This window comes from Diabrotica virgifera, chromosome 8 (assembly GCF_917563875.1).
Source record: "Diabrotica virgifera virgifera chromosome 8, PGI_DIABVI_V3a".
NCBI classification, from domain to species: Eukaryota; Metazoa; Arthropoda; class Insecta; order Coleoptera; family Chrysomelidae; genus Diabrotica; species Diabrotica virgifera.
Genome location: NC_065450.1, coordinates 67,744,454 through 67,888,632, shown reverse-complemented (window position 1 = coordinate 67,888,632; position 144,179 = coordinate 67,744,454). Strand labels below are relative to the sequence as shown.

Below are 144,179 nucleotides of genomic sequence, written 5' to 3'. Positions count from 1 at the left end.
AGATGCAAATAGACAAGACGAAAACGGCGGGTTCTTTGGAGAAAATATTCCCATGAGATTTTTTTGCATAATCACATTCGTGAGACATTCCAGAATAAGATTCAAGAAGTTGCCCACGCGAAAAGTGGGCCAAATTTAAAAAAAAATTTTTTTTTTAGGTTTTTTGGACCATTCTGGATAAAAAAGATCTCATAATTTTTCTCTAAAGTTAATCGTTTTCGAGGTAAAATCATTTTAAAATTGAAAAAAACGAAAAATGGCGATTTTCAAGGCTTAATAACTGGGTTAAAAGTTATTACTATGAAAATAATCAGAAAGTAACTAAATCAAAGTTTAAAGCCTCCCCTACAAGATCCTGAAGACATTTTTGTCATTATTTGATTACTAAGCTGTTATTTTTAAGTAAAAATAATGAGCGCAATTCACGTATTAGGCGACCGTCCATGATGAGTGCGAAAGAGATGCCATTCAGGCAGTCCAATGGCGAATCTCACTAGCACTCCCATTTTTACAGCCGCGTCAATACGATCTTACCACTCATTATTAATAATTAAAAATAACAGCTTAGTAATAAATTAATGAAACAAATTTCTTCAGGATCATGAAGGGGGGCTTTAAATTTGATTTAGTCACTTTCTGACTTTCATAATAATCATTTTTAACCAAGTTATTATTAAGTCTTAAAAATGGCCATTTTCGCGTTTTTCAAATTTTAAATTGCTTATAACTCGAACACGATCAACTTTAGAGAAAAATTATAAGAGACCTTTTCTCTCCGGAATGGTACGAAAAATCTAAAAAAAATTCTCCTGGCCGAAAATATTGATTTTTGCAATTTGATTAAAAAAAATTGTTAAAAAAATTGAACTACTTTTCGCGTGGGCGACTTCTTGAACCTTATTCTGGGGTGTCTCACGAATGTGATTATACAAAAAAATCACATGGGAATATTTTTTCCAACGAACCCGCCGTTTTCGCCTTGTCTAAAAGGAAAATGCTCAGAGCTATATAAATATGGAGGCAAAAAAATGTGGAATTTTAGGTGCGACGATCAAACATGGAGGGAGCTATAGGAACTGTACAATGAACCAAGCATCAGTCGCTTCATAAAGGCACAGAGAGTGGATGGGGTCCATGATGAAAATGGAGAGGAAGAGAATGCCAAAGATGATCCTAAAACTGGGCCTAATCACGAAAAGAAGGACAGGACGACAAAGACGGTTTGAAGAAAGAGCAACAAACAGGGATGGATGGAGGAGAAAATAGTAAGACAATTAAGTACGCAAGGAGCATGATTGGACAAGTAGCCACCCCACTAGATACAAGTTTTGTAATACCTATCTATATAAGTACCTATTATATTGATTGTATTTTAGCTCTAGGCCTTTAAGGCCTGTTCAGCTATAATTATGTAGTTAAGTATATACTATATTTTATAATGAATTATATTTTTTTATACTAAAACATACGTTTTGGTTTTGGTGTTATTTGAAATCGCCAAAAGTAGGTGTAGTCCAGGGCGCATCTGTTTTGAGATGGACGTTGAGAGGTGACTCAAATTTTTTTACAGATATTGCTTGAAAATAACTCAAATAATAATATTTGAGTTATCCTCCCACCACGGGCGTAGCCAGGGGGGTTCAAACCCCCCCCCCCCGAAAAGTTGAAAATATTAACATCTTTCAAATTTTTGTTATGAATATAAAGGTTATTTTATGTAGTTTTAGTCGTTTTATTTTTTGAACCCCCTCCGAAACTAAAACCTGGCTACGCCTGTGCCTCCCACTCAAAATGGTCCGGAACATTGTTTAAATAATCAAAATGTCAATTCGATTTTCTTATTGGTTTTTTGATTATAACTTTAAAACTGAGAAATTTTTGAGAAAAGTTGTACTGACATAAAAGTTACTTAATTAAATTTCCTACAATACAGTATTGGTTAAAAATTTAAAAAATAGTCACCCTTGTTGCAAAATAGTAATAATTGCGAAAAAAAAAACATAAAAACAAGTATTTGCATTTTACATTTTTGAATCATTTACGCTACACTTAGGACCTTCATATTTTACCCCGAAAAACTGTATGATATAGTGAAACAAGACTGTAAATTTCATTAAGATCGGTTAAATAGATTTTGCAATCCAGCTTTCACAAAAAAAATTCATTTTTTTTTAATGTTGCAGGACTGAAAATAAAGCAGATAGCAAGTTGAATTTTTTTTTGCTTATAGAAGTGTACTGTACCTTTCATTTACAATTTGCAAAATTAAAATCGATTAAATACCACAGCGTCAGGAAATTTTTTAAATAAACATTAATTTTTGGTGCTACGCGCAGGACAGCGGTGTTCGATTCACACAGGTTGATTTCCACCAAAATTTCTTCCAATCTTTATCTAATATATTATTTTCTTACTCTATATTTTGTTGTATTTTAATATTTTAATTCCACAAAAATCAAACTAATTTTATTATTGTTTGTGAAATATTGTTTAAACAATTGCATATGTTTAAAAATAATAAACTTATATTCTCTAAGTTAAAATATATGCACAAAGAAAGTTTTTGCTAAAAAAAAGTGTTATTTCAAAAGATTATGTGTTTTTATTTTGCAATAAACAAATTTATTTATTTATATCGAAATGTAATAAAAATTAAAATGTATCAATCATTATCAAAGGTCACTTTAATGCCCAATCAGAGCAAACTATCCGCTGTCCTGCGCGTAGCACCAATAATTAATGTTTATTTAAAAAATTCCTGACGCCGTGGTAGTTAATCGATTTTAATTTTGCAAATTGGAAATGAAAGGTACAGTATTCTTCTATACGTAAAAAAATTTCAACTTGCTATCTGCTTTATTTTCACTCCTGTAACATTTTGAAAAAATAAATTTTTGTTGCAAAAGCTGGATTGCAAAATTTATTTTGCAAAATCTATAGAACTGATCTTAATGAAATTTACAGTATTGTTTTACTATATCATAAAGTTTTTCTGGGTGAAATATGAAGGGCCTAAGTGTAGCATAAATGGTTGAAAAACGTAAAATGCGAATACTTGTTTTTGTATGTTTTTTTTCGCAATTATTGCTATTTTGCAACAAGGGTGACTATTTTATAATTTTTTAATTAATTCTATATTGTAGAAAATTTAATTACGCAACTTTTATGTCAGTACAACTTTTCTCGGAAATGAATACTTTTAAAATTATAATCAAAAAACGAAGAAAAAAATCGAATTTTTCCTTCATTTTTTGATATTTTGATTATTTAAACAATGTTCCGGACCTTTTTGAGAGGGAGGATAATTCAAATATTATTATTTGAGTTATTTTCAAGCAATTTCTGCAAAAAAATTTGAGTCACCTCTCAACGTCCAAATGTACTAGGTAATATTTTTACAGATGCGCCCTGGTCTAGTACATATACAGTCGGAAAAATGAAAGAATACCCATGAACGAACATATAAAACACGCTGTATTTTCCTGTCACCGTGTCACAAAGAAAATTGTCCAGTGCAAGTACATGTAACAATAATTATTACATGTACTTGCGTTGGCCAATTTTTTGTGTGACACGGTGACAGGAAAATACAGCGTGTTTTATATGTTCGTCCATGGGTATTCTTTCATTTTTCCTACTGTAGACATAATTAAGATTTAAAAATAGTTAAAAATACACTGTAAACTAACCTGTTTTCTTTTGATGATGGGTTCAACAACCGGTGGAGGAAATCCGATACTGCCCTCGTATCTCTGCCACATCTCGTCCAGAATTTTCACAAACTGCTCATAATGTTCTTCTATATGTTCCTTGGGCACATGTAAATAACTCCTCCAATTACTCGAATCGAACCCCCAATGCACAGTCCTATTCTCTAAGTTTCTATGCACGTGACACACGAACTGTTGTGGAGAAAATCCCGCCTGGCAGTCCCCGCATTCGATGCACTTCGCATTTTTGTTTGTGTATAACTCAGGATAGCACAACCCACTAGCACGACCAAAACACTCGTGGTAGATAGGGATGGAAAGCGAGCCTTTGCGAGGCCTAAGTTCCGTGGTCACTTGTCCATACAACAAGGCACTACACAGTCGTTCCGCGTCCGTTTTGGTGATCAGCCCACAACTGGGGGCTCCACTCGGAAGGATACCTTGGTTCTTGAGCACGTTGAGCTGCTCTGGAGTGCACCTGGAGCAGTAAATCTGCAACTGGTCGCACTCTTGATTGATCTGTTGCAAGCTAAAATCGCGAAGAACCGAATTTAACACTTGGGGTAAACAAAGTCGTTTTTCACCTCCTACTACGAAACACGAGATAGATTCACCTTCAAGGATCGTTTCGGTGCGTTCACTACAAGAAGTATCAGGGATGGTGAGGATAGGGACCTGTTGAACTGGAAAAGGAGCTGGCACAAATTCTTCTTCACTGATTTCCGGGGAAGGAATCTCATGTTTAACAGTGACTAAAGAGAGTCCTGGACCTTGAAGGCTTTTAGTAGCGCTGTGCTGGTAGTTCTTCAAGACACTTTTGAGATGTGGGGTCACTTCCATTGTTAAACAACGATTCAATGCACTACAACCTCATACATCGTCATAAATTAGTAGGTTAATCATATCAAGCAACGGGGCCCGATTCGTCTGCTTCTGCACTGTTTTCATTAATTATAAAAAGTCGTTCTCGATTTATATCACTGTCACTCACGAAAGAGCAGTAAACTCAAGGCGGCAGGTAGCATTACGTAACCAAGGTGAATTTAGCACTGATTTAGTTTAGCACAAAGTCGCCCGTCCACAAAACTGTTTACCGTTCTCCTTCTCTTTCTCTCTCTCACTCAATTTCATAGCGCCGACTAACACTCTCCGACCAAGACTCATGTCTGACTGTGACCAGTGACCGGTAATAATCGTCTCCGACACTCTGTTTTGCAGACAGCGTTGCCAACCGGAGGAAAATTTCGCTTTATGCGGGAATTTTTAACAAAAGGAAAAAGGGAAAAAGTTTGCCGTCGCGTTTCTACTATAGCTTGCGGTCTACCGAGGGATGCGGTGTACAAGCTGTATTATATTACATTACCCATAAAAAAATCTTTACAAAGTGAATAAAACGCATAAATCATAATAATAATAATTATTTTATAATTATATAACGAACGACATTACCGCGGTATTTAGGAGGAAGAGGACTTATGGATATAGGTAAGCAGTTAGATAAACAAATTGCTAATTTAAGAGTTTATTTTCAGATGCAAGCTGAAACATCTACTCTACATCGCGCTATCTGCGCAGTAGATGACACAACACCGATCAAACTGAGGGAACCAGAAATGCGCATAAACCACCTCACTAAGGACGAAAAAATGAGCACCTGGATGGGTAAACCTCTGCACGGGCGACATCCCAATGAGGTCAGCCAAGACTATGTCGACAATGCAGCGTCGAACTATTGGTTGACAGCAGGAAAGATGTTCCCTGAAACGGAGGGTTTATTACTGGCCATTCAGGACCAGGTTATACCAACCAGAAATTACCTGAAATATATCGTCAAAGACCCTCAGGTTCAAAACGACAGATGCCGATATGGATGTCAAGTCCAAGAAACCATGCAACATCTTACAGGGGGCTGCCAGGCATTTGCTGCAACTGAATACAAGGAACGGCATGACGCAGTGGGAAAATCCTTCATCAAGAGATAGCGATCAAGCTGGGACTTCTCCAAGCGGATCATCTCCCATATTATCAATACGAAGTTTTCAATAAAATATTAGTTAAAACTATTTATAAATACACTTTTATTGATGACATGACATGAAATAATCTTACCGACGCACACTCGAGCGCTTAAAATAGGGCTTTTCATTCACAGTCATTTGTTTAGAGCTTCTGTCATATGTTGTATAATCCGTGTATATTAATATTATACACAGATTATACGCCTATGACAGAAGATCGAAACAAATGACAATCGATGAAACTATTGCCGGTTTTTATTGTCCTCGTGATAATTTGACATTATACGCAGAACTAATAGTTTATTATGGTTAATTTTCTTATATGTGACAGTTCTCAAAACTAGGAAACTCGTTGTAAATAAACAGAAATAATTTACCTAAAAATATTCCCAGTATAATATTCTAGGTAGAAAATTCCCGGTATTATAATAATCTGATTGGACAGAATTAAACACGGGATGAAAAATCTTACTACACAATTGGACATTAAAAATCATTAAAAAATAATCCACTAAAATAGTAAATTTATATTACAAAGTATAATTTGTAAATTTAAAATAATACTTCTTTTGACTTATGCGTTTTATTCACTTTGTAAAAATTGTTTTTGTCCGTACTTTGCAGCTAATCACCATAATCTTTTCCCAGAAGAGTTTGCACATAATAATGAAAGGCACCTTTGTAGACGAAATTTTTATTGCTAAGTACTAATAAACATTTTTATACTACTACTGTTTAGGAATATACAATAAACTTTGTGCAAATTTAGTTTCTTTACTATTATGCAAATAACACCGTCATTTTTCCCAGAGTATGCACAAATATCAACTCCTCTTTTCCCATAAAAACATAATACATAATCCAGGCACGGATCTAGAAATTCATAATAGGGGGGTCCAGACTTACTTACTGATCGTTTGAAAATAAGAGTTGACAGAAAAAAATAATAAATAATAAAAAAATGCTTATAGACTAAATACAATAGGGGGGTCCATGGACCCGTTGACCCCCCTCTGTATCCACGCCTGACATAATCCCATATAAACATAATACTTACAATATGTATCGTCTTATAAATAATTAGGTTCAATATAATTTTTTTTTGTAAATATTTGGGGTGCATTTATTTTGTTAATTATTAAAGTCCTCTTTCATTTAACATTTATTTTGCTCCAAATGTATTACTTGTGAATACGTATTTTTTTTTCTATAAGAATTTTCTTGCTTTTCATTATATTGTTCAAATTCTTCAGATAGATCGCACCATCAAGATGGATCACATACTATAGTAGCATCAGTATTAATTTGTAAAATTAAGATAATATTATTTCTTCTGATTTATGCTTTTAATTTATTTCGTAAAGATTTCTTTTGCGGGCTCTGTATGCCTGTGCTGCTAAACAACACGATAATATTTTCTCAGAAGGGGACACAATAATGAAAATTTTTACCAAGTGAATAAAAAGCATAAATCAGAAGAATTATCATTTTATTTTTACAAATTAATACTTTGTCATATCATTTCACTATTTTAGTTGAGAATGAGCCACAAAATTGGCTTATCCCCACCTAAAATAGTAAACTGATATAACAAAGTATTAATTTGTAACCATGATCATTTTTATGATTAATGCCTTTTATTTACCTTGAAAAGACTCTGTGAAGTCCGGCGCTCTTATAGGGCATAAGGACAACGAGAAGAAGAAGAAGAAAAGACTCTATCGGCACTCTATAACTGTATGTACTGCTAAACAACAAGCTAATCTTTGCTCAGAATGGTTTGCACACAATAATGAAAATCTGTACAAAATGAATAAAGCGCATAAATCAGAAGAATTATTATTTTAATTTTATAAATTAATACGTGGTCATATCAATTTACAATTTTAGTTTGGAATAAGCCACAAAATTGGCTTATTTCCACCTTAACCTTCGGATGACCAAGCGGGGGAAATTGTGACCCCAGCGTATGTTTTTCTTTATTAAATTCAAAAGTATTTTTAATTTTTAACTCATTATTTTTTTATTAGACTTTAATATCATTCTAGATATCCTCATATTATGAAATAAAAAAAATTCCCTATATTTTACGAATAAAAAATATATTCTGAAGTTGATGTTTAGTACAATAGCGTCTATTATGTGTAATTACAAGTAGTTTTACGCTAATGACGTCGACTTTGCAAAGTAACAAGACATTTACCCAACATACACACTACACATGACACTAATACTCATGTTGTGACTGGCTGAATGACAAAGTCATGCCAAAAAAGGATTAAAAATAAAAAAAAAAACTTTATTTTTTGTTGTCATTTTTGTCATTTTTGACCTGGGGTCATTTTTCCCCCCTTGGTCATCCGTGTAACAAAAAAAAAGAATATGTGTGTACTTTGTACGCACGTAAGAAGTTATACTTCTATTATATGATTATATGATTATAAACGAAATTAATATACTTTTTATTTATATTTTATTTAAATATTAAACTAATTTATACTTACTACTTCTCAAACATTTTTATTAAAACAGTGCCAAAAATTAAAATAATAAAAGAATAAAACACACACAAACACATTAAAAATGCCTCAAATGATTTCTGAACATTAATTGTCGGAAATTTTTTTAACTAAATACGTATTTTCTGAAAATAAAATTATATAATAAATATACTTACAATCATAAAATGTATAAAAAAAATAAAAAAAAATAAAAGTTTCTATTGGGATTCGGACCAACTTATCAGCGCGGTTGGTATTGGCGTTGTATTGGGGTTCATTCGCATTAAACGCTTCGCCACGGAGACAACGTGTCATGATGTGCGAAGACCGACTAACGAAACGGATTAAACTTTTGACATTTTTGAATTACATAAATCAAATTATTTTGATTTTGAATTGAAATGATTTAGAATTGAAAAAATACAACAAAACATAGAGTAAGAAAACAATATACTCTAACAAGAAGTAAAACCACTTCTATGTAAATTGGTATATTTATTAAAACTTAAAAATCCCAATGGATTGAATAAAAATGTCCAATTCAGAACGTTTTCAGACCTATCGGTCCATCATCAGTGAATCTACAATAAAATAAGTAATCCCACTATTAGAATTGAAAGATGGTTGAAATTTTTAAAAGCTAAAAATGTGGTTAGATTACTTACGTGCATACTTGCTAAATAGCCCCAGAACCAAACAATGGTTGAATTTAAAATTCAATTTACATTATTTAAAAATAATATTAAACAGGCTAAACGCCGATGTTACAGGATATTGCCTATGGGAACATGGTGAAACCCTACCAAAACCTCAATCAACCATCTTAGGCCAACTTTGACTATAAAGTGACACTAATGTCTAAGGAACTGTTTGAAGTGACATTGACAGTAGAGCAAAAGGTAGTCGATTTTCAATGTTAATTAACCAAAAGGTCATGACCCACAACAAATGATAAAGATTTTAATATCTGAAAAATGTCTAACATTTTAAATCTATTGGTTATTGAAAAGAAATTGTGATATACAAAATTAATTTAGAATATAAGATTATTTATATTGACTGTATACCATAACATTAGATTGATCAAATTGATAGAAAGAAAGTAAGCTGCTGTCAATAAAGATAAAAAGATAAAAATAGATGAAGGTGAGAAAAGAGAAAAATCAATATTAGTTGGATTTTTCTCTTTTCTCACCTTCATCTATTTTTATCTTTTTATCTTTATTGACAGCAGCTTACTTTCTTTCTATCAATTTGATCAATCTAATGTTATGGTATACAGTCAATATAAATAATCTTATATTCTAAATTAATTTTGTATATCACAATTTCTTTTCAATAACCAATAGATTTAAAATGTTAGACATTTTTCAGATATTAAAATCTTTATCATTTGTTGTGGGTCATGACCTTTTGGTTAATTAACATTGAAAATCGACTACCTTTTTCTCTACTGTCAATGTCACTTCAAACAGTTCCTTAGACATTAGTGTCACTTTATAGTCAAAGTTGGCCTAAGATGGTTGATTGAGGTTTTGGTAGGGTTTCACCATGTTCCCATAGGCAATATCCTGTAACATCGGCGTTTAGCCTGTTTAATATTATTTTTAAATAATGTAAATTGAATTTTAAATTCAACCATTGTTTGGTTCTGGGGCTATTTAGCAAGTATGCACGTAAGTAATCTAACCACATTTTTAGCTTTTAAAAATTTCAACCATCTTTCAATTCTAATAGTGGGATTACTTATTTTATTGTAGATTCACTGATGATGGACCGATAGGTCTGAAAACGTTCTGAATTGGACATTTTTATTCAATCCATTGGGATTTTTAAGTTTTAATAAATATACCAATTTACATAGAAGTGGTTTTACTTCTTGTTAGAGTTTTTTAACTATATGGTATACAGCCAACCTAGGGAACCTCCCTTTTAGTTTAAAACAATATACAGTAAAACCTCGATATAACGGACTAATTGGGGGGACGGGATGTCCGTTAAAGCCGAAAGTCCGTTATATAAAAATAGTACAGTGTACAAATCTGTAAGTTAAAAAGGAATAAAGTTTTGTTTGCTACCTTTTTACTTTTCTACTTCATCTAAAAACTTTCTGCAATATATTCGTTTGGTTGTCAAAATTATTCACTGATCCATGGGTTGAATAAGCTATGTATTTTTTGACAAAAACATACAATTATTAAAGTTGCCATCTTTGGAATGTCGAATATTTTCAGGGGAACAAGCAGAAGATCTGTCTAAAATCAATAAATTTCACCTCTTTCGCCGGTATTTCTAGGTTCTTCTCTTGAAATTTTCTTACTGCAGGTACAAATTCTTTGAAAAACCAATTTTTGAAAATATCAATATCTGTAATCAAGTATATTCAAATGGGAAATAAGCCACAATTTTACCTAAAAATGATTTTATTAACGTTTCGACGCCCAAGTCGGGTGTCGTTGTCAAAATACAAAATAATGTATTAAAAAATTATATCTCCAGGCGTCGAAACGTTAATAAAATCATTTTTAGGTAAAATTGTGGCTTATTTCCCATTTGAATATACTTGATTATAAAAATTCCACAAGAAAATAGCTTCAGAACAACATCAATATCTGTGGTGAACCATGATATATAATATGAAACGAGCAGATGATGCATTTTATATCTTTGACAACTCTAGGTTTACGAGATTTGCCAACAATATAGCAGTCAATCCATGTGATCCATCGGCATTAGCATAAAGCAGTGCCGAGATCCTGTTCTTGCTGATTTTTCTTCCAGAATTCGACTTTTCATATTTTTTGCATTGAATTTTTTTTTTACATTTGATCAGATTTTTTGTCCGTTATATCCGAAGTCCGTTAAATAGAGGTCCGTTCTATCGAGGTTTTACTGTATTAGGTGAATATTGATAGAAATTTTGATGGTAATCAAATTATGTAAATAAAAGTATTACATACTATGTATTTTGGTAGGTTCAAATAGGTAGGTACCTATGATACATTTACAATTATTACGTACCTGTTGCTTTAAAAACTATTTAAAAGTTACTACAATTATAAACTTTTTTGTTTCTGTCCTCACAACAATAAAACTAATATATTATACATTTGTTTACCTTCATATTGAACAATTATTTATTATTGACAGATCATTTCAACACCCAATCAGAGCCCGTATAACGACTAATACCATACTGTCGCTGTGCGCATGCAAGCAGATCAATATAAATTCACCCTCAATCTCAATCGCGCCTAAAGAAGTATAACTTCAAAAAGGTTCGTCATCGGAAGGTTAAAATAGTAAATTGATATGACAAAATATTAATTTATAAAATTAAAATAATAATTTAAAATCAATGGGAAATCCCAGTAGCTGGCTGTATATCATAGTTTAAAAACTCATACAGAAGTAAAAAAACTTCAAGTTGTATATTGGTATAAAATAGTTTATTAAAAAACTTCTTAAAATGTCATCCAAATGGATTGCAAAACGTTTTCGTTCTAAATTAGAACATCTTCTGATAATAATTAGAATTAGATATTAGAACAATAATTCTTCTGATTTATGCGTTTTATTCATTAGTAAAGATTTTTTACCGGGACTGTAATGTGTAATATAATACAGGTTATACAGCGCATCCCTCGGTAGACCGCAAACTATAGCAGAAACGCGACGGTAGACTGCATACTATAGTAGCACCCTTTCACGTATGTATTTTTAAAGTTTTGTTAAAAAAATTATGTTTTTCAGGTATACTCTTTATACGTTGTAATGTTCATTCATCTTTCTTTAATAAATATTATTTTGATCCTTATATTCCTATCCTTATTTCTTAATACCTATTTTGTAAACAGGAGAGAATATTTTCATAAAAGTGGGAATTTAAATCAAAAAGCTTGCTTAAAGATTGGCAACACTGGACACTCTGTTTTGCAGACTGTTGCAAAGCGCAAGCGCTTAGGCAGTCTAGGCACTCTCCTGATACTTTTTCACCATTTTATTAGAATTGAATCATTGTAACAACAAACAAACCAAAAACCAATACACGATTCTTTTAAATTGCACTACATATTTAAAATCCATGACATATAAGCAAGCTTTTCTTAAATTTACCTAAATCATAGCGATTTTCGGCAATCGAGAGACAGCCATAACGCAGACGAATCGCAATTAAAGGTGTATCGTTATTTTGGAGCCGCGAACCGCGTGTTCAAATGTTCAAAATAACATGAAAATTCTCCATTAGGTTAATTTGATAAAAATATAAGTATCAATATTCGGTCGTTAAAAACTAATAAACGAATTCGATAATAATATTTACCTTATTAGCAATTTATTTTTACAAATGAGTAAACTCATTAAAATTAACAGTATTCATCAAATAGCAATACAAAAAGAATGTGTGTGTACATTGTACGCACGTAAGAAGTTATACTATTATTATATAATTTCAACGAAATCAATATATGTACTTTAAACAGTTTATTTACCTATATTTTATTTAAATATGAAACTAATTTTAATACATACTTACTACTTTCCAAACATTTTTATTAAAAAAATACCAAAAATTAAAAAAAAAAAAATAAAAGAATAAAACACACAAACACATTGAAAAATGGCACAAAGAAATAATTATTTCTGAACAATTGTTGGCTAAAATTTTAACTAAATAAGTACGTATTTTCTGAAAAAAAAAAAAGAATGTGTGTGTACTTTGTACGCACGTAAGAAGTTATACTTCTATTTTATGATTTCAACGAAATCAATATACTTTAAACAGTTTCTCTACTACTTTCCAAAAATTCTTATTAAAACAGTACCAAAAATTAAAAAAATAAAAGAATAAAACACACACAAACACATTAAACAAGCCACAAATGATGTCTGAACATTAATTGTCGAATTTCTTTTTAACTAAATACGTATTTTCTGAAAATACAATTATATAATAAATATACTTACAATCATAAAATGTATTAAAAAAAACAAAAAAGAAAGTTTCTATTTGGACTCGAACCAGCGCTGATAAGAGCGGTTGGTATTGGAATTCATTCGCCTTCTCCGCTTAGCCACGGACACTATGTGTCATTATTTACGAAGATCGACTAACTAAACGGATTAAACTTGTGATATTTTGATATTTTGAAAATTGATCAAATTATTTTAATTTTGAATTGAAATGATTTAGAATTGAAAAATACAACAAAACAGAGTTAAAAAAAACAATATATTAGGTGAATATTGATAGAAATTTTGATGGTAATCAAATTATATAAATAAAAGTATTACGTACTATGTATTTTGGCAGATCAAATAGGTAGGTTTATACCCATGATACATTAACAATTATTACGTACCTGTTGCTTTTAAAAACTATTTAAGTTTCTGTCCTCACAACAATAAAACTAATATATTATACATTTGTTTACCTTTACCTTTACCTCCAAACCACAGCTGCCATATCGGATAATTCTTGACATGCCATTTGAACATCCAATCAGAACAAAGTTATAATGCGCATGCGCCGGGCTGATAGGTTTTAACATATAAAAAAATCACCCTCTATCGCCGGTAAAGAAGTATAACTTCAAAAATTGTATAATATTATATAATAAGGGACCGTTCAAGTCGTTCAAGTATTTTGTAACGCAGGTTGGGGGGGGGGGGGTCAAAAATCTTCAAAAATTGCGTTACGCAATAGTTAAACTCTCATAAGAGTGCGTTATGTAGGGGGGGCGGTTAAAAATGTTCAAAAATCGCGTTACTTAATACTTGAACGCTCCCAAATATACTTACAATCATAAAATGTATAAAAAAGAGAATGTAAGCACGTAAGGAGTTATACTTATATTATTATGATTTCAACGAAATTAATATACTTAACAGGTTATTTGTATTTTATTTAAATATTAAACTAACTTTCTTACCTACCACTTTTAAAAATTATTTATTAAAACGATACCAAAAATTAAAAAAAAAAGAATATGAATCGTCCGGGATTTGAACCCGGTACCTCTCGATCTCCGATCACACGCTCTACCACTGATCTATATTCTCTTTGCTTTGACAGGTTACAAGATTTCTCATACATACTGACAAATTTAATAGACCAAGTGAAGTATACAAAAATACTTTAAGTATATAGTCCGTCCGCTATAACTTTTCCCATGCGGTACGATTCATTTTCAATCAAATTAAGTCAAAAGAGAAAGTGAAACGTACGCCGATGTGTGTAGTATACAGGGTGAGGCAGATAAAAGTCCTATTAGAAATATCTCGAGAACTAAAGGAACCAGAATCATGAAAATTGGAATGAAGGGGTTTTGAAGAGTGATCTCTTTAATGAAAATATTTTCATCGATTTGCTACTTCCGGTTATACCGGAAGTGGCTTATAACTTCGTTTTTTTTAATGGAACATCCTGTATATTTTTACATTTTTGGATTCTCCGGGATGTCTTCTTTCTTAAAATATGAGGTTTTGTAATGTTATACAGGGTAGTTTAAAAGATAATTACGTTTTTTTTCTTAATTTCCTAGCAAAATTCACACCCTGTAGAATTGTAGTAGTTTGACATCAAAAACTCTATTTATGTACAAATGATTTTTAATATAGTCTACTATTGTTAAAAATTGTTAATATAGCTAAATGTTGAATTGTACTATACAGGGTTGGTCGAAACTCGGAAAGAGTATTTTCTGAGTTTTCTTAAATAGAACACCCTATATTTTATTATCGTAATTAAATGATATTTTATACCACCTTTTTATTTCTTAAGCATTCCCTATACCTAACTGCTTTAATTTGTGAGTTATTGGTGATTCAAGCCATTAATTTCAACAAAAAATACGTGAAATTTTATTAGGCTTGCCGTGAAAATATTCAATCACAAATAATTTTTCGGAAATAAATACATATTAATCTTGACTGATCTTTAAAATTGCCAATAATGGTTGAGCTATCAAAATACCTACGTAGTTAACATTCTTGGCGCGATTAACAATTAAGCACAAATTAAAGCATTTAGGTATAGGGAATGCTTAAGAAATAAAAAAGTACCATAAAATGTCTTTTCATTGCAATACTAAAATACAGGGTGTTCCATTTAAGAAAATTCAGAAAATCCTCATTCCGAGTTTCGACCAACCCTGTATACTAAAATTTAACATTTAGCTATACTAATAATTTTTAATAATAGTTGACTATATTAAAAATCATTTTAACATAAATAGAGTTTTTGATATCCAACTTCTACAATTCTACAGGGTGTGAAAGTTGCTACGAAATTAATAAAAAACCCTAATTAGCTTTTAAACTACCCTGTATAACATTACAAAACCGCATATTTTAAGAAAGAAGACATCGAGTAGAATCTAAAAATGTAAAAATATACAGGGTGTCCCATTAAAAAAAACGAAGTTATAAGCAACTTCCGGTATAACCGGAAGTGGCAAATTGATGAAAATATTTTCATTAAATAGAACACCCTTCAAAACCCTTTCATTCCAATTTTCATGATTCTGTTGCCTTTAGTTCTCTAAATATTTCTAATAGGCCAGTTATCTGCTTCACCCTATATTTCTAATAGGCCAGTTATCTGCCTCACCCTATATAGTATACAGTATACAAAATGTACATCGACGTTCGTTTCAATTTATGTTTTGACTTAATTTGATTGAAAATGAATCGTACCGCATGGGAAAAGTTATAGCGGACGGACTATACTTACTATTATTATAAAATATCTTATTCCCGAGGAAGACAAATCCAAAGACACAAATATTATAATAAATAATACATTTACTAAAAACACTAATATATCCTTTTAATGACTTATTTGCGCTGACAGCGCTGATACATAGATACATATCTTGAAAGATTAGCAACGAACTACATACTGTCTGTGTGCGCATGCGCCCGGCATTATAAAATTTCACTCTCGATCGTAAAGAAGTATAACTTCAAAAAAAAAAAATAAATAAAAATTTGCATTTGGGAATCGAACCCGTGTATATTAGGGTCATTATTATTTTGTAAATCAAGCGCGTTAAAATTCAACCATCAAGACACACCAACTGAACGTTTTAAAATTGTTGACAGTTGGTCATATTTGCTTATTGTCTGAATTTAATCAAATTAGTTTGATTTTGTGGAATTAAACTATTAAAATACAACAAAATATAGAGTAAGAAAACAATATATTAGATGAAGATTGTTAGAAATTTTGTTGAATATCAAATTGTTTAAATCGAAGCATTACCTACTACATTCTACATTTTCCAAATAGGTAGGTATGTAATTTTTTATTACAATACTAAAACATTTACAATTAAGTACCTGTTGCTTTTAAAAATTGATTAAAAGTCACTACAATTATAAAATTACTTTTGTCTCTCCTTACAACAATAAAAACTAAAACCCTACATTTGTTTACCCATAGCCGCCATATTGAATCATTTTTGACAGGTCATTGTAATACCCAATCAGAGCAAACGTATAACGTTTCATCTGCGCATGGCATCAAAAATTTGATGAATTCGCGCACATATACATTTACTCCCAAACGCGCCTAATGAAGTATAACTTCAAAAAGTTATTTTTTAAATAGAAAAGCTGTAACGTTGTAACGGGTACGAAAGTCATTAACGTTTTCAAATTCATAGTATTAATTTTGCTCCACCATGTATACTCAGTCCGTTAATCATGTGTTGTGTTTCGGAGTATTACGTAATTCGTTTTCTCACTATGTTGGATTGATTTTGCGTTCTAGGGATTTTAGCGTGAATATCATATCTGTTTTCGTCTGAGGGACCTTGTTAGGTTTATTCTATCTTATACCGAGAAAGAGTACGTGTGTGTTCGGCTAAGCATCAAACGGATTTAATGACCCTTTGAGACAAGAGTCTGGAAATTGTTTATGTTAGAGCTGGAATGTCGACATAAATAACGTCTATAGTATTGATAAAATTCTCAAGTGTCTGAATTCTCAAAATTAGCCGTTAGGATAGAGTCAGCAGTTTTGGTGAGAACCAGAAATCTGTTTACGGAAAATGAGCGTTTTTTCACTGGTTAGGAAGAAGATATATAGCTTCAGTAGGATGTTGTTATTATCATTCTCTCGCTATCTTATTAACAAAAGAACTGTTTGGTTTATTCTTATTCGATAAAGTATCTGATGGTTGCCGAAGTGGGAGGTGAATTCTTTTTTTTTTGAGAGAAGGAACCTGGGCTTGAAGGAGTTAAGTTTGGTCTGGCAGAGAGTTTTTATTTTCTGTCAATGTTTCACTGGCATTTGACGTGTTAATATTTCAACGTTATATGTTTGTTATATTTATTTAAATAATTATTTTATTCCAATTTCTTTTGAGATTATTAATTTGTTAAATTTCTGTTTTGTTTTCATATTTTTATTCTAAAAATAGTTGGCGCTCAACTCTTCTCATCATCATTTGCCGTTTTGATTACAGTGCTGAACATAGACCTCCCGTAAATAATTCTATTGCATCCGATCTTGGCCTAACTTTGAGAGACAGAATACGAAATGATGAGTTACGGCGAAGAACTGAAGTGGAAGACATCATAAAGCAGATTACGAAGTTGAAGTGGAAATGGTCAGGACACGTCGCAAGACAGAGAGACAACAGGTGAACAAGGAAGATCTTAAAGTGGCGGCCAAGGGCGGAAAAACGAAGTCGTGGAAGACCACCTACCAGATGGACCGACGATATTAAGAGAATAGCGACAAACTGGATTGCAGCTGCCCAGGACAGAGAAGGGTGGAGATATCATGAGGAGGCCTATGTCCGACAGTGGACAAATTTGGCTGTGTGATGATGATAATGATCCGATCTTGAGCATCCTGAACAGTTGTGCTGAATGCGTTTGATGTCGCCCGACCATCTTGTTGGAGGAAATCCTCGATTACGATAAGCGTCGTATCTAGGTCTCCATTCTAAAATTTTCATGGTCCATCTTCCATCTCTGACTCTGGAAACATCTCCCGCCCAGTTCCATTTCAGCGTTGTAATTCTTTTAACTGCATCCGTAAAATCAGCTTTTCTCCTATTTGATTTGAAGCTCTGTCTCTGAGGGATGTATTCAACATTGACCTCTCTTCTATTGCTATCTGTGCCACCTGTATCTTGATTGCTTTTCTGGTAAGGGTCAATGTTTCTGCTCCATTCGTTAGAACTGGGAGTGTAACAGTACCAAAGTTATTTGAAATTTCGATCCAGTTTACATTTGTAACACTTTCGCTACGCACTGTATGTTAGATTCGTTAAACTCATATTTGTTTATCGAAGAATCGTAAGTTCTCACAAATCTTTCGTATTACGTAATTCATTCTTGATTCTCACGAATAGTCGAATGTATAATCTGTTTCTACGCGCTGGTAAGTTTGTCGTCAAAGAAATTAGAGCTATAAATCTTTCAGTAAATTGTTTTTACCGACAGATAGTCCGAGTTTTATTTATTTTAGAGCCGAATGTTGATATAATAAATTCCAAAGTAGAGATAAAGTCTTCGAGTGCTTCTGAGTGTGTTTATATAATCCAACAAGTGTTCTTTTTGATGATGCATATGAGAACGGGCCTTAGCCGTGAATACGTCCAAGTCGGCGTTTTTGTTGTGAGAAGAGTAGGTGGAACGAAATGTTGAGATCTGCTTGTTTGTTTTTTTGGTGATTGGTCGTGCTGTTTTGGAATGCGTTAGAGGGCTCAACCCAGTGTGTAATTTGCAACTTCTTATTGGTTAGGATTTGATTAATTGAATGTTTTGAATCGGTAATTGGTCGTTGGATTGTCGATGGGAAAGATCGTGTGATGATTCTAGAGAGGGCGTTTTGGTTGAGGAATCTGGTAGTAGAGGTTAGAGTCGGAGTAGAGTAGAGTCAGTTCTGTTAGGACCGTCATGGGGCTAAGTTTTGTTTGGCAGATAGTTCTGTTATAGTTGTCATCAAGTGAAGTTTAGTTTGGAGTTGCAGTCAGTTCCAGCTTAGTGAAAGTGAAATGTAGTTACAAGTTCTTCGGCCGGCTGATAGAACTCAGTCCGGCGATGCATTGCGTGACAACGGAACTCTGGCAATTTTAGCTGCTATTAAGCGATTGTCGATATTGTTTACCACTTTTGGTATCATTTTGTTACATGCAGTCAGATCCAGGAATTATGCAGATGTTACTAGTTCAACACCCTAGTTAAACCCTAAAGTTTGCTAGTATTTTTTTGTTTCCGTTAATGAACTAGATAACAATTTCTTTTTTTAAATATTTTGTTCGAGTAAGTGCTAATTTATTTTGACAATGCTGAATTTTTCTATAAAAGTTTTTTAATGAACTATGGAGTTTTTTTTAATGAACTATGGATAACCTGATGTACTTTTGTTGTGTCAATTTAGTGACTTTAGTGAAGTGAAATCGCGCTTTGGACTTAACAACCACCAAGAAAAATCAGGACTGATAAACAAGGTATATTTTGTAAACTTTCTATTTTATTTTTTTTTTGGTAATCACGATCTCTATTTGTAGACCGTAAGAGATCACAAATTTAGATTCATTTTTTTTTGTTTTAATAAATAATGTTTAATTTGCTAAATACAATCTTATTATTTCTCTTTTCCTTCTCTCTTGAATCGTAAGAACAGTAAAGAATTGGCTGAGCATAGTATAGAGTAGAGAAGGTAAGTCACGCTATATTTGTTTTCACACCATATTTGTTTTCATATAAAAGTATTTTATATATTTTTTATTTGACTATGTTTTTGTTTCATTCTTTAGCTCTTAGCTATTGTTTGTATATTTTTGGTTCCCTTAAGGTAACCAGTGGCGCCTAATATTTTATTTTTTAATTTGACATCCTTATTTTGATTTTTCTATTTTTTTTTCATTTCTAGGCTAATAAGAGTATACTAACAACATCCCTTAAAAATCCAACCCCACATCTCTTCCGATTCTGAGGTACTAGGCCATGTCCTTCATTGTGTAAAGCAACATCTTGTCAAAATTCTATTCCCTTTTCATGTTATACAAAAATGTCACCCTCTTTTGGGGCATATTTCAGGAGTACATATTGATCAAAGACCTTCCTTTTCAAACACATGGGAATATCTGATCTAAAAACTTTCCTCGGTTTTCCGTAAGAAGGATTTTCGTCTCTTCCTAATTTTTAATCTCGTGACCCAGATCACCTTCTTAGGGTGCTTGTCCGTTCCGAACGTTGGCGATCATTATGGCTATGATAACTTTGTTGGTTGCTATACGAAATAGTTGTGTTGAGGTCTTTCTATACCATACTCTCAGATTAGCAAGCCAGGATATTCTTCTTCGTCCTAGGCCCCTTTTTCCTTCAATTTTGCCATGTAAAATGCATTGGATCAGCTCGCATCTGCCTTGATTTCTCATTATATGTCCCAAATACTGCAGCTTACGGCACTTCACAATGTTGACTAAATCTGCGGTCGTGTTCATCCTCGGTAGTATTTCTTAATTGCTGACTGTCTGTCCATGGTATCTTCAGGATCCTTATGTACAACCATAGCTGATAGTGACCCAGATACTTATAGGTATACACTTGTGCAATTTGGTTGTATATACACAGTACAAGGTTGGTCATGTATTGTACTTTAAAGCTAATTAGCAGGCATGATTTTCTCGGTCTGTATTAAGGACTGTCGTCTACAAACCTTAAGTTGTTTAGAAACACCCCATTTATGTTGACTCCAATATTTTCCCAATTATGATTTCTCACAGCAAGCGGTATTAAGCGGTGATTAGTTTAAGAGATAATGTGTCTCTTTGCCTAAAAACCTTTTCCAAGGAAAATGTGTTTATGTTGTCATTGTACATTCTCAATACAGTTGTTACGCTATTAAAAAATATTTCCAAGGAGAATTGTGTATCTATGGTCAACACTGCACTCTGTAAGAGCTCTTAACATGGAGCTGTGCTGGACTAAGTCAAATGCTTTCTCAAACTCTACAAATAGTAATATCAATGACTTGTTGTATTTTATTCGCTCATATTCTCTTCTACTCAGCTCTTCTATCAGCTAAATATTCTATTTAATCTTTTTTCTTCAATTTGTTTCAAATCTAGTCCATAGATGACATATAAAATGACTCTTATCTCCAAGTCGATATGAAATACTTGTCAGAGGCAACATATTTTGACCTAGAAATAAACCAGGAAAAGTCAAAGTACATGGTACTCGGAAATATAGAGCAAAAAGAGGAGTGACCGTTTACTTTCATATCTAATGCATCGAACAAGGAGTGGGATAGATGGGGCACTTGATGAGAATGGAAAGAAAGAGGATGCCAAAGATGATCCTAAAACGGGGCGCAATCACGAAAAAAAAAAGGAAAGGACGACCCTGACAAAAGAGTATGATTGAACAATAACCCGCCCCACTTGATAAAAGTTGTATAATATACAGAGTGAGTCTGTAATTTGGAATAAATTCAATAGTTCAAATACTAATTGTTTTTTGAAAAATGCTCAGACCTGTCGATTAGTATTTCAAATCTAAATTTTTTACATACAATAATAATGTATGCAGGGTGTCCCAATTTAGAAATAAATATGACGTCCTCGTTAATTTTCTTAAATGGCAACACTGTTGTTTTGATAGCTATTTAGATAGGGCGTGTAAAATTATACGTAACTGCAAAATATCAAATTTTTATTTACTACCATTTACAAGATAAAAAATAAAGTTATGTCTGTAATTTGGAATAAACTTAATAGTTCAAATAGGTACTAATTGGTTTTTTTTAAAAAAATGCTTAAATCTGTCGATTACTATGTCAAATCGAAATTTTTACATACAATAAAAATGTATACAGGCTGTCCCTATTTAGAGATTTAATGTTATTTTTTATTATCTTGTAAATGGTGGGGAAAAAAAATTTGGTATTTTGCAGTTACGTATAACTTTACACACCCTATCCAAATAGCTATCAAAATTACGGTGTTGTCATTTAAGAAAATCAACAATGACCTCATATCTCTAAATTGGGACACCCTGTATACAATATTATTGTATGAAAAAATTTAATTTGAAATACTAATCGACAGGTCTGAAGCATTTTTCAAAAAACCATTAATATTTGAACTATTGAATTTATTCCAAATTACAGAGTCACTCTGTATAATTATTATATTAATTGTATTTTAGCCCTAGGCCTCCAATACTGATGGGTTTTGTAAATAAATAAATTACACTTGGAAAGGTTTAATGCTTAGATAAAATATTATTCGCGGTGTGCAAGTACTTGGAGGGGATACGAGAAACGATCGTGCGAGAATAGCGGAGAAATATTGCAACTTTCTTAAATAATTCATATTGTCAATTGGAATTCATACCTACTGTTATTGAAGAAGAAAAATTTTATATTGCTCCACAATATGGATATGATATGCAATTATTATATAAAGGTAAATTAAATTAATTGTATTTTGCTTGCAGTACTGCATTTTAATAACTAATTTTATTTACTACATACAATTGTTTACGTTTTAATAACATAACCTGAATCTTATTTTTTCTTTTTATTATTTTTTTGGACTATGGCCTTGACAATCATCCAGTAACTAGGACTAATATAATTAGCCAATATAATTAAAAGTACGAATAATGTTGCTGAGCGTAGAAACCAGGTGTCGCTTTGCCGAACTTGCACGGTCCCAATATCATATTCTTGATTTATATCTTCTCTAATTAAGGATTAAAAAATATAATTAACGTTTACACAGCCAAAATAACTTGTGAATTTCATACCGCGAATTCAAAAATTAATAAATAGATCATAAATAATATCGTCACAGTTCCAACTTAGATATTAAGTTCCCATCTCTATTCGAACAGTGTGGTGGAAAGTCTAGCCGAAGCCCCGCACTTCCCCGCTCCTCGGCAGACACTGTAGCTGTCACGTGATCGACCTTCCCGTCAAAATAGGCGTCGTGCTCGGTTCGGGCATCGGTCCGCTGAAGAGTGGAGGGGAGGAGGTATTTTATCTTTGTGTAGCACGTGCAACCGAATGGATGGGTCACCACAATCCGATTCCTCTGTATATGATTTGGAACGGGGTGATTTTTTTGTATATCCACACATATCCGCGTCCGGGACTCCTTATAATTGGATGGAAATGAGGGGTATATGTATAATTATACATCCGTATATTATACGGATAGTCCCAATAAAAACGTGCCCAGTTTTAAATTGTGAATTGTCATAATGTAGGTATAGTACCAATCAAGATATTTTAGAAAACCGTATCTTAATCCTATTAAAAAGTTATTAATTTGTATTTGAGTAGTATCGTTAAATTTCGAGTGGTGAATATACTGAATAGCAGGTATAATAATTAAAAGTACAATAGTTAAAAATTTATTAATTTCTACCTGGGCCGAAAACTTAACCACATCATTCAGATACAAATGAATTTGTAACAAGCAAGGTTTTCTAAAATATCTTGACAGGTACTATACCTACACAATTTTTATTGCGAAAAACGCAATTTTATCTCTACCACATCCAGAGGCGGCTTTACCTATTGTGCAGGGTGTGCGGTGCACACGGGCGCCGGGATGTTGGGGACGCCGATCGCCAAAGAGCAGGTCCTTTAGTTTGTTTCAACATAAAATATGCTTTAAAACGATTAATGAAAAATTACATTGGCACTTAGGCGCGTTTTATAGAGTTTCCGCCCGCCCGGCTGTCCGTCCAACGAACGGACGGCGATATTTTGATTCGTTTGAAGACATACCGACAATTATTCCGAAATCTGTTGTGGAACCTATAAAGGTCAAATTGCTTGGGACTTGTCGGGTAGTTTCAAAGGCGTTTGTACAGGTGTCGCGGCATAATTTTGCGAAATAAGCATTGACGGAATGGATTAAGTATTATGTTTAAGTTAACATGTAAATATAAAGTAAAGCGGCTTTTATTTTGATTAAAATTATTTAAAAGGAAGATTTTCTTTTATTACTACAACAATTTACCGAAAATGCGAAGAACAAATTGCGACAAAATCAGTTTGGATTTGTGAACGCTGTTGGTACGAGGGAGGCTTTATTTAGCGTGCAGGTGTTATTTCAGAAATGTAGAGATGTCAGCTGTAATGTTTTTGCATGCCTGATTGACTACAAGAAGGCTTTCGATAGAGTCGGGCATGAACAAATGATGGAAGTGCTGAAGAGGAGATGGATTGACGGAAGAGACCTGAAAATAATAGCTAACCTAGTATTGGAATCAATCAGCGGTGCTCCGAATAGATGGAGAATATATTCTTTTTCTCATGATCATCTTTCAGTGCGTCACAGTTTTTCGATTTCTTTCTAACGCATTAAATTGTATGTGACAGAAAAAAAGGCACGTCCGTGATTACAGACATTTACAACATTTTTTCTAGTTATTCTAGTTGTCGATAGATGGCGCCATAATAAAAAAATATTTTTTTAAATTAGATAATAATATTACAAATATAATCTGTATAATTTATAAGACTACAAATCAAAGAAAATACCATTTTATAAATGCAAGAAACACATTTGATTTGTTTTTATTCCAAATTGAAAATAAAATGTAACAACTGTCAGATTTAACTAAAATGTCATGTTAGAATAAATGTCATAAATGTTTATTATCACGGACTTACCCTTTTTCCTATCATTTGTTACGCACTGAAAAATGCTCATGAAAAGGACAATACAGATCAGGTCAAAATCTTAAGGGGAGTGAGACAGGGATGCATAGATAATTTCACCTCTGATGTTCAATCTGTACTCAAAGCAAATTTTTGAAGAGGCTCTAAACTCTAAAAGATATTGATGAAGGCATCTCAATAAAAATGGAATCAAGCTAAGTAACCTGCGGAATGCAAATGATACAATAGTGTTTTCCAATATCATAGAAGGGCTGCAAAACTTAATGAACAAAATAACGGAAATAAGTTGAACATATGGACTAGATATAAACACCAGCAAATCCAAGACTAATGATCATCAGCAAGCAAAACATAACTAGAGCAAATCTGTATGTGAACCAAATGAGAACTGAACGTGTCTCACAATACAACTACATACTTGGAAACTATAATCAATGAGTCATGGGACAATACTCAAGATTAGATGTCGCATCGGAAAGACAAAAAGTGCATTCTTGACTATGAGCTCTGCGTTTAAGAGCTATGATCTCACCCTAAAAACAAAAATAAGGCTCCTTAAATGTTACGTGTACTCAGTGCTTCTATACGGAGCAGAAACGTGGACATTGAAGGTAGAAACTCTATCGAAATTTCAGGCTTGCGAGTTATGGTTGTAATGAAGGATCCTGAAGATACCATGGACAGACAAAGTCACCAATGAAGAAGTACTACGGAGGATGAACACAACCGCAGATTTAGTCAACATCGTGAAGGCCCGTAAGCTGCAGTACTTGGAACAGATAATAAGAAATCGAGGCAGATACGAGCTACTCCAATGCATTTTACAAGGTAAAATTGAAGGAAAAAGGGCCCCAGGACGAAGAAGAATATTCTGGCTTGCTAACCTGAGAGCATGGTATAGAAAGACCTCAACACAACTATTCCGTATAGCAGCCAACAAAGTCATCATAGCCAGAATGATCGCCAACGTTCGGAACGGACAGCCACCCTAAGAAGAAGACTACCACAATTATTAAGGCTTTCAGCGGAGTCAGAGCTCCTCAAAAATTATCCATATTAACAATTTGTTGTTGGTTTTTTAAGAAAGTAATACTGAAATTACGTATGTAGTATATAGTTCATCATTTTATCAACCTCAACCAATTTTCAACCTTACCTCATAGATAACAAGTTCATTTTTGAAGTTATACTTCTTTACCGGCGATATGAGGGTGAATTTTTATATGTTAAAACCTATTATCCCGGCGCATGCGCATTATAACTTTGTTCTGATTGGATGTTCAAATGACATGTCAAAAATTATTCAATATGGCGGCTGTGGCACAGCTGTACGTAGTTTGATTATTTATGGTTGTTGCGTTTTGAAATTTGTGGGAAAAGAAACAAAGTTAGTTAATAGTTATACTGCCTTTTTAAATAGTTTTCATATACCTATATTTTTGGACTTTTGGACTATTTTGGACAAGGAAAACTCATTCTAATTTGGTAAGTAGTTTTTATTATAATCATATTGTAATTATACATTTGGATTAGGTTGGAATACATACATTTATTTTCTCAAGAATGGGGATTTTAGAGAGAAATCCCAAATTAGGTCCGATTTTTATTTTTAAATTATGATTTTTTGGCGTAGATTTATTTATCTAGTAGGTATGTAATGCTTTGATTTACATACTTAATTTGATTACCAACAAAAGTTCTACCAATCTTCATCTAATATATTGTTTTCTTACTGTTTTGTTATATTTTAATATTTTCTTCCACAAAATTTAAACTACCTACATAATTTAATTATATTCAAAACAACTGTCAAACAGTAAAACGTTCAGTTACCCTATTTTTCCACATGACAAATAATGTGGAATTGGACGAGTGAGTCTAGGCTTCGATTACGAATCAAAGCGCCCCGAAATTCACGGGTTCGATTCCCGATGCAAGTTTTTATTTTTTTATGCATTTTATGATTGTAAGTATATTTGTTATATAATTTTTTTTTTTCAGAAAATGCGTATTTAAAATTTTTGCCAACAATTATTATCGTTCAGAAATAATTTTTTCTTTGTGGCATTTTTCAATGTGTTTGTGTGCGTTTTATTCTTTTATCTTTTTAAATTTTTGGTATTGTCTTAAAAATCACATAATATGTAGTAGAAGTATAACTTCTTACGTGCGTACAAAGTACACACACATTCTTTTTTTAATTAAATATTTTTAACAGATTTGGGTAGGTTGTTCTGACGCCGTGAATATCTATTGGCTCCTGACATCATTTAATATTGCACATCTGGATTTTTGTTTACATTATAAGAGTACCTAATACCCTATGTACAAATACTAAGTAGGTACAACTATTCAACTATTCCATTTTGACTTCGCGTCTATCAAAGGGCGCCAGGGCAACGACTGCACATGGGCGCAACATGGGCTAGAGCCGCCTCTGACCACACCATACTATCATTTGCTGCTACTATAGTATGCAGTATGCGGTCTACCCCGAGAATGCGGTCTACCCCGAGGATGCGGTCTACCTGTGCATATAGCTCTATTAAAGTGTGCGGTGTACCGATCGCAATCTGAAAATTCCTGAGATTTGCCAAAATAATGAAATGCAGGAAAATTCTTGTAGAAAAAAATATTTATTAACAAATAATAAACATTTGGAGGAAAATAAATGTAAAATGAAAGGAACTAAAACGAGGAAGACGAAAAGACCCAGATTTTACAAAGTTTACTGTAATAAAACAATTAAAAATCATCGAAATAGTAAAATAATAAACCAACGTGGAATGAAGTAAACACTTCTGTTGTATATAGGTATATGAATTTATTAAAATTCTTCAAATTTATCCACGAGGGAGTTGAATTGTAAATGTACAAAACGTTTTCGGTCAAACTGACCATCATCAGTGTAAACGTCCAGTGTACAAGTAATTGTAACTAGCCACTTCAGTTCATTCAGTTGTGTGACAAGACAGTGACCGTTTTAAATATTTGACATGGCATCGGGAATATTTTGAGTTGTTGATTAAATAATATTGATAGTGTATTTGATAAATAATTGATTTAAGACGGGAACTTAATAAAAAGTTATTTATTGTTTATTATTTATGGAAGATCCAAGCAGAGCATACACCAGGATATACCTCTGATGTTTGGGAAAAATGACATATTCTGTGATCCAAGTATTTTGTTGTTAAAGATGTTCAAAATTGTAAGCGTTCCATAGTAACAATATACTATTAAATAAATCACTTTATCACTTTTCCTCTTTTCTCGATTGAGTATTCGTTTTTGTTGTATAGTATATAAATTATTATAATCACTGAATACATAGTTAATGAAAAAATTATCTTATTAATTAACTGAATTAATAATTAAGCGATTATACAAGTAACAGTTATCCAAGAACATTCAAAAGCCACCTCTTTAAAGTTAATGATTACAATGTCATTGTCAAGTATTGTTTACATATCCAGACCAGTGTGAATTTTACTACAGGTAATTTGCCGTGTAAAGATAGAAAAAGTAGGGATAGCCGTAAAATATTTGCGCCTACACTCTTATTGATTGTCAGATTGAATTAAAGTAGATTGCTGACGAAAATCGTACCCAAAACTCACATAAAATTTACAATCATCTTCTATATACCGACATAACTTAATAAAGTTAATAAAATCTTGAATATTCAATTTGTTGACCTTTTACATGATTCATGGCCGATTCAGGGCCGCAGAACGAACACATTTATTCAAAAGTTGCAGCTAAAACAGAAAAAGAAAAAGATTAACTGATGTTTTTTTAAATGGAACACCCTATATTTTATTCTATATTCAAGATCCTGTTAACTTCTCCATCACAAAAATATAAAGGTTTGTAATGTTATACAGGGTATTTACAAAGTTATAACCAATTTTGTAAGAAAATCGTAACAAGTTCAACTCCCTGTATAAATAAAAATAAGCACAACAGCAATGGTTTATGAATGCCATATTTTTTTATTTATTGTCAAAATTTTTAAGAATTATCGATATTGCTAATTTTCTTTATATCAAACACAGGGTGAGTCAAAACGCAAGTACATTATTTTCTCAGTAATGTTAAATGGAACACCCTATATTTTATATCATTATTGAAAAGTAACATTAACGTACTTTAATTTTAACATTCCCTATGCCCAAATTCATTAGTTTTCGAGATATTTTCATTTTTCAGAGCAAATTATTTTAGGTGTTTAAATTTATCTAAATTTTAAGTAAGCCATGACTGAATTGACAATTGAAGATTACCGATTATCAATCCGGTAATCAATGTAACACTGTAGCAAATAAAGAAATAAAAATAATTTATTAATAATACATTTTACAAACAAAAACACAACCACTACATGAAACATTTTTGAAACAATTAAAAACTATCTTTTTATGTAAATGCAACAAATAAAGAAAATTAGTAATAAATTTTACAAAAAAACACACAAACACAAAATACAATATTTTGTGAAGACAATTAAACACTACTTTTGTATGTAAATGTAACAATGTAACAAATAAAGAACGAAACATAATTTATCAGTAATACATTTTGCGAAAAAACATGTTTGAAAAAATTAGAAGCTACTTTTAATAAAATATTTTTAATATTTAATTACATAAGGTGTTCAAAATTATCTCCACACATTTATGTACGCCTAAAAACGATCATTGAATGAGCTACTTACTCTACGGAGCATTTGTAAATTAACACATCGAAATACACTTTGTATTCTATTTTTCATCTCATCCCTTGTTGTTGGAGGTATTTTATAAACTTCATTATTAACGTAACCCCAAAAAAATCAGTCCAGTTTATTAAATTCTGGTGATTTGGGTGGCCACGCTACTGGTCCATTAAAAAAATGAAAATATCTCGAAAACTAATAAATTTAGACATAGGGAATGTTATCTAAAAATTAAAGTACGGTAATGGTACTTTTCAATAGTGATCTGATATAAAATACAGGGTGTTCCATTTAAAATTACTGAGAAAATAATGTACTTGCGTTTTGACTCACCCTGTATTTGATATAAAGAAAATTAGCAATATCGACCATTCTTGAAAATTTTGACGATACGTTAAAAAATATGGCATTAATAAACCATTGTTGTTTTGCTTATTTTTATTTATATAGGTAGTTGAACTTGTTACGATTTTCATATAAAATTGGTTATAACTTTGTAAATACCCTGTATAACATAACAAACCTTTATATTTTTGTGATGCAGAAGTTAACAGGATTTCGAATTTAAAATAAAATATAGGATGTTCTATTTAAAAAAACAAAAGTTTGGTCTGCCACTGTGTTATCGAACACCCTGTAACATTCTAACTAATTTTGTAATGTGAAGCTCAAAGGTGGCTAAAATTTTTGTTACTAAATTGTATTGCTATCTATTACTATAGCGGAGCTATTGAGCTTTATCCTACTAATCAATCACCCTGTCATTATTTTCATTCATGATTCATGACAAACGTTATGGTTGCACAACAGAGGCGGGATGTGAATAAAAAATTTGTGATAATATTTACCTTTGTGCAAAAGTACCTACTCCTTGTTGAAACAAATTGACTTTTTATCTTTAAAAAATCAGCATTTTGAAGCTTTTTCAATGTTCTGAAAAATCAAATTTTGTAATTTTATGCCAATTATTTAGTTTTTTAATGGAGTGCAAACAATTGAAAAAATCGTTTTTTGGCACTAAATTGTTAATTATAAAAGACTAAGCTTTCAATCTAATTGCATATAAAATAACAATGTTATTCTAGATCCCACCAGACTGAAAACAATGAGAACCTTCTCTGGTTACACCTCCGAGGCTTCTACAATTTGCAAGCCATAACGTGCTGAGACTAAGGAAGATGAGGGAATTTTACAATGTATAATTCACGTCCCATCTGCTCAGCGCGGTAAAGTTCCAACGAGAATGGTTCCCTTCGTACTCCAATCAGAGTAAACATGTGAATCAAAAACGAATAGCCATTTTCAATTTCGTTGCAAAACGAAAATACAGCTGCATCATATTCTAGTCCAATCAGAGAGTGCAGCAAGCACCTCTACCGGTTTCGAAACTTATTAGTCTCTCATCAGGAGGCACATATGCTGCTTTCTCTGATCCAACCAAGACAAACCCCGGCGTGCAGTCACGGATTGCAACGAAAGAAATGGCATAGATGCCCTAGCGGCAACTGCTAGCAAAAGACTAAATCAGAGAGAGAGAGAGAGAGAGAGAGAGAGAGAGAGAGAGAGAGAGAGAGAGAGAGAGAGAGAGAGAGAGAGAGAGAGAGCAGCATATGTGCCTCCTGATGAGAGACTAATAAGTTCCGAAACCGGTAGAGGTGCTTGCTGCACTCTCTGATTGGACTAGAATATGATGGGGCTGTATTTTCGTTTTGCAACGAAATTGAAAATGGTTATTCATTCTTGATGTTAATTATAATTAAAAAAACGTCTCGGAACTCTAGGCAGAAATCTGGTAGAGTTTCTTCCTACAGGTTTACAATAATTAAAACAGTTGTCAGATACCTAGATATTTCACATAAAGTAACGCATGTTCACATAAAGTAACGCACAGTGCGTCCATAAAGTAACGCATAAATTCGTTATTTCGTAAACCGGCGACTTTAAGGAAAAATCCCGAAACAGGTCGATTTTTATTTTTAAATTACGATTTTTTGGCATATATATTATCCTCGTGACGTCATCCATCTGGGCGTGATGACGTAATCGACGATTTTTTTAAATGGGAATAGGGATCATGTGATAGCTCATTTGAAAGGGTATTTAATTCTCTATCCAATAATATAAACATTAACATAATTATTTATACAGGGTGTTCAAAAAACATTTTTTTAATTAAAATAAGTGAGACAAAAAGAAGAATATATGTAATTTATTTTAAATCAAAATGCATTTTACTACTGTCAGTAAAGAGAAAAAAAAATTTATTTGACAAATAAACATTTGATTTTCGTTTAAACGAAATGTTCAAACTGCCAAGAGACAGGTGGGTGGCAGCTTTAACATTGAATTTAAGCGAAAAACAATATTTGTTTGTCAAATAAACATGTTTTTCCTGTTTTCTGACAACACTAAAACGTATTTTGAATTAAATAAATTACATGCATTCTTCTTTTTGTCTCAATTATTTTAATTAAAAAAATGTTTTTTTGAACACCCTGTATAAATAAATATGGTAATGTTTATATTAGTGAATAGAGAATTGAATACCCTTTCAAATGAGCTATCACATGACCCCTATTCTCATTTAAAAAAATCATCGATTACGTCATCATGCCCAGATGGATGACGTCACTAGTATGATATATATGCCAAAAAATCGGAATTTAAAAATAAAAATCGACCTGTTTCGGGATTTTTCCTTAATGACGCCGGTTTACGAAATAATGAATTTATGCGTTACTTTATGGACGCACTGTATATTTATTGCTTATTCCCCTGGACTAATATGTAATGTACCAACCTGCAAAACAATCCCAATTTTGAGTACCTACGTTATTTTTATAAAGCAAATGGATTACGTCCCTTCCCTTGGTGGAAAGTTTTTTTTTACCAATGATCGATAAGGTTTACATTCGTAATTAAAGTAATTCGTGTCTATCCAAACCTATCCCATAAAGTTCTGACATAAATAATCAACACTTAAGAAATAACTTAATGAAATTTATAATCTATTCAATTTGCTGACCTTTCGCATGATTTATGGTTTATTCAGAGCCCCAGAACGAATACAATTATTTACGATTTACACGTAATTTGTTGTTAAAGCGAGAAATATTGGCCAACGATATTTGCAATTAGGAATTATTAGGTATACCTATTATAATTATTAGGTATACGGTATACCTAGTGTGACCAACTTCAATTCAGTCGAGTCCGGGACAAGACTAAAAAAAATACCTGAAATCCGGGACTTTTCAATGAAAATCGGGCCATTTTTATCAGAAGACGATAACTACAATAAAGAAACGAAAAAAATCCACCGTTTTAGTTTTCGTAGAACTATAATACCACGATATAAAAGGCATGCATTTTGGATGTGGTATTAGTATTACACTCTATAAATTGTCGACTTTTTTCGTCCCACCAATTGAATTTGATGTGAATTCTTAAAAGAATAACGTATTCAAAATTTCAAAATAAAATTTTACCAAGACGTTGAAAATTCGGATGGCCCGGAAGCTTTGTCCGGGACGCCGGGACTCGACTTCGTGATTCGGGCCATGTCCCGGATTTTTCGGACTGGTTGGTCAGACTAGTATACCTATATAAACATAGTTTCAAAAGTTATGCATCACCTAAAATTATGCTCATTTTCATAGTTATGCTGCAGCTGTATGTGCAAGAAGCGATAAAGAAAAGGCTTCACTATTTGGAGAATACTTATCCGATTATTCACATCGACTATGATGTAGTAGCGAGACATCTCTCAAATATCCCAAACAACGTACCTGCAATTAAACAACTTTCTGTAAAGGAAATTTAAAAAGAACTAAACTTCCTAAATCCAAGAAAATCTCCAGGGATCGACAAAGTGACCTCCAAAATGTTAAATGAACTGCCAAGAAGAGGAGTCATACTCATAATGTACATTTTGAATGCATAGCTGAGACTCTTGGATGTTAGCCAAGCCTTTGACAAGGTTTGGATGAGACTATTATACAAAATATTAAAAATATTTCCCCTATCCTTCTATCGACTGCTCAAATCATATCTTCATGACAGACAGTTTATTGTAAAAGTGATTGATGAATATTCGCAAAAATTCCCAATCAAGGCCGGAGTCCCGCAAGGCAGTGTGCTGGGTCCCATTCTATATGTATTATTCACATAAGATATTCCTACTTCTCCACACACTATCATAGGAACCTTTGCGGACGACACCGTCATCTTAGCAATTCACCAAGATCCAGTAGAAGCTTTCAACATCCTACCAAATGACTTAGCAAAGCTAGAAAATTTGGTGAAAAAATGGAAAATTAAAATAAATGAAGCTAAATCCATCCACGTCAACTTTACTACAAGAAAATATCAGTGTCCATCACTATACATAAATAAACTATACATAAATAACAAAATTATTGCTAAAAACAACTCTTGCAAACTGCACATAACAAAGAAGAGAAATCAAATTGACATCAAAGTCAAAGAACTCTACTGGTTAATAGGTAGAAAATTAAAACTAAGCTTGGAAAATAAACTACTGATATACAACACCATAATCAAACCAATATGGATCTATGGTATCAAAGTCTGGGATGTGCAAGCAAATCTAATATTGCTATCATCCAAAGAAGCCAGTCAAAAATACTACGCATGATCACAAATGCACCTTGGTTCGTGTCGAATTTAACATTGCATGAAGATCTGAAGGTTCCATTCATCACATATGTCATTAAAGATAGGTACAACAAACACCACGAGAATATGGAAACACACCCCAACGCAGTTTTACAGCCGCTAGTACAACCACCAATTACCCGAAGGTTAAAGAGACTATAGCCAGCTGACATGAAGACAATCTAGGACTCCTTCACTGAAAGGAATCCCTTCACGCCAATGAGAAGCCCAGCTCCCAAGGCAACACTTTAATTTATAGAATGTTTAATATTCTGATTGTTATAAAGTATGAAAAAAATTTATAAAAAAAATTCAGTAGATTTTTTCATGAACAGATTAACGAATTCCGCTAATTTTTTTTATTATTTTAGACTTTTCTTTGGTATTTACACACTTGGGCACAGGTTTACTCAAACTTTTTTTACGTACTTATACCGGGTGGAAAAAAGAAATATTTTTCCTATGTTAAGTTTGAGACACCCTGTAGGGAGGACAAGTTACAAGTGTGAGTATACATTGAAATCGTATTGTAATCTTATGTTTTGTGAACATTTTGTTTTTTGTATGTCCCTTATATCTTGAGAAGAAAAGAAATTTGTCTATATCAGATAGTTTGTATCAATGCATTTAAAAAAGAAAAATAAATCACATTATTAAACTTTCAATAACAATATTCCTTAACTACAAAAACTGACCATCAATAAGTACATATATTATAATATTCACGACAGGCCTAATAATCCAGACCGATCAAAATAAATGATTCAGTACCTATGATTCAAGATATTAGTAAAATATTTGTATACCTATTTGTCACCTGTTATCATTTTTCAGTGTATATTTGACCATTGTCGGGTATGGTCATAACGGTAGTGTCGGCCATTTCTTGTAGTTTTTATATTTATATTATGAATTATATTTAGGAACTATGAATATATATATATATATATATATATATATATATATATATAGGAATCATATTAGAAAATATCTAACAGTGTAATGTGTTTTGTAGTCATTTAATACATTTTTTTTATTTTAAGATAATTACAAATTGTAACATATTATATTGCGTATACGTCGTATTTCTCGAAGATGAAGATAGTGAATTATCGTAAAGCTAAACATAGGTCTTCCCTTTGTCTTTGTATGAAGTTCCTTGGACTGTTACTTTGGACCTGTGTTCATTTTCGACAATAATAATTCTTCAGGCGCATTGGTAAGTAAACATTTAGTATTTAGCAATTAAGTTTTGTTACATTCATCTATATCTACATTTTTATACATTCTTCTTCTTCTTCCTTCTTGTACATAGGCTTTAAAACCTGTTTCTTCTTCAATATTAGCCTCCTAAATTGTTTAAATATCGCATCATCTTTTTTTTTGGACTGTCAATACTTCTTCGTCCATTTGATGACTCATCTCATGCTATTCGTACTATCATATCCTCTGCCCCATTCTCATTCTACTAATGTGTTCGTTCCAGTCCTGTGTCCGTTTTGTCACCCATCCATTTATGTCTTCTACATTGCATGTTCGTCTTAAGTTTTCGCTTCTCCCTATCCAACAGACTTTTCCCTGATATTCGTCATTCGTCGGAGTATTTTCATCTCTGTTGTTTCTAGTAGTCGTCTCTATTTAGATGTGTCAGGTCTTCTCTCCGCCGTGTATGTCAATATAGGTCTAATTGCTGCTTTATAGATTCTTGCTTTTGTGTCTTGTCTTAGGTTGTTTGTTCTTCCAGATTGTGCCATTAAGAGATCCCGCGGCTTTACTTGCTTTTAAGCTTTGTTGTCGTACTTCTTCTTCAACATCTCCGTAACTACAATAGTTATATCGTTGTAGTTATATCTATTCCCAGATATATAAACCTTACTTCTTGCCTTCCTGCTTTATTATTTTCCCATCAATTTCGATTTTACACCGTAGTGGGTATTTAGATGTTGTCATGTATTTGTTTTTTCTGCTGATATTATCATATTGTATTTCTTGGCTGTTGTATTGAAGATCTGTGTTAATCTTTGAAGATCGTCTTCTGTTTCAGCGATTAATGCGGCGTCGTCTGCATAACATAAGATTTGGATTTCTTTGTTCCTTATTCTGTAACCATGACCTTTACGTACATTTTTATACATTAAATTTACTTTTTTTATATTATTCATAGCTTGATCACAAATTAATTACAAATTAAATATCTCATCTCATAAACTACTGAATATTTTTCAACCAATTTTTTTTTTACTTTATACTGGTACCACAACGCAACTTTTTCTGCAAGAGAAAATGTTTTATCTTGCTTATTTATAATGCAACTAATATGCGAAGCAATATAGCACTTAAATCGGCCTTACCTCCGAAAATAAAAACGACAACACGGATCTAAATATTTCTTTTTGCATTCGATTCGTGAATGCGCCAGAAAACTTTGTGACCCCGAGCCATGATGTAATATTGAAAAACTGCATACAAAAAATGCATTCTTAAAGTGCATCTCAAACAGACAATAAAAAAATTCAGAACTCATTAATTATCGGCGGAAATGAGTTTAATTTTGTTACTCGGGATGTTTTGGGGTCGCTGAAAACGAATATGACGTCGAAATTGATCTCCGCAGTACTTAGTGCCCAGGGTACCTACTGTTTACCTCGTCTTGTGGAGTTTTCGGCAAAAAATTTATTAAAAAATTAGTCAAAAATAATTACTCGAGGGTTTTTGGGGTCGCTAACGACGAATATGATATCGGAAGTTATCAACGGAGTACCTCGTACCCAGGGTACCTACTGTTTACCTCGTTTTCCGGAGTTTTCGGCAAATTCATTAAAAAAATAGTAAAATTCATTACTCGGGCGTTTTTGGGGTCTCTGACGACGAATATGACATCGGAAATGATCTCCGGAGTACCTGGTGCCCAAGGTACCTACTGTTTACCTAGTCTTCTGGAGTTTTCGGCAAATTCATTAAAAATTAGTCAAAAATCCTTAGTCACTAGTAGATAAACACTAGGTACCCAGGGCACCAGGTACTCCGGAGATCACTTCTGATATCATATTCGTAGTCAGATACCCCAAGAACCCCCGAATAATGATTTTTGTCTAATTTTTTAATTAATTTGCCGAAAACTCCAGAAGTAGGTACTCCGGAATACCTGGGCACCAGGTATTCCGGAGATCACTTCCGATGTCATATTCATTGTTAGCGACCTAAAAAGCCCCCGAGTAATTTTTTTTTTACTAATTTTTTTGCCGAAAACTCCACATGACGAGGTAAAAATCGCAAAAGCCTTCATAAAAACATGAATAGACCAAGAGACAGCGCTGAAAAATCTATTTGAATTTACTAAAGCTAGATTTTTCACAGTTGATTACCGTGAGTGTGTAGAGAAACATACTGCGGTCGGTCAAGCGAAACGTAGAACAGGGGTTACTGAGGGGGTATCAAAGTTGCTTTTCTACAAAGGTAATTATTTCCATTTACTAAGGCTGAAAATCAGTACACACATTTTAAATTAAATATAAATAAAAGTTATTATAGTCGGTCAGCTGTATGACGGGACAGAGCCGGTCGGTCGGTCCCAATAGTCGATTGAGGAAATGAAGCATTTTGGCTCGCAATTTTTTCATCCAGCATGGATTTACTTGAAATTTTCACAGAAGTTAGGGAATAGTCCAAGGATCAGTTTATATATCATGCCACTATCATACGCCAAAACCTTGGGGGTGGTTGCCACCCCATCTCGGGGGTGGGAATTTTTATTACATTTTAACCATGCAATTCGATGGAAAAAGTGATTCTAAGAAAAAAATGTTTTTTACATTTTCTTCGTAAAACTAATAATTTTTAGAGGATTTTTTGAGAATACTTTGAAAAATATGCATTTAATCAAAAAAACTGTAGATATCAAAATTGTATCTTATAGTAAGACAAACCAAATTCTTTTCCTATAATATCTTTAATCCCAATACAAACCAAAAAAGTTTTTAGCATGAAAATTAAGCGACTTATAATCAAAAAAATGTCGGTACTTTCTTTTCTCTACGAAAAAATCAGTGAAAGCAACCCCCTAACTACCTTCCTAATTCAAAATTGGTCTTCACCTTTCTGCAGATCCTTTTATATTTATACTATCAATACACTTAAGGAGTTTGACACATTTAAAATGTCTAATTTTGGAAAAATTGGAGTTTATAAAAAATTTATTTTTTTCCAATTTGATATTTTTCACCTTTTACTTCAAAATATCTCCGAAAATACTGAAGATCAGAACAAAATTGTAAACGACTAAATTATAGCTTGTTTAATGACTAAAATTACCCTGTGCATAGATTTTCATCACAGTGAATAGTTAGCCAGATATAGCTGTTTAAAACCTCTATTTACCAGCAAACACCCCTTGTTCGAGCCCTTTAAACCCGCCCCAATTAAAAACTAAGGGATCTTACGGAATTTAATTTACACAGTCTTATAGCTCTTTATAAATCCTACAAAATCAGTTTTGAAGAAAATTTTTATCGCCAAAAATATATAGAATATTTTTCGAGGTATTCTCAAAAAACCCTCTAAAAAAGTCGATTTTTTCGTCGAAAAACTGTTATTTTCAAGCGCGAATAACTCGAAAAATATTAGTTTTACGAAGAAAATGTAAAAAACATTTTTTCCTTAGAATCACTTTTTCCATCGAATTACATGGTTAAAATGTAATAGAAAATTCCCACCCCCGAGATGGGGTGGCAACCACCCCAAGGTTTTAGCGTATGATAGCGACATGATATAGAAAATGATCCTTGGACTATTCCCTAACTTCTGTGAAAATCCATGCTGGATGAAAAAATTGCGAGCCAAAATGCTTCATTTCCTCAATCGACTATTGGGACCGACCGACCGGCTCTGTCCCGTCATACAGCTGACCGACTATATTAACTTTTATTTATATTTAATTTAGAATGTGTGTACTGATTTTCAGCCTTAGTAAATGGAAATAATTACCTTCGTACGAAAGCAACTTTGATACCCTCTCAGTAACCCCTGTTCTACGTTTCGCTTGACCGACCGCAGTATGTTTCTCTACACACTCACAGTAATCAACTGTGAAAAATCTAGCTTTAGTAAATTCAAATAGATTTTTCAGCTCTGCCTCTCCGTCTACTACAGCAGTTAAGAAAGTAAATTTTGTGCAAAAATTACCCATTTTTAATTATGTATTTAAACAATGATTCCCTCATAAATCATATACTTTCTAGAAAATATCTTTTGTTTTGACCTAAAGTTTGATAAAAAATTTATTCCAACCTGTACGGAATTATATTTTGATTTGATTTTATGTTACTTAGCTACTAGTTTTATGTTAAGCATCTATGTAACTTAACGTAAAAACGTAGGCAAAAGTTAATTATTGTCCTTTTCATGATCATTTTTCAGTGCGTAACAAATGATAGGAAAAAGGGTAAGTCCGTGATAATACACATTTATGACATTTATTCTAATATGACATTTTAGTTAAATCTGACAGTTGTCACACTTTATTTTCAATTTGGAATAAAAACAAATCAAATGTATTTCTTGCATTTATAAAATGGTATTTTCTTTGATTTGTATAGTTTTATAAATTATACAGATTATATTTGTAATATTATTATATAATTAAAAAAAAATTATTTTTTTATTATGGCGCCATCTATCGACCACTAGAATAACTAGAATAAATGTTATAAAAATGTCACCGACGAAATGTAATCACCGACGTGCCTTTTTTTCTGTCACATACAATTCAATGCGTTAGAAAGAAATCGAAAAACTGTGACGCACTGAAAGATGATCATGAGAAATACTGTAGTTAATATAATATTGGGACCGTGCAAGTTCGGCAAAGCGACCTCTATTTCTACGCTCTGTACTTTTATTCGTACTTTTAATTATATTGGCCAATTATATTAGTCCTGGTTGCTGGATAATTGTCAAGGCCATAGTCCAAAAAAATAATAAGAAGAAAAAATAAGATGCAGGTTATGCTATGCAAACGTAAACAATTGTATGTAGTAAATAAAATTAGTTATTAAAATGCAGTACTGCAAGCAAAATACAATTAATTAAGTTTACCTTTATATAATAATTGCATATCATATCAATATTGTGGAGCAATATATAATTTTTCTGCTTCAATGACAGAAGGTATGAACTATACGCCAATTTGACAATTTCAATTGACAATATGAATTATTTAAGATAGTTGCAATATTTCTCCGCGACTCGCGCACGGTCGTTTCTCGTATCCCTTCCAATTACTTGCACACCGCGAATACACACACCGGCAAAATTAGCCGAACACGTTAAAAATGGGACATGTTTGATGTCTCGTATTTCATAAACCAGTGGTCCGATTTGAGTGATTCTTCTGGTATGTTATAGCCTTATTATTTAAGAATATCGGTGTAATAATGTTGTTGCTAGACAGGTAAATGTCATTTTATACCGGGTGTAACAAGCATACTGTGTTTTTTTCTTAAAGTTCGGAACATTTTATTTACGCTAAATCTAGACGAACGATTAAGAGGTCATCGATATAAATTAAAGAGGGAACAGACGACAACAAGATCCAGAATGAACTTTTTACCAAACAGAATATTTAACATCTGGAATAACTTAGATGAAGACACCATATCGGCAACTAGTGTTAACATTTTTAAAAATAGACTTGATAATTCTTTATTTTCTTTGCAAGACTGAATAATTTTAGGACGGCATTATTTATTGTTTCAAAATTTTGTTTGAAATTGTAATCTTTAAAATTTTTATTAGTTTTATAACGATATTTTTCTTTGTTTTGAACATTATGGGAGCTTTACAGGATTGAATTGTTTTAGGGCGACATTGTTTTTATTGTTTCAATATTTTTATTTGATGTTTGTTAATTTTTAACTTTATTCCTTAATTTGTATTAGTTGTAAAATGATATTTCTCTTTGTTTTTGGGCATAATAGGAGCTCGCTCCTCTGCCCTTATTTGATTTATAATAATAATAATAATAATAATAATAACACCCTGTGGAATATTCCAGCATATATAAAATATTAAAATTAAAACTCGATTGTAGAATTATGCTTTCTTAAGATTTTCTTTTTTGATTCATTTGCTTATGTTGGAAAATAAAAAAGTTATGTGCTTTAACAACTAACCATGTTTTTTATCAATAAATCCCCTCATAGTAGGGGAGAAAAGTATGCTAAATTTGCAATTACTCGAGCGTTCTTGGGACCTTAAGTGGATTGTGAAGAGTGGGTGCTACAACCAAAAAAAGTTAAGTTAAGTTTACCATAAAGTGTGGGACTCTTCATTTTTCAATTTAATTTTCCATTTCCACCAATCGTTTTTTCCGATTATAGCGCCATTTATCCATAATAGGAAAAAATGTTGCGAATAAAAGTTGCTTATTTTTACGTCAAGGATCCAAATCTGCAATAAAAATTGGGGGCTCCTATTTAATATTTTAATGTAACCCCCACCCAACCTCCGTGGGGGGTCGTGTTTGGTGCCATTCGGTAGATTTTTGAGAAATATTGAATAGGTGTATTTTGCAGTTTTACGATCTGATGTTAATTTCGCAAAATATCGCAGGGTTCGTATTTATAATTTTTAATTTACCTCCCCACCCCTCTCCGTGGGGTGTAACGAGCCCCCACGGAGGTGGGGTGGGGGATTTAATTTAAAATCTTAAATAGGAGCCCCCAATTTTTATTGCAGATTTGGATTCTTTACGTAAAAATAAGCAACTTTTATTCGACATATTTTTTCGAATTATGGATAGATAACGTTATAATCGGAGAAAAAGGATTGTTTCAAATGGAAAATTAAATTAAAAAATGAAAATGATTTGGTACAGTATGTACAGTATGATTGGTACACCCGGTATAAAATGGTGTTTACCTGTCTAGCAACAATATTATTACAACGATATTCTTAAATAATAAGTCTATAACAGACTAAAAGAATCACTCCAATCGGACCACTGGTTTGTGAAGTACGAGACATCAAACATGTCCCATTTTTAACGTGTTCGGCTAATTTTGCCGGTGTGTGTATATGTATTTAGCTATTTTTTTTGTGGTTGTGGATTTCTAATAAAATAATAAAAACATATTAGCTTTTTTGCATTGGGTGTTTCTTCACGTTTGCGTTTCTTCGCTTTAATTTTTTGTATTAAAACATAATATATTAAATTCCCATAGAGTAAAATTATTAATGTTTTTTTTCTTTTGCAGTACAAATGGTACAATGTGGCTGGTGAGTAAGTGAATGAGTCAGGGGTTTTATATTACTAACATATTTTGTATGTACCGTTTAATTGAAAAATATTCTATTTAAACACTATAATATTACATTAAGGTATGCACCAACTGGTACTTACTGTTACACCCAATAGTAGCCGACAAAAAGGTATCTCAACTGTTTAATTACAGTATGCATCATTTGATGCTTACTCCCAAAAGATGTTGCTGTAGCCTTCGCGTTTTATTGGGTTTTTTGCTTTGAAATTTCGTTTTTACCGATAAAAATCGAACGGGGTGCGTGAACATGTAGAGCTCAGTTCATGACTGGCACCCTGTTTAAATCAAGCGCTCTACATACCTATTTATTCGGAAAAGCTTATTATATAAAGTCGTCTTATTATTATTATTTTTGGTTGTCACTACATCTTTTGCGCGGTCGATATTTCTACCGATTGACGATTTATCTCATGCTATCTTGACCACACGTGTCTCACCCATTGTGCTTATTCCATTCTTTTTTTCTATTTAGTGTCCATTTATTTACACACTGTACGTTACATTGTCTTCTAATGTCTTCACTCCGTTTTCGATCTCTCAGCATATTTCCTGTAATTTAGACTTTTTTGGACCAAAGGCATTTTTTATTTTTTTTCTAAGTCATGATTATTTTCTTGTAATTATAATCTATGCTACTGAAAGTAGACGCCTAAACCCATAACATATTTGCATATACAAAAATGTAGCAAAATTTAAAATATTGTAGCGGAAGAGAAATCTTGGCCGATCCCCGTATAACAGTAAACACCTCGAGAATGACGTAATCGGATGTGCTAGGCCTCGCCGGAGAATTCTGGAAGGTACGTCACGTAGGCGGAACAAGCCGATAGCTCGAGATGGGAGTCGATTGTTCCAGAATAACAACTGGGTATAAATACGGGCATATTTTGTGAATAAGTTTAGTGTATAAGATAAATTCGTCTGTAACTTATATAAATAAAGTCGTATATAAATTACGAACCGCTAGTTTTATTGTAATTAGAAGTAATTACACTAATCACGCTACAGTTGGTGTCGGTGTTCGGTTAACTTAGTGCGATATAAATAAGTGAATTACAGAGAGACTTTAAAAGACTTTTGAACTTTATTCGTCGGGAATAACCGGAGTGCGTTAATTGTTCGGTATTCGGAAAGACTTTAAAATACTTTTGGACTTTATTCGTCGGGAATAGTTAAAGTGCGTTGATTGTTCGGTATTCGGAAAGACTGTTAAAAGACATTTTGGAAAGTACGTGTGTGCCGACCAAAGATGTTGCTACAAGAACTTACAGTAAAACAGCTCCGTGAACAGCTCGAGGAACGGGATCTGGACAGCAGTGGGCTCAAGATAGTCCTACAAGCACGACTCGAGGATGTCCTCACGAAGAACGGAGAAGACCCAAAGACGTTCCACTTCCAGTCAGCAGAACAAGTAATCTTATCGAAATTAAAAACTGTTTCTGAAACGATCGATGAAACTTGTAGAAAAAGCGACGATAAATTCGAAAATGTTGCTAAAAGATTCGATGAGACTTCTCAAATAATTAAAGAGGTCTGTAGGCAAAACAACGAAAAACTAGAAGAAGTTTGTAAACAGAACAATGAGAAATTTGAAGAAGTTTCTAGAACATTCGATAAGATGCAGAAAAGTGTAGAGACCGTAGAAGAAAAGATCAAACAGCTAGAGAGCAGGATAACCGATACAAAAGTACAACCATCAGTTAATGCAGCAACGTTAGATCCTTTAGTGAAAGATGAACTACCGAGAGACGAAACGTCGCATAATATGAGATTCAAATTACCACCATTTGATGGAAAGTCCTCTTGGTCCATATATCTTAGACAGTTTGAAGCTATTGCGACCGCCAATCATTGGACCGAACAAGAAAAGGCTGTTTCCTTGACTGCTGCTTTACGAGGTGATGCTGCAGATATATTAAGGTCAATTCCCAAGGGTCAAGAAAATTGTTACCAGACCTTGTTCACTCGTCTAGAAAAACGCTATGGAGATGCCCATCTACAACAAGTATACAAAGCACAACTGCGAAGTAGAAGTCAACGAGCAAGTGAGAATCTGCAAGAATTTGAAGCAGATGTGGCTCGTGTGGTGCGGTTGGCTTATCCAGAGGTGCCAGACAGCGTTTTAGAAGAAATTGCAGTAGATACCTTCGTCAATGGGCTGAAAGATAATGAACTACAGAAAGCTTTACGACTAGCAAGACCGAAAGTTTTAGATGAAGCACTTGCTATTGCATTGGAACACGAAACGGCTAGTCAAACTTCACGAGGCCATAGAGTAAGAACCATTGAAGAAAGTGACGAACACAACGATGAACGTCTGGAGGAAATGATACGGAGAGTATTAAGTAATCAGATGCCAAAGAGACGCGAGCCTAGATGTTGGAATTGTGGAGACGTAGGCCACATTCGTCGTAATTGTAAGAAAATCGTACAGCCGTCGGAAAACTAGAGCGGGTCGACACCAAGGGGCAACTGCCGACCTCGAGAACTAGAGCCCCCATAGTAACTGTCAACCTTACGTCCTCCGGTGGAATCCACAACTTATACATCGAAGGTCGTATCAGTAATAGATGTAGATCATTTTTGGTGGATACAGGTGCAACGAGAACTATCGCACGTCCAGATGTAGTACGAGACCATAATAAATTATCACCTGCAACAGTAAAGCTTAGAACAGCGACTGGTGAGCTAATTAATACATATGGCGAGGCTAATATGTCAGTATCCATTGGCCAGACCACAGTTGAACATCAAGTATTAATTGCCGAGATCTCCGACGAGTTCATATTGGGGATGGACGTACTACGAAAAGTGGGGGCAATATTGGATGTTCAAAATGGAGTTCTCAGGATCAACGGTGAAGAGTTGCCCTTTCACGACGACAAAGAAGATGTCATCCGCTTACTAACTACATGCGACGTAACCATACCCGGTAATAGTGAGAAAATTCTGATGACCATGCTTGATGGACACTGCCGAGAGGGAAGTTTAAGGATGGTCGAAGATGTAGAAAATGTCGAGTTCCTAACGGCGAAAACTTTGGTAAAAGTTCGAGATGTCATCCCTGTAAGAGTTATGAATTTAAGGGAAACTGCTATTAAGTTAAGTAGAGGAGCTTTGATCGGACAGTGTGTTCCCGTGGCTTCAATTTGCTCTATGAATACCAATGAGAAATCATCAAAGTCAAAGTATCCAAAAGACCTTGTCGAGATGATCATTGAAAGATGCCAAGACCTTGACTATGAACGAACGGAAAAAGTAAGGTCTATGCTGATAGAGTATCAAGATGTTTTTGCTATTGATATGAAGGATAAGGGCAAAACAAGCATAGTAACGCATAAAATAAATACCGGAGACGCTCAGCCAATCAGACAACGGCCTAGACGACTTCCATTTGCGAAAAGAGATGAAGCCGAAGAGATTATCAAGGATATGGACAAACAAGGGGTAATTGAACCATCGAACAGTCCATGGACATCACCAGTAGTTCTGGTAAAGAAGAAAGATGGTTCAACGCGTTTTTGTATCGACTACCGCCAGCTCAATGCGGTAACAAAAAAAGATAGTTATCCTTTGCCCAGAATAGACGATACATTGGATACTCTCTCCGGTTCTCGTTGGTTTTCCACACTCGATTTAAAAAGTGGATATTGGCAAGTAGACATGGAGCCAGCCGATCGGGAGAAAACCGCATTTTCGATAGGATCAGGGCTTTGGCAGTTTACGGCTATGCCGTTTGGTTTATGTAATGCCCCTGCCACATTTGAAAGATTAATGGAGGCAGTTTTAAGAGGTCTAACATGGAAAACATGCCTGGTTTACTTGGATGATGTAATTGTGGTTGGAAGGTCCTTTGATGAACATGCCAAGAATCTAATAGAAGTCTTTCAACGATTGAGGGCAGCGAACTTGAAGTTAAGTCCGAAGAAATGTCACATGTTTCGACGAGAAGTTAAGTATTTGGGACATATTGTATCGAGTAATGGTGTAACAGCTGATCCTGAAAAGATTGAAGCAATTAAAGATTGGCCAGTACCAAAAGATAAACATGAAATTAGAAGTTTCCTTGGCCTATGTACATATTACCGACGATTTGTCAAAGGATTTGCCAATATCTCCAAGCCCCTAACAAAGTTGACGGAGGAGGGCAAAGAATATACATGGAGTGAAGAGTGCCAAAAAGCTTTCGAACAACTACAAATGGCTCTGATCAGTGCACCGATATTAAGCTACCCGGGACAGGCAGGAAAATTTGTTTTGGATACCGATGCTAGCAACAGTGCTATAGGAGCTGTTCTCTCCCAAATCCAGGACGGACAGGAAAAAGTCATCGCTTATTTCAGCAAAGTCCTGTCGAAACCGGAAAGAAACTATTGCGTTACCAGAAGAGAACTGCTGGGTGTAGTGAAGGCTTGCGAACATTTCCATAAATACTTGTATGGCAGAAAGTTCCTTCTTCGCACCGATCACGCTGCTCTAAAATGGCTCATACAATTCCGTAATCCAGAGGGCCAGATGGCAAGATGGTTAGAACGATTACAAGAATATGATTACGAGATAGAACACCGGGCCGGAAGAGTTCACTCAAATGCTGATGCCCTTTCGAGACGACCATGCAGTGCGAATTGTAATCACTGTGCCAAATTAGAGGAACGATTTTGCCCCGTGAGACGAACCACCGTCGTTAATGAGCAATGGCAGCCACAACAGTTACAAGAAGCCCAAGAAGACGATCCATGTATAAAAAGAGTATTGGATTGGATGCGTCGAGGTGAGAGACCTAGTTGGCAAAACATTAGTGCATGTAGTCCGGAAGTCAAGGCCTACTGGAGCCAATGGAATTGCCTGATACTAAAAGATGATCTTCTGTACAGAACCTTTGAGAACGATGATGGTACAGAATCTAAGCTTCAGTTGATTGTACCTAAAAGTAAAGTGTCAGAAGTATTGCGTCAGTTGCATGACGGTACATCAGGTGGACACTTTGGTATTACGAAGACTCTGCAAAAGGTTCGAGAACGGTTCTATTGGGTGAACTGTAAAGATGATGTAAGAAGATGGTGCCAGAAATGTGAACTGTGTGCATCCGGTAACGGTCCAGTTGATAAAAAGAGAGCACCCATGAGACAGTACAATGTTGGCAGTCCTATGGAAAGAGTAGCAATCGACATTGCAGGTCCATTTCCAGAAACTGATGCTGGAAATAAATACATGCTGGTAGCCATGGATTATTTTACGAAATGGACCGAGGCCTATGCATTACCAAATCAAGAAGCTGCTACCGTTGCAGAGGTACTTGTTAAAGAATTCTTCAGCCGATTTGGTGTTCCCTTGGAGATCCACTCCGACCAAGGGCGAAACTTTGAGTCAGCTCATTTCCAAAACGTTTGTAAATTGATTGGTGTCAATAAGACCAGAACAACACCCCTGCATCCTCAATCAGATGGGATGGTCGAGAGGATGAACCGAACGATGGGTAAACACTTGTCCAAAGTTGTATCTGAAAATCAGCAAGATTGGGACCAACACATTCATTTATTCCTGATGGCCTACCGCTCGGCCGTAAATGAAACTACAGGTCAAACACCAACCTGCCTGATGTTGGGTCGTGAAGTTCGTTTGCCCTGCGACCTAGAATTTGGTTGCGGACCTTCCGAGGAACATGTTGCAGGTGAAGAATACGTCGACCGCCTGAAGTTACGAATGAACAACATTCATGAACTTGCCCGACAACACATCCAGATAGCCAGTGACAGAATGAAAGATCAATATGATTCTCGATGCAAGATTGAAAGCTTCGAAATAGGTGATCTTGTCTGGCTTTATAATCCACAACGTCGTCGCGGCTTGTGTCCTAAACTACAAAGACAATGGGAAGGTCCGTATGAAGTTAAGAAGAAAATAAATGACGTAATATACAGAATTAAGAAGTTGCCAAACGGTAAACCAAAAGTTATTCACATAAATCGTCTCGCACCATATGCTGGCTCAAATGAAACAGAGGAAGCCCGAGTCCTCCAACAGGAGATGAAAGATGCACCACAGCCAAGTTTTAAGGAATTTATGTCAAATTACGCAGAAAGAAAGAGTGCTAGATTCGGCGTGACCACAGAAGTTCAGCAAGATCTGTTTGGTGTTCCAGAAAACGTCTCTCTAGCCCACTGTGTTGCCCAAGACCTCGAGATGACTAAAGGAATCTCGTCCGTATTCAATAGAAAGTTCGGCCGCCTGGACGAGTTAAGGAATCAACAACCTAAAATTGGAAGAGTATTGCGATTGGAAGATGGTCCTCGATCTTTGCTGTATATAGTGACCAGGAAGTCTTATACGGACACGCCAAGCTACGAGAACATATGGCGTGCTCTAACTAATTTGAAGAAAATCGTATGTAATTATGACATCAAAGATTTGGCTATACCAAAAATAGGCCATGCAGTAGAAAATCTGGATTGGAAGATTGTGAGAAGCATGCTTGAAGTGATCTTCAGAGAAACTGGCGTACGAATTACTGTGTGTTGCATGAACCCGAAGATGTCATACCCTTCAAAGACAGTAGACTGCTATTTCTTCTTGAAGGGTGTATGCAGAGCTGGAGAGTCGTGTAGATTCCGCCATCCTGGGCCTTCATCTAGAGTTGCTGATCGGGACGCTCAGATCTTAAGAGGGGAGCAGTGTAACAAAACAGAAAACTTGGCCGACCGCCGTATAACAGTAAACACCTCGAGAATGACGTCATCGAATGATCTAGGCCTCGGCGGAAAGGAGGAGGAACTTCTCGAACATACGACCCGTAGGCGGAACACGCTGATAGCTAGAGATGGGCGTCGATTGTTCCAGAATAACAACTGGGTATAAATACGGGCATATTTGTAAATACAGTTTAGTCTTAAGCTAAAGTGTGTAAAGTAAACTTGTATAAATAAATAATAAATTCGTATATAAATACGAACCGCTAGTTTTATTGTAATTATAAGTAATTACAATAGTCACGTTACAATATATTATATTCAGCTGACGCTTTTTCCTACAATCTAAAATTCATAAATTAATGATTTATACTTTTTAATCTTTGCCAAACTACATAGTTTAAGAATATTTTTTTATTATTAACTAGCTGACCCGGCAAACTTCGTACCGCCTTAGAACTAAAAAATAATGTTTAAAAGTTAAATACCTAAAAATTACCAGACAGCCAAAAAATACCCAAAAATATTGCGTATACATTTTTTCTAATAAACAATATTGTTTTTGTGGTGTCTTCGTAAATGATGATTACTTAGATTGGTCGTATTAACTCAGAAACCTTCCCGGCTTCATGCACAACAACTTTGTTTGAGGTCATCTTAATAAATATGATCAAATGCATAGTTTACGATTCGATAAGGGGCATACAGACAAACATTCATTTTTATATATTATACAGAACAAGGAATTATTTAGATTAATAAGGGGTTGGTGATAGAAAAGTGAAAAATTAGGGTCCGAAAAAATAAAAATGAACGTGTGGGGGGGGGGGCAATCCCCTTTTTCACTTAGATTGGTCGTACTAACTAAGGAAGCTTTAGGGGATTATGTAGGTACAACAACTTTGTTTATTAAGGAGGTCAATCATAATAATATTATGAGATTATCATATTATGATCAAATGCATAGTTTACGATTCTATCAAAGACATACAGACTTTATTATATTGTGTCGTATAAATAATAAAAACGTGGTATTATCAAAAAATAATTATTTTCCAAATCAAAATGTCAATTTTAAAAACAAAAAAGATTGTCAGGGCCAGGATTTGAACCCGAGTCGTCTGAGAGAAAGCCACTAGCTAGGTATTCTTGGCTATTATACACGTAAGTCACAGAGATAAATATTTGACATTATAAGTTGTAGCGTTTTTCCATCAAGTTTCACATTTTACCTTTTCTTGGCTAAAATCCCCGGTTTTGGACCAGCTGACACATCATTTGTTAATAAGCTTTGGAACACCTAACTAAATAAAAAGAAAACAGCCATGCTAAAATGCTCTGGTTAAATTTGACACTAGCTCCCGGGCTATTAGTTCTTGTAGAATTTTAGTTGTAAGTTTTAGGTGGTTTTAGGGTAGTATTTAACAAGTTGATAGCATTTATAGTTCGGGGATTCTGTCGTCTTCTTCTTATATTAGCCTCTTAACCTGTTCTTAACCAATTTTGAGCTTGTATTCGTAGCTGTGATGTTGACTGTCATCTTTCTCGCCACCTTTTAAAGTATTTAAAGGGCCTTCCTGGCCCTTTAAATACCCTGGCTAAAGAGCAGAGTGTTGGCAACTCACAGGAAAGGAAAAATATAGAAGTAGCGGAAATGGATTACTTACGTAGAGCATGCAGAGTATCTAGTTTAGAACATGTACCAAATGAGGAAATAAGACGACGGACAAATAGTTTATATTCCACGGTTGACCATATAGAAACAAAGAAATTGCTATGGTATGGCCATGTTATGAGGATGTCAGAGGAAAGATGGCCAAAAAGAGCATTAAATTACACACCCATAAATAGAAGAAGAAGAGGAAGGCCTACAGAAACATGGAAGAAAGGCATAGAACAGTCTATGGCAGATAGAGCTATTGATGAAAACGAATGGGTGGATAGAAAACGATGGCGGGCGAAATGTGGGATGCGGAGGAGACCGTAGGAACCCCACTACTTATATATATAAAGGGCCTTCCTATTGGTCTCTTGCCTGTTGGCTTTGAATCTCTGACTGTAAGGCTATTCTTTCGCGGTCCGTTCTCGTCACATGCTGATTCCACTCTCGTCTTCTCTGTCTTCCCTACCGTATGTTACAGATATCTCTTATTCTGTTGTTCGGTATTCTCTCTCTGTGTTTTCTCAGTTATTGACCTCAACGTTCTCATTTCTGATGTTCTCAGTATCCTACTTGTTTTCTGCTGTGTTACATCTTGTTTCTATCGCGTACGTCATGATCGGTCTTACACATGATTTGTATACAGCGTGTGTCAGCCAAATGGAATAAATTCAATAGTTCAAATACTAATTGTTTTTTTTGAAAAATGCTTAAGCCTGTCGATTAGTATTTTAAATCGAAAATTTTTTTCATACAATAATCATATAGGTATACAGGGTGTCCCAATTTAGAGATATGACGTCATCGTTGATTTTCTTAAATGGCAACATTATCATTTTGATAGCTATTTTGATAGGGTGTGTAAAGTTATACATAACTGAAAAATGTCAAATTTTTATTCCTTACCGTTTACAAGATAATAAAAAATAACAAAGTTATGTCTGTAATTTGGAATAAATTCAATAGTTCAAATAATAATTGTTTTTTTGAAAAATGATTAGACCTGTCGATTAGTATTTCAAATGGAAATTTTTTTCATACAATAATCATGTATACAGGGTGTTCCAATTTAGAGAAATAACGTCATCGTTGATTTTCTTAAATGGCAACACTGTCATTTTGATAGGGTGTGTAAAGTTATACATAACTACAAAATATTAAATTTTTATTCCTTAACATTTACAAGATAATAAAAATAACATTAAATATCCAAATTGGGACACCCTGTATACATTATTTTGTATGTAAAAAATTTCGATTTGAAATAGTAATCAACAGGACTGAACATTTTTCAAAAAAAATACAATTATTATTTGAACTATTAAGTTTATTCCACATTACAGACATAACTTTATTTTTTATTATCTTGTAAATGTTAGAAAATAAAAATTTGATATTTTGCAGTTATGTATAACTTTACACGCTCTATCTAAATAGCCATTAAAATAACAGTGTTGCCATTTAAGAAAATTAACGATGACGTCATATCTCTAAATAGGGACACCCTGTATACATTACTATTGTATGTAAAAAATTTAGATTTGAAATACTAATCGACAGGTCTCAGCATTTTTCAAAAAAAACAATTAGCATTTGAACTATTGAATTTATTCCATTTGGCTGATACACGCTGTATGCGTACTTTGCCTTTCAGCCGCATATCTTTATTTCTCCAGATAACACCCTCAGACATCCTGAAACGTAATTAGCTTTATTTGCTTGCTTTCAGACGCTCTCTTTAACATCTCCATAACTACGTATTTCGACTCCCAGATATTCGAATCTCGAGACTTGTTCAATTAGTTCCTTATTAATTACTACTTTGCATCTTATGGGTTCCCTTGACATTTGTGCCATTCGCTATAAGTTATCCTCGTTATCAGAGATGCGTCGTCAGCATAACAGAGGATTTTTATTTGTTTTTCTGTCATCTTATATACCTTTCCTGTACTTTTAATGTTTTCTATAATTTTTTCCATTACTAAATTTAAAAAAAGGGCTCAAGCTATTCCCTTGTCTGATTCCCGAGTTAATTTCTACTTTCGATGTTAGTTCATTCTCGACTTTTATTCTGGTTTTGTTCTTCGTATTAACGTCTTTAATTATCCTTTTATCATCTTGTTGGGCTGATTTTTCTCCTTTAGCAATCTTAGCATATCTTCTAATCTTACACAATGGAAGGCTTTAGTCAGGTCGATAAAGCACATAAATGCAGGTTTATTATATTCCAGTGCTTTCTCAGCAATTTGTCTGGCTATGAATATGGCGTCTATTGTGGACCTATTCTTCCGAAATCCTTGTTGTTCCTCACTAATTATTGTGTATTCTTCATTTATTTTATTGGTAAGTATTTTTGTTAAAAGTTTAAGAGTTGCAAGGTGATGGTACAGTAGTTAGTAGGGTCTTTGCTGTTTCCTCTCTTGTGTATTCCATTTCTTTGGTAAAGCGTGTCCAATATTCTCTTTTTATATTTCTTATCTTAGAATTGATGTAATTTCTTGTATATCTGTATTGTTGGTGTTTTGTTACTGCAGTATTGTAAGTATGCTTTCCTCTTCTCGTACGCTAGATCTCTTATTTCAGTATTGAACCATTTTTGTTGCATTCATGTTAATTTTTGTGACTCCCATGTTTTCTTTTGCGGCTTGTATATTATATTCTATTTTTGCCCACGTCTCATTTACTCCCTCACATGTTGTTACTAGTTCACGAAAGGGATGTCAAAAAGAGATGGAGAAAGTACTTTGACAGCTTATTAAATGAAGAATTTGACAGACAGCCTGTAGAGTCAACGGAGATAGTAGCAGCAATGGTCACCAAAATAACCAACGAGGAAGTGCTCAAGCGCTTCAAAAAATAAAGAAAGGAAAAGCGGTAGGACCAGATGATATTCCTGGGGAAGTATAGAGAGCATTGGGAGAGACAGGAACAAGGTGGCTAGCAGGTCTATTTAATAGAATTATGGAAGTCGGACAAATGCCAGACGAATGGAGAAGCAGTCTGGTACCTGTTTACAAAAACAAGGGAGATACACAACAATGTACAAACTACAGGGCTATAAAACTGCTTAGCCACACCATGAAAATATGGGAAAGAGTAATTGACAGACGGATACGTGAAGAGACCGAAATATCCGAGAATCAATTTGGCTTTATGCAGGGTAGATCAACAACAGATGCAATTTTCATTATAAGACAGTTGATGGAAAAATACAGGAGTAAAGAAACAAACGCTCATATGGTATTCATTGATCTTGAGAAAGCATATGATAGAGTTCCTCGAGAGATTCTGTGGTGGGCACTCAATAAGAAAGGAGTCCCTGGTGAATATGTAAAGATTGTGAGGGATATGTATGAGGGAGTAACGACTAGTGTTAGGACAGGTGTGGGAGAGACTGATAAATTTCATGTGAAAGTAGGATTGCACCAAGGCTCTGTGCTTAGTCCGTATTTATTCTCATTAGTTTTGGATCAGATAACAGCGAAACTACAGGGTAACATCCCATGGTGCTTAATGTATGGTGATGATGTCGTGTTAGTAGGAAATAGTGAAAGAGACTTAGAACAAAAACTGGAACAGTGGAGAAAAGCTCTGGAGGAAAAAAGTTTAAAACTTAGTAGGACAAAAACAGAGTGTTTGGAATGTTCATTTAAAGATGGAGCTACTACAAATAAAATGGTATCTTTGGATGGTGAAATGATTGTGAAAAGCAATAGTTTTAAGTACCTAGGATCGGTATTACAGAGTAATGGAGAAATAGATGGAGATGCTTGCAGTAGAATTAGGGCTGGATGGATGAAGTGGAAAGAAGCGAGTGGTGTGTTGTGTGACAGAAAAATTCCAATGAAGCTGAAGGGAAAATTCTATAAAACAGCCATAAGACCGGCTATGATGTACGGAACTGAATGTTGGGCAGTGAAAAAGAAAGAGGAACAACGAATGCATGTGGCGGAAATGAGAATGCTTAGATGGATGAGTGGAGTGACAAAGAAGGATAAAATTAGAAATGAGTATATTAGGGGAAGTCTAGGTGTGCCACCAATTGATGCCAAAATGAGGGAGCATAGGTTAAGATGGTTTGGTCATGTTCAACGTCGAGACGTTAATCACCCAATACGAAGAATAGCTGAAGTGCAGATTCCTGGAAGGAGTAGGAGAGGAAGACCAAAGAAGACCTGGGGGGAGACGATAAGGCAGGACATGTTGGTAAAGGGGATTAACATTGATATGGCCCAAGATAGAATTGTGTGGAGAAATGCAATTAGGGAAGCCGATCCCGCATAGGGATAAGGCAAAGAGAATGATGATGTTACTTGGTTTATCTCAAATCTTTGTTCTAAACGTCTTTTATAGAGCCACTTTGCGTTTTGGTCTTTTAGAGACTCTATGTTTAGTTTTTCGAAGTACTTGGTTTCGAAGTGTGGTTTTTTCTTGTTTTGTGGTATTTTGAGCAAACATTTTCCAAGCATTATTTTGTGGTCTGATCCGATATTGGGTGATAGCTCTTACGTCTAGTATTTGTTTAGACATTATTTCTCTATTTGTTATTATATAGCCTATTGTTGATTGTTGGCCTTGCGTTTTTTGCCACGTGTATATGTGTTTGTGTGGAAAAAACGTGTTGTTTATTCTCAAAAAATTTTGGGTACAGAATTCAACAAGGTATTTTCCATTTCGGTTCAATGTATCTTCGTTGAATCGTTGTTTGATATTATCTATGCTGTCGTTTCCTATTCTTGCGTTGAGGTCTCTAAGAATTATTTTTTCGTTCTTCTGTATCTTATCGATGACATCCTGTAGTTATTGTAGAAGTCTTCAGTCTCCCCATAGGGTTTACTTATATCTGGTGCGTAGACTGATATAATGTGAAGTTTAGTGTTTTCCACATTCAAAGTCGTCATCAGGATTCTATGGTTGATATATTCGATATTTGCTATGCTCTTTTTAAGTTTTATGACTATAAGGCCCACTCCTGAACTAGCATAGTCCCCCTTGTCTTTTCCGCTGTATATGAGTAGGAAATCTTGGTATTTTGAAGTTCCTTTTCCTTTCCTTCTGGTTTCGGATAGCGTGCATAAATCTATTTTGTGAGTGTTCATTGCTATTAGTATCTCTTGGTCTCTCTTTGTCCATGACTTAATGTTCCAGCATGCTATTCTTAATTCTTTAACCTTTTTCGTAGTCCTATTATTTGCTAGAGTCATCTTGAAATGTTTCTGCTGGGTATCCGAGACTTGGTGATCGTTTCTATGAGCATTTTCGTTTTTACCGGGGTAGGTCGCTAGCCTCACCCTCGTGAGGCAAGATTTAGTTCAAGGTCCAAATAAAAAACTCAAGAGATAGTTTCAAATATATTTATCCCTAAAAGTTTTATATAGAACAGCTTGTAGGTAATAGTACTTTTAGAGGCCTAATAAATTAATCATTGCAAATATAAAAAGGTAATAAATAACAAATTAAAAATAAAATTAGTATACAAAAACTTTCTAGAACGAACGCTTTGAAAATAAATCAAAGTTTCTGGTACAGTCTGGCAACAACGCACTACAATGTCGCAAATTACTTCTAGTCCATTCACTCACGGTAAAATATTGCAAAACCTGTAAATTTTAAAGAACCGCTTGGATTGACATGAAATTTGGCATAAGCATAGCAGCTAACATGTCAAAGAAAAAACGTGATATTGTGCAGATGTTTGCTTTTACCCTGTAGTGAAAAAAATAAACGTTCATAATAAGTCCGGAAGTGGATAAACTGACTAATTCTAAGCAATTATTTTTGTTCTATAGAGTTTTTTCACTAAGGCAATACTTGTTGAGTTATTTGCGAGTGAATAATATATTTATTTTTCAATAAAACAAAAACACGTTTTAGACGGTTTTTCGCAAATAACTCGAAAACTAAATATTTTATTGAGAAAAACATTCTTAACAAAAATATAGCTTATAAGAAGTGAAAAAAAAAATGGTGTATGTATGAAGTCTGTACACATCGTAGAAGTAGAGTTGTAGCTAATGAAAATTAGGTTTATACTTATCAAATTCCAAATCTAATATTTCAATCTGAAATAACCAAAAAATTAAGCACTTATTGGAGAAAACTCATTTCAACTTTTTTAAAGTGTTTAAAAAAAGCTTTAATTTTGTTTCATTTTAAGTTTCTAGCATCAAAAGTAAGCAAGTTACGCTCAAAATAAAGTTGGTCCCATTTTTATAAAAAAAAGATCGAGAAAGTCACCCCTTAATTAGCATCTCAAGTGAAATTAATCATTTTCGTCACAAGTTGCTTTACTTTGTATTATTTATGTGATTTGTAAGTTTCATCGGTTCAAACTGCGTATTAAAAAAAAAAAAAATTTGAAAAAATTTGGTTTTTTTATTTTTAATTTTGAAACAAATGATTTTTTTTCCAAATAACTTAAAAATTATTAGTGATACCAAAAATTTCAGAGGAAAAAATGTGAGTTTAGCTTTCTGAATTATTTGGATTTTTTGTTTTTCTGTAGACAAAAATTGGTCAAGATATGGATGTTCAAAATTTCCATACACTCGTGATTAGTGACTCGTTCAAGCCTTTTCAACTACAGCCCTTATATTAGCAACTTTGAACCAATGAAACTTACATATCATATAAACAATACATACAAGAGTAAAGCAACTTGTGAAGCGGTAACGATTTGGGATGCTAAATTAGGGGGTGATTTTCACGATTTTTTACCAAAAAACAGGGACCAGGTTTATTTTGCGCGTAACTTGCTTACTTTTGATGGTAGAAACTTTTGTAGAAAACAAAAATGAAGCTTTTTTCAACATTTTAAACAAGTTGTCATGAGTTTTTCAAAGTGATTCATTTTTTGGTTGTTTCACGTTGAAATATTCGATTTGGAATTTGACGAATATGAACCTATTTTTCATTAGCTACAATTCTGCTTCTACTGAGTCTAGAGACCTCATGCGTACAGCATATTTTTTTCACTTTTTATAGTCTATATTTTTGCTAAGTGTTTTTTCAACAAAATACTTACTTTTTGAGTTATTTGCGAAAAACCGTCTAAAAACTTTTTTTTTGTTGAAAAATGAACATATTGACTCGCAAATAACTCAAAAACTTTTAAATTAGTGAAAAAAACGCTATTGAACAAAAATTGCTTACAAGTAGTCAGTTTATGCACTTCCAGACTCATTTTAAACGTATATTTTTTCACCCCCGAAGAGGGGCGAGAGTCACTCCCAGGACCAAAGCACACATCGGCACAATATCCCTTTTTTCTTTGACGTGTTAGCTATGCGTATGCCAAATTATATGTCAAGCCAAGAGGTTCTTTAAAATTTGGAGCAAAAACCGTGAGTAAATGGACTATTTTACTTTTTAAAAAAATACTTTTATAATATACTTTTCAAAGCCACCATTCTAGTCGAACAAACACTAAAAGGCGTTCTTAACGAATTAAAAAGCTTTAGAGCTAGCACATTTGAAACTGGGTAAGTCGGGAAAACTATAACTATTAAAATCACATAGGAAGTGGGAAGAAAACTTTTGATTATTCCACTTTTTATAACAGTATCTTCAATTAAATATGTATATTGTAGACAAAAGCTACCTATATCGACAAAAGGTCAGTGCAAAAAATAGCTAAGTCCATATTTGTTCTATAATTGAGTTAAGTGGCGACAGGCGACAGCGATATAAAATCATGCGTATTAAAAGTTCGCGAAGTAAGATTTGTAACAAAAAGCTCCCTACTGGGTCCCACAGGTTAAAATTTTAATCGAAAACTCAAGTGTACTAAAAGTTAGCAAAGTAAGATTTGTAACAAAAAGCTCCCCACTGGGTCCCACAGGTTAAAGTTTTAATCAACCATCATTTCAGTGCAAGAAGTCACTAAGTGTCAAAAAGAAGTCCAAGTCCATGGAATTGGCAACTTATTGCTACCGACACCAGCTCGAGAATCGCACTATAAAAGATCTGATGGTAGCAATAGAAAATACCTGGACCCTAATATATTAATCACTAAATTACATGAAAAAATTTCAACACAAATTCTGATAATAAAGCCTCATATGGGATTTTTGAGAAGATATTCAATGAGGAATTTGACATTTCCTTCGAGTATCGAAGAAAGGATACATGCAAGACCTGTACAAAATTCCCAGATAGTACAAAGCAAGCTGACATGAATCTATTAAGATAATCTTAAAAACACTTAAGAGATTAAGAGTTTCATCTTAGAAAAGCAGATGTATTTAAAACACAACTAGCTAAAGTTAAAAAATCAACGGATATCTTCTCAAATGATTATGAACAGAACCTGCCTTTACCTGTGACTAACGCACCAGATGAATATTAAATTAGTCGGTTATGGTCGTACGTTTTTTGCATTATGACATTCACAATCCAAAAACTCGTTGTTTATTGTATACTTACACGAAAAATTTTGCCCAAAAAGGTTAGAATGAGGTTATAACCTGATTGAATGATTATATTGAAAAACACAAAGCTTCGAGGTACTCAAAATTACAAATTTTTGTGATACCGCATTTATAAAAATCGAATTCTTTTCACTTGCCTAGATGCGTTATGCAAACGTAACATTTTTAAGATATTTTAATATGGTATCCTATTCCATGACACTCTATGATGCCAGTAGATAGATATTTTGGTGCTATTGAGAAGAAAACACTGAAACTAGAAGTAACTAACAATCTTGAGTCTTACGTTGCGCTGATCAGGTGATGTAACTTTGCATTCGTATTTCCAGTATATTTGTTAAGGTAACAAGAAATTATGTAGCGCCATCTAGCCAAAGATAGAGGTAGGTTGTATAGGCCCCAGTTAATCCAAAGGTCTAATGTTGCTGCTTTTATTGATATATTACGAGTAATCTAAAGTTGTCAATTTGTGGTTTAGGGCACTGTTTGCTCTGAGCAACTCAAATTGAAAGCGGGAAACCCAATCAAACTAGATAGTCTATGACAGGATTGTGCAAAATAGGACCCTCTATAGAATAGATATGAACAGAAAAATCTCCAGCAATCCTTCAATATGGCAATGGATACGATATTTTTTGACATAATTCCAGTTTTTAATTTTTAATTGATTTTTTTCTCAAAAAGTAGTTTAAAACTTTAGTTTTTAAAAATGTAGATATAGGAACCATTTAAAACTTTCAAACACCTCTAACTCAGAAACATAAAAATGTGACTTAACCACTTTTTGCACTGACCCCTTCAATAAGGGTGAAAATTCTGGAAACAGTTACCTTCAATAACAACAGAATAACGATACAGTCACGTGATTTCTCCGAAAAATACCGCACCAAGCACTACGTAGTTTTGTAACAGTCCGTATATTGCCACCTACATGTATCGCACCTCCGCTCAAATAGTGTCATAAGTCAAAAAAATAAAGTATCCAGAAAACGACATTTAACATTAGTGCTGGAAGATAAATAAACGAAAAATTCAGAAAATATTATTTATTAGAAGTGGCTTTAGCAGTATCTACAGAATATAATATAATTATTATTATATGGTTAACAGAGTTATACTTTTTAATGATAACTTTAAATATAAGTAACAAAGTTAAATAAGAAATACTGCAAAAAGAAACATAAAGGTGTCACTTTTCTCGAGCACATTCGCAGATTGTTTTGGATAAAGCAATCACATAATACTGTCTTAACTCGACAAACGACGCTTTATAGAGATCTTAGATAGACAACTTCCTTGCACAAGCCAATATCGCACCTCCGCTCAAACAGTGTGAAGTCAAAAAAGCAAAGTATCGAGAAAACGACGTTTAAAACTTGTGCTAGAACTTTTCCGGGTTTAATTCAAAAACTGTTAAAATTAGTATAATAACTATTTTAGTCAGTTAAAAAAGTTTTCGAAGCTCTACAAAATAGTGTATTATTTCTGCTAAAAATATTTAAAAAAAATTTGAGTTGTGACACTATACATATAAAATAACGAAAAATTTACGAAATATTAGTATTTATCAAAAGTGGCTCTTCCAGTACAGAGTATAATATCATTATTATCTGGTTAACAGACATATACTTTTTAATCATGTAACTTTAAATACAAGCAACAACATTAAACAAAAAATACTGCAAAAAGAAAGATAAGTAAGTGATAAATGTGTCACTTTTCTTGAGCATATACGCAGATTATTTTGAATAAACTAATCACATATACTGTCTTGATGGACAAATGCCTTGCACAAGTCGATATGTGACACTGTTTATGTTCGGTAAACTGTTGATTTTGGTTAATCATAAATATAATCAATCAATCAATCAATATTCTTTATTTCATCTGACTTTTACAAATATTGAAATGCGTCAAATACAATCTCAATCAATAATGACTCTAGTGTCATCTAACGACAAATACTTGAACGATAAACGTAACACTTCGAGATAAGACTTTGTAGTTTTATTAAACTGTTGGTGCAATAAAACCGTTTTTATTATTTTTTGAGTTGTGCCACTATTTAAGCGGAGGTCCGATATGTAACACTGTTCATGTTCGGTGCATAGTTGATTTTGGTTAACCATATAATGGCGCTAGTGTTATCTAACGACAAATACTTGAACCATAGACGAAACACTTTTTGAAATAGGAATTTGTAGTTTTATTAAACCATTGGTGTAATAAAACAGTTTAAGCAGAGGTGCGGTATGTCTGTTTTGAGTTCTGAGACTTTTAGAAAATTACCACAAAATATCTGATGTAATGGTACAATGTTTTCTGGGTTTGTAAACTGTAGTCTCGAATTATTTCTTCCTGCTGTTTCGTCTGCACCTGTGACGGGAGGTATTGTCCAAGATATAGCAAAACGAAGTGTCAACTGCTAACAATCCTTGTATAAATTAAATACTTCACTTAAAAATCTTTTAAAAGCTAACACGGATCTTAACATATTTGACTTTCAAACCGTTTTTCCACACTTTCGAGCCAGAAATTAAAATTAATATTAAAATTAAAATATATGAGATTGTGCTAATGTTAAGTAAAGCTCGGGATATTAAAGCTTAATTTAAGGCATTTAAGTGTCTCTTATATAATTTTAACTTACAATCTAAGAGATTTGACTATAATATTTCCTGTAATCTATGCTTACAATTACTTTCTTCTCACATTTTATCTAAAAATACGCAATACATTTCTACGGTTACGAATTACAGAAAACAGTATAGTCAGACGTGTTTTGTACACAATCACCGTGAAATCTCAAACGCTGGTTTATTTAAACTGTACATACAGACTGTTTGGTTTTAAATTATATATACACCCTATACATAGCAACACTGCGAGCCGTAGAGTACGAACGAGACGGTCCCCACTTCTCGTCTAATGCACCTGAATCTAATAGACGGAGAGGCAGCGCTGAAAAATCTATTTGAATTTACTAAAGCTAGATTTTTCACAGTTGATTACTGTGAGTGTGTAGAGAAACATACTGCGGTCGGTCAAGCGAAACGTAGAACAGGGGTTACTGAGAGGGTATCAAAGTTGCTTTCCTACGAAGGTAATTATTTCCATTTACTAAGGCTGAAAATCAGTACACACATTCTAAATTAAATATAAATAAAAGTTGTTATAGTCGGTAAGCTGTATGACGGGACAGAGCCGGTCGGTCGGCCCCAATAGTCGATTGAAGAAATGAAGCATTTTGGCTCGCAATTTTTTCGTCCAGCATGGATTTACTTGAAATTTTCACAAAAGGTAGGGAATAGTCCAAGAATCATTTTGTAAATCATGCCGCTATCATACGCTAAAACCTTGGGGGTGGTTGCCACCCCATCTCGGGGGTGGGAATTTTTTATTACATTTTAACCATGTAATTCGATGGAAAAAGTGATTCTAAGAAAAAAATGTTTTTTACATTAGTAAAACTAATATGTTTCGAGTTATTCGAGCTTGAAAATAACAGTTTTTCGACGAAAAAATCGACTTTTTTAGAGGGAAAAATATGCATTTAATCAAAAAAACTGTAGATATCAAAATTGTATCTTTTAGTAACACAAACCAAATTCTTTTCCAATAATATCTTTAAGACCAATACAAACCGAGATACGGCATGTTAAAGGTTAGCTTTTTTCGTCAAATGCATAATTTGAAATATTCAAAGCCAAATAATGGGAAAAATTTGCATTTTTCGAGGAAAACTTAAATAATCTTTTTTCAAGTATACGATTAGACCTTTCAAAAAAAAAAATAATAAAAAGTTTTTAGCATAAAAATTAAGCGACTTACAAAAAAATGTCGGTACCTGCTTTTCTCTACGAAAAAATCAGTGAAAACAACTACCTTCCTAATTCAAAATTGGTCTTCACCTTTCTGTAGTTCCTTTTATATTTATATTATCAATACACTCAAGGAGTTTGACCTATTTAAAATGCCTAATTTTGGAAAAATATTATATCTCACTGTGTACTGATTTTCAGCCTTAGTAAATTTAAATATTATCGGCATTTTAAATATGTCAAACTCCTTGAGTGTATTGATAATTAAATATAAAAGGAACTACAGAAAGGTGAAGACCAATTTTGAATTAGGAAGGTAGTTAGGGGGTTGTTTTCACTGATTTTTTCGTAGAGAAAAGCAGGTACCGACATTTTTTTGTAAGTCGCTTAACTTTCATGCTAGAAACTTTTTATTATTATTTTTTGAAATATCTAATTCTATACTTGAAAAAAGATTATTTAAGTTTTCCTCGAAAAATGCAAATTTTTCCCAATTATTTGGCTTTGGATATTTCAAATTATGCATTTGACGAAAAAAGCTAACCTTTAACATGCCGTATCTCGGTTTGTATTGGTCTTAAAGATATTATAGGAAAAGAATTTGGTTTGTATTACTAAAATATACAATTTCGATATCTACAGTTTTTTTTATTAAATGCATATTTTTCGAGGTATGTATTCTCAAAAAACCCTCTAAAAAGTCGATTTTTTCGTCGAAAAACTGTTATTTCAAGCGCGAATAACTCGAAAAATATTAGTTTTACGAACCCTATTCCCACCCCCGAGATGGGGTGGCAACCACCCCCAAGGTTTTAGCGTATGATAGCGGCATGATATATAAAATGATCCTTAGACTATTCGCTACCTTCTGTGAAAATTTCAAGTAAATCCATGCTGGACGAAAAAATTGCGAGCCAAAATGCTTCATTTCCTCAATCGGCTATTGGGGCCGACCGACTGGCTCTATCCCGTCATACAGCTGACCGACTATAATAACTTTTATTTATATTTAATTTAGAATGTGTGTACTGATTTTCAGCCTTAGTAAATGGAAACAATTACCTTCGTAGGAAAGCAAATTTGATACCCTCTCAGTAACCCCTGTTCTACGTTTCACTTGACCGACCGCAGTATGTTTCTCTACACACTCACAGTAATCAACTGTGAAAAATCTAGCTTTAGTAAATTCAAATAGATTTTTCAGCGCTGCCTCTTGGTCTATAACACTCTAACATTATCCGATGTTGTCGTAACAATGTTGCCGATTTTAGCGCTTCCTTCAGTCGTCTATATCTAGTCCAAATCTAAACGTATTGTATCAATATTATACCAAGATATCTTAGTAAAAATTCTAATCAGTATGAAATATTTGTAAAATGTTAAAAGTGACAACCGACAGAATAATTTTACTCGTAGATAGTTAGTCAATAATTTTTGATGTCAACCTGTGGCTATTTTTGAAATTTACTTGATCAAGATAAATCATTGTTTGTAGGCCAATCGTCAGAGATTTTAATCTCTAAAAACGAGACGAATACGCTGAATTTTGCTGTGGATGTTAATTTTGGGACCTCAAGAAATGCAAAAAAGTTTACCACTCCTATTTCCGGGCTTCCCCCTAAGACCCCCTCGTGGGAGGACGGAAAACATCGATTTCCCAAGAAAGTGTAAACTTCAAAAAAAAAAAAAAAAATAGTTCAAACAAGAAATGTAGCTAAAATAATTTTAAACAAAAATGTTTATTAGCACTTTTTGTTTAGAATGAGCCGTTCTCAGAAACAACGCTTGAAGCGGATACAATAATTTGTATCAACTCGACGATAAAAATTCGATATCTTTTGTAAGTTGTGTAGGTTTGAGACACGTATTTGTGCTATAGAAAAGCTGCACTTTTTAGCTTTAAAATACATTTTGATTTTTCTCGATACGATACTCTGATCAAAAGATGTCGAATTTAATCGTATCGTTAATTAAAAGCATTAAAAGATTTTTGATGGAAAACTATCACCATGGCCCAGCAACTTACCAGACATAAACCCCATTGAAAATGTCTGAGCGTGCAAAAAATAGACCGAAATAGACCGAAGAAGTAATAACAAACAAAGTTCTTCATGATAAGGAGAATCATTGTTTAATTATACCATCGTAAAATTATGTATCTTCTGTATAAAAAACGCTTTGTGATGAATATTTAATTAACTTTATACAAAACCAAGATACTTGGTACTATTATTACTTTCTTTAAATCTACAACAAACATTAGAACCATTGTTTATATAGTAATAGTTGGTCAACGCTATGAATAAATTTGTTTAACGCTGTGGTCAACGCTATGCATTTTGGACTTATCGTAGTTACGCTTGATATGGCAACCGTGGCAGAAATGGTGGTGACATCTGGTGGCTGTCTCAACTAGAATCGAACAAATTTACTCGTTAGGTTGACCAACTTTTACTACATAAACAATGGTAGAACTGCCATACTAAACAAGTTACGTATATCAACAGTTTAAATAACAATAAAATAATAAAAACGGTTCGAAAATCATCCAGATTCGTTAATAAAATAGTTTCAAATGTGGTAGCGCGTATAATTATATCGGTAAAAAGGTTTTACTTTCGTTTCGTAGTCTTGCGGCTAAGTTGTTCCTCAGCTGCCAACTTTCCTTTGTAATCCTCGACTATCTCTTTTGCTCGAACCAAAATAGAGAGAGAATTATCGATGAGCTCTTCCCAGCTCTTGCAGTAGGCCTCTTGGTCGTACGCCACTGTATCGGCCATGCGGCGCAGTTCGGATGCTTTGACTAAAGTTGCTTCCATTTCGTCGATGGTTTGTTTGTGGTTGTCTAACATATTTTCTTCGGCTACTTCTAGTTCTGATATAAACTGTAACATAAAAAAAGTTCTCCTCAAAACACAAGTTTAAAGAAAATAAGAACATCTGAAACCCGTTCAGGCCCTTTTTATTACTTTTGTAACATACTTATATAGGAGTTATTTGTAGTAATAGAGAGTTTTTAAGCCCCTTATTTCAGTAACGTTAAACGTTATACGTTATTCTGCTCATGCGCATTAACATAAAAATAAAGTATTACTTTATTAACGGATAAGGTATCCCCTTATTTAGGTAGATATAAGGTTCACGTTATTAAGGGATTACGTATTTGTAAGATTGCCAAATGTCATATATCTAAATCATTAAAAACGAAAAAGAAGTCATATGAGCTGAACCAAAGACAACTAGAATAAAAAATATAGTAACGATGTATAAAATTGTAATCAAAATTTGTTTTCTTAAAAGCTATCAGGTAATAAACATATAATAATATAATTGAATATAATCTGCTTGGCAACCCTGGTAGAACAATTCTAAATTACACCATTTCTTGAACAATCTGACACTTGACTGAATTGTCTTGTTAAACTTAGGATGGACGTTTTGTGTTCTTAAAGTCTTTGGTGAACGTGCCAGGGTTGCAAAAAAAAAAACATGTTTTTTTAATTTTAAACAAAACAAACGTTTTTTTTTGTTTTAAACGTTTTTTTTTGTTTTAAACATGTTTTTTTGTTTTTAAATTGTATTTTTTAAACAAATAAAACTTGTTTAAAACACATGTTTTTTTTGTTTTAAACGTTTTTTTGCTTTAAAAATGTTTTTGTTTTTAAATTTTATATTTTAAACAAATAAAACTTAGAAGAAAACATTGTTTAAATCATATTTTCCTAAACATAATTTTAATTGAAAGTGTTTGATCTATTATTATTATTCTACTAAATAATATATAAGAAAACCAATTGCAAAATTAGGAGCTATTGCCTGGGGAACCCCAGACTATTTACTATTTATAAATCCGCATTACAAGTTGGCTATTGCAATAACGCCCATTGTCAGTTATTTTGTGCTGTTTCTGGTGGTGCTTAGTGTTTTTTTAAACATGCAAATGATTTTGTGACCCCAGCTCATTTTTTGGCAAATTTGCTTGATCATCGCTTTATTGAAAATAAACTTATCATCCATCTATTATAAATTATCATCCAGAAGCATTTTAGATTATTATTATTACCAGGCAAAGTGTGTACCCTTTACTCCATATGTTTTTAAACACCTATATTGAGAATGTAAAACCATTGGCATGGTGGCGTTCCAAGAAAAATATAAATAGGTATACTACAGCATTGAAACTTGCTCAACAGCTTCACACAGCTGTTGCATCGTCAGCCAATATAGAAAGACTCTTCTCATCATAAGGTTTACCATTCCAAACTACGTAATCGGCTAGGCAATGTCAAAGCTGCTAAGTTGGTTTCAATTTTTAAAGAGCTTAATTCCATCAGTGATGACGTGACTGATTTAAATTAAAAGATTACTATGAGTCTGAAACAGTTTTGAGAAATTTATTAACTCTTCTTTGCAAAATATTTTCAGTTTTCCAATTCTTTTGTGTTCAGATTATTAATAAATAAAAAATAATATATATGTTAAAAAGTTTATATAATGTATCTGAGAATTTTTTTGATGTTATATTAATAAAGAAAATGAAAAAAAAAGCACTTGTTTAATTTAAGTGTTTTAAACAAAAACTGTTTTAAACATAAGCAAACGTTTAAAACATGTTTAAAACAGTTGATTAAAACAAAATGTTTAAAACAAAACAACCCTGGAACGTGCTAATATATTTTCTTCCATAATGGCAAATAATTCAATAAAATAGGTTATAGCACACAACTGCCGTTTTATAGGTTACGTTTGACAAATGTCAATTAACGTTAATCTGTGTGCGTATTTTCTGAAAGGATTCAAAAACTATTTTAAGTAAACACGTTATCCCTTATTTATTAGTCAATGCGCATGACAAGTATAACGCTAAATCTGGCTAAATCAGGTAATGTTGCTAAGGAAACGTGGTCTATCGTAAATGAACTGAGAGATAAGACTTCTTCTCCCACCACAATCCCGACTTCTCCTGAGACCCTGAACAATTACTTTGTAAATGTGGCAAAAAATTTAACAAATACCTCCTTCTCAGGATCCGATTTCATATCTTTCTCATAAGAATGTAAATAGTTTCTTTTTTACACCCATAGTATTAGGTGAACTACGCTCTACAATAAATGACATTAAAAACAAATCGTCATCTGGGACTGATGGCCTCACTCTTAAAATGTTTTCTGCTCTACCTGATTGCACTTTAAACCATCTTACTACCTTAATAAACAGGTCATTCGAAACTGGAGTTTTTCCAAGCTGCCTTAAGACAGCGATAATTATTCCTATACACAAAGGAGGCGATAAAGATCTTGCTTCGAATTATCGCCCTATTGCACTCCTGCCCACGTTGTCGAAGATAATTGAAAGTCTGGTAAAAAAAAGAATCTTATCTTTTCTGTTGAAATACAAATTGCTTACTCCACATCAATTTGGATTCCTGAGTGACAAATGCACGAATGATGCTATGTTCTTCCTTTTCGATCATGTTTACTCCATCACTCTACAGCAACAATTTTCTGTGATTTCTCTAACTAAAGCATTCGATTGTGTAAACCATAACATCTTGACTGACAAATTACAGCACTATGGATTTAGGGGAAAGGCTCTTAAATGGCTTAAATCATATCTTAATAAAAGAAGTCAGTTTGTAAGGGTTGACACGAAGACGTCTTCTTGCATGCCATTAGAATGTGGGATACCTCAGGGTTCAGTTCTAGGCCCTTTATTGTTTCTGATATACATAAATGACATCTCTAGTCTGAACATTAAAGGTAAATTATGTCTCTTTGCAGATGATACTAGTATTACTTGGAGTAACACGGATATCATGGATCTTCGCAATACCATAGCTACAGACCTAGTCACCATTAAATCGTGGTGCGATTCGAATCTCCTGTTATTTAACGTTTCTAAAACCAAAGTCCTACCTTACAACAGTATGATGCAACCTTTAGTATTTAATAACAACAGTCTAGAGGTAGTTGAATCGGTGAAGTTCTTAGGGCTTATTGTGGATAAGTCTCTAAAATGGAACTTGCACATTGATGCCTTACACAAAAAATTAAGTTCTGCTTGTTTTGCACTAAGATCAGTTGCTACGGAAATGAATTTGTCAACATCTAGGACCGTTTATTATGCCCTTTTTGAGTCTTATCTTCGGTACTCCCTTCCATTCTGGGATTCGTGTTGTGCGACTCAATTTGAGCGTATTTTTAAACTACAAAAGAGAGCTCTTCGTTACTCTCTGAGACTCAATAGCAGAGTTCATTGCCAAGAATTTTTAAAAAAATTTAAAATATTAACTCTTCCTTCTTTGTTTGTTTTTGAATCCGTTTGTTTAATCCGCAAACATGCATCAGAAGGTCCAGAGAGACCCACGCACAACTATCCCCTTAGAAACGTGGAGCATAATCTTTATCTGCCAACCCCACTGTCTGAGCTGGTTAAGTGCTCTATACTATACAATTCGAGAAAAATGCACAATCACCTGCCATCTAACATCAAATCTATTGCAGCATTTCCCGCTTTTCGCAAGGCCTTGAAAGCTTATTTGCTTGAGAGAGCTTTTTATACAGTGAATGACTTTTTTATAAACGATTTGAATTCAGCAAATTGACTTGCAGGATTATTACTTTCGAGTACTTTTGTACATATTTACAGCGACATAGATCTTTTGATTTACTTTCCCTTTCCCTTTTCCTCGTTCGCCTTCTTTTTGCTCTGACGTATACATATTGTTTGCAAAATTTTTAAAATTTTTTAATGTGTACTTAATAACTATAAAATTGTATTTAAGTAGTATAACTCACGCCATTTATTTGGTGTCTGTTTCTGTTTTTGTTTTGTTTGTAGTTTTTATTATTTTTTGTTTTTTATTGTATTTTTTATTTTGTATAAGCTTTGTCCACAAATTGGAAAAATTTTTTGACAATAAAGCATACCTTATGATGTAGCCCTTTTTAGGGATTTTAAATATACCTTTTACAAGATAAGGTTTTTATTTTTTGTGATTTATGGTATACAGCCAGTTACAGGAATTTTTCCTTGTGATATTTTTAAAAAGCATATATTACCTGGTGCAGGTTGAGCATTTCTGGTGTCATATCGTTCTCGTTTAGCGATCTCAGTTGCAACAAATCACCATCTTCGTCCTGTTCGTTATCGGATCCGCTGTTCGTTTGCAAATCGCCCGCTACTAGTTCCTTCACTCGATCGGCGTATCGCAGCGTGTTTAAGCTGTGTTCACAAGAATTAACGCCTGGAGAGATCATCGCTATCATGCACGTTCGTGAATTGGTACCCACAAAGGAATCTCTTAGCACCTAAAAACATACGTTGGTATATAAAAAAATTTAAAAAAATTGAAGAAAAATCTTCTGTGTAAAATATTTATTTGAAAACCCCAATAAAGGGCTACATTAAAAAAACAGAACGTTTTCGCTCTAAAGAGAGCATCATCAGTGTTCTAAGCAAGCTCTACATGTTAAGCCACCAAAAATACATGGGTTAAAACCCATTTTTCTCGCGTATTTTAGGACAAAATTTTTTTATTAAATTTTACTAGTAATTAATGGTATACAGCCAGCTACAGGAAATTCTTCCTTGTGGATTTTTGCCAATACCATTGTTTATATAGTAATAGTTGGTCAACCCAATGGTGGATGCTAAAAGATGAGAAGGAAGGTCTATTCAGGGAAAGAATAGTAGTAGAAAAAATATGTTGGAACATGAAAGGAAGCCCTAACACAGTTTGGAGAAAAATGGCCAATATTATTAGAGAGACGGCTATTGAAATACTTGGGAAAACGTCAGGAAAGAAGTTTGAGGATAAAGAAACTTGGTGGTGGTCAAATGAAGTACAAGGAAAAATAAAAGAGAAGAGAAAATTATATAAAAAGTGGCAAGAAACCAGATCCGACACAGATCTTCAAAATTATATGGTGGCGAAAAAGGAAACGAAAGTAGCAGTAGCAAAAGCCAAAGCAGAAGCGTATTCAAACCTATACGATCAACTTGATACCAGGAAAGGCGAAATGAAGATATATAAAATAGCCAAACACAGAGCAAAGAAAGCAAAAGATTTTGATCAGATTAAATGTATCCGAGATGAAAATAATAAAATACTAGTTCACGAAAGGGATGTCAAAAAGAGATGGAGAAAGTACTTTGACAGCTTATTAAATGAAGAATTTGACAGACAGCCTGTAGAGTCAACGGAGACAGTAGCAGCAATGGTCACCAAAATAACCAACGAGGAAGTGGCTCAAGCCCTTCCAGGGCTATAAAACTGCTTAGCCACACCATGAAAATATGGGAAAGAGTAATTGATAGACGGATACGTGAAGAGACCGAAATATCCGAGAATCAATTTGGCTTTATGCAGGGTAGATCAACAACAGATGCAATTTTCATTATAAGGCAGTTGATGGAAAAATACAGGAGTAAAGAAACAAACGCTCATATGGTATTCATTGATCTTGAGAAAGCATATGATAGAGTTCCTCGACAGATTCTGTGGTGGGCACTCAATAAGAAAGGAGTCCCTGGTGAATATGTAAAGATTGTGAGGGATATGTATGAGGGAGTAACGACTAGTGTTAGGACAGGTGTGGGAGAGACTGATAAATTTCAAGTGAAAGTAGAATTGCATCAAGGTTCTGTGCTTAGTCCGTATTTATTCTCATTAGTTTTGGACCAGATAACAGCGAAAATACAGAGTAACATTCCATGGTGCTTAATGTATGCTGATGATGTCGTGTTAGTAGGAAATAGTGAAAGAGACTTAGAACAAAAACTGGAACAGTGGAGACAAGCTTTGGAGGAAAAAGGTTTAAAACTTAGTAGGACAAAAACAGTATTTGGAATGTTCATTTAAAGATGGAGCTACTACAAATAAAATGGTATCTTTGGATGGTGAAATGATTGTAAAAAGCAATAGTTTTAAGTACCTAGGATCGGTATTACAGAGTAATGGAGAAATAGATGGAGATGCATGCAGTAGAGTTAGGGCTGGATGGATGAAGTGGAAAGAAGCGAGTGGTGTGTTGTGTGACAGAAAAATTCCAATGAAGCTGAAGGGAAAATTCTAGAAAACAGCCATAAGACCAGCTATGATGTACGGAACTGAATGTTGGGCAGTGAAAAAGAAAGAGGAACAGCGAATGCATGTGGCGGAAATGAGAATGCTTAGATGGATGAGTGGAGTGACAAAGAAGGATAAAATTATAAATGAGTATATTAGGGGAAGTCTAGGTGTGGCACCAATTGATGCCAAAATGAGAGAGCATAGGTTAAGATGGTTTGGTCATGTTCAACGTCGAGACGTTAACCACCCAATACGAAGAATAGCTGAAATGCAGATTCCTGGAAGGAGTAGGAGAGGAAGACCAAAGAAGACCTGGGGGGAGACGATAAGGCAGGACATGTTGGTAAAGGGGATTAACATTGATATGGCCCAAGATAGAATTGTGTGGAGAAATGCAATTAGGGAAGCCGACCCCTCATAGGGATAAGGCAAAGAGAATGATGAGTTGGTCAACCCAATAGATAAATTTGTTTGATTCTAATTGAGACAGTCACCAGATGTCACCATTTCTGTCAGGGTCGCAATGTCACGCGTAACTAAGATACATCCAAAATGCATAGACACCAAGTTGGATACGATCCTATTCATATCAACCCAACTCGCATACATATTAAGAAAAATAAATATATGGAAGAATATATTTAGAAATTGAATTAATGATGTCATGCTACTATTCACTCCGTTCGTGACCATGGTGGGGATACACGAAACTATGCCAGCACCCGTAGCGGCGAAATATGACAACTTTGGCGAATAATGATTGAATAATATTGAATATTGAATAACAGAGCAGCAGCCAACAAAGTGACCATAGGCATTATGATACCCAACCTCCGATAGGAGATGGAACTTTAAGAAGAAGAAGAAGAAGAAGATTGATAATAATTTTTTAATTTAATAATTTTTTTTTCAATAGATATTTCGCTTACCTTTTGATTGCCGTTTTGATTTTTATTATTTATATTTATATTTTCATACGGATTTTCTTTCATTCCCCGATCTGGTGGGATATTCCTATCGTCATCTATTTCCATTTTGTGTTACATAAAGACACACACCACAAAATTAATAGTCAATAGACCCAGCTAATGTTAAAATCTGGTACTATTAATAATCCACACTGTCTAATTGCTTTCGATATACACTTAAGGCTATCGGTACATAATTCGCAAATATTTTACGGCTATCCCTACTTTTTCTGTCTTTACACGGCAAATTACGTGTAGTAAAATTCACACTGGTATGGATATGTAAACATTACTAGAACGTCATTCTACTTGAAAATGTCATCATTATCTCTAAAGAGATGGCTTTTGAATGGTCTTGGATAACTGTTATTTGTATAATTGCAAATTATTAATTCAGTTAATAAATGTGATAATTTTTTCACTAACTATGTATTCAGTGATTGTAATAATTTATAATATGTACAACAAAAAATAATACTCAATCGAGAAAAGAGGAAAAGTGTTAAAGTGATTTTTTGATAATATATTGTTACTATGGAACGCTTACAATTTTGAACATCTTTAACAACAAAATACTTGGATCACAGAATATATTATCCTGATGTATTCTCTGCTTGTATCTTCCACAAATAATACCCAATAAATAACTTTTTATTAAGTTCACGTCTTAAATCAATTATTTATCAAATACACTATATATCAACATTATTTAATTAACAACTCAAAATATTTCCGATGCCATGTCAAATATTTAAAATTGTCACTGATTGTCACTGTCTGACTGACAATATGCTGACAATATTCTGTTCGACGGAGTGCGTTGTAAGACAAAGATATATTTGGAAAATATTACCACGGAAATTGCGTTCATTTTTTTCGAATCCTGAAAAAACCAATAAATATTTTTGAAAAATTTAAATGCAGAATGAAAGACTAAATTATTACCGAGGGCCGAAAGTCCCTTAGAATAAATAAAAAGTTTATCTTGAATGAGATATTTGAAATTAAAAATCACACTAAATTTTCTCTTAGTTTTTCACCCCTGTAACTTATTAAAATAAACATTATAGAATTTCTCAGGGACTTTCGACCCTCGCTAATAACGTAATCTTTCATTCTGCGTTTAAATTTTTCAAAAATACTTATTAGTTTTCTCAGGATTCGAAAAAAATGAATCCCCATTTGAATAGAATTGCAGCCGAAAATACGTACCCATCCCTTTAATTAATGTTAACACCGACAACTAAACTATAACGAAAAAGTGAAGAAAACCCTTAAAATTGATATTTTCTTCAGAGAACTTCCAAATATCTGCTTTTTAATTTGACGTATATTTGACACTCGAACTTATTGTTTGTATAATAAATTTTATCAAAAATGGTAAATAAATATTACATTAACGTCATATATATGTCATATGTGTATGGAGTATGGAGAGCATTGGGAGAGACAGGAACAAGGTGGCTAGCAGGTCTTCATATATATATGTCATATGTGTATGGAGTATGGAGAGCATTGGGAGAGACAGGAACAAGGTGGCTAGCAGGTCTATTTAATAGAATTATGGAAGTTGGACAAATGCCAGACGAATGGAGAAACAGTATACTGGTACCTGTTTACAAAAACAAGGGAGATATACAACAATGTACAAACTACAGGGCTATAAAACTGCTTAGCCACACCATGAAAATATGGGAAAGAGTAATTGATAGACGGATACGTGAAGAGACCGAAATATCCGAGAATCAATTTGGCTTTATGCAGGGTAGATCAACAACAGATGCAATTTTCATTATAAGGCAGTTGATGGAAAAATACAGGAGTAAAGAAACAAACGCTCATATGGTATTCATTGATCTTGAGAAAGCTTATGATAGAGTTCCTCGAGAGATTCTGTGGTGGGCACTCAATAAGAAAGGAGTCCCTGGTGCATATGTAAAGATTGTGAGGGATATGTATGAGGGAGTAACGACTAGTGTTAGGACAGGTGTGGGAGAGACTGATAAATTTCATGTGAAAGTAGGATTGCACCAAGGCTCGGTGCTTAGTCCGTATTTATTCTCATTAGTTTTGGACCAGATAACAGCGAAACTACAGGGTAACATTCCATGGTGCTTAATGTATGCTGATGATGTCGTGTTAGTAGGAAATAGTGAAAGAGACTTGGAACAAAAACTGGAACAGTGGAGACAAGCTCTGTAGGAAAAAGGTTTAAAACTTAGTAGGACAAAAACAGAGTATTTGGAATGTTAATGGTAATGGTATCTTTGGATGGTGAAATGATTGTGAAAAGCAGTAGTTTTAAGTACCTAGGATCGGTATTACAGAGTAATGGAGAAATAGATGGAGATGCATGCAGTAGAATTAGGGCTGGATGGATGAAGTGGAAAGAAGCGAGTGGTGTGTTGTGTGACAGAAAAATTCCAATGAAGCTGAAGGGAAAATTCTATAAAACAGCCATAAGACCGGCTATGATGTACGGAACTGAATGTTGGGCAGTGAAAAAGAAAGAGGAACAACGAATGCATGTGGCGGAAATGAGAATGCTTAGATGGATGAGTGGAGTGACAAAAAAGGATAAAATTAGAAATGAGTATATTAGGGGAAGTCTAGGTGTGGCACCAATTGATGCCAAAATGAGAGAGCATAGGTTAAGATGGTTTGGTCATGTTCAACGTCGAGACGTTAATCACCCAATACGAAGAATAGCTGAAGTGCAGATTCCTGGAAGGAGTAGGAGAGGAAGACCAAAGAAAACCTGGGGGGAAACGATAAGGCAGGACATGTTGGTAAAGGGAATTAACATTGATATGACCCAAGATAGAATTGTGTGGAGAAATGCAATTAGGGAAGCCGACCCCGCATAGGGATAAGGCAAAGAGAATGATGATGATATGTCATATGTGTATCATAATATGTTTAACGTCAATTGTGTTCGCCAAAAGTTTCAGGCGACTACGCTAGGTATCGCGTGTCATGCACGGAGCGAATACATTATACATATAATAGCATGACATCATTAATTCACTGTCTTAAATATATCGTATCCAACTTGGTGTCTATGCATTTTGGCTTTATCGTAGTTACGCCTGACGTTGGGACCCTGACAAATGGTGGTGACTGTCTCAATTAGAATCAAACAATCAAAAATGAATAACCATTTTCAATTTCAATTTACATGTTTACTTTGATTGGAGTACGAAGGGAACCATTCTCGTTGGAACTTTACCGCGCTGAGCAGATGGGACGTGAATTATAAATTGTAAAATTGTAAAGACTGAAATAGTTTTGTACACACTTATGACAACAGGTAAAAGGGGGAGAAGTGTACTTTTGAAGTGTGTAAAATTAATAATTCTTAGCTGAGCGCTTTCGGCTTATAAAGCCATCTTCGGAGCTATGCTACAATAAAAGATCTCTAATGAATAATTGATCTTAGAATTCAAAGTTTAACTTACGTCAAAAAGGTCAAAATACCACTATGAAGAGAGATGGGTTCCATTTATGATATGAAATACTTCTGTTTCTTATGTAGTTTTTTTTTCCAACCAATAAAAAACTACATAAGAAACAGAAGTATTTCATATCATAAATGGAACCCATCTCTCTTCATAGTGGTATTTTGACCTTTTTGACGTAAGTTAAACTTTGAATTATAAGATCAATTATTCATTAGAGATCTTTTATTGTAGCATAGCTCCGAAGATGGCTTTATAATCTTGTATCTTGTATTTATAATCTTTATATGGCACTTCTCCCCCTTTTACCAATTGTAAAATTCCCTCATCTTCCATAGTCTCAGCATCCATTATGACTTGCAAATTGTAGAAGCCTCCGAGGTGTCACCAGAGAATGTTCTCATTGTTTTCAATCTGGTAGGATGTAGAGTAACATTTTTTAATGTTGTTTTATGTGCTATTAGATTGAAAACTTAGTTTTTCAGAATCAAACCAATTTATCTATTGAGTTGATTAACTATTACTATGTAAACAATGCCAATACATACTCAAATCTTAAAAATCTCTGACTGTATAACAAAGTTTCTTCTTTTAAAGAAGAGTAAAAGGCAAAAAATAATAAAAAAATCTTTGCCATACCACGGTCATACTTCCGTACGTTAATTAATCGTGGTATAGATAAACATGTACTTGATTTAACGAAATGACATTTTCCTACCTGAGTAAGTTTGCTAACTCGGAAAGGCAAGTGGGCACCTTTACGGCCGAGTGCTCTGATACATTCTTTCAAGGCCAATAACGATTTGTTAATTTCCGCACCTTCCATTCTCGTCTGCCTATTGGCCGACGAAGTATCAGCACCTCTTTCGTTACCAGCTAAATCTATCAGTGAAAACTTTCCGTGAATCTGTAAAAACAACAAAAATATTAATTTATAAAATGTTATAATTCAGATATACTGGAACTTTTCACATATGCTTTTTCTCATGAGGATCTTTCAGTGCGTCACAGTTTTTCGATTTCTTTCTAACGCATTAAATTGTATGTGACAGAAAAAAACGCACGTCGGTGATTACATTTCGTCGATGACATTTACATTTTTTCTAGTTGTCAATAGATGGCGCCATAATCGAAAATAAAATAATTTGCGAATTATATAATATATCTACGAATATAATCTGAACAATTTATAAGACTATACAAATCAAAGAAAATACCATTTTATAAATGCAATAACCACAATTGATTTGTTTTTTTGCCAAATTGAAAATAAAATGTGACAACTGTCAGATTTAACTAAAATGTCATGTCACTAAAATGTATATTATCCAATGAACTGTCAATACGGATGGAATAGGCACAAAGACAACTAATGCAGCCACGATACAAGAGAGAGGTCCTAGAGAGAGACAGACAAGGTGGTGGAAGCTTTGACAGGCCGTGTAATTTGAGTTGCCTATATCAACTTAAATCGGGGAAATATAAAAGTAAAATTCTAAATATAAAAGTAACATAAAAACATAATCAAGGACTACTTCTTCACTTTATATAAAACAGTCACTAATTTAGTATTTAAATAGTTTTAAAATTATTTAACTCCCAAATACTTTAGGAAAGTAGGTATTTGTTTTGATAAATACAAATAACAATTCTGAAAAGTATTTAAACACCAAGTATGGCACTGTGTACTCTATTTATCCCCTAAATACAAAAAAGTGGTTAAATTTTGAAATATGTACTGCCAATCAGCATTAGGCCTTAGCCAAGTTAAAATATAAGTTAAAATATTCAACGAACTGTAAATACTGATTCAATCGGGTCCATTTATATAGGCAACTCAAATTACACGGCCTGTCAAATTCTCCACCACCTTGTCTGTCTCTCTCTAGGACCTCTCTCTTGTATGTTGGTGTCAATCTTGCTTCACTATTTGAATGGGACATGGCCATTCCATCCGTATTGACAGTTCATTGATATTATCACGGACTTACCTTTTTCTCTATCATTTGTGACGCACTGAAAAATGCTCATGAAAAGAAGCATACATATCACACCTCCGCTCAAACAGTGTCGCAAATAAAAAAAAAAAATAAAATAAAAACGGTATTATTGCACCAACAGTGTAATAAAATACAAAATTTTATATAAAATGTGTTACGTCTATAATTCAAGTATTACATAATGAAGAAGAATACTGTCAATAAAGAAAATGGGATTTCGCAAATGCTGTGTTATATATTGTAAAAATTATATGTTGCTCCACAACATTGATATGATGAAATTGTAAAAAACTAACACCATTGGAAGCAATTCTGCGATACAAAATATTATTGTATGTGTGTTCACAAAAAAATTAACATAAAAAAAGTTTAAAACAAATATGTTAAAAAAGTAAAATAAAGATAAACAAATAAAAAAACAAAAAAAAAAAAACAAAAAAATAATTAAAAAAAAATGCATTAAACAGAAACACACAAATTTTACTAACATAATAACATTTATCCTAGGGTGTGAGAATTTGAACAATCAATTTATTTATATTGGATAAAAAAAATGCTGTTTTTATATTTTATAAATAAACAAGCTGAAAATGCGAGCATTATCATAACGAAAACTTTGTTTATATACGTATTTAAATTCATAATATAGAAAATTGCTATTACGAAAAGATGTTTAGAATTAAAAATTATGTTTTAATGTGCAAGTATATCATTCTAATTTAAATTTTGTGACACTTTACTCGAAATTCATATTTTTTTACATACCTCGTATAAAATTAATAAAATTTGATTCATGATGGTTGCATCATAAATCTTAGACCAAGAAGAGATTTTTATGAAGAATAACTTTTCTTCGTCAAATTAAAAATACAAGAGTTATAAATGAAAATGATGTTGGTATCCATAATTTGAGAAAATTCGTCAAATATTTTTTTCCATTAGAAGGATGTAATTTCATATATCAGAACATACTTTTTTATTCCAAACCACATTTTAAATAACAATTTTCCAATATTGTAAAATAAATAATACATACATGATAAAGATACTTTTTACTGATGAACTTTACTTGGATCTACAGACCGAGCGAGTCTCGTAAATTCCACGGCATTGCGCCACGCTTCGCGCAACCGTATTTGCGTACTTGTGTTTCGAGTTGTGTGGTCGTGCGCTGGTCGAGTGGAGTTATAATTTACCAAATTTAAATATAATCGTTTCTACTGATTCACTATTAATATAGTATAATATGTATTATTGCTTTCAACCGGTATAAATATGCCCGGAAAAATATGCCCTTTCAAATATGCCCGGAATATTAATAAAAAAATTAAAATATTTAAAAATTTCGAAAAACATCGATTTTTTTCTGCTTTCTTTGCTTATAACTTTAAAACGATTCGTTTTGGAACAATGTCGTAAAGAAATAAAATAAAGATAATTAAATTTTGTATGATATACGACTGGTAAAAAATGTCTTAAGGTATTATCTTTTCTGCAATATAGCAATAAATACAAAATAAGGGGGCAAAATAAGTCTTTTGTTATTCAATATTTTTTAATCATTTTGGTGGCACTTAGAACCTTAGTAATTCGCTTAGGAAATTCATGGTAACATACTTAAATCGTGTACTAAATTTCATTAAAATCGACCTAATAAATTTTGCATAATAAATTTGCAATCTAAATGTTTTTAAAAAAGTTCAAATTTTTAAAAATCTTTCTGAACAAAAAGTAGACCATTTAGAAGTTGGCTAATTTTTTTACATATAAAGAGGTGCTCTACCTATCTAATACACTTTAGAGAAATAAAATCGGATTATTTAAGGGGCCCTAGCAATGTTTTAAATTTATAAACAGTTTTTTGGCTTATAAACAAATAGCTTTGTTTAATAATAAAAAAATTAATTTTTAGCAATGCAAATAATTAAAACCGGTATAATTTGACTTAAACTTTCAAATGCTGATTTCAGCAGAATTGCTATTTTATTTTTTAATCAAACGTTATTCGCGTTCAAAAATTGCAATTTCTCGATTTTTTGAAAGTTCCACCCTACGAAAAAACTTGTAAGAACATTATTTGCTTAGAATTACCCAAGAAATACAAAAAAATGTTTTATTTTGCGAAAAATCGATGTTATGTAATTCCTCAAGTTCTTTGTTTATAACAATCTTATCGACATCCGGATCAACTGTTACCCAAAAAATTCGTGTTCTACGGGTCAAAATACATAAAAAACTTGGGTAAGTCCATCTAAATAAAGGAGCCCGTAGCACCCTCTCCTGGACACAGCACTAATTTGTTTATAAGCCAAAAAATTGTTTATAATTTTAAACATTGCTGAGGCTGCTTAAATAATTCAATTTCAATTCTGTAAAGTGCATTAGATAGGTGGAGTACTTCTTTATATGTAAAAAAATTGACAAATCTTTGTATGTTCTAGTTTTTGTTCTGCAAGATTTTAAACAATTTTAATTTTTTAAAAAAAGTTTAGAGTGCAAAATTATTATGCAAAATCTAGAAGTCAATTTTAATGAAATTTGGTGTACGGTTTTAGCACATTACAAAAATTTTCTAAGCGAATTAGGAAGGTTCCAAGTGTAACTTAAGTGATGGAAAATCATTGAATAAGGACAGGCTTGTTTTGCCCCCTTATTTTATATTTATTGCTATTTTGAAGCAAGGGTTATAAATTAAGACATTTTTAACAAATCGCATCTTTGTTTTATTCCTATAGGACTTTGTTCTAAAATGAAGTTTTTAAGTTATAAGCAAAAAAATTAGAAAAAAAAAACGAAATTTTTTGAAATTTTTAAATATTTTATTTTTTTTATTAATGTTCCGGGCATATTTGAGAAGGAGCATAAATCAATTATTATTAACGAAGTTATCACCTAACTTTATCCGCAAAAATCTGAATGCCACCTCTCACATCCACCTAAAAACAGATCCTTACTGGTCTATTAAGGGTAGTTTGAAATTAAATAATGCTACAGGCAATTTTTTTAGAGCATACTTTTCTAAAAAGTTTGGTTTTTGCTTTATTGTTCTATGACAAACCTCAGTAAAAATATTGACTAAAGACTACTAAAGAGCGAAACCATGTTTTCCGTGAAAATGATCGACACGCTTTAACAAAAATGGCCGTCATCGGCAAACTAAATTTTTTAAAAATAAAATGAATTCAATTTTGTTCTCTCTATAGACTAAGTTTAAAAGGTAGAAAAATAAAAAATACTAAAAATAGTCAAGCAACCACCTTTGGACCACTTGGCTTGGATTGACCCATAAGCCATAGCTTGGGTTTATGCACTGCTGATCCATGACTCGGCTTTTTTATTTACTGCCTAAAAAGATTTGCTATTACCAGTGACAGTGGTGGACCCATCGGTTCTCCCTCAACTTGTTTGTGTCGTTGGTCCTTGTAGATTCTGTGGTATTGCATACTTTTTGCGTATAATTTCTAATGGTTCTTCTACTGGAACAATGTTGAATGGTGAGATCACATCGAAGCTAACTAACAAGTGTCCAGGCTCAAGATGCAGGTCCTTTGTACGCACGATAAAATGACTTGAGGTCTTAACGCTTTTTCTGCGTATGGTAGCAGCGGTCAGCCAGAAAAGTTTCCATTTGTTTTAACAGTGGGTGATAGAGCTAACTATTGAAGAACCTGCTGAGCCGAAGATAAGATTAGCTTATGCAGCATTAGACAGCAATAGCTTATGGAACAGACAATCGACAATGAGATTCGTTGAGACCGTTAATATTCAATGGCACTGTAATCTATCTAATTAGCCTTCTTCGGTCCATCTTTGGACATAGACCTCCCCAATCCTTTTCAACTCTTCTCTGTCTTTCGCTACAGTCATCCGCCTAGAGCCCACGTGCTTCTTGATATCATCTACCCATCTCATTTGCGGCCTTCTTCTGCTTCGCTTATATTCCCACGGTCTCCAATTTATAAGAATTTTGATCCATCAGTCTTCTTTTTGTCTTATATTGGCTCCGGCAAATCTCCATTTCAATTGTGCAACTTCTTGTCTAACATCCCTAATTTTTGTTTTCTCTCTTATCCGCTCGTTTCTCTTTTTATCCATTAGTCTTATGTGCAACATTTGTCTTTCTGTTTGCGTTTTTATGATTTTTTCCAAGTTTGCTTTTGTCCAAGTTTGGGAACCATAAGTGAGAACAGGGAGTGCGTATTGATTGTACACCTTGGTCTTAAGATGTGGATATCTTTTGTTTTTAAGAATGTAGCTTAGTTTGCCAAATGCCGCATGCCGCCCATGCCAGTCTAACTCGTCTTTTGACGAGTGACGTCGCCATAATAATGGTTGAAAATGAAGATAATCTGCATAGACTACAAAAATTACGATGAATCGAATCTTTCGTCCTTTCGATCTTTCTAATTTGTTCGAAGATACAAATGAATCGAAACTTTCGGTCCATTTTAAGAATCGAAACTATTATAGCAAAACCAGAGGAAAGCCTACAGTAAAAAGAGAAGCTAGGACTAATAATACCCACAAATTTTTTTTGGACAAAATATCCCCATAAAAAATGCCGGACAAAAAAATCCCCAAGAAATATTTGCTGCCGAATAGTTCTATAAAAGTTTTCCCGTGATTGAAATCGACTCAAATGTTTTTCAGCTTCAGTGCATGAGAGTTATAGCAATCGCAATGAAACCTCTTTTTGGCACGAAATTAATAATTAGCAATAAATTAAGATTAAGCATGAATTGTAATTTCGATTACCAAATTTCGAATTCCAATTTCATGCTGAAAACTTCAAATTTTGCATGACAAAAGAGTATGAGTTTTTTGAAAAATCGTGGAAGATATGGGGAATGAGCTAAGTCTGTGGAAATCATGTTGTAATTATTCGCTTAAATCTTTTGCTCACTCTGCTTTGACTAACTATGTTCAAAACATTGCCCATTCGTGATTATAACTTCGGTCCCGAAAACGATAATCTTGATTGTAATGCAAAAAAAAACCTGTTCCTTTTTCTAAAGGACTTTCTTCTAAAGGATTTCGATAAACTTCAATTCCAATTTACGCCGTTATTATAATTATCGGCATGGAATTGGAATTCGAAATTTGGTAATCGAAATTGCAATTCATGCTTAAGGTGATACAATAGCGATCAACAGGTAACAAAAACGCGTTCCAAGATTGCGGCTGTAATTTTGAATATTTTTTCGAGATATTTGGCACACGTATTCGTAATATAATAAAGAATGGCGGTACACAGCCCAATTTGAAAAATATATTAATATGTGTAAATTACTCTGTAATTAAATACAATATTGTTATAAATCACCTAGCATAGGTGTAAGTAGATGGAGTAAGTCAGACTAATAAGGAATCTGACAGATATATTTGTCAATTTAGAAGTTTTGTCATAATAATTGTTTTTGTCACGTTTGAATTTTGGAGGACTTATTTTTGTACTTTAGTTTATTAGGAATTTTAATAAACTTGTTAAAACAGAGTAACAATTCTCTTAATCCCTGAACCCATCTAGAATTGCAACAATTGGTGTCAGAAGTAAAGTGGGATTAAGAGAATTTATATGGTGAAAACAAGAAGCGAGACGATGGAAGAAATTAGAGACATGATTGCCGCCATGGAAAAACGTCGGCAGGAAGAAAAAGAAAATGAAGACAAACGTCGGCAGGAAGAAAAAGAAACAGAAAATTTACGTCGTCTAGAAGACAGAGAGTTGCTCGTGACACTTATCTCAAAAATAGAGACTTCAAAAGTGAGTACAGAAGATATGAAAAAAGAAATCGAAGAGACAAAAGAAGATATGAAAAAAGAAATCGCAGAGACAAAAGAAGATATGAAAAAAGAAATCGAAGAGACAAAAGAAGACATGATTAAAGAGATTGAAGTAACAAGAGGCCTAGTAGAAAAAAAGGCACGATGAGGTAACGAGAAATCTTGAGAATATCCGCCTAGAGGTTGAAAAGTCCCAGAAACTGAGAGTTGAAGGTAAACCAGAAGTGATTTGTTCCCCTGTCAACGGAATAATTAAGCCTCCTACATTTGACGGCGAGATATCCTGGCCAGTGTATAGAAGACAATTCGAAGCTGCTGCACAGAATAATGGATGGACAAATGAACAGAAGGCAACTGCTCTCATATTAGCACTTCGAGGTAAGGCTGTAGAAATCCTCCAAAACATTCCAGAGGACGCACAAAAGAAATATGAGACTGTCGTATCGGCTCTAGAACTAAGATACGGCAGCCAATATTTGAAGCAAGTATACCAGAGCCAACTAAAAGTGCGTATCCAAGGCTCCAACGAATCTGTGCAAGAATACGGAGCAGAAGTAGAAAAGATGGCACGACTCGCTTGGCCCGAAGCCCCTGAAGAGTTTCTACACCAGTTTACCATCCAATGTTTCCTTGATGGCCTGCGAGATGTAGACCTCCAGCAAACATTACGACTAGGAAGAGGACGCTACCAAATATTGAAGGACGCTATTGTCGCAGCATTGGAGTACGAAGCCATGAAGAATGTGTCCCGCCATCAACGCAAAGTCCATCAAATAAGAGGTGTTGCTGAAGTGGAAGAAGGCGATCTAAATACGTTGTCCCAGGTGTTGGCCGCCCAATTCGAGAAATATCTTGGCCCAATAGCCGAATCTTTGAAGCAAAAACGTCAGGGGCGCCCAAAGTGTTATTTTTGTGGATTGATAGGCCACCTTCAACGTGATTGCAGACAACGTACAAGATCAGAGGACAGTAGGCAAGCTCCACAATATCAACGCAATTCGGAAAACTAAAAGAAGTCAACGTCAAGGGGCGCACGTTGGCTGACCTGTCCCAAGCTCCCAGATTCTCAATATCCACAATAAGACGAAGTAGTGACAGCTTAGTTGCCGATGGACTTCTCAATGGCGACAGATGCAGTTTTACCATCGATACTGGGGCAACTAGGTCAGTTATGAGTAAACGTTTACTGGACCAGTCATCTACACGAATAATATCGAAACCTCCCATACTAGAGACAGCGACAGGCGAAAACATTACTGTTTATGGGGACAGTTGCGTAAAAATCGAGCTGGGACACATCGAGATAGAAGTAGTGGTCCTAGTAGCCGACATAGTAGACGAGTTCATCCTAGGTGTCGACATTATGTCCGAACATGGGTTTATTGTAGATGTCAGACACAGGACCTTAGTCGTCGGCAATGAAGAAATTCTACTGTCATCCTCCAGAAAGCAGCACAATGGGCTAAAGATGTTAGTAGCAGAAGACACGAAGATCCCTCCTAACAGTGAAAATATCGTGGTTGCACAAATTGATGCATCTGGTGGCTTGGGAGCCATGTTATTAGAACCAGACGAGCAGATTCATGAGGGCGTCATTGTGGCCAGATGTTTGGTAGATGGGGATAAGAAAGGGTGGCCAACCCGAATGGCAATAAAATTACTTTCAAAAAGGGCCAAGTGCTTGGAATATGCGAGCCAGTTGTAAGAGTGACCAGAATAGAAGAAAACGTGCCAACAGCTAGCAGTACACACCAACTCTCCACTGAAATTTTGGAAAATTTTAAGAAGTCATGGGAACATCTATCTGAAGATGAATACCAAAAAGCAGAAGAGTTCATCAACAACGAAAGTGACATATTCTTTAAAGGAGAAATAACTGGCCGCACTGACTTAGTCCAACATCGGATTAACACTGACAACTCCAACCCCATAAGACAGGCACCAAGACGTCTTCCATTTGCAAAACAAAAAGAAGCTTTTGCCATCCTTGAAGATATGCGAAAGGAGAATGTCATCGAAGAGTCGAGTAGCCCCTGGTCTTCTCCAGTGGTGTTGGTAACCAAGAAAGATGGCTCAACGCGGTTCTGTGTCGACTACAGGAGGCTGAATAGTGTTACCAAGAAGGACAGCTATCCACTACCCCGTATTGATGATACACTTAGTGCCTTGGCTGAGTCGAAATGGTTTTCCACTGTGGACCTCAAAAGCGGTTATTGGCAAGTTGCAGTACACCCTGAAGACAGAGAGAAGACCGCATTTTCTGCTGGAAATGGGCTCTACCAATTCAAAGTGATGCCATTCGGATTGTGTAATGCACCTGCCACGTTTGAACGTTTAATGGAGCTAGTACTTAGAGGACTTACATGGAAAATCTGTCTGGTCTACCTCGACGACATTATGGTCATCGGAAAAGATTTCGACGAACATCTTGCCAATTTGAAAGAAGTTTTCACCAGACTAAGGAACGCTCACCTACAAGTAAATGCCAAAAAGTGCGAGCTCTTCCAAGAAAAAGTTAGTTTCCTTGGACATGTAATTTCATCCTCAGGAATTGCAGCAGATCAGGCGAAAATAAAAGCAGTACAGGAATGGCCCACACCAAGAAACAAACACGATATCCGAAGCTTCCTTGGTCTTTGCAGTTACTATCGTCGCTTCGTGAAAGATTTTGGTAAGATTGCCAAACCTCTCCATAATCTGACTGAGAGAAAACTGTCATTTGACTGGACACCAGAGTGCCAGCTTGCCTTCACCACACTCAAGCATAAATTGACTACGGCTCCAATCCTGGCATATCCGAAAGAACAGGGTCTTTTCGTGCTTGATACAGATGCTTCTCAAAATGGTATCGGGGCGGTGCTTTCCCAAGTACAAGAGGGCGAGGAACGCGTCATAGGATACTTCAGCAAAACTTTGGGAAAAGCAGAAAGAAACTACTGTGTCACCAGAAAGGAGTTATTGGCAGTCGTCAAAGCAGTAGAACACTACCATTCGTTCCTCTATGGCAGAAAATTCTTGATAAGAACCGATCATTCTGCCTTGCAATGGCTTCTCAATTTCAAGACACCTGAAGGTCAGATAGCTCGGTGGCTGGAGAAACTACAGACTTATGATTTTGAAATTCGTCACAGAGCGGGAAGAAGTCATGGGAATGCCGACGGTCTCTCGAGAAGACCATGCAACGGCAGGAACTGTCGATTCTGCGACCGCCAAGAAGAACGAGATGGCCAGATTCTACAGTTGAGAACCATAGAGGATAGAAATGACGAAGAAGCTCTAGAAAACCTTCAGGCTGAACAGAAGGAAGATACAGATCTAAAAATAGTTCGGGAGTGGCTGGACCACGGAGCTAGACCACAGTGGCAGGAGATTGCAAAATATGGGCAAGCAGTTAAGGGCTATTGGCTTCAGTGGGACTCCCTGTGTCTACGAGATGACATCATCACTCGTAAATGGGAGAGTCCAGATGGAACAAGAACAGTGCCCCAAGTTGTTCTCCCAAGGTCATGTGTTAAGGACGTGCTTGCAGAACTTCACGATAGTCGTTCCGGCGGGAATTTTGGAATCAATAGGACTCTGGCCAGAGTCCGTGAGAGGTATTATTGGGTTCATTGTCGGCAAGATGTGGAAGAATGGTGCAAACGATGTGACCTGTGTGCATCCAAGAAGGGACCCAAAACAAGACTTAGGGGAAAACTCCAACAATATATTACTGGAACTCCATGGGAACGAGTTGCTGTAGACATTTTGGGACCATTTCCAGAGACAGCATCAGGAAATAAATATTTGATGGTTGCTATGGATTATTTTTCCAAATGGCCTGAAGTAGTTGCACTACCCAACCAAGAAGCAGTCACAGTTGGTGAAGCCCTGCTTGAGAATGTCGTTTCCCGACATGGTGTTCCACTTCTGCTTCATTCTGACCAGGGGCGCAACTTCGAATCGGCAGTTTGGAAGACCATGATGGCTTTGTTAGGAATTAAGAAGACCAGAACAACACCGCTCCATCCTCAATCCGACGGCATGGTAGAAAGACATAACCGGACCATCAACAACTACCTGTCCCTGTTTGTAGACGAAAACCAGAGAGACTGGGACAAACTGGTGCCTCTGTTTCTGCTAGCCTACCGAAGTTCCCAACATGATGCAACTGGTTACACTCCAGCAATGCTGTTAACTGGTCGAGAGATGAGGCTTCCCATCGATCTCCTACATAGTAATGTACCAGACGGAGAGGCGGGTCAAGAGACACTTCCCGAGTATGTCAGCGGTCTAAAGGATCGACTGGTTAAGGTCCACGATTTCGCCAGAAACAAGCTACAACTCACCAGTGACCGGATGAAGGTTAGGTTCGATCAGAAATCCACACCTGTTAGTTTCAAGGAAGGTGATGCAGTTTGGCTCTACCAACCAACGAGAAGGAAAGGTCTAAGTCCCAAGTTGCAGCGGCCCTGGGAGGGACCGTACCTGGTCATTAAGAAGATAAACGACCTTGTGTATAGGGTGCAACTGACGCCACGAAGTAAGCCGAAGGTCGTCCACCTAGAGAGACTGTGTCCTTATGAAGGGCAGAATCCACCGACCTGGTCCATTTAGGTACCGTTCGGGGCGAACAGCCTGAAAGAAGGGGGCGGTGTTATAAATCACCTAGCATAGGTGTAAGTAGATGGAGTAAGTCAGACTAATAAGGAATCTGACAGATATATTTGTCAATTTAGAAGTTTTGTCATAATAATTGTTTTTGTCACGTTTGAATTTTGGAGGACTTATTTTTGTACTTTAGTTTATTAGGAATTTTAATAAACTTGTTAAAACAGAGTAACAATTCTCTTATGCCCGGTTGCACCAACAGATCTTAATCTTAAGTCGAGAATATCATAAGAATTAATGTAATATAATTATAATATATTACAATAAGAATACCATAATATAATAATAGATATAATTGATAATAAGGTAAGAATCTAAAATTATGGTACAACGTAAGTGATACTATGGAGGCCCTATTTATAAGTAGAGCTTAGCTAAGCTGGAGCTTAAGATCTGTTGGTGCAACCAGGCATTAATCCCTGAACCCATCTAGAATTGCAACAATATTAAAAATCGAGCCTGTACCGCCATTAAGAAGAACAAAAAAATACACTTTCTTCAAATAAATTTTTTTATCCGATGCCTAGATTTTGTGTCATTTTGGAACTACTAAAATTTTTTATTTCATTAGTAGTTCCAAAATGACACAAAATCTAGGCATCGGATAAAAAAGTTTATTTGAAGAAAGTGTATTTTTTTGCTCTTCTTAATGGCGGTACAGGCTCGTTTTTTTTAATATTGTATTTAATTACAGAGTAATTTCCACATATTAATATATTTTTCAAATTGGGCTCTGTACCGCCATTCTTTATTATATTACGAATACGTGTGCCAAATATTTCGAAAAAATATTCAAAATTACAGCCGCAATCTGGGAACGTGTTTTCGCTAACTGTTGATCGCTACTGTTTCCTCTTAATCTTAATTGCTAATCATTATTTTCGTGACGAAAAACGGTGTCATGGCGATTGGAAAACTTTTAGAGAATTATTCGGCAGCAAATACATATTTCTTGGGGATTCTTTGTCAAGATTTTTTTGTGGGGATATTTTGTCCAAAAAAATTTGTGGGGATTATTTGTCCGGGATTTTTTGTCAGGGAATTATTTGTCCGGGGATTATTTGTGGGGATTTTTTGTTTGGGGATTTTTTGTCCAGGGATACTTTGTGGGGATCTTTTGTCCGGGAATTATTTGTCCGAACCCCGTAAAAAGATGCTTACCTTTGACATATTGTTGTTTGACCTTAAATAGATTTGGAACACTGCATGGGATCGTGATGAATTATTGTTAGCGAACGTTTGACCTGATGTGCGTGCTTGGTTGCCTTTTTGAATGAATCCCAGAACTTCCTGGACGTTATTGACTACCTTCTCTTCCAGTCCGACCACCTGTACCTGCTGTTTTCCATCTTCTAATATTCGGAGTTTTGCTTTGTTGTTCAGTAGATCGAAGACTTTACCTAAAAATATGTTTTGATAAGTACGCTACACAAAAATATTTTTTTTATAAACATAAAAAATATTAATGCAGATATTGTAAAGACCCCAGAAATGAAAACGGAGACTGGGAAGTCCAGGAATTCAATCCGATCGCTATTCATAAATACCCTTAGGTTTTATCCTTAAGTCGCGTTGATATTGGTATTGATATTGGTTGACAATGACAATAATAAACAACTTTTGGACTCTTCGTGATAGTGTGATCAACTCCAATTCAGTCGAATTCGGAACAAGACTGAAAAAAACCTGAAATCCGGGACTTTTCAATGAAAATCGGGTCATTTTGTTTAAATACAGTCGGAAAAATGAAAGAATACCCATGAACGAACATATAAAACACGCTGTATTTTCCTGTCACCGTGTCACAAAGAAAATTGCCCAGCGCAAGTGCATGTAATAATAATTATTACATGTACTTGCGCTGGCCAATTTTTTATGTGACACGGTGACAGGAAAATACAGAGTGTTTTATATGTTCGTTCATGGGTATTCTTTCATTTTTCCTACTGTATAAAACTTTAATATCAATATTTTATTGATTACTGAATTGTTATTGTTTTTGAACCATCTTTTCAGAAGACGATAGTTAAAATACAGAAACGAAAAAAAGTTGACAGTTTGAGCTTTCGTAGAACCATTGTGTAGAACTATAATACCACAATATAAAATGCATGCGTTTTGGATATGGTATTAGTATTAACACTCTAGAAATTGTCGACTTTTTTTCGTGTCACAAAAAACTGTGTGTCAAAATGTTTTTCTAATCTAAATAATTAGACTTTTATAAAAAAGAACTTTTTATAATATAATGTTTTCATTATTTATAGGACCCAATATAAAATTATAAACTATTTTGTTGTTTCAATTTCTATGTCATAATAGTATATAATGCAACGAGCATTTAATGATGGGCATTATGAAGCGAATATGAGGAATACGAAACGAGCCGCCTAGCGGCGAGTTTCGTAAAGAGTACGAGCTTCATAATGATAATTAAATGCAAGTTGTATACACGATTTTTTCTATGATCATTCACAACAATAGTTATTTATGTAATAAGTCAGTAAAGTGACTCTTTATCGAACGAGTCTGATATTATGAGCCGAGCGAGCGTAGCGAGCAAGGCGAATAACAGACGAGTTCGATAAAGAGTCTTTACTGACGTGGTGCATACAAAATTTTATCGCCAATCATAAAAAACATTAACACTTACTTAACACTTACTTAATTATATCCTTCTAATGAAAAAAGAGTGTGTGTACTTGGTCCTTATAATAGTCTAAGTATGTCAATAACTATTAATATTAAACAAAAAAGTTTTCCTTACGGGGGATTCGAACCAAGTACTGACACGTCCGTATGCAGATACACATACCGCTAGCCTAGGCAACCACTTACTAGGCGTCAAATGAGTACAATAATAAATGACTTTACTGACGGTTGGCGATAAAAAATATATTCGAATTTATTAATTTTGTAACGCAAATAAATTAAGTAGTTTGTCAGTTTGTTTACATATTGAGAACTGTCAAAGCGTATGTATTTGACTCGCCATTGGTCACTGCGCATGTACCACCTTTATCGCGAATGCCATATCGCGATACTATTGGTTAAAAATCTGTATCGTAATGAAAATCTGTATCATAATGAAGTTCATTATCATACAGGTAGTGAAATCATAATTGATATAATATTATGGTATGAGAAGAGAAAAAAGAATTTTGTAATCGACTTTTTAGAGGCATAATTATTTCTCTAGCGGATTTAAACTCATTTAAATCAAAAAAAATATTTAAAATTGTATATTATAATATTTATATATAATAATTAACTTATACAATATGAATTTTAATTATATTAACTTTAAATCATTTATTAAAAAAAAATAAAAAAAATAAAAAAATTAAAAAAAGGTACGTAACAGACGGGTTTCGAACTCAGGACCTCTCTATCTCTAGTCTACCACTCTGCCACTGAGCTACCACGTATCGATTCGTTAACGTACTTTAAAATGGTATTTAAATGTCATTGCATTAGTCACATTTTTAAAATATATAGTTTGAAATTAAAAAAATTGATTTATCCATATAATAGCAATTAAATATTGCAGTGTTCAGGTGCCTAGGAAACATGGAACTATGTTTAAAGTGGATTACAAAATTTGTGGAGACAGTGACAAAGACTATAAAACCAAGTATATAAAAACGTTTTAAAAATAATGGATTCTTCGTATAATTTGAAAAAGTAACATAGCAGAATGTTCCCGATTTTAGCAAGTCTGCTATTTCTAATTTTCTATTGGGTTTTGCAATATGGCCAGCTTTGCAGCACGGGACGTACAATTGTATGATCCAGTTTTTGGCTCCTTGCTTTAGTGCATATACAATTTTTGAGTTCTTTAATAATGGATAGTGTTCCTAGATCTAGATGATTAATCTTTTGATTCGGTTTCCCTTTAGTTTTCGGGTACTTACGTTGTTTCTTAGTTCTTATGACCTTTGAATTACTACAAAGTTTTTTAAAAGATTCTACTTTATAACTGTGACGAATGATTTTTCAGAATTTGCAGGCAATATTTTACCATTTCCTCTGCATTTTCGCATAATCTGCATGTGGTTTTATCCATTTTATTGTTACTAACATTCTAATACCTTACATTTTAGTTCTTTTAAACAAAATTTTATCGCCTTATTATAATATGCCTTATTTTTCTATATCTTAAACAAAAAATCATTTCTTAATTTGATATTCAAAATTTTATTATTTATGTTTTCTGCTTAATCGAAAAAAAAAACATTAAGACGCATCTACTATTTGTGTTTACTTTTAATCACTCATATTAGATAGAATATATTTGCATTAAGATTAGTCAATGACTAATACACTTATTTTTGGATAAGTTCGTAATAATTTCATTTATACTCATAACCATGTGAAAGTACGTCACATTTGTTCTATTGTTTTTAAAATCTTTATCAAATCTCGAAGCCATATCGTTGAATAAATTTTAAACTTGTTCCACCTAATTTTTTCACGAAGAAAAAAAAACAGAAAATGATGGTCATAACTCTTTTTTATATTTCGAATCCAAATTTGAGTTCATTGTTCTTGTTATTATTTAGTTTATTGCTGAAAAAATACAACTCTTACAGCAATCTTCTCAGGTATTGTATCCCCTTCTTAACCTTTAACTACACGCGCTGGCGTACTTTGTACGCCAGATATAAGAATTCTACTGCAAATATATTTAAAAATTTAATTTTTGACCTTGTTTATCTCTCTAACCTATCATTGGAATGTGCTTTACAATTTGGTTTTAGTTTCGTTAAAATCGGCTTTCTCGGAAGATCGTAATTTACAGTTTATTATTTGTTGTTTCCGGTGGTGGACAATATACGCCAGGATTATATTAAAATAAGTAGTAATATAAGTACATATTTCAATTGTTTTTTAGTCATTATGGCACAAAATATATTTTTCTTCATAAACAATACTTTTTCTCCTGTAAAAAATTACATTTCAAAAATTTTTTTAATAGTAATTTTATTTATCATGGAATCCAGTTATTTCATGATTCCAGTTATAAATCCCAATTGGCTTACTGAAAAGGAACTCCAAGTATTCTCTGATGCCGAATAAGGTTTATAACAAACAACTAAGTGTATTAAAAAAAAAAACAAATCCGCTGTTTTTAAGTGTATTTTCTTGTGGCGTATAAAGTACGCCACGCGTGTAGTTATGTTATAACTTGATGCGCGGGTAGTTAAAGGTTAAACATTGCATTGTTGACATTATGTCGTTGAACTTCAATAATGCAGCTGTTCTTAATTGTATTTTGTATAATTTCTTATACTTTGTTGTGTACTTCCTACTGCAGTCCATATTGCAAGGTAAAGTCAAAAGTAAGCGAGGACCCGGTAGAAGGAGAATATCATGGCTTCGAAATTTGAGAACATGGTTTAAGAAAACCTCAATGGAACTGTTTCGAGCCACAACGAGCAAAGTTATGATTGCCAATATGATTTCCAACATCCGAAACGGATAGGAACCAGAAGAAGAAGAAGAAGAAGAAGTGCATTGTTTTAATTTCCTATTTATCTAATATTCATTAAATTGTTTTCCATTGCCTTGACACGCTTGTATTTATGTCTTTCATTATTGTCAATCATTCCATCGGCCTTCCCTAAGGTGTCTTGTGTTTATCTCCTTGGTTATTCCTTCTCTTCAATATTTCTCAGGTCTTCCGCATTTTCTGCGGTTTAATGGCATCTATATATTTCGTTGTTACTCTTTCGGCGTCTTGCATGCGACACACATTTTTTTATAATAACAAAATTATGACATACAACACACATAAAAAAATTAGCAACATTAGCAACAATACATTTAATCACTGTTCTAAAATTAATTAAAATGAATATGAATTAAAATTATTTTGATGTTGCACCTTGTACATTTATTAACTCTATTATTGGGAATTAACCACAGTTTAAAATACTTCATTTTAACGACAAAATAGTCGAGGAAATGAAGCATTTTGGCTCGCAATTTTTTCGTCCAGCATGGATTTACTTGAAATTTTTACAGAAGGTAAAGAATAGTCCAAGGAGCATTTTCTATATCATGCCGCTGTACGCTAAAACCTCGGGGGTGGGAATTTTTTATTACACTTTAACTATGTAAATCGATGTAAAAAGTAATTCTAAGAAAACAATGTTTTTTACATTTTCTTCGTAAAACTAATATTTTTCGAGTTATTCGCGCTTGAAAGTAACAGTTTTTTGAGAATACCTCGAAAAATATGCATTTAATCAAAAAAACTGTAGATATCAAAATTGTATCTTTTAGTAACAAAAACCAAATTCTTTTTCTGTAATATCTTTAAGACGAATACAAACCGAGATACGGCATGTTAAAAGTTAGCTTTTTTCGTCAAATGCATAATTTGAAATATTCAAAGTATAATAACGGAAAAACTTTGCCTTTTTCGAGGAAAACTTAAATAATATTTTTTCAAGTATACTGTTAGGCCTTTCAAAAAATAATAATTAAAAGTTTCTAGCCTAAAAATTAAGCAACTTATGATCAAAAAAAAGTCGATACCTGCTTTTCTCTATGAAAAAATCAGTCAAAACAACCCCCTAACTACCCTCCTAATTAAAAAATGGTGTTCAACTTTCTGTAATTCCTTTTATATTTATATTATTAATACACCCAAGAAGTTTGACTTATTTAAAAGGCCTAATTTTAGAAAAATTGGAGTTTAATAAAAAATTATTTTTTTGGAATTTCCCATTTTTTACCTTTTACTTCAAAATATCTCCGAAAATACTGGAGATACGAAAAAAAATGGTGGCCCACTAAATTGTAGCTTTTTTAATAACTAAAATTCCCTTGTGCATAGATTTTCATTACAGTGAACAGTTAGAGAGACATAGCTCTTTAAAACCTCTATTTACGAGCAAACACCCTCTTATTCGCGCTCTTTACACCCACCCAAATTAAAAACTAAGGGATCTTACGGAATTTTGTTTACACAGTCTTATAACTCTTCAAAAATCCTATAAGTCATTTTTGAAAAAACTTTTTATCGGCAAAAATGAAGGAGCTATGTTTATAAAACGATTTTTTTTTTCGAAAAATTCGGATAGTCCGCTTATGGATAATTTTCAATATATGTATAATACCACAGAACCGGTTCGTATACTGGAAGATGACTAAAAACTATTTGTATTTGTACATATTTGTAAATTCGTATTTTTGTGTAAATAAATGTTTTTGTAATTCTTTAATTCTACTTTTTTTCTGTATACATCTATTAAAATGTCTACTTATAAAAGCTGTAATGTTATTAAGGGTGGTTTTTAAGGGTTGAAATATTATGATATCCTAAATGGTTTATCCTAAAGCATAAAATAATTATTATTTAACCAATCAAAACCAAATTTTACCCATATTAAAGTTTAAAATGTTTTATATAATTTTTGACAATAAGGGGTAGCTTACACCCCTAAAAATAATCAACACCCTTAAGCATGATATGGAATATGAAGTACAGGGTGAGATGATCCTATTCCCAAATTTTTATGTAAATCGATGCAAGCCGAAATTATTCTTTTAGGAAAAGTAAATTTTTTATATATAGCTCCAACAAGGGTGGTTTTACGGGTTGAAATATTATGATAGTATATCGTAAAGCATAAAACAATCATTACGTAGCTAATAAGAACAAAATGTTGACAATATTAAAGTTTAAAATGTTATTTTATTTTTTTTACAATTAGGGGTAGTTTTCACCCTTAAAAAACCAAAAGCGTACAACGGCTCAATATAGAAAATGAACTAGAGGGTGTAATGAGCCTAATCCCGAATTTTTGTACAAATCGATGCTGGACGAAAAAATTGCGAGGTTTTGCCATTTTTTCAGCTTCATTTCCTCGACTAAAACAAAATATTTCAAAATTTTAAATTGTCGTTAATCTCCAATAAAACCGTTAATAAACTTTATCCGGTATAAACACAACAACTATTTTTAAAAAGGAAGCAATATTTGATAAAAACAATAAATGTAAATATTGTAAAATGAATTTTTTAGTTTTGTCTTTGATTGCGATAACTTATTTCGACTCTGTAAAAAATCTCTAGGCTTTATCTTTGAGATTATTTTCTGTGTCGGAATATTTTAAAGCATGAAATATAATTATGTTTGCAATTACATACTGATAACGTTGATGACTCAACGAAAGGATTTGCAAATATGTATGCAAAACAATTTAAGGAAATCTTTTTAGTGTATTACATTACATTCGAAAGATTATAATACAAAGTTTTTGAAAGGTGTTTTACCTACAGTTTATTCACATGAGACATGCAGTGGATGTAAACATTAGTTGATAGCAATATCGTCAACGGCAACATAAAACGCCGCCCACCTTGTGTAACTTTGTCTAACTTCGTTCTACTTCCAAAATCTGTCGGCCTGGTGCGTCCGAGTCAAAAGGATCTTTGTCGGTATCGCACCGCTTGAATGTGTTCCTCGCGAAGTAGAACGAGTGTGTAGAGAGGCACTTCGGACTTCGGTCAACTTTGGCGAAGTAACTTCGCCGAGAGTGTGGTGTCCGTTTAATAGCGGCTTCCCACTGGTCTGCGATTTTACGCATCATCACGCACAGCCGACGAGCACGGACCACCACGCACCGCAGACAGAGGTCTTCCCATGGTCTGCGATTCTACGGATCATCACGAACAGCCGACCACCGCGGATTCTAACGCACCGCGGACAGAGGTCTTCCCATGGTCCGCGACAGTCTGTGCTTTTGATTGAGATTATATATGTGACTCATTTAATTTTGGCATTGATTACATTGCGTTTGTCAAGTTTCTTATCTCTTTCAATATTTTCGTTTAGAATATGGTGTGAAATGTGTAGTATGCAGATTCCATGTAAATCAATAATTACACACATAATGTATTTTATTTTTAACCAAATGTGTTAAATTATTAACTTGTAAAAAAATCGTTGCTCAAAAACAGATTTTGGACCAACTTTGGATATGCTTTATAATAGTCAGGGAAGTAGTGTAAAATTTGACCGGAGCATTTTAGCATGGGTGTTTTTCTTTATTGAGTTAGGTGTTCCGTTAAAAAATGATGTGTCAGCCAGCCCAAAATCGGGGCTTTTAGGCAAAACAAAATAAAATATGAAACTAGATGGAAAAACCCTACAACTATATATCAAATATTTATCTCCGTGGCTTATTTACATCCATCATGGCCTAAAATACCTAGCTCCTGGCTTTCACCCAGGCAAGCCGGGTTCCATTCCCCACGTTGGAAGTTTTTTTTTGTTTTTAAAATTGACATTTTGATTTGAAAAATAAATTATTTTTATAATACCATGTTTTTGATGTTTATACGACACAATATAAAAAAGTTTGTATGTCCTTTATAGAATCGTAAACTATGCATTTGATCATAATAGGATGACCTCAAGCAAAGTTGTTGTACATGAACCCGGGAAGGTTTCTGAGTGAATACGACCAACCTAAGCAATAATTATTTGCGCAAACAGAACAAAAAACTATTGTTTATTAGAAAAAAGGGTTGTTTAGGGTTGCATGTATCTTTTGATTATACATCATATAAAATTAAGAAAAAACAGTTTGTCCAAAAAAATAAAAAAGAGTGTAGTGGGGGGGGGGGGGGGCAACCTCCTATACACTTAGATTAGTCGTACCAACTCAGCAACCTTCAGTCATGCACAACCACTTTGCTTAACCCGGCATTGGTCGCTATATGAGATTTTCTCTCACGGTTTAAGAATATTGCACACAACTTTTTCCCTGGTAAATTACACATGCTCTAGTTCCTTCTTGTCTCCGAATTATCCTTCCTCTACAATCGAATAGACCGTGTATAAAATTATTCAGCATTATTTTTAGCATTATTTTATATTGTAGCATTATTTTATTTTGTATTTGCAATATGAATCGTGCAAAAATAATTTTAGAACTTACCCTGTTGCATAACAATAAAATAAAGGTACTAGTACAAATTTGAAATTTATATTGAAATATTAAAATTAATTTTATTTCTACATTTTTAGATTAGGTTAAACTGTAACAACGCATCAACAGTCACATTGTGTAAAGCTAATAATAACTTTATTAAGTTTAAAATCTATTTTGAAAATTATATTTCGTAAAAAAGGCGAAAGTTGGGTACCTTTGTGAGACAAAATCTCACGCGCGACCACTCACGTAAGAACCAACCTAGCGACTAATGCCGGGTTAAGGTCAACATAATAATGATCAAATGCATAGTTTACAATTTGTGTTTTTGGCAAGTGGCCGGTAACACAGGTTTTACTGTATATGCAAATTTAAGGAACAATAAGAGAAATAAACTTAAGAATATTGTTAAAAGTTTGTATATATTTAAATATTTGTTTCTGTTGAAAGACTTTTAATATAGGTACTCTGAAACACGAAATATAAAAAAATGTGTTAAACATGTTTATCCCCGTACTGATTCGTTAAATTGATAAAGATAATTTCAATTATAACTGTGATAATTGATAATAGTTAGTTTCCAATAAACAGAATAATTCAATTTGGACGTTACGAATTGTCCGTTACGAATTTGTCTAGTTACGAACTGTCGCCGTTACCGAGTGTCGCCGTTACGAACTGTCGCTGTTACGAATTGTCCGTTACCAACTGTCCGGTTACGAACTGTCGCGTTACGAGGTGTCAGGTCACGACTGGTGGATATCAGAATATAATAAAAGTCGTTCAAAGTAAGTATATATAAAAATATAATTTTATTTTCTTTGACTTATTTATTTTCTGTTTTGTCACCCCAAGTTCGCATCACGGGAAAAAACTAACAAATGAACATTATTTGTGGCGCGCCGGTGGAATAATGTATTTTTTCTACGACCGTTTAATAATATGCTCATTATTCGCTATTTTTGAATAGATAATAACACCCATTACTTTACCCGTGAGTGTGAGTAAAAGTTCATTACTCACGGGCTGAAGTTACTCACGGGTCATTACTCACGGGCTGAAGCTAGGTTCAACTGGCGAATGTCACTTTTAATATTAGTCTTATATAAACTGCAAATAAAATTACTTAATCTTACTTACTACTGTAGACATCATCCAAAAAATTTGCCATGATATCATAAAAAGGCCACTCAGGCTTGTAAACGTCATCAGCCCCACTACCAGTTCCCATTGATTGTTTAACTTTTGTTTTTTGCCTTCTATAGGTCGACATTAGAGGTCCATAGAGGGGTAAGACATTGGGGGTCCATAGAGGTCCATAGAGGGTCCACATTAGTGGACCTCTATGGCCCATAGAGGTCCATAGAGGGACCATCTGTCCCTCTATGGACAGATGGTCAATAGAGGGGCCATATTTCAGGAAGCGATAGCGGAACTAAGTGATGGAATCTCTATAAATGGAAGAATAGTAAATAACATAAGATTCGCTGATGACACCGTTATAATGGCAGACACCTTGGAGTCGCTACAAGAATTGTTAAATAGAATTAACGATTATTGCATTCGATATGGACTCCAAATAAACAAGAAAAAAACTAAATTTATGATTGTCTCAAAAACACAACATGGAAATGAAAGGTTAATACTAGAGCAAACCCAAATAGAAAAAGTAAAGACATACAAATATCTGGGAACCTGGGTTGATGACAAAAATTACCAAAGCAAAGAAATTAAAGTCCGAATTGAAACTGCAAGGCAAGCATTTATAAAAATGAAGACACTGCTTTCAAACAAAGACCTTTAGTTGCCTCTCAGATTGAGGGCTCTAAGATGCTACATATTTTCTATATTACTATACGGAATGGAAGCTTGGACATTGAAAAGGCAACACATAAGGAAAATAGAAGCGTTCGAAATGTGGTGTTACAGAAGAATGTTGAAAATTCAGTGGGATCAAAGGATTACCAATGTTGAAGTGCTACGACGTTTAAATAAGGAGTTATAGAAATTATGAACAGTATAAAAACAAGAAACCTAGAATATTTGGGTCACATTACCAGAGGAGAGAAATATGAGCTGCTGAGAGTTATTATGCAAGGAAGGATCCAAGGAAGAAGAAGCATAGGAAAAAGACGCATCTCCTGGCTGAGGAACCTTAGAGAATGGTTTAACTGTAGTTCATTACAACTGTTCAGAGCAGCAGCCAACAAAGTGACCATAGCCATTATATCCAACCTCCGCTAGGAGATGGAACTTTAAGAAGAAAGTCGACATTAAATTGTCCCTCTTCTTTTTTAAATCTTTTATCGAAACAGTGCCATCCTTTAATTGGCTTTTGATGCGGCTCCATGCATCGTATGTATCGTTCCTATTTTTATGGTCTGGTGCCGTCGAATTCCACAAAGTGGGTTCATTTTGGTACAGATTTAAAAAATCAAAAATTAATTCGTTGGTCCATTCCATTTTTTAGCAAAAAAAAAATTCTAATAACAACTCAACACACTTTAGCAACACTAAATACAACTGCTGGTGTCAGCAAATGAACAATTTCTTTAACTTGCCAATCACTGCCTTGTCGTCCGTTAAAACAGTGACGCGAAAAAATATCAGTGAAATGCTGGATAGCGAAAACTGACGGTGTCATGAATTTCGGATTTTATGTAATGTGACTCATTTAATTTGTAATTTGGCTATTGATTACATTGCGTTTCTCACGTTTCTTGTCACTTTCAATGTTTTCGTTAATAGCATATTATGGTGTGAAATGTGTAGTATGGACATTCCATGAAAATCTTTATTCAAAGCTAATGATATTCATAATAATAATATACCCAAGCTAAATCTTCACAAACTCGCTACAAATGTAGTGCTTGTAAAATTTTTTATTGTTTCGAATGTTTGGTTGTTACTCATAAATCAGAATTATTAATGCAATAATATTCATGAAAAGAGTTATTAAATTTTTATTAGTAGCTACTAAGAAGAAATGTATTATATTATGATTCAAATCAATAATTATACATATTATGTTTGTTATTTTTATCAAAATGTATTAAATTATCAATTTATAAAAAAACTGGCGTTTAACGTGTTAAAAAAATCTTGACAGCGTCCACACGGGCCATTAACGCACCTTTGATCTGTACCGACTTTCGACGGATCACCACAGACGTGTCTGTGCTATCACAGACGACCACTTCCCATGGTGCGTAGTGCGAGCTGGTCCGCGTCTGTCGGCGATATTGCCGATCTTGAGAAGCCGTAGTTACTACGGACTAGTACGGACCAGCACAGACGCGTCTTTGCTACCACGGACGATACGCTTCCCACGGTGCGTGGTGCGAGCGGGTCCGTGTCCGTCCGCAATATTACCGATCGTGGGAAGCCGCTATAAGAGATGGCGATTTCCGTTCAGGTTTTGAATATTTTGGATAAATCCACGAGGAAAAATTTCCTGTAGTTGGCTGTATACCATTACAAAAACATAAAATCCTTTATAAAAGGTATATTTGTTAAAATCCCTATACAGGGCTACATCAAAGACAGAACTAGTTTTCGATCGGTTGACCGATCATCATCAGTGCAATCTTAGAATCTACATGCAAGCCACCAAAGTAAAAATAACAGGGTAAAAACCCTTTACAATTGATCCGTCATCGCAACATATGACAAAGATGTGAATTATAACATGGATGATTAAGATATCCAATGTTTTTCGCCCGAGGTACCAATGAGCTCTATCTGACAAGTTCACATCATGACTGTACGGAAGCAAGTCCGTACTTGCTTCCGTGGCTTTTTACTTTGGTGGCTTGCATGTAGATTCTAAGATTGCACTAATGATGATCGGTCAACCGATCGAAAACTAGTTCTGTCTTTGATGTAGCCCTGTATAGGGATTTTAACAAATATACCTTTTATAAAGGATTTTATGATTTTGGATAACTTTTATACTTTGTTACTTGTATAATTGCGTAAAGTAATGAATTTTTTTTCTTGTATATCAATGGGTGCTTATTATGAGACTAACTTTTTCTTAAAGGATTTTGCCCCGCAACACCCATTTTCATAAAGGGGGTAATTTGTGGTTTTTGCAAAACGTAACCCTTCCTGTACGTTTTTACAAAAAAATCCTTAATAGAAATATGAAGAGGACTATATTTCCTACAACTTGTTCCGCGACAGCATATGTCTATCACCCACCGTTTAGCGGGGGTGGCGGTTGCGCCCCAAAGTTGACAAGATTTTAATAAATATGCTTTTAAAAAACAATTATTTTTCCCTGTAACGGGAATCAAGAAGAAACCCTACGGCAATTAATCACAAATAGGCTATTGATTATGTACTATAGAAAGGAACTACAACGTTAACGGGGTTTTATTATTTCATATGGTCAACGAATCTCTATATATGAAAAAACCGCGGAGTGCTACCATTTAAAGGGGTGCGTTTTTGAGAAATGGGTGAATTAGTCCCTGGGCACAGGTTACATTAGGGTGAGTTCTATCCACTTTTGCTACAAACACGTCTACATAAAAATTGTTCCTGGTTAAATTTCCTATCTAAATATAACTTTTTAAAGTCAAAGATACTTTTTTTTACAAAAATATATTCAAAAGAAAAAGCACAAAGAAACCCAAAAGAAAGAAATTTTGTTTTTTGTCCCATAACTTTTGTCCACGGGGATATAGGTATAGACATTGCTTCATAGAAAAAAAAACTTAAATATTTTCTCTTTAAAATGATGTTTAGTAGAGGTCATTAGGATTTACAGTTTTTGAAATATGATTTTTCAAATTTCGCCACTCACAGCAATTTTGGGCAATTTTCCTTGTTATTTCGCAAATATTGTTCTGTAACTTTTTTCTACGTAACTTTAGGTATATGCAATGGTACATGTAAGAGGAATAGAAATCAATTACCTTTAAAATGGTCTAATGCTAATGTATAATGTTGTACGACTTCTTTTAAAGAGGTTATCTTTTTCAAGACTTTTAACGAGTTTTTATATTTTTACGATTATTTTTTAAATTTCCCATTATAACTTTTTTTTCTATATGGTATATATTATATAATAAAAAAGAAAGCTTATTCTGTTTACTTTAAAATAGTGTATTATAAAAAATTCTAGGGTTATTTTTGAATAAGATATGCTTTTTCAAATTGTAATAAGTAGGTACTTGCAACGATTTTTGATTTTAGGATTATTTTTTAAATTCCTCTTTATAACTTTTTTATGTAATTGTGTATTATGATTGAATCTTATTTTTTATAGGATCCACTTCACTCTGCCGGGCAAACTTCAAAATATGGATTAATTCCAATATTTACTGTTAAAGCTCCTGAACCTCAAACTTTGCTTGAAAAATAGCATGTAAATGTACCAAAGGATGTACAAAAAACTGCAGTTGTACGAAGATAGGAATTAGTTATTCAATATTCTGCAAAGGGTGCATGTGCATGGGTATTAATTGTGGGAACTCTAAGATAACTAAGATGTCAGAGGAAGATATTGAAGCTAATGCTAACGAAGAGATGGACTTTGATTTTGAAAATTTTTTAAATGTCAACGTTTAAATAATTTTAACTAAGACTAATGTTTATGTAATTTTTGTAAAAGAAATAATTTTAAATAATACAGGTAAAAAATATCAAAGATACACCATTTTAAAGAACAGAAAGTAAGCCTTCTTTGTTGCGCAATATGTATATAGATAGTATATTCATGTACAAGAAAAAAAAAGTTATAATGAGAAATTTCAAAAATAATCGTCAAAAATGTAAAAAATAATATTTTTTTACATTAGGTATTATATAATATATAATATATTATATAATAATTTTATTTTATTTTTATATTATATTATAAAAAAATCGTTAAAATTATAAAACCTTGAAAAACCATAATCTCTTTAAAAAAAGTCGTACAACGTTATACAGTAGACCATTTTAAAGGTAATTGATTTTTATTCCTATTACGTGTACCATTGCATATACCTAAAGTTACGTAGAAAAAAGTTACAGAACAATATTTGCGAAATAACAAGGAAAATTGCCTAAAATTGCTGTGAGTGGCGAATTTTGAAAAATCATATTTCGAAAACTGTAAATCCTAATAACCTCTAGCACACATCATTTTAAAGAGAAAATATGTAAGTTTTTTTTCTGTGAAGCAATATGTATACCTATATCCTCGTGGATAAAAGTTATGGGACAAAAAACAAAATTTATTTCTTTTGGGTTCCTTTGTGCTTTTTCTTTAGAATATATTTTTGTAAAAAAAGTATCTTTGACTTTAAAAAGTTACATTTAGATAGGAAATTTAACCAGGAACAATTTTTATGTGGACGTATTTGTACCAATAGTGCATAGAACTCACCCTAATGTAACCTGTGCCCAGGGACTAATTCACCCATTTCTCAAAAACGCACCCCTTTAAATGGTAGCACTCCGCGGTTTTTTCATATATAGATGTCCATTGACCATATCAAATAATAAAACCCCGTTAACGTTGTAGTTCCTTTTAGCTATCTTATTTTGAATATAATCAATAGCCTAAAATAAGTGGCTGATTTTCTGGTATAGGTTTCATTTCAGGACAATTGCCCATTTTTTAATTACAGGGTGTTACATTAAAAAAACCCCTTTTATACCATGTGAACCGCTTATGCTAGCGTAAACAAATTTCAGCGATTACTCATGTACAAGTGTTATTTACAAATTTGTATAATGCACCCCCATTTTTTCCCGAAACTACCCCAAAAAAAGAGGAATAATAAAAAGAGTGCTTTTCTTGGAATCCTTCACACACACACACACACACCTTTATTTAAATGTTGCATAATGTTATTTTGTATGTACACGTTCTTATTACCCACGCATGGACACCAAAAGCGATTTCCTGGTGCAAACGCTGTAGCAAAAAAAAAATAACACAGGGATTGAAAAAAATTTTTGGCTTTCTGATCCATATGGGCCTATACTCTAATAGGGTTTTTCATAAATATACAGGGTGTTTCATTAATAATTGTCCATATAGTAACTGGAGAAACCTTAGCTCAAAATACGAAGATTTAACCTAAAACACTTAAATCAAATGTGGTTGCTTACTGAGTTACAGGGTGTTTTATCTAAAAATTTAAAAACTATTTTTGCCCAGCATTTTAAAACTATTCGACGTATCCTTTTCATACTTGGCAGAAAGTGCGATTACTATACACCCTACTAAATTATGATAAACAAACTTTTCTAGCTACTACCAGAGGCGTACGGCAGGGGATAGTAAATGGTTGACCCTTCTCAAATCCTACGCCACTGGAGGAATTACTATTTTAGTGCCATTTTTAGATTCTACAATACTTTATACGTAAATAATATACTCCTCATTGGTAACGATAAAGTCATTAGTTTTCGAGATATTTGAAGTTAAATATGAAACGGCACAGTTATTTTGATTAATTTATGGTATGATTCATATGATTAAAATTTAAAAACTATTTGTACCCAGTACTTTAAAACTATTTGGCGTGTCCTTATCATACTTGGCAGACAATGTAGGTAATACTGTACACACTACTAAATTAAGATAAATAAACGTTTCTAGCTACTACCAGAGGCGTACGACAGGGGATAGTGGCTGGTTGACCCTTCACAAATTCTACGCCACTGACTAAATTGCTATTTTAGTGTAATTTTTTGATTTTTCAATACTTTTTATGTAAACAATATACTCTTCATTCGTAACGATAAAATGATTAGTTTTCGAGATATTTGAAATTAAAAATGAAGCGACACAATTCATTAATCAAAATAACCGTGTCGTTTCATTTTTAACTTCAAAGATCTCGAAAACTAATGACTTTATCGTTACGAATGAAGAGTATATTATTTTCATAGAAGGTATTGGAGAATCCAAAAATTGAACTTAAATAGCAATTCCGCCAGTGGCGTAGAATTTGGAAAGGGTCAACCATTTACTTTCCCCCGTCGTATGCCTCTGGTAATAGACAGAAACGTGTGTTTAACATAATTTATAATTTAGTAGTTTGTATAGTATCTATACTTCCTGCCAAGTATGAAAAGGATACGTCGAATAGTTTTAAAATGCTGAGCAAAAATAATTTTTAAATTTTTAGATAAAACACCCTGTAACTCAGTAAGGAACCACATTTTATTTAAGTGTTTTAGGTTAAATCTTCGTATTTTGTGCTAAGGTTTCTCCATTTACTATATGAACAATTATTAATGAAACACCCTGTATATGGTTATTGCACATCCCTGCGGAAACTACGCCTATCCCTGAAAATAAGTTTGGCGAGCATGTTTTTACGATTTCCTCATTACCTATGCATTTTTTTGAAACAAAACTTACACATAATTAAAGACCACTATTTTCTCTACAAATCAGGGGCTATGCATTTTTTTCGTATAAGCAACTGTTACGGCACAGTGGCGCCGTAAACCTCAAAAATACTTTGGCGAGCTCCACGTTTTGTTATCTTTTCGCCACCTATTCATTTTATTGATAACGTACCTATGGCAAATAAAAGAACACACTGTCTGCTACACATTATGACCCATGCATATTTTACTTTCTTTGCAACCTAAAGCCACAGTGGTGGCCAAAATCAATTTTTGCATATTCTCTTTATTAATTCTCCTTTTTTGGGTGGTTTCGGAGAAAATATGGGGGTGCATTATACAAATTTGTAAATAACACTTGTACATGGGTAACCGCTTGAAAGTTTTTTTACGCTAGCATAAGCGGTTCAGATGGTATAAAAAGGGTTTTTTTTTTAAATTTAACACCCTGTAATATGGGCAATTGCCCTTAAATGAAACCTATACCGAAAAATCAGCCACTTATTTGCGATTAATTGCCGCAGAGTTTCTTCTTGATTCCAATTACAGTTAGGGAAAAATAATTTTTTTTCTAAAACATCTTTTTTAAAAACTTGACAACTTTGGGGCGCCAACCCCGCTAAACGGTGGGTGATAGACATACGCTGTCGCGGAATAAATTGTAGGAAACATAGTCCTCTTCATATTTCTACTCAGGAATTTTTTGCAAAAACGTACAGTTACGGGCTACGTTTCGCAAAAACCACAAAGTACCCCCTTTAAAGAGATGAAAATGGATATTCCGGGGCGTAATCTTTTAAGAAAAAGTAAGGCTCATAATAAGCATTCCTTGATATACAAGAAAAAAATAAAACCGGACTTGTGTCGAGTTTGCTAAGTTCAACCTCTGTTTCTAACACTAACAATAAAATCTAATAATCGAGAAAAGAGACAAAGTGATAACGTGAGGTTAATAATATACTGTTATTATGGAACGAGTTGGTACGTTTTGAGTACCTTTTAACAACTTTAATCTTTATTTACATGCACTACATGTCTTATTTGAATTTAGTGTAGCCTCCTAATAGTCTCTTTATTTTTCACCAAGGATTAGACTTTAAGCTGGTTTTGTCCTTAGTCTTGCCATCTTCTTCTGGACCGTCCCACGACTCTTCTTCTGTGTGGTTTATAGTTTATATTTTACAACCTGTCAATCTATCTTAGTTCACTCTTTTTTTTAAATATGTTGTAATAAAATTTATGACTATGTTTTAATATGTATTGTTATTATCGAGAATATATTTGGTATAAAATTTTAATTTTTGATTTGGTCTCTCAATGTGCATCTCAATTCACCTAGTCTTACTAGTTTTTTATGGCATGGACTAATTAAGACTTTATTCGGGTCTAGCAATTAAAGTTTTAAGACTGTTGATATCATCATCAATCAGCCAATCGCGTCCACTGCTGGACATAGGCCTCCTCAGTTCTTTCCAGTGTTCTCTACACTGGGCCGCTTGTAGCAAGTGTCCCGCTACTCTTTTTATGTCGTCGGTCCATCTAGTCGGTGGTCGTCCTCGGCTTCTTTTGTAGTTTCTGACGCTCCATTCCATGATTCATCTTATCCATCGTCCATCTTGTGTTCTAGCTAAGTGTCCTGCCCAGTTTTTTAGAATTTTTCGTTTTCCCACTTCAATATACGTACATACTTTCTTTCGGCATTCCTATAACGGTCCATGTGAACCTTCCACAGAGCGAAGTAGTGCTGTAAGCCATCTTCTGCAGGATGTTGAGTAACTGAGCCGAAATTTTCTTTATGCACAAAAGAAGGATTCGAGTCTTGGGAGCAGGTAGAAGCCGCACAGCACTAAATCTGGTGAACAGAGAGGGTGATCCATGAGTGTGACCTGGTTTTGGCCAAATAGTCCTTGATAGAGTGCGCGTTATCCTAATGGAGAATCCATGATTTCTTTTTCCACATTTCCTCTTTTCTCTCGGACTTGTGAGAAGTGATTTGAGAGGCTACAATGTTACTTGTAACACCTTTTTACATCAAATATAGAATTTGGAACAACTCCTTCTAAACAGAAAAAATACAAAGCTGGGAACTATAAGAAAAAATAAACATAACAAATATCAATTCCGCTATGGGAACACAGCTCCCTTATCCCGAATGTCGTTAAAGTATGCGACATTTCATAGCTTCATTTATGTAAATCCTCTACATTTCTGTATCATATCATAAAACATCCTATGTCGCCAGTTTATACATGTACTGAAAAGATACTGTTCTTACCTGAATAAATTTCAAAAAAACTAGCAGATACCACGAGATTCAAATTTCTATATTTCGAGGAATTCACCAATCGGAAAACGTCTGAGGCGGCCATCGCGTAGATACCTCTTTCGCAGTTTTGATTTTTGCCCTGGCTGAAGTCACCGCCCATGGTATGCGTCTTGCCGGATCCCGTTTGGCCGTACGCGAAGCAAGTGGCAAAACCTCCCTCGAATATTGTCTTTATCAATGGTTGTGCTGTGTACCTGTGGACAAAGGAAAGCACAATATAATAAAAAATATAGAGCATAATTATAGCAGACAGAATTATGTTTCATGTTTACATCAAAACATTAAATTCTTGCCGAAGGTCTTGTCGCAATGGTTAAAGCGAGTGAACTCCAGACACAGAGTTGAAATTGATAGTCACCCGAGGTAGCGAATCGAATCTGAACGTTATGATAACGTTACCATAAGGCTTTCGCCTCTTCAAGGTGGGAATCTTCTCTCCTCTTTTTTTTGTTGCGGTTGCGAGATCTTGGAATGGTAAAGAGCAATGTCAAGTGCAAATAGGGAGAGTGGCAGACTTGCTAGTCGATCGGAGAAGTAGAAGGAAAGCAAGAAACTAAGAAGCTGTGAGTTTTGGTTTTCGAAAAGCCAAAAAAACCATGAGTAGAAAGGAACCCTGGATGTTACCCGCTTGAATCAGCGTTTTTGGCTTGGAGCTTAATGCTATTTGCGATATCTAAGGAAAGTTTCTTCTAGGAAGTCTTGATATTCATCAGGAAGGGTGAGGCGCCGAATGGAATATTTTTCTTGAGGCGCCTGGTATGTATGTGCCCTATTTGATGCCAAGGAGTTTTAAGCACCTCTTTGGCTGTGCTGTTGTACCTGTCTATCGTGCGTAAGACGTATCTTTTGCTGAGAGAACGGATTATATCCTCTATAGTGGGAAGATTAAAGCCAAAATGGTGTTACTTTGGCGATTGTTAAGTGGCACATAGACACACGTCTTGTATTCGATAATTGGCTCAATAAATGTTTTATAGGTGTGTAAGAAAGTTTTGAAAGTTTCGAGATGTGGTGCTACCGTCGAATGCTAAAGATAAGTTGGGTTGAAAGAGTCACAAACTTTGCAGTAATATGAAAGATAAAAGACCCAGAAATTTTGTTAACAAAAAAACGAAGAAAACTCGAATATTTGGGTCACCTGATGAGAGGACATAAATAAGCATTACTTCAAAATATAATGCAGGGAAAAATAATTTGCAAATTGCGGAATTTGAGAGAGTGGTTTGGCTGCACCACTAATGAACTCTTTAGGTCAGCTGTAAACAAGGTCAGGATAGCCTTGATGATTTCCAATCTCCGATAGGAGTGGCACAAGAAGAAGAAGGAAAATTTTGCAAGCAGTACATATTTCCAAATTTAACAAACAGTACAGGGTGTCTCTAACATCGATGTTCCAGTTGAGAGTTCTGCTAAAATGAACTCCCAAATAAGACACCGAGGGTCTGAATTAGATACTCTCTCCAAGGAGCGCTATTTGGTTTCGCGCCTCTTCATATCGAACAATGCCACAATGTTTGTAAAGACAATGAAGACTACCTTATACAGTAAGAAAACATTTACTCAAGACCTACAAGTCACCTTGTATTTTGATAAGAATTATCAACGCTTTCAGAGCTGATTGGCTACATATTTGGATACATAATTCTATCACGATGCTGAATTACAACTTTGATTATTGTCTCTGCAGTTTCCTGCAACGTCTGAAAAACAGTAACATGTTGACCAAGGTAGAAGCTAGGCCTGCCAGGCAAAGGAAGATTCCCATCCACGAAGACCATTCCTGTCCCGGATTTCTCAGTTCTCGAGTCATCCGTATAACATATTACCTGACGATACCTCCAGCACATCCTCATACTCCACTTCCACTTCAAGGATCAAAGGTCCAGAGAGGAATATGGGAATCTTTCGGGTGACACCCACCTACCTTCTTCACAAATATCGACATAACTACAAAGTCCTCTTTATAACGAACACGGCTATTACGAGGTTTCGCTTATAACGAGGTACACTAGATGTCCCATAAAATTTCTATTGAACTATAACACCTCTATAACGAGGCATATTTGGTTATAACGAGGAAAAATGAAATCGAAGAATATGTTTCTTTACCTGTTTTTGGCATGGTGATGGCTATAAATAAATACCCCAACTACCTGTATTTAGGAATGCCCAACATCTGTATGTTTACCGAGGCCAGTGCTGTAATAAACTTCTTCCTTCCTGTTTGTCTATGGACCGATATTGAATATTGTAGTAAATTTACAATGTACGATGGCCAAGTTTCATTGTTGAAGTCGACCATCGACACCTAATAAACTACGTAAGAGGTATCAAAACATTTTATTAGTGGTGGTATGCATAATATTATTGTTGTCTGATATAAGATTCGCTTATAACAAGCTAATGAGTCCGCCATTTCAGTTCTCGTTATTTATTTATTTATTTATTAACCATACAGACTAAATGTCTCATTACATGGCTAAAAAAAAATATACATTTACAATTCTATAGTTTTAAATAGATGACTTTCTAAGTTACATAAAAATTATACAAATTATCTCATTATCACTTCCAGCATTGTAGAGGCTTGAATATTTTTTACATAGAGGTGTTTAAAATTTGACTTAGTATCAATTTATAAAACTTTGTCCGATTCAAGGACCAATCTACATCAATTAAACTGTTAAAATTGTTTAATAACTTAAGTGCATTGGCAAGGGGAGATCTTGTTGCAACAAGATTGTGAGGTATATTGAACATTAATGAAGATCGTGTCCGACGAGGAGCAATATTGAATGGAATGAGTGAAAGTAAATATGGGCTGTTAATCTTATTGTTAATTATATTGTATATAAACATAATTACCATTAAGTCCCTTCTTTGTCCTAGAGACAATATTTTAAACTCGTTTCTGTATGTTTTTCATTACCTGCTAATTTAATATGAATCGCTATTGCCTCAAATTTTGTACAATGTTTGAAAATTTGTGCAATTTTATACTCCTTTCTTACTGCCACAAGAACTCCCCCTCCTCTAGTTTTTCCAGTGAATTCTAAATCCCTATCTGCCCGTATTAAATTATACATACTTGTATCAACAATTTCACCATCCCTAACCCCATCTTGAATCCATGTCTCTACTGCAATTATAATATCGAATTCCAAGGTTTGTGAACCCCTATAAAAATCATATGTTTTTGTATTCAGACCCCTACAATTCTGGTAATAAACATTCAGGTTGTTTGTTATGTCTTATAGCTATTATTGCAGTAAGCCCAGATACTGTAAATAGTATTTTAATACAATGTTATTAAAGTAGAAAATATAGCGCCATCATACATATTATCGCTGGAAAAAGGATAACTCATTTTTGTGAGCAGATACTATAATACAACTGTCAATTACTTAATACGGAAGAACATAGATCTGAAACCTCTAAACCACATACCACACATGCGTACCTCTTGACAGATTTGCGAACATATTGTGAAAAGTAATTTATATTTGATTTTTCTTGCAGCAAAATAGTCAGTAAAGTAATAAAACTGTAACGTTAATATTGACAGATTGTTATACAAAAAGAAAATATAAACATGTAAAAAAGCCCAGCCCAAAAATTTCAGACCTATACACATATAAGCAATGGCTAAATATATTTAAAATATGTAGAAGTAGCTTCAATAATTTATCAGTACAGTACATTTTAAACAAGATTACATTTTTTGGAAAATACGTCTGATGTATTTACGTACTGAAACCAGTTAACTTACATTTATCCATTGAAACCTGTAACCTCTATGTAACAAAAAAAACAAGAACTCATTGATGTATTGATGTACCGAATAAAAACTAGACCTGCTAATTAAATTAAACTATTTTAAGTTGGATTCATTTGAACTTATATTCGTAACAAATAAAATTTCAAATGAAAACTTATCCTCATTAAAATAGTCAAACATGTAAACAAAAGATAAGAATAAGTTTAAAAATTTCATATCAATATAATGTATCTAATGTTTTTCGTACCTAATTAAGAAGCTCATTCTCGTTCTGAATGGTTCTGACACCGTTGCCAGTATTGACATAAATCTTTCCGTTCATTGACCACGCACTTTTAACACCATATTTTTTCTTAGCAGCTAAGAGAAGTTTAAACCGAACTTGAGTAAGGTCTTCATTCAGAAATATTTCCGTATTTTTAAGCTTGTTTCTGGATTTATATACTTTATTCCGCTTCAGGTTGGTTACAAATTCAACGATGATACTCCTAGGTTTCTGCTCATCTTCAATCTTGCCCACCCTAAATATTCTATTTACTTCCACTAGTGAACATTTAATTTTCATTTGGTCATTAATTAATGTCAAAACTTTGCTTATCACATTCTCAGACGCTTCTTCTTTTACTCCAACAAATCTCAAACTATTCATTCTTGCTGTCTGATTTAGATTATCCAATGTCTGATTAATTATTATAATTTTCATTGCATTGTTTTTTTCTTTTTCTTCTAGGCGATTTAGTTTTGTAACTGCATTATTCAGTGTTGCATCTAATGCTTCAAATTTTTGAGTTAATTTGTCAAGTTTATCTTCTATTTTGCTAAGTGAATTTGTCAATACCTTTGTTATAATGGCTTCCATAGCACTTTCATCGGTTACACTACTGCGCACAGATCTGGTACTCATCATAAAACCTATGAGAACTGGCAACACAGGATAGAAAATTCGATTACAGATAATAGAATAGAAAAAAAAATGGATTTAACCAAGAAAAACCTTAGTAATTGTAAGTAATTTCTGTATTCTTACTAATGGTTTATCCGTACTTGATATGCACTGGAGACAAAACATAAAACTTCGAACAATTCCACTTAAAAGTCACAGTATTCTGGAGCTCACTGAATGTGGTGTTCACAGTACGAAAGTCATTACTCTATAATCGTCAGAGTTATAGAGGGAGTCTACTGTAATAGTAGTCTTCCGTTTTATACCGCTACGCGGCTTTGGGATTATAGCAGGGTAGTCTGCTATCTCTAGGACCTACGGTATACAAGGAAAGTAACAGTGCCAGTGCTACTCTTCAACCGCCTATTATTACCCTGGTTTTTACCCAAAGTACTCATTTTATTCAGGCTGAGGCGACCTGGGACCCATAGACATTTTTAAAAAGGTCTAGATTCTAGATGTTCTCGCCGGCGCTGGGTTTCGAACCCCCGCCTACATGCGTGGAAGTCAGGCATCTACCGCCTGAGCTATCCAGGCCCGTATATTTTATCCAGAAGTCAATTAAGGATTTCTCTTTAAAACTGTCTTCGATGAAATCGATGAATGTTTCCTGTAAATCCTGTTATTCTAACTCATTTGGTGGTGTTCCTGCAAAAGGATTTATGATTCAGTCAAGTTTGGGATAATCTTCAGAGAAATATTTATTAAAACATTCTTGAATAGATTCCAAGTGAAGAATTATATTAGCAACCACATCTGGTATTACATATATTTTGTTTTCGTCAAAAAATTATGAAAGCGTCGGAAACGTAGAGGCATCCTTGTCCTGTATTTGAGAACATAAATGAACCAACTTTTTCTTGAAGTAGTTTACTTTCTCATTGGCTGTGAAGGGTGTTGTGTTTGCTCTCTGAAGCCCCATGTTCAGCGTGTTGAGTCTGTCATTATTTTTTTCAGTTAAAAACATTAAAACTTCTGGCCTCAGTTTGAAGAAACGGGCGAAAATTTGTGCTGAGATGAAGAGACGCACTGGCACTTCCGTGCCATCGTAATTGCTTGTTTCATCCACGCGACGCGTACCACCTGAAACCTTCGCGCGTAGCACCAGTGGTACGCGTACCACCGGTTGAGAACCCCTGATCCAGACCAATAATTATCCCTTCCACTGCACTTCATCCATTCTGAAGTACTAGGAGATAGATTCCACAGCCGTCTTGTATGGTTCAAATCTACTCAAGGCTGCTCGACATTACATCCTCCTTACAGATCCTGTCTGACAACTCCCTGCCCATGAGTTTGTAAGACTCATGTCATTCGACAGTTTGACATTCGCTAAAATATAAGACATGATAACAAGATATCTGTAGGGTTTCCTCCAGTGAATTTGTAAATTGACAATTGAGTTGTTACACGCTGGCCAAGTTAGCATTAGGATCATGTTTTATCATATTCATAGTCTTTGCCGCTGATGCAGCTCCTTAAATTCTGCTACAAAATTCCCTCCAGGATCGCTCCTTTGAGGGCAGTATTTCTTTCTTATATTCTCTCTGGGCAGCTCCGAAAAGCTCCCAGTCCTGGCTACCGCTCCGCTTAGTCTTATTCCATACTTTTCTGGTGCAAACTGGTTTTTTACGAATCTTCCTACATAATGCTTCTTCGTGGACTGATTTCATGCGATGCAGAAACTTCCGCCACAACGTCAACCTCCTCGAGCGAGGAGATCTCTTGCTGCAGTCTTAAGCCTGGTCTCGTATTTATGCCAATCCGTTCTCCTCACAAATCGAGACAACTTCATAGCCGTTTCCGTTGTAGGAATCCAGAATTTGATATAGGGATCAGAGTGATCAGAAAGTGATCGTTCCCTACTAATCTCCCAGCTCCTAAGCTGCTTAATAATATCCACAGAAGTTAAAGTTAGGTACAATACTTCAGAGCAATCAGCCGTGTGATGGATGACCGAAGTTATCTTTAACGTAACGTTATCCTGTAGTTAAATTATAATCCTCGAATTGGTGTGATGTATCATATTTAACTTAACTACTTGTGTTATTTCTTGACAGTTCTTGAGTTATCTGATATATCAACTGTCACTTTATAACGCGACGTTAAACCTCAAGTTATGAGATAACTTTGTAGTTATGTAAGGATATGTAAGGTTAGGTTCATCTTTTGACTTGTTTTTAGATAGAAATCAAGTGAATTTAGAAGCTAATAATTTAATAATTAAGAATAGAAGGGTAATACAATTTTAAAAATTATACAAAAATCAAATCGAGAGATATAAGTTGAAATTTTATTTTAAGTACCTACTGAACTTTCTATCCAGAGTTGCCAGATATTTTATAAATCCCCCACTTAGAAACTGAAATTCCCTCAAATTGAAGCTCAAATCCCCCAAATTTAAATTTTTGCCGCATTTTAATAAATTAGTAGTCAAATGAAAAGAACAGTAAACCAAAATTATACTACTTATCAACGAGGGCCCTGGAAATAATTAATAGTTCCTATCGTCTTCGATTATATGGGAGTATAATATACAGTTCTATGTACATTCGCAAATTTAATTTACCATGACCCCTTAAAATTCTCCATAATTTTCCGCCCCCAAAAAATCCCACTACAATTTCTGCTTAGAAAAATTTCCCTAGACGCTTTCAAATTACCCCAAAATTGTGGGAAAATACACCAATCTGGCAACCCTGTTTTTATCTACCTTTTGAAACACCACCGAAGCCGAACAGCTGTTTGCTGTTCGGCACTGTTCGGTCATCGAAGGTGGCCGACGATGGTTATTTACTTTTACGGTCATCTACCCATCCTGTAGCATGTTCCGAAAAATCTCTCGCGCTCACTCCAACTTGTACTATTTCCACATAAGGTTCTCTTTGTTACGTCAAACTTTGTTCCTCAAATGTTATTTCTAATATAACGTTGAAAAAATAACTATCTCATAACTGTGAAGAATACATCACAACGAATTTTACCTAAATAGTTATGGGCATCGTTATACCTGAAAGTAATCTTAACTTTAACTCAAACGTTAAAGATAACTTCGGTCATCCATCACACGGCTGAATGTTTCTGTTCATTAATGTAGGCTTGTGTCCCTGATGATTTTTGTTACAGAGAAATTCCATAACGTCCTCCCCTCTTCGTTTTCAATAAGTTTACTAATAGACAAGACATTAAATAAGAATTATTTTAAAGAACACTGTAATAAATCTAATTGTACAAAATGGGCGAATCGGCAAATGGGTGTATAACGGAAATCGTGGTCATATACCCCCAAATAAAAAAAGTGAGTTGATTCATTAGTTTTATGATCTGTAAGAACCATGTAAAAAATAAAACGTTTAAAATAGAGGCGGATTTAGCAACAAGTAGTCTCGAAAACAAGACAATGAGATTCCATTAATGCGTTGTTATATAAATCGGCAACACTCTTGCGTGTAGGAGGTTAAGGTGTGCCTTGCACAAACAATTTATACAATTCTCCATTTCGGTCTGAATTTAAATGTAGCTAAAATAGTCAAACGAAAAAGTGGAATCTACTTTTATAAGATAAAAATAGCTTGGAGTGTTGGTTGTTTAGCGTCAATTTGATCCTTTATCTAAATTTAATTTAATCTAACATTGATTTAGAATTATTCAAGATTGGAGGGTTCTGTAACTGTTTTCTGTGACAGATTCTTCTTCTTTTCGATTTTTATCCTCAGTATGGTATCAACATTTCAAGCACATTTTTGTAATTGTTTTTTGAAACAATGGTACAATTACTTTGTTTTTAAATTAATTAACTAATTCACAGTGTATCCAAAAAAATTTTCGGATATAATATCACAAAAGAGTGAGAATAAATTGACAAGAATGAGACAGTTTTTCGAAAATTTGTTGTCTGGCAATAGACACGAGAGCCCGCAGGGCTCGAGTGGCTATTGCCCAATGACAACAAATTTGAGAAAAAATGAAGCATTATTTTCTTATTTATTCTTACTGTCGTGTGATATTCGTAAGATTATTTTTTAATACTTACATATAAAATTCAGGTCTTTATATAAAAACAGTCAATGATATTGATCCCAATTAATGCGACACACATTTTTCAACTTGTCAAAGTGAAAAACACAGTTTAGCAAATATTTAGATGAAGATATTAATAAAATATTAGTTAATTTATTTATAAATACAGTTTTATTCATGAAATAATCTTTCTTATAATAACTTATAACAAATCCACATGGTGGCAGGCGTTACCGTGGTCGAAAAATTGTTTAAACAATTTTTTTTAAACAAATTCACACAAATAATTTTTTCACTTCGAACAATTTTTTTTTATATCATTTGGATCATTCTGAGCAAAAAAGGTCTCTTGTAATTTTTGTCTAAAATTGATTGTTGTCGAGTTTACGCGATTTAAAATTTGAAAAAATCGAAAATAGCCGTTTTCAAGGCTTCATAACTCTGTTAAAAATTATTAATTCTCTCTATAACGAACACGGATATTACGAGGTTTCGCTTATGTACTTTACGAGTATTTTACGAGGTAAACTAGATGTCTCATGAAATTCCTATTGAACTATAACACCTGTATAACGAGGCATATTTGGTTATAGCGAGGAAAAATGAAATCGAAGAATAAGTTTCTTTACCTGTTTTTTTACCGCAGCGATGGCTATAAATAACTACCCCAACTGCCTGTATATAGAAATGCCACGACATATCTGTTATTATCGAGGCCAGTGCTGTAATAAACTTCACCGCCTGTAATAAACTTCTTCCTTTATATCGACCGATATTGAATATTGTAGGAAATTTACAATTTACGTCTCATTGTTGCATAATGCTGTCGAGATATTTTTTGTTCTAGGCTTATTTTTTGTTTAACAATAAAGATATGTTGATTTTCACCATTTATCTTTACAAAAACAGACAGTATTACCTCGAGAAACTCGCAAGCTAATAAAATCTTTTTGAATTTTTTATTTCACATTATACAATGACGAGTTCTGATGTCCACCGCAAAATCCATTTTTTTGGAGGTATCTGTAAAAATTTGCCACCGTTGGCTTATTTTTCAATATTTTGCCTTGAATTTTTTATGAGTATTCTTTAAATTGTACTGAATATATGTATTTAATTGAAAAATAAAATAACTATAGTTTAAAAAAAATTCACAAGTGCTCTTGAAATGTTGATTTCAAACCATAACTCCTCTCCCACCCCATTCAGAGGGTTGTTTCCTGAACCCTACAAAATATGTACATAATAGGATTTTTAAATATGTACAAATAACAAATGTAAATTTTATTTCTTTTTTGTTTTATTAATTATGCAATGAATATTCAAGTTTTTTATTAAGAAATCAAACAGAATTGATTATCATGAAGAAAACAGCTTGATATACTTAGATAGGTACAGTTTCTTTTATTTGACTTAAAAGAAAAAGAACAATTCATAATAAATAACCCGCGTTTATCACAGAAGTTAACAACCTCTAAAGTTCACACAGACTTTTCACACAGTTATAATAATTTTGTATTCATATTCTCTATATTAAGCATTCAGTTAATAATCATGCCATGTGGATTCCATTCTACTTTAATGATTATACGTTTACTGCAAATTATGCCACATGAAATTGAATTCAAAATTTATTGATTAAATTTTAAAAATTGTAAATAGAATTATTGTATATAGCCCAGTAAATGAACGTAAAATACGACGATACCGTGCATTTTTCAGTGCCACCACCGAATTGCATGAAAATACGGATTTTGGTTTTGTTTACCCTCCATTTTAAAGTTGGACTTGTGCCGTTGATTGCTTTTACTTTTCGAGTTATTTGCGAGTGAAAATGTTTATTTTTCACCAAAAAAAAAAAAACACGGTTTCAGGCGGTTTTTCGCAAATAATCCAAAAAGTAAGTATTTTATCGAAAATTAAATTGTTTACAAAGATGTAGCTTATAAAAAACCGAAAAAAATGGGGTATAGTGTGACCAACTTCAATTCAGTCAAATTCGGGACAAGGCTGAAAAAATACGTGAATTCCGGGACTTTTCAATGAAAATCGGACCATTTTTTTTACTAGAACTTTAATATCACCACTTTATTGATTAGTTAACATTTTTATGTTGACAATGATAGTGTTGATGGGGTTGAGCCACAATTGGTTTTAATGATAATTACATTTTTGTTAGTTTTTGACGTTTCGACTTCCAATCCGGAAATCCTTCTCAAAAAAGGAAAAATTAGAAAATTAACTATGTTGGATTTCCATATAAATATAACATTAGGTTAATATAACAATGTAAATATCATTACAACATGTATTACTTCGTATCCTGCCTTGGGTCAAGCCAAGCAGTATACGAAGCAATACATGGGGGATTAGACTTTGGAACTAGAAATGAAGCTGGAGATGACATGCTTGAATTAGCAACAGCATTGGATATGGCGATTGTTCACACATTCTTTTAAAAGAGAGAAACTCAACTTATTACCTACAAAAGTGGACAACATCAATCCCAAATAGACTACTTCATGATAAGGAAAGAAGACATACGTGAATGCAAGGTAATAGTTAGTGAGACAGTAAGCCAACAACATAAGCTGCTTGTTCTGGACATCGAAGTAAAAAAGCGAAACTAAACAAAAATATCCGAGAGGACCACAAAAAATCAAGTGGTGGATGATAAAAGATGAGAAAGAAGGTCTATTCAGGAGAAGAATAGTAGAAAAAATATGTTGGAACATGAAAGGAAGCCCTAATACAATTTGGAGAAAAATGGCCAGTACTATTAGAGAGACTGCTATTGAAATACTTGGGAAAACGTCAGGAAAAAAGTTTGAGGATAGAGACTTGGTGGTGGTCAAACGAAGTACAAGAAAAATAAAAGAGAAGGGAAAATTATATAAAAAGTGGCAAGAAACCAGATCCGACACAGATCTTCAAACTTATATGGTGGCGAAAAAGGAAACGAAAGTAGCAGTAGCAAAAGCCAAAGCAGAAGCGTATTCAAACCTATACGATCAACTTACTACCAGGGAAGGCGAAACGAAGATATATAAAATAGCCAAACAGAGAGCAAAGAAAGCAAAAGATTTTAATCAGATTAGATGTATCCGAGATGAAAATAATAAAATACTAGTTCACGAAAGGAATGTCAAAAACAGATGGAGAAAGTAATTTGACAGCTTATTAAATGAAGAATTTTTCAGAGTTAACAGAGACAGTAGCAGCAATGGTCACCAAAATAACAAAGGAGGAAGTGGCTCAAGCGCTTCAAAAAATAAAGAAAGGAAAAGCGGTAGGACCAGATGCTATTCCTGGGGAAGTATGGAGAGCATTGGGAGAGACAGGAACAAGGTGGCTAGCAGGTCTATTTAATAGAATTATGGAAGTTGGACAAATGCCAGACGAATGGAGAAGCAGTATACTAGTACCTGTTTACAAAAACAAGGGAGATATACAACAATGTACAAACTACAGGGCTATAAAACTGCTTAGCCACACCATGAAAATATGGGAAAGAGTAATTGATAGGCGGATACGTGAAGAGACCGAAATATACGAAAATCAATTTGGCTTTATGCAGGGCAGATCAACAACAGATGCAATTTTCATTATAAGGCAGTTGATGGAAAAACACAGGAGTAAAGAAACAAACGCTCATATGGTATTCATTGATCTTGAGAAAGCATATGATAGAGTTCCTCGAGAGATTCTGTGGTGGCACTCAATAAGAAAGGAGTCTCTGGTGAATATGTAAAGATTGTGAGGGATATGTATGAGGGAGTAACGACTAGTGTCAGGACAGGTGTGGGAGAGACTGATAAATTTCATGTGAAAGTAGGATTGCACCAAGGCTCGGTGCTTAGTCCGTATTTTATTCTCATTAGTTTTGGACCAGATAACAGCGAAACTACAGGGTAACATTCCATGGTGCTTAATGTATGCTGATGATGTCGTGTTAGTAGGAAATAGTGAAAGAGACTTAGAACAAAAACTGGAACAGTGGAGGCAAGCTCTGGAGGAAAAAGGTTTAAAACTTAGTAGGACAAAAACAGAGTATTTGGAATGTTCATTTAAAGATGGAGTTACTACAAATAAAATGGTATCTTTGGATGGTGAACTGATTGTAAAAAAACTTGTCAGGATGATAAGTTCCGCAATTAAAATCATGTTCCACAATTAAAACTTCCCCTGTTCCAGTGTTCCTATACATCAAATTTTGTCCGACTAGATACCGTTAAGCTATTAACAAATTTTCAGCTTGCTATTAATGAACTTTTTTTGGTACGCGGGATCCAGGCCTATAACTGAGACGTTTCATACTTAAACCTCACTCCGTATATGGATAGATATCCTATTTCCTATTGATAGAAGACCTATATTGACTTTTATTAATGTTAATAACTTCCAAACATTTTACCAACGCACGATTGAAACGTTTTGTGTAGCTACCCGTATTATGAGGTGTAGATGAAAGTAATTCAGTCACAATAAAATCATTAAGGAGATATAACTTGATCTAAAATTAGGTTCGGTATGTCGGTTTGCGGTAGATGATACTAAATGCATTTTATACTACATGTATATCTTAACATGTAATGTTAAATGAATTTAAAATGTAATTAAACGTTAACAGGTAGATATAATGATTATAACGGCAAAAGTCATTATCTGGGGTCAACGTTATTTTAATGAAATATGTATTTAAATATTAAATGCTCTAGACCTGGATCCCGAGTACCAAAAAAGTTGATTAATAGCAAGCTGAAAATTTGTTAATAGCTTAACGGTGTCTAGTCGGACAAACTTTGATGTATGGGAACACTGGAACAGGGGAAGTTTTAATTGTGGAACAGGTTAAAAAATTATAACGTCAGACTACGAAAACGTTCCATGTATTTTGTCAGACAGAACTTCCAATTGATTTGTTACCATTTCATTAAACTCTCATGCAAAAATCAGACTGGTGTTTATCACCAACTGGGCATTTTAATGAGTGGAACACGAAGAACATGTCAAATGACAGGAATCATGTTGGTTAGTAATAGCAGTCTGATTTTTTGCATGAGAGTTTAATGAAAGGGTAACAAATCAATTGGATGTTCTGTCCGACAAAATACATGGGACGTTTTCGTAATCTGCAGTTCCATATTTTTAACATGTTCCTCAATTAAAACTTCCCCTGTTCCAGTCTTCCCGTACATCAAAGTTTGTCCGACTAGACACCGTTAAGCTATTAACAAATTTTCAGCTTGCTATTTCGAGTTTCGATTAAAATCACCGAGTTTGTTAACATAGCCTTATTCTTTAACAATATCACTGTTGTAATATGTAAATTGTTGTAAATTGTCATTGTATACCGGGTGTACCAAGCAAACTGTGTGGAATATTCTAGCATTTATAAAATATATACTGAAATTAAAACCCAACTATAGCCTCATATTTTCTTAACATTTTGTTTGCTTATTTATTCGCTTATGTTGGATAATAAAACAGTTAGGTACCTTAACAACTAGCCTTGTTTTTCGTCAATTTAGGGTGATTTAAAATAAGTATGGCAAACTTTAAGGGGTAATTCTGCATGAAAAAAATAATGACAGTTTGCTTTATACACGTATGTCCGCAAATGTTTCGTTTCCGAGATAAGGGGTGTTATTTTTTTTACAAACTGAAGATTTAGTTATTGCTTTAAAACCGGTTAAGATTTGCAAATGGAATTTGGTGGGTTTTAAGAGGAAGTTATTGCGTATTTTTTTATATACAATTAGGAACTTAATATTCACCATTGACGCGCATACGAGTAATACGACCCTTATGCGCGCCAATGGTGAACATAAAATTCTTAATTGTAAAAAATGCACAATAACTACCTCTTAAAACCCACCAAATTTCATTTGCAAATCTCAACCGGTTTTAGAGCAATAAATAAATCGTCAGTCTGCAAGAAAAATTTCCACGCCCTATCTCGGAAACGAAGCATTTGCCGGCATACGTTTATAAAGCAAACTGCCATTTACCTGTCTATCAACAATATTATTACAGCGATATTGATAAAGAATAAGGCTATAACATATTAAAAAATCACTTAAATCGGACAACAGGTTTAGGAAATTCGAGACATCAAAAATGACCCATTTTTAAGGGTCAGCGTTAATTTCTTGGAGAAGTGTATTTTTTCAATATTGATATTTTTAAAACCGCCCTCGTAGTTTACTAGCACTCTAATCTCTAAAACATTTAAAGGTTTTGCTTTCGAGTGAACAAATAATCGATAACATGTATGTATCATTAGGGCGAACATGTAAAGATTTATCAAAGTTTTCAATTTGAACTTAACAAATGCGTTGTAAAACATGCAGACCCTTAACAAATATTTCTAAAGAACATTGATTTATAATTCTATTATTATTATATTGACATAAGGAAAATGTGTTATATAATTGTTTACATTGTGTTTTATCTAAAAAATTTACAGCTATTTTTATAGACGTAATGGTTTGTGTAGAAGTCACTACAAACAATACTGATACAATCACAACATTAAATTTGCATTATGTCGAATGAATAAAGTAACTGTACTTTTTAAAACACTTCAAAATAATCATACGGTACATAAAAGCACTTTATACAGTACAGATATTTAAATATTATAACAGAAGGCTGATGGTAGAAAACCAAAAAATCAGTTTTAAAATATACCGATCAAAAGCGAAAAAGGAGCCACCAAAGAGTTGAGGACCCGATATAAGAACGACCTACACCGACCTGTTTAATGGATAAAAATGATTTTATATGTAATTTAATATGTTAAAAATTATAAAAACAAGAGCGATATGATTTTGTCCAGGCTATAATTAATTAATAATTAAAAAACGACTTTTTTTATAAATTCTACTAAAATGTTTTCGGTCCGGGCTGATATTCTTTTAGGTTTTTTGATCGTTTTCGGGTTATAAACAATTTAAACCTGAAAAAAGAACGAAAAATGATGATTTTCAATGCTAGTAAAAAATATTATTTTTGTAATCATCAAAGTTCAAACTTTCTTGTATTAAGTCCCGATAAGAATTTTTGCGGGGGTTTAATCTAAAATACGGTCGGAAAAATTACCCAAGAACGATCATATCAATCACCTATTTTGTATCTGCTGTCTTTTTCTATAAATAACAAACGAGAGAGAAACAAATACAAAATAGGTGATTGATGTGATCTTCCATGGGTAATCTTTCATTTTTCTGACTGTACATATATTTTTAATTGTTAATGAGGAAGGTTCCTTACGGGAAGACGGGCGATCGGACTCAGGGCCGTGCGGTGCTATGATGCGGTGAGGCAGCCGCATGAGGCGGCATCACAAGGGGGCGGCATAATCAGTAAAATCAAAATACAAATTGAGCCATTCAATAATTAAAAATATATATAGGACCAAGTGTCAGCCGAAAATATTTAACTGGTGAAGGTTTAACAGTTAACAGAACTTATTTTGACAAATTTGGAAAATTAGTTCTTGAAACTAAGATTTCAATTTTGTGAAATATATAATGCCTTATTCGAAATAATAGAAGACGTTAACAATGATTCAGAAACTAAAGTTAAAGCACGAGGATTAGTAAAAAATATTAAAAATTATAAATTTATATGCCGTGTAATTCTTTGGCATGATATTTTATTTCATATAAATTCAGTCTCGAAGATGTTGCAGCATATAACTATAAATTTGTCAGATTGTGTAAAAATGTTGTCAGAAACTATGGAAAAAATGAAAATTTACTGACAATTTGGCTATGACCAAATGAAAATTACTGATAATGAGATTGCAGAAAATCTCGTAAATACGTTCCGAAATTCCTGCTGAAAATGAATATTGAGGCAAGAGAAAAATGCGTAAATTTGATCTGTGGATCAGCTCTCAACAGAGGAAGACAAATTTAAAGTAAATTTTTTCATCTATATTTTAGACATTGCCGTTAATTCTTTGATTAATCGATTTTCGCTTTTAGAAACTCAATAAAAATTTTAAATTTTTATATGATATTTTTAAATTGTGGGAAATATAAGAAAAGGGAAAGATGATAAAATACTAGAAAATCTTCATTCAATACTTTTCATAAAAAAAGAATCGGATATAGAGGCAAATGATTTTCTAGAAGAATTATTGCATGATTTATCCCAAATGATACTCCATGAAACCTTTAGAGGTTTTGAACTATTTGTTCCAAAATAACCTAATTTCTTTATACCCAAATATAGTTGTATCACTAAATGCCGGTATTATCGGTCCCGATTAAACCCCGGTTAGAGGAATTTTGTCATGCGAGGTGCAGAAAGTACCGGCCCTAAGAATTTTATTAACACTCTCTGTCTCGGTAACTTGGGGAAAGAAGTCTTTCAAAATTAAAAATGAGACAAACAAAACTAAAAAAATTAGCACTTATTAGGGGAGTGCATATAGATTTTCACTTCGGAAAAAATCAAACAAGATAGAACTTTTTGTAATTTCATTAAGAAATGTTTAATAAACAACATATCAAAAAGTTCTACTCAAGAAGTGGGTGCTTCATTTTTTATTAAACAAATGAACTACGAAATTAGATGTTTTTTAAATAACTCCGAAAATATAAATTTTAGAAAAAAACTGACTTGATCATTAAAAAAATCAGAAAATTTTACAGAAAAAAACCTTATATAAAGAATTTTCCAAAATTAAATCTGTTTCTTCTATAATTTTTTATTTATAACGCTAAAGTCACCCTTCTCACAAACATTGGCGCACTGTAAACTAGCGTATGGCGAAGTGCATGGTTGAGTTATTTTAATGTAATTCTTTAACTAATGGATCAAATGAAATTTTATGAATTGCTCATGAAAAAAGAATAATTAAGCGATCTTATGGTTATAATTAGAGTTCGGATTTAAAAGCATAAAGAAAGGCAAAAAAAGCATGAAAATAAGCATATACATTTTGACAAACCATTTTTTTAAGAAAATATATATAATTATCTCTAGGCTTAGCTTAAGAACTAGTAAAGACCTATTATAAATTTAATAATAAAATAGAACAAACAAAAAAAAAATAGATATCTGAAACAAAAATGCTTTGACTTAATTTTTATCGACACGTTTTAGATGAAGGAAAATATATCATTTTTGTTTAAAGCATGAAATAACTAATTATTCATTTAAATGTTCCATCGTAAAGTTTCGGCACCTATCACTCAAAACATTTTTGTATATTAAAAGCATCTTTCAACGTCCACATTGGTTATCGGTGCATAGTTATACTTTGCCACTACTGCCGGATCCATGTTTATATCTTCAACGTGTTCTCAATTTAAAACTGAAAACATTTTCTTCATCTTTTGAAATCCTTAGTTTTTTGTTAATACATCTTTGAATTTTGTTAATACTATCTGACCAATTTTTCCAGGGACACCTTCCATCTTTTTTTCAAAACTGTTTATTTTTTGGATCGACTCAACTAATGACATTTGCTGTTTCTCCAAATATTTTATTGTTTCACTCACAGAACAAAAGTTGCTATTTTCTCGATTTGCTAGCAGTCTCTTCAAGTTTTAATACGAAGTTTTTAAAATTTTCGAAATATTCGGCGTAGTATAGAGCTGCATCTAACCATTTACCCCACCGAGTTAACACTGGTTCCGGTGGTAATGGAATGTTATTCCAATGGTTTATTGAATTTTTTTTTTCCATTTTTTATCATCTCATTAACAAGTGGAAATTGCAGCCGTATAGTCTCAGCAACGCGATTCAGGCCGTGCGCTAGACACGTACAGTGATTTAGATTGAGATAAAACACTTTAAGATTTGATGCCGTTTTGATCATATTGATATTTGATGCGTCGAAAAGCATTAATACTATTTTGCTGGTGGGCACAGCCTCGGGAAGATGAAAATTTGCTAAAGCGTAATTTACGAATCTTGGAACTGTATTGTTATTTATTGCTTCTAGTTCTTTTGAGCACACTAAATAACCCTTCGTCAAGATTTCTTCGTGAAGTACGCCTATGAAGTAATTAGCGACGTATCTTCCATAAATATGTAGCCTCGTCCACAGCAAACCAGATGTAATTGTTTCCCACTAGTGTTTTTACTTTTTTTTCTGGTTTTATTTTAAATGCAATTAACATATTTTTTCGCAGAGTATTTTCATGCGGCACATGTCTTCAATAGTAGGTACTTTTCCAAAAATGATTTAAAACTTTCATTTTGCAATTTATTTAAAGGGAGATCAGAGTCCAAAATTGCACTACATAGATCAAAATTAAATTTCTTCTGTTCGCAAATGCAAAAAATGATAATAGTATATAAAAAAGCACCAAATAAGCACATAAATTCAAAAAAAGCATAATAATTTAAAAAAGCAAAAAAAGCATAAAAAAGGGCTGTCAAAATGACGTATTTTTGTATATTTCGTTCATATTTAAGTCCTGCTTGTATTATTTACCATAAGCATTATGCTTAGAAATCCGGACTCTAGTTATAATTGAAAGAAATAAAATGTATGGTCATAAGTACGGTGTGGGCGGTGAGCCTTACATGAATTTTGATTAAAAATGATTTAAAAATGTGTGACTAATACAATTTTTCTTATAAAACTCTCAATTTTGCACAACTTACCTTTCAAGCATCTTACTAAATGATGTTTCATTAAAAAAAAATCTTAAAAATTTAATTCAAATGATATGACGTCTCAAAAAAAGTAATTTTTGAAATCTTCGTAGTTTTATAGAATTACCACCATTTTAAGACGGTATTACTCAAGTTTGAACAGATCTATTACAGTTTTATAAGTACTTTTTTAAAGCTTAGGATGTAATCTTTAAAATGCACTAAATTATTTTACTTTAGAAATGAAATAAACTATTTGTTGTTGAGAAAATTAAGAAAGATAACAAAAATGTAATACAAAAACCGAAAATTACCAGCTAAAAAAATGTTTATACAAAGTGATCAAAACTCTTTTCTGTAAAACTTACCTAAAATACATTTAATAATAAGCTTCAACAATATTAATGTTCAGTTAAAAAAATTTTTTTAGCTCTTATACAGTATGTCTGCATAACTTGTAACCTATTGATAACTTTTTTATTATCAGTTTTTCGAAAAAAAGTTATTCTTTATAAAATACTCTGCATCATATATAATCTAAGATGCAATCATCAAATATCAATTTTAATTAATTTTATATGAGTTATGTCAAAAATATGAATTTCACTCAAGAGTAAAGTACCTTTACATTTCACAATATCGAAAAGTGTTATTAAGAAAAATTGTTTGAAATTAAAAAAATTGTTTTAGTGTTCGATTACATCCTTCTAATTAAAATATTGTGAATAATAAAGGCACTTAACTCTTAAGAAAAATTCATATTTTTTACATACCTTGTATAAAAGTAAAAAAGTTTGATAAATGATTGTTGTATCTTGGATTTTAGACCAGGGAGACCATTTTATGAAGAATAACTTTTTTTCGTAAAAGTGATAATAAAATAGTTATCATAATTGTAATAAAATGATGATGAGTATCCGTGATTTGAGAAAAAATTGAATTTTTTTTTTCAATTAGAATGATGTAATTGTATATTTAAACATAGTTTTTAATTTCAAACAACTTCTCATAATATCATTTTTTGATATTCTGGAATGTAAAGGTACTGTACTCTTTAACGTAATTAATATTTTTGGATAAACTTTTTTAAATGGGAAATAAGCCACAATTTTACCAAAAAAATGATTTTATTAACGTTTCGAAACCCAATTCGGGTTTCGTTCTCAAAATACAAAATACTGCATACTACAGTATTTTGTATTTTGACAACGAAATCCGATTTGGGCTTCGAAACGTTAATAAAATCATTTTTTTGGTAAAATTGTGGCTTATTTCCCATTAAAAATAGTTTATTATAAAAATGCCACAAGGAAATAGCTTGAGAACAACATTAATATTTTTGGCATAACTCGTATAAAATTGATAAAATTTGATATCTGATGGTTAAGTTTTAGATTTTTGACTATCCAGAGCATTTTATGAAGAATAACTTTTTTTCGTAAAATTGATAATAAAAAAGTTTTCCATGTGTGTTATAATGTGGTCCTCCTGAGTATAAGCCAAAAAATTGTTTATAACTTTAAAACAGTGCTGAGACAGCTTAAATAATCTGATTTTAATTCTGTAAAGTGTATTAGGTAGGTAGAGAACCTCTTTATATGTAAAAAAAATAGCAAACTTCTAAATGGTCTACTTTTTCTTTAGAAAGTTTTTAAATAATTTGAACTTTTTTAAAAAAATTTAGATTGCAAAATTATTCTGCAAAATCTATCAGGTCGATTTTAATGAAATTTGGTGAACGAATTAAGTATGTTGTAAGAATTTTCTAAGCGAATTACGAAAGTTCTAAGTGCAACCAAAGTGGTTGAAAAACATTGAATAAAAACAGGCTTATTTTGCCCACTTATTTCGTATTTACTGCTTTGCAGAAAGGGTAATAATTTAAGACATTTTTAACCAGTCGTTTATAATACAAAATTCAATTATCTTTATTTTTATTTCTCTACGACTTTGTTCCAAAATGAATCGTTTTAAAGTTATAATCAAAGAAAGTAGAAAAGAAGCATAAGTCAATTATTATTGTTGAATTTGTCACCTAACTTTATCTGCAAAAATCCGAATGCCACCCCGCACATCCAAAAATAGACGTTTTTCACAGATCCACTCTGGTCTATATGTGAATAAAAGATTGTAATTGAGGCATAAAAATATATTCACTTACCTATAAACCAGTTCATTTGAGCAGGATTCATCAAAGGCATAATCAAATCGGAATAGTTGATTTTCGAGATATTTGGTTAAGTCTACTTTATTTTTCGGTTCATGTACAATCAACTGATTTTTACTTGGTATGGTAATAACATCGACTTCTTTTCTAGCTACTTCTTTTCTATTCAAAGGTCTTTTTCTTACACATACAGTAATTAGATGATCTTCAATTGGATCATTTTCAGTTAGAGGCTTTATATCGATTCCGCGCCGGTATTCGTATATCATATTAAGTAGTTCCCAATGTGGATTACCTGTAAAATAAAACTTTGTTTAAATATTTATTTATTTTATTTATTAACGGGCAATCACCCAATTAAAATACAGTATAAACATTAATCACAGGAGATTTATAACCTAACCTAAAGTAAATTTAAAAATTTTAATCATACAAACTAGGAACATTGAATAACAAACATTAACAAAAAATGTACAAAAAAAAACACAAGGATATCAAGTTATCACACACAGTTTTTAAGCTGAGCTTTAAATTCATTTGGAAAACTATAACAATCTAATCCTTCCAAATATTGGTTAGCAAACCTAGGTGTTCTGGACATGAAGGAGTTGTGTCCGTTGTTATTGCGATGGGGTCTAATGTAAAAAGGTTGATTTAGTCTCGTTTGTCTACTGGGAACATGGAGGCTAATTTTCTCCAATAGTTGAGGACCAAAATTATCAGAGTGTAGTATATTATAAAACATTGTGAGATCCTTATGCATGCGTCGGATTTGGAGAGAGGTTATGTTGAGAGACTTTTCTATATTAGAATAGTTAATTTCATCAACCCTCTGGTTTTGTTTAAATGCAACAAATCTTAAGAACTTGTGCTGAACTAGTGCAGAACAGATAGCTAGAATATGGGTGTTATAGTGTGGAGACCAAACACATGAACAGTAATCTAGATGAGGTCTCACAAGTGAACAATACAATATTTTTATGGATGGGATATTAGACAGTCTTTGGCACAACGTTTGATAAACCCTAAAAGTTGAAGTGCTTTTGAGACAATGAGATATGGGGGATGTAGGATAAGCTGGAATCGAGTACAACACCTAGGTCTTTTATCTGAGATACATAGTCTAAAGGACAATCCTTAATAGTATAGATATGATTTGTAGGAGTTCTATTTCGACCAAAAACCATTAAGTGACACTTTTTAACATTAAGTTCCATTCCGTTGCTATCACACCAATAGCTCAACCGATCCAAGTCAGATTGTAATTTTTGACAGTCACCATCATTCTCGATTTTCAAATATAATTTTAAATCGTCAGCAAACATTAGGAAAAAAGCAAAGTGGCAACAGGAGGCAATATAATTAACATAGATAACATAGACAGTTGGAATACCCCCCCCCCCTTATTCTAAAATCATGTAGTTTCATACTTTCTCGTCCTCTCTATATGATATTTAACTCTTCTTTAAAGTCTGGTTATTTTCCTGAGTTTTGGAAGACTAGCTTCTTGACCCCCATATACAAATCAGGGAATAAAGCTGATGTGTGCAATTATAGGCCAGTTTGTAATTTAAATGTAATTCCAAAACTATTTGAAAAAATAGTAACAAAATATCTTACATCAGTGTATCAACAATAATACCCCAGCAGTATGGATTTCTAAATGGAAGGTCTACTGAGCTTAATTTACTAGTTTACAGTGAGTTTCTGTCAAGTGTCTTGGATGGTGGTGGTGAGGTACACAGTATATACACTGACTTTTCTAAGGCATTTGGCAGGGTAAATCATACAATTTTATTGGATAAGCTGAGGACAGCAGGTTTGGGTGGTGGTTTGTTGAGCAGGATCAGCAGCTATTTGTCTGATAGATCTCAACTAAGGAGATAAAAGTACCTTCTGGTGTGCCTCAAGGGTCTCATTTGGGACCCTTGTTATTTAACATCTTTATAAATGACATCCAGAGTTGCTTTCAATATTCCAAATTTCTATGTTTTGCTGATGATCTAAAATGCTTCAAGACTGTCTCTTCTACCACTGATTGTATCAACTTGCAGTTATATTTGTCCAGACTTGTGGACTGGTGTGAAAGAAATTGCATGGATTTAAACCCAAACAAATGCCTCACTATGTACTTCTCTAAGAGGCGTATCCCCTTGGCTTTTTCCTATGCAATTTCTAACACCATCTTGATCAATATGTCAGCTACTAAGGATCTTGGAGTCTTATTTGACAATGCTCTATCCTTCAGATTTCATATCGCAGAGATTGTTCCTAGAGCCCTTAAAATGGTGGGCTTTATCAAGAGATGTACAAGAGATTTCACAAATCTCTCGACAATCCGCCTATTGTATTGTTCATTGGTCAGACCCCTATTGGAGTATGCTTCTTCAGTCTGGAATCCCCTCTATACATGCCATGTACACAAATTATAACAAGCTCAAAGAAGATTTTTGCGGTATTTGGCCTTTAAGGCTGGTGTGGATCCCCCTGGCAACTACCATTACAACTATGATTCACTTCACACGAGATATTCTCTCCCTCCTTTTCAGATTCGCAGGCAATGTAGGGACTTACAAAATCTTTACAAAATTTTTAATGGTATTGCTGATTGCCCAGATCTACTGTACTGTATTGGTTTGGCAGTGCCGTCACAGAATACTAGATTTCACCTCATGTTTCAACAACCTTTATGTAGAACTAATGTAAAGTTTAATAGTTTTAGTTCAAGGTCTGTAAGGACAGCCAATAACTTATCTCCGAACATTGATTTCAGTATAAGTCAAATACGCTTTATGTGCTTTATTAAGGATTTAACGCTTGGGGAAGAACAATAATTTATAAATTTATAAGTATATTTATAGGTAGCTAGGTGATTTAGTGTTAAGTGTCAAAATAATATTTGTCAATTTATTATCTGTGATAATGCTATCATTGTCTGTGTAATGTTACCATTTTGTGATTTTAATTAAGTATATTTACATATTTTTATAATTTATTTTAAGGTTTAATGTATATTTTAGCTCTTAAATTATTTTGTAATAATGGGTAAGGCCCGTAAATAAATAAATAAATAGATATTGAATAGAAGGGGTCCAAGATGTGACCCTTGTGGCACTCCTGAATGTACCTTAATTTCAAACGATTGAAAACCCTGAACACGTACTATTTGTATTCTTTCAGATGGGTAGTATAACAACCATTCTAAAAGTTTACCCTGGATACCCAGACCTCTCAACTTATTGATTAAAATCTTGTTATTTACCTGGTCAAACGCCTTTGTAAAGTCTGTGTATACAGCATGAACCTGGAAGCCACCTTCAAGAGATTCCACAATGAAGTCGGCAAATGTCAATAAATTAAGTTCAGTGGAGCGGCCAGAGAAAATCACCAAAAATGTTAGTTACAACGTTAGTTGTTATCATTTTGGAATGATAACAACTGCTGATAGTGTGCTATTGCATTATATCTTTATTCTTGCTTTTGGTATAAGTTTTTTCTTCTTCTTCTTTAACTTGCTGTCTCCCAATGGAAGGTTAGATATCTTTACTCTATCTATCATTGCTCTAATAAAGAGTTTTATTCAGCTGCATTTAAAAGAGTACCTTAAAATTTTCAACCATGATACTCTCCTTCTTCCTATACTCATTCCTCCTCTTATATTTCCCTGTATTACCCATCTTAGCATTTTATATCATTGTCTCCCCATTATGTGTTACAGATATTGTAACTTTCTTATTTTATTGTGTTTATTATTGCATACATTCTTACAAATGTATTTCTGGCTATTTCTATCATGGACCTTATTTCTGTTGTTGTTAGATTATTATTTTCTCAAATACAGATTCCCAGGTATTGTATTTATCAACCCTTTCTATCAGTACATCACCCAAATGTATGTTTGTTTATATACAGTAGAACCCCGAAAATCCGAACTAATTGGGGGAATAGCCTGTTCGAATTCCGAAAAGTTCAGATTATTCAGAAATTATCCGAAAGTTAGCCTAACTAGTAATTCAAAGCTTTCATTGTTGTTGACTTTAAGTCGCAAAATGTTCTCGCAAGAGTTTGGACAATATTTTTGGACTCAAGTTGACTATGAGAAAACCGAAGTAAGTTTATGTTTAACCTTTATAAGCACTACGTATAAAGTACATATTTATTTTTAAAAAATTTTAAATGTCAAAGTCCTACTAATCCTACATTGTTCAATGTTCTGGTTATACTCTGTATAATAAACATGTTTTTAAGTTTTTGTCTTGAATTTTTTTCACCTTCCTTTGGTTCGGATTTGCTGAACGTTCGGATTAGCGGGGTTCGGATTTACGGGGTTCTACTGTATTTGTTTTTTTTTTTGTTATTACCATTGTATTTAGTTTTTTTCTATATTCATTTTCAGTCCATATTTTTCACAGAAAAAGAAAAAGTATAAAGAAAATTGAATATTACAATGGAAGCCTATAGAAAGCCAAAAAAAGGAAGGCCCAGAATAAGATGGTTGGATGACATGGAAGACGATCTGAAAACTGTGAATGTAAGACAATAGGGCTTTTCATCGACTGTCAATTGTTTCGAGCTTCTGTCATGTGTCACATAATATTAATATATCTACGTCATATGTATTTGGTTTGTATTATTGTACATACCAATAACATATGTCGTAGATATATTAATATTATGTGACATATGACAGAAGCTCGAAACAAATGACTGTGAATGAAAAGCCCTATGGAGGAGAAGGGCACAAGAGAAATCTGAATGGAAGTACATAGCCAGCAGGCAAAGACCCATCCAGGGTTATCATGCCAAAAGAAAAAGAATAAACATTAATGAATATTAAAATTTTGATTATCATTTGATGTTGATTAGAATTTGGTCATTCATTGAACTATTACAGTCTAAATTTATTGAATGTTATGTTTTCTAATGACAATGAGTATCTTTTTGTTTAAAATATATTTGAAAACGATTATTATTTTAGAAAATCTGAAATTGGCAAAATGATGAATGTCATTTTACAATAGTTATGACAATTCAGTACATCAATTATTAGTCCGAGCAGGAAGTAATCAACAGGTCTTTCTAAAGTACCCGACTTACCTGGAGCCATTTTGAGAAATTCCTCCTTTTCCGCTTTTTCCTCAGCTTGCCTCTGCCTCCTCTCTTCTCTATTCTTCTTCAACTTCTCAACCTCTTTCACTACATTACTTCTTCTCGAGTTTTGAGCCGCGGTCATCCTACTCGTGGGTATATTACTTTCTTTAGGTTCACTGCTAGATGTTAGTGTATGACCATTATTTGGAATCAGGGTCATCCTGGACTGATGTGCAGACTTTATCCCATTGTTTTGCTTGACGCTGGCTATAGATTGTCTAGTGGGGTCACGTTGTAGTTTGTTGAATTGGGACTGTGTGATGGTCGTCCGGTCCTGGGTGGTAGGCTTTTCCCCTTGCCTCAGGATGACTACATCTGGATTTAGTGACTCTATTGCGGCCATATCAATTTCTTTGCCTTTAGTTTCACCCTGTTCGAACCACTCCACAGTGGCACATCGTTGGTCTTCATTGATAGCAGCAACGATTGCTGAATGTATTCGCCCATCTGTCCTTTTTATGTTAATACTCGAGCCAACTTGAAGAATTTCTGGCATATCCATCACTATATACTGTATATGTAAAATAAAATCACGCTTAATTAACTATCACAATCCAATTAATTATTTATTTTTTGCTTATTTACAAGACACTTTCAAATTAGTAACTGTCTCAAGAGCCGTTGAAGCCATAGATATATAATACTCTAGATTGCGCCCTGCGATCTTAAAATGGGTGACCGTTGCGACAGAGATAAATGAGCCTATTTGGTCGGTAGTCTCTTTTTAATTTAAGGGGAATATCGACGACGTGACTATCCCACTTTATCGAGTAATATATGTTGACAGTTGGAGCGGGTGGTGACGAGTAATGGTCTTTGGTCTTCGGACATGTATAATCGTGGTTCGAATCCCATGCCAACTTTACCTTTTTTATTTTTATTTAATCAATATTGCGTTTATTAGATATTTTTACATCTGAAAAATGGACCTAAGTAAATCTAGCAGATAATAAATGTACCTATGTATAGTAAGTTAATATTGGAATACATAATTTGTGAACTGCATAGTAAAATAAAAGTCATTCATTATTAATATAAATTCGTCCTTATTCGAATGATGTGAATAATATTTGTTTTGCTTCTACTTTTTAAAAAAATTGTAACAATAGTTTCATAAATAAAAATAATGTCTAATTACTTATAATTGAATCGGTCGTTTCAAAAACAGCAAAGTCCACAATTTTGAGAAACTAACTTTTTGAGAGGAATAGACTCCTTTAAGATAAACGTTGTGTGCAAAAACGACACCAGTCCAGTAAAAACATTAGGAACAAAACTACAATATAACTCTGAATTTTGATGTCATCCATTTCATCCATCTTTCGACTATATAGTTAAGTTTTCTTTGCTCTTCTGTAAAATTAGGAATATTATGTGATTCGTGTTGTTTTTGAAACGACCGATTCAATTAATAAATCGATGGTAAATTATGTTGATATTAATTATTTGTAATTTTTTACGAATATTTTTAATTACTTTATACTATTCTACCATTAACTTATTAAAAAAAATAACATGGCTTTTATATTTTTAAAAATCTATAGGTACCTACAGAGTTTTTCTTATTTGTTATATATTTCTTTGCATAGATTTATTTTAGAGATGTAATAATATCTAATAAACGCAATATTGATTAAATAAAAAATAAAAAAAGTAAAGATTGGTATGGGATTCGAACCAGGATTATCCACGTCCGAAGACAAACGACCAGTTCTCGTCGCCATGAGCTCGAACTGTCAAACCATCTAAAATACTCGACGACAGAGTAGGATAGTGACGTCGTCGATACTCCCCTTGAATTAGAAAGAGACTACCGACCAAATAGGCTCATTTATCTCTGTCGCAACCGTCACCCATTTTAAGATCGTAAGGCGCAATCTAGAGTATTATAAATCTATGGTTGAAGCATCTTTCTTTGTCAATTTCAATTATTCGAGGTTATCTTCTTCTTTCTAAATGGCCTTCGAACTATTAGACTCAAAGTCAGACTGAAGTTTACCATTTTTGGTAATGATTAAAGTGTAGTGGGTTGATCATGGTCAAGGGTATGCTTACTCACCTCATACGTCCAAAAAATGGTGTTTTTATTTTATTTATACTGACAAATATCTGATACATAAAAGAAAATTAAAAAATTAACAAAATATCAAGATATTATTTTTTTCACTTTTTTACATTTCATTACGTTTATTAATTAACTAAGGAGTGCTTAAATACATTTAATTTGAGAATGCCATGTATATACACATTCTGAGTATTTCTGTTAATTAATTTTTAACTTGTAATTGCAAATAATATACTTCATAAAAAAAATTATCAATCAGTAAATTTTCCTTCTGAAACGAATAAGATTATATTATTTTATATATCGGTAGTTAAATAAACAAATACACTTTTATTTTAAATTTGTTTAAATCATCGTTTGCTTATTTTTTCAAGAATAAATTGAATTTTTAGTGTCAGATCAAAATTAATAAGTGCTAAGGTTAGGCAACCAAATAAACAGCAATAGTATAAAAATAATAAGAAGTTATCTTTGCGCGCAAAATCCGTTATCCTTATCCACACTGACCGTTATTTTTTAAATAAAAGCATCCTTAATGAATAATTAGTGAAATTGTTTATAAATATTTTGCTTTATTATTCATAAATCATAGGCATTACTACTTTTAATTTATGAATTGTTTTTTAAACAAAGAACTTTTAAGTGTTTCTTTTAATTTAACTCGACTCTCGACTGTAAGAAGTGTAATTTGAGTTTTTTTTCTTTTTTTTATATATCTATTTAATTAGGTACTCTAACGTCTTCTATACCGAATGGTAGGCATAATTATTATATCACAGAGATAAGAAAAATGAATAAAATATGTGTTTATCTATTATCTACTCTATCTCATATTATGTATAAGTTTTTAGTTTGTGAAAACTGTCATTATAGATAGCAGTTCGTGAAGGATTTTAAAGGTGCGTGAAGTAACAATGTATTTTAAATGGGATTTACTTTTTCGCACTGTTTTTGGCACACTTTCATATAATCATATATACTTAACTTTCGCGTTGTCATGGTGATGACATGTGAGCAAATCCAAGTACAACAGAAATTTTGACAGTTTTGTGGTTTGAAAGAAGTTAGAATTTTGAAATGTCATAGTTCTAAAAATTGTAGAATAGAAATGAATTCCAGTGACGAAGAGTTACAGATTTTTTATTTGTTTATCGTAGATAAAATATTGTATGAAACTGTGTGTGAAGTACTTTTTGCGAACTTACGCGATGCGATGTATAGCACTCGCTCAGTTGTCGCTCGTGCTCTAAACATCGCGTTCGCAAAAAGCATACTTCACGAACTGTTTCATAAATAACTATTTTCTTCTTCTTATGGTGCCGTGCACCAATAGTGTGTTGACGAATTATCTTAAGGTCAGACTTCTGTCTTGTGCGGCATGCAAAAGTTCGCCATGTTAGTTATGCCTGTCCAGTTCTTTATATTGCAGCCACGACATTTGTTTGAGACCTACTCCTCTCTTGCGCCCAATCTTTCCTTGGATGATTAGTTGGGGGTTGCGTATCTTTCCCCTCTCAGGATATGGCCCAGGTTACCAATTTTTCGTGCCTTAATCAAGTCAAGCAATTCTCTCTCAATATTTGCTCTTCTTAAGACTTCCTCGTTTCTCACCCTATCTGTCCATTATATGCGGAACATTCTTCGCAAGTTGCCTGGTCCCAAGTCCAGGATGAGAAAGGAGGAGGGTTAAGCAAGGGACTAATTATTCCTTCTGGTAAAAGAACATAGTTATGAAAACGAAGCACATGACTCGGATAAGGACGGATCTTTTAAGACGACAAAAGCGACGACAAAGGACAATGAATATAGGAACCTGGAACGTACTAAGCCTATATCGGCCTGGAGCCCTAACTCAGGTGGTAAAAGAACTTGAATCCAGAAACATGGACATAACTGCCTTACAAGAGATTAGATGGACTGGAGAAGGCACACTAAAAACTAATAAATCAGTATTTTTCAGCGGAAGCGAACGGGAACATCAATTCGGCACTGGCTTTATAGTCAGGGAAAGTCTTGTGGGGTCAGTCTTAACTTTCAAACCCGTTAATGAAAGACTCTGTTATATCAGACTCAAAGGACAACTACATAATTATTCCCTAGTTGCTGCCCATGCACCGACAGAGGAAAAGGAAGAGCATGTAAAAGATAACTTCTGTGAGAAACTAGAGGAACTGATAAATAATCTACCCAAACAGGACATGCATATTATCTTAGGACATTTAAATGCAAAGATTGGGAAGGAAGCAGCATACAAACCAACAATAGGTAACCATAGTCTTCACGATGTCAGCAACGATAATGGAACAAGGTTAATAGACTTTGCAGCGTCCCACAACCTAATAATAAAATCGACAATGCTCGAACACAAGAAAATACACAAACAAACATGGGTCTCCAACGACGGCGTCACAAGAAATCAGATCGATCATGTTCTAGTAGATGCCAGGAGGGGTAGTAACTGTCTAGACGTAAGAAGCCTAAGAAAAGCTGATGGAGACACGGATCATTTTCTGGTAAAAGCGAAGATAAGGACGAGAATAGCGTCCAAAAAAACACACAAGAATATACCAACACAATTATGGAATACCGAAGTTCTACAAGGAGACAGAACAGAAATTTCAAAAGGCTATAAAAATCGCTCTAACACAGACAGAAGACTATAACAACATAGACTCAGCTTGGAAAAATATCAAATTAGCTCTGACAAGCGTATCAGATGAAATACTAGGACACAAAAAGAAAACAACAAAAAAATAGTTCGATGATGATTGCCTGAACTCCATAACAGCAAGAAATATGGCTAGAAGGAACATGCTACAAAACCCCTCGCACAACAAAAATGAAATGTATCTATAGACAAAGAAGAACAGAGACAAGAAAACTAATGAAAAGGAAGAAGAGGGAGTATCAGAAACAAATAATCAGAGATATAGAAGAAAAAAGAAAGAACAAACAAGCGTGACAGTTCTTCAAAGGAGTTTCAGATAACAAGACCGTGTACCAAGCAAGAACAGGAAACTTCCTTCAAAACGACAGCGGGCAGCTTATCACTGATGACAAGGAAATCCTAAAAACCTGGAAGGAATACTTCTGTCAACTATTGAACGACCAATCTAGCAGAAATACATCAAACATAGAGGTACATACAGCTGAAATATAAGACCAATACCCGACATACGAAGAAGTAATACAGGCAATTAAAAAACTTAAAAATAATAAGACACCAGGTAGCGATGGTATACCCGCAGAGTGCTTAAAACATGGAGGAGAAGCGTTGTACAGTACAGTTCTATATACAAGCTAATTCAAGACATTTGGCGAGAAGAAACAATGCCAGATGAATGAAAAGAAGGGGTTATTGTACCAATACACAAAAAAGGAAACAAAAAGCAGTGTATTAACTACCGGGGAATAACACTCCTAAACACCACCTACAAAATCCTTGTAAACATCCTGCTAGAAAGAACCAAAACATACACAGAAGAAATCGTTGGAGATTATCAATGCGGATTTAGACCGGGCCACTCTACTATTGACCAGATATTCACAATAAAACAGATAATGGAAAAATGCTGGGAGTTTGATCGTGAGCTTCATCAGATGTTCATAGATTTTAAACAAGCATTTGATAGAGTATGCAGGGCTAGACTGTGGACAGCGATATAGGAACTTGGCTTTCCAAAAAAACTAGTCAGGTTGATACGGATTTGTATGGAACGGTTACGATGTAAGGTGAGAGTTGGACAACAATACTCGGAGACATTTGAAATAAACAATGGACTAAAACAGGGAGATGCACTTTCACCAAAACTCTTCAACTTAGCTCTGGAGCACATAATCAGAAGTGCAAGAATCGAAAAGCCGAATACAGTATTTCATCGAGAAGGACCAAACTTACTACTGGCATTTGCAAACGATATCGATCTAATAGGAAACACACGATTAAGGATGAAGGAGACTTTCGTGAGGTTCGAGAAGGAAGCAGAGAAGATGGGGCTCCAAATCAACGAAAACAAGACGAAATATATGTATATGAGCCGCAATAACCAAAGCAGAGACAGAATTGGTCAGAATATCACCATCGATGACTTTAACTTTGAGCGCGTTAGAGAATTCAAGTAATCTTGGAACAACAATAACTGAAGACAATAACGGATCACAAGAAATAAACAACAGGATTCAGGCCGGCAACAGATGTCTTTTTGCCCTCCAAAACCTTATACACTCGAAACAACTAACAAGACGTACGAAGATACAGGTCTATAAAACAATCATACGACCCGTTGTGATGTATGGAAGCGAAACGTGGACGATAACAAAGGCAAACGAAGAGAGACTATGTGTTTGGGAAAGAAAAATCCTAAGGAAGATCTTTGGTCCTGTGCTGGATGAAGCATCAGGACAATATAGGATAAGAACTAACAAAGAGCTCGAAGAACTTTACCCAGACGCCAACATCATAAAAGAAATAAAGTCCAGAAGACTCCAATGGGCAGGACACCTCAGAAGACATTCTGACCAAAGAACAGTAAGACTGGTGTGGGAGGAAGTGCCAACTGGAAGGAGACCACGCGGACGCCCTCGACTCCGGTGGCGAGATAATATAGCAGGAGACCTAAGCGCGATGGGCGTGGAGAATTAGATGGAGGTTGCTTCAGGCAGAAAACAGTGGAGGCATGTTGTCGAGTCGGCTAAAACCCACGAAGGGTTGTAACGCCACGGAGTAAGTAAGTAAGTATTCTTCGCAAGGTCCACATTTCGAAAGCCTCCAACTTATTAATGGAAGATATTTTCAATGTCCATGTCTCCATGCCGTATAAGTAACAATATGGACCATAAGACATAGCACTTAACGACTTAACCATTCTGTAACGGAGATTGAAAGAAAGAGATGAGAGACAAGAAAAGGAGAATGTGTTTTTAGGAAATTAAAACTGCTAAAAAAAATACATATTTATAATTAGAATTCATTAAAACTTTGACTGTAGTGTTAGAAGTCACTGTCTGGGATTAATCAAATAATTTCACATGGCCCCAAACATGTACCGGGTGTCCCAATAAGAATGGCTCTCGGCCATATCTCAGGAACCGTTTATAGTACAGCGTACAGCGATGAGAAAAAAATATTTATAACAAAAGCTGCCTCGGGAAAAGCCTGGAAATTATTTTCATAATTGTAGGTCCACCGCTAGAGGGCGTAATTGAATATCAAAAATTAAAAAATCAAAATTTACTTAATGAAAGGGCACTGGAAATCCAATCATCGCATTCTTCATAAAATTCTGCGCATATTTGATTTCACAAGTTTAAGTCTACTTTTGCAAATAAGAGGTGGGGGTGAGTGAGAACCTTCTTATGAAAAAATGGCTGTAAGTCCGGTTCTGCTAAATCGAATTTTGCATACTTGGTCTTTTTGAAAACAGCCCTTTTTCGTCAATGTAAGAGTCTTATTTTCGAAATAGTCTAATAAGTAATATGCCAACTAGTAGGCGTTATTTTATCATTTTCGGAAATCTAGTTTTCTTTGGAGAATATTAAATACAAGTATGCCTGTTTAATCCTGTATTACAAAATTAGATGAAATTAGCAACATAATACCGAAAACCGCATGTCGATACCTTTTTTCTATCTCGAGATATCTTAAGAAACGTGTACA

At 33.7% G+C, this 144,179-nt stretch overlaps 3 protein-coding genes and 1 long non-coding RNA gene across 4 annotated transcripts in view; 2 read left to right on the top strand and 2 right to left on the bottom strand.

The window, feature by feature from the left end:
* Nucleotides 1–4,864, bottom strand: part of LOC126890175 (ski oncogene) — a 9,685-nt gene extending 4,821 nt beyond the window's left edge. The window contains exon 1 of the mRNA XM_050659028.1: nt 3,690–4,864. Coding sequence (XP_050514985.1) covers nt 3,690–4,550 — 861 coding nt within the window. The 5' untranslated portion in view covers nt 4,551–4,864. The remainder of the gene's footprint in view (nt 1–3,689) is intronic.
* Nucleotides 4,865–56,302: 51,438 nt separating this feature from the next.
* On the top strand, nt 56,303–59,694 carry LOC126890629 (uncharacterized). The gene is made up of 2 exons (XR_007700391.1): nt 56,303–58,711; nt 58,797–59,694. It is a non-coding gene; the product is annotated as an uncharacterized LOC126890629 (long non-coding RNA).
* Nucleotides 59,695–64,323: 4,629 nt separating this feature from the next.
* On the bottom strand, nt 64,324–137,258 carry LOC114335542 (kinesin-like protein Klp10A). The gene is made up of 7 exons (XM_050659708.1): nt 136,405–137,258; nt 131,302–131,602; nt 109,726–109,970; nt 90,301–90,539; nt 77,424–77,612; nt 70,268–70,516; nt 64,324–66,091 (listed from the first exon to the last, which is right to left on the bottom strand). Exons 1-7 carry the CDS (start codon nt 136,958–136,960, stop codon nt 65,819–65,821), a joined length of 2,052 nt encoding a protein of 683 aa, XP_050515665.1. The 5' UTR covers nt 136,961–137,258; the 3' UTR covers nt 64,324–65,818.
* LOC126890622 (uncharacterized) lies at nt 75,515–76,135 on the top strand. Its single transcript, XM_050659713.1, has one exon. The coding sequence runs from the start codon at nt 75,527–75,529 to the stop codon at nt 76,112–76,114; it is 588 nt and encodes a 195-aa protein (XP_050515670.1). The 5' UTR covers nt 75,515–75,526; the 3' UTR covers nt 76,115–76,135.
* Nucleotides 137,259–144,179: the final 6,921 nt, after the last annotated feature.

What these genes read in the sequence shown, in the direction of transcription:
- LOC126890622 (XM_050659713.1), top strand. Translation starts at nt 75,527, where the DNA reads ATGATTGTGAAAAGCAGTAGTTTTAAGTACCTAGGATCGGTATTACAG.
- LOC114335542 (XM_050659708.1), bottom strand. Translation starts at nt 136,960, where the DNA reads ATGGATATGCCAGAAATTCTTCAAGTTGGCTCGAGTATTAACATAAAA. An exon ending in GAGTTAGCAAACTTACTCAG is followed by an intron (nt 70,517 to 77,423) that starts GTAGGAAAATGT and finishes GTATGTTTTTAG; the next exon opens with GTGCTAAGAGATTCCTTTGT. An exon ending in AAATGCTCAACCTGCACCAG is followed by an intron (nt 66,092 to 70,267) that starts GTAATATATGCT and finishes TTTATGTTACAG; the next exon opens with TTTATATCAGAACTAGAAGT.